General features: G+C 36.2%; 1 protein-coding gene across 2 annotated transcripts; it reads right to left on the bottom strand.

Annotated features, from left to right (window-relative positions):
- Positions 1 to 24,104: 24,104 nt before the first annotated feature.
- RAD5 (DNA/RNA helicase protein) lies at positions 24,105 to 140,306 on the bottom strand. 2 transcript variants are annotated; one of them, XR_016427560.1, is made up of 21 exons: positions 139,507 to 140,306; positions 139,160 to 139,293; positions 138,825 to 138,964; positions 137,166 to 137,215; positions 136,943 to 137,086; positions 136,669 to 136,820; positions 136,496 to 136,580; positions 136,138 to 136,407; positions 129,160 to 129,306; positions 128,906 to 129,061; positions 121,577 to 121,644; positions 113,331 to 113,453; positions 113,158 to 113,257; positions 112,947 to 113,059; positions 105,934 to 106,212; positions 105,609 to 105,809; positions 58,612 to 58,705; positions 58,459 to 58,530; positions 27,952 to 28,050; positions 25,381 to 25,665; positions 24,105 to 24,376 (listed from the first exon to the last, which is right to left on the bottom strand). XR_016427560.1 is itself a non-coding variant. In XM_089986635.1 (20 exons), exons 1-20 carry the CDS (start codon positions 140,041 to 140,043, stop codon positions 25,543 to 25,545), a joined length of 3,087 nt encoding a protein of 1,028 aa, XP_089842761.1. In that variant the 5' UTR covers positions 140,044 to 140,306; the 3' UTR covers positions 24,867 to 25,542. The 2 variants fall into 2 exon arrangements, 1 of the variants encoding a protein (XP_089842761.1); XM_089986635.1 differs by lacking the exon at positions 24,105 to 24,376 and having other exon boundaries at positions 24,867 to 25,665.
- Positions 140,307 to 144,179: the final 3,873 nt, after the last annotated feature.

Raw genomic sequence — 144,179 nt, 5'->3', positions numbered from 1 at the left:
CTATTATGGTTTGACGACCTCGCCTAGGTAACAAGGCATATCTTAGTTGTTTATCTCTCTTACAAAGAATATCAATGCAATTGTCATGATTCCAGCGATAACCCAATCCCTGGTAATGGGATATCCTTCAAATTGACAACTTAACCCTCATCGAATATTTCTCCTCCTTATTTGCTTCATCCCAAAGTTGTTCTTCAAAACTAATTGCCCATTTTATTTTGCAGAGAGCACTAGCAATCTTATATGGTTAAGACAAGGTTCGACAGGAAAACTGCACCCATCCAACACATTAGCTATTCGTTAGCATCTGAACAAGAAATGACCTCTCCACGATCTGCTGGGAACAAAAGCCAACAAGGCAACAATGACATTGACCCGTAGATGTACTCACTATTTCAGAGAATGATGAGCAAAATGTTGTCTGAACAAACAGAGGCCAGCCCGAGAAAATCTCAGAATAAGAAAAAGGTCAAGGTCAAAAAATAAAGAAATTGGTGAAGATCTTCAAAAGGCAGAGTCGTCATGAGGACACTTCTGACGAAGCAGAATCAGTGGGTGATACAGATGAGGAATGTGAGATTCAGCAGGAACTTCGAAGATCGACTCAGGGGCAAGGGTCGGCTTACAAATCCAAGGATCGGTCTATTGATGACCTTACTCAGCCACAACTCAAAGACGTAATTAAGATGGTTAAAGACCTACAAGCTCGTGACAAAGGCAAGAAGGTCTTCACGAGTGAAGATTTTTATGATGGACTAGATGGGGATGACGGTTTCGATAATCTCTCCAGGAAATTTATCAAGTTTGATGATTCTGGTGATCCAAAAGCACATCTCGCCCTATTCTTCGCAGAATGTTCCAAGTTCAGAAGGAACAATCGAGCCCTATTCCTTTGTTTTCCCCGTAGTCTGGAGGGTATCGCAGCAAAGTGGTATTCAAAACATATTAACATCATTGAGCTGAAGGAATTCGACAAAGTGGTTAATTTATTTATCGAACGCTTCCTCTTTAATGTCGAGGCACTGCCAACCCTCAGCCACCTCTATAGTCTCAAGCAGAAAGAGAATGAGAAAGCCATGGATTTTATTCACAGGTGAAGATCCGCTTGTAACAAGATGAGGGATCCAATATCAGAAGGACATGCATTATCCTTAATTCTGAGCAACTTTTTCCAACCCCTAAGGGGATTAATCTCTACCTCTCCATCAAGGACTTTCATCGAGCTGACGGAACGAACCGAATGGCTCGAGTTGAGTATGAAAAATGGATTCTACGAGGGTTTCACCTTCACCAAGAACAACAGTCAACAGGAATCCAAAAAGAAAACCCACTTCACCTACTCCACCAACAACAGTAAGAACCATCATAAGGGAAATGTGAAGGACCATAGTTATGGATCAAGGGGTTCAAACCCCAACAAAAATGAGCAAAAGGGCAGGTTGATCCCTCAGCATGATAAACAAACTCAACAAACTTTTGAGCAAGGGTCGAGACCTCAAGAAAAACCAAAGCGTGAAGGGTGGAGTTATAATAGCAAGTTTACCCCCATGGATCAATCACTCGAAACAATGCTTGAATATATGCTTACAAGCGATATGATCAAACTCTCGAGGGTGGCCGATCCACCAGTAGTCATGGAAAAAATAAAAGACAAATTATGCAAGTTCCACCGAACAGTGGGAGTTGCTTCGTTCTAAAAAATATTATTCAGGATTATATTAACAAGAATCTTCTAGTGGAAGGTACCGAAGATGAGAAAATGACGATATTAAACCAGTCTTTCTTTCAGCACTCGACCACGATGATATCTGACCAACCTTTCCAGCCACAGGATCATATTAAGTCATGTCCCAGCGAGAACATTCATATTCAGCATCAGGTCTTAGTGCTACAACGGGTCCAATCTAGTGCCCAAAGGATGGACCTCGTTTCAGCTTTCAGCAAGCTGAAGGTCTCGAAGGAACATGCCAAGGCATCCCCTGAGGTGGCCAGAGGAATTACAGGGTTCCCTAAGTGCTTCATTAAGACTGCCAAAGATGAGAGCAGGATAGTCAAAGGAAACACTAAGTCGGTCCAGAAACCAGTCACTGTCCTCTCGAATGTGTCAATCCTCGAATTAGTGCATGCTTCTTCAAAGCACCGGCAAGTCTTAGATGATCTGTTGCAAAAAATCAAGGTGAAACCAAGCACAACTCCAGAGGATATGACCCAGATTGTTCATCAGGTCATGACCAATGCTCCCATTACATTCTCAGATGAGGACCTGCCAAAGCCTCATGCATTTCATAACAATGCCTTATATATTGTGGTTCGAACCAGAAGAATGATTGTACCCCATGTGCTTGTCGATGGAGGCAGTAGCCTCAACATTTGCCCTGAGATGGCTGCCAAGGCTCTAGGTATAAAAAAGGAAGAGTATGCGCTGAATCCAATCATCATCTATGGGTTTGACAACCATGGACAGACCACGAAAGGCAAGATTTTTCTAGAGATATTCATCAACTACTTTGTCTACATGGTTCTTTTCAATGTTGTCAACGTGCCGCCAACGTATAATCTTTTATTGGGGAGAACATAGATTCACAACGTGAATGCAGTGCCATCCACCCTGCATCGAGTGGTCCAAGGGTGGTATGATCACTACTATCCTGAGGAAAGATCCAGAAGAAAGGCTGCCACAACCTATGATTCCCAGACCAACTTATACCACTGACATCCCTAGCATCAGGGAAAGTGAAGAGGTTATTCTCAGCGAAAGCCTCGAGATGCTAAAGCTTGAGGCAGCATCAGATACATAACGCACCGCAGTGATGGTCCGATGGCAAGGGCCACATTTTTTTAAGATCGGAGATCGTCTTGATTACAGCACTTTCAGAGATCATCCTCTGTTCCCGCAGTTTGTAAAAACCAAGAAAGAATTTGACCTCCTATTGAAGCACGACTATCAGCCTTTCAAGGGCCTAAGCAAGAACGAAGATGGACGACTAGAGCCGATAATCCTTGACCATTATCCACGTAGGGAAGGATTGGGGTTCAGGGGTAAGAGATCTCAAAAAGATACTGTCTTCATCAAGGAAATCCAATAGAAGCATCTGTCGTCATTCTTTTTCTTTTTCATTGCTTTGATTTCTGCAGTTTGTAGGGACGACGTCCCATTTCAGTTCATTTTCTTTAATGTCATCATTTCATTTAAGTCTTCAATAAAGTTATCAATTTTTCTTGTCTATCTGGATGCCGTCCTTCTCTTCTCTCTCTGCAATTTGTCTTAGAAAATCATTGTTATTATTTTTTCTATTTCGTGCAATTTGTTTCATGATGAGCGAATTTTTTTCTAAAATACTATTCCTTTCTCAAAATTTCAGAATGTCTTCCAATTTGATAAAGAAGCTCGTCATCAATCATTCACTCATGTCGAAGCCCGTAAAGATCAATCGGGTTAAAGCAAACACAGAGGACACTGTAGCAACAAAGCAGTCAGAAGAACTCGCAGAATTTGATTCATCTCTTTAAGAAATGCCAGAATTCGCAGCGATTCAGAAGCAAGATGAGCAATCGTCTCTGGTTCAGGATCCAACTGAAGACATCAATATTGGTTCAAAGAATAATCCAAAGATTCTCAAGATCGGTACTAGTCTAAGTGCAGATGAGAAGGAAAGGCTCATTGATTCAAGCAATATCAAGAAGCATTCGCATGGACTTACGAAGATATGCCAGGGTTAGATCCCAAACTGGTTGAACATCGCCTCATTTTGAAACCCGATGTTAAACCAGTTAAGCAGAAGTTGAGAAAAATGGATCCTCGAATCGAGCAGCAGGTCAAGAAAGGACTTGAGGATTTGCTCAAAGCGAGATTCATTCGGGCGATAGACTATCCGGATTGGTTGGCAAATATCATAGCAGTTCTCAAGAAGAACGGTAAAGTTTGAATTTGTATCGACTTTCGTGATCTCAACAAAGCTACTCCAAAAGATGACTATCCGCTCTCGAACATCGATCTCTTGATTGACAACACAACTGGTCATGCCATGTTCTCTTTTATGGATGGATATTCTAAATATAATCAGATCAAGTTGGCCGCTCGTGACCAATCCATGACATCCTTCACCACGCTATGGAGCACTTTCTGTTAAACGGTTATGCCATTTGGACTCAAGAATACTGGGGCAACTTATCAGCGTGCAATGACATATTTTTCATGATCAGATGCATAAAATTATGAATGCATATGTCGATGATATCATGGTCAAATTCAAGGAGGAAGAAGACCATATTGATGCTCTGAGTCAAGTTTTCAAGCGACTCATTTTATTCTAGTTGAGACTCAATCCTCAGAAATGTGTCATCAGAGTAGAGTCAGGAAAGCTACTTGGTTTTATGGTCAGCAAAAGGAGAATAGAAGTAGACCCCGCCAAGGCAAAGGCTATCATTGATATGCCACCCCCAACCAATCTCAAAGAGTTGCGTAGTCTTCAGAGACGTATGCAATCGATCCGACGATTCATATCCAATTTAGCCATGAGGTGTGAACCTTTCAATCATCTACTAAAAAAAGGAGTGAAGTTCGAATGGGGGCCAGAATGTCAGCAGTCGTTCGAGCGCATTAAGAAATATCTTCTCAATCCTCCTGTTCTGAAGCTGCCAGAATTAGGAAAGCCTCTTTTATTATATGTCTCAGTCAATCAGACCGCTTGCGGTGGATTCTTGGCACAATATGAAGAAGGCAGTCGAGTAGAGCATGCCATCTACTATGTGAGCAAGACCTTTATTGACTACGAGAAGAAATATTCTCAAATAAAGAAGACATGCCTAACACTGGTCTGGATGTATCAGAAATTGAGGCATTACCTGTTAGCATCAGAAGTCAAGGTTTTATCAAAACTCAATCCTCAAGTATATTCTTGAACAACCATTTCTCAGTGGATGGATCGCAAAGTGGCAAGTTCTATTGATGCAGTATGACTTAAAGTATGTCTCTCAAAAGTCAATCAAAGGCCAAGCTATCGCCGACCAGCTAGCCGATTTTTCTTTGTCAGAAGATGTGAAAGACGATGATGATTTCCCCGATGAACGCATTCATAATGTTCAACAATCTTCAATTTGGAGTTTATTCTTTAATGGTTCCAAGAACATGGTTGGCATAGGGATCGAGATCTTATTGATCACGCCCAAGAAGGAGATGATCCCTTTCTCTCTCAAACTCAATTTTCAATGTACTCATAACATGGCCGAGTATGAAGCTTTAATATAAGGTCTGAGGATTCTGCAAGACTTCAATGTTAAGAGAGTGCATGTTTTTGGTGACTCGCTACTTGTCGTTAGCCAAGTCAAAGTCGAATGGCAGGTAAAAGATCAGAAACTACTTCCTTATCAGAAAATTGTTCTAGCTCTCATTGATACCTTCGATAAATTCCAGCTCTTTCATATCAAAAGATAATTTAATCAAATAGTTGACGGCTTAGCCATTCTAGGCTCCATTATATCTTTCAGAGACGAGGAATCCTGTCGCTTTTTTGAAATTGGCAGATTCAATCAATCTGCCTTCATTCCAGTAATGCAAGTCAACCAGGCCGAGCAGAAGAAGAAGCCTTGGTACCATGATATCAAGAATTTCATCGAGACCGGTGAGCTTCCACCCGAATTGTCAAAAAAGGAGCAGAAAGCGATTCAGCGTATGTCCGCCCGATATTTTATTCTTGCGAATGTACTTTATCGTCGAGTATTTCAGATGCTTGGACGAAGAGGAAGCCAAGGAAGTTGTTCGAGAAGCGCATGAGGGCATTTGTGGTGGCCACGTCAGCTACCAAACTCTTGTTAAGCAGATCATTCAAGCAGAATATTATTGGAAGACTATGCAACAAGACTGCTATCATTTCGTGAAGAAGTGTGTTCAATGTCAGATGCATGCACCTTCCATTCATGCGTCGACCACGTATTTGCAATCAGTCGTATCTCCGTGGTCATTTTCTATGTGGGCTTTCGATGTTGTAGGTCCAATTACTCCTGCTTCTAATGGTCATAAGTATTTTCTAGCCGCAACAGAATACTTCACCAAGTGGGTTGAGGCTATCACTCTGCGTATAGTGGAAGGCTGACAATGTGGTCACGTTTATCCACAAGAACATTCTTTATCGTTTTGGCATACCACATGACATTGTTTCATATAATGGTACTCATTTCAAGAATGAGAGAATGAGGTCCTTTTGTTCGAAATTCAGAATTCATCATCATTTCTCGGTTCCTTACTATCCTCAAGGGAATGGCCAAGCAAAAGCTACAAATAAAATTCTGATTTGCATTTTGGAAAGAACCGTTGAGACGGGTCGTGATTGGCATGGGAAAATCCATGATGCACTATGGGCATATCGAACCACCATTCGGACCCCAACTAATGCAACTCCTTCAGAACTTGTTTACGGAATCTAGTATTACCTCTTCATGTTCAGAAGTCCGTTCTTAAATTCGCATCTCTCCTAGAGCTACCGCTCGATCAGTATCAATAGCAGAGATTGATACAGCTTGATCTACTCGATAAGAGAAGACTCAAAGCGACAGAGCACGCTCAATCTTATCATCAGAAGATAACTAAGCAATATGCCAAGTCAGTCATCGAAAGAAGATTTTAGGTTAATGATTTGATCCTTAGATCAACGACACATCTCAAGCATCGCCCACGTGACAAATGGTCACTAAGTTGGGAAGGTCCCTACATGGTCAAAGAAGCCTTACCACGCAATTCATATCGTCTGATTAATGCAGATGGAGTAGAATTACCTGATCCTATCAATGCTCGACATCTGAAGAAATTCTACACTTAGAAAAAACTTTCATTCTATCTTTTGTATTCTCCAATGAATTCCTTTCAATAATGATTAATTATTCTTTTATCTAAACATCTTCCTCCCAGATTACACTGGGGTATTTTTTTTGTTATGAAACTTGTCTTTTATTCGAAATGTCCTGTATGCAGGTAGGATCAATCAAAATCTCCCACCATTCATTTGCATTTATTACATCCATTTATATTCATCTGCATTCACTTACATTCATCCACATTCATTTTGCATTCGTTTGCATCAAATGTATTTTCCCATTCAGGATAAGGGACAAATCCTAAGACCCTAACAATTGTCCAAATCATCGTGAGAGCGAAGATTGAAAATCTCCTATCACAATCAACGGCAATTTTTCCAAAATCCAATGCTTCTACTGGTAATTTTTCAAAATCCAATGCTCGTACTGGTAATTTTCAAAATCTAGTGCTTGTACTGGTAATTTTTCAAAATTCGGTGCTCGTACGGGCAATTTTTTAGTGCTCGTACTGGTAATTTTTCAAAATTCAGTGCTTGTACTGGTAATTTTTCAAAATTCAGTGCTTGTACTGGTAATTTTTCAAAATTCAGTGCTTGTACTGGTAATTTTTCAAAATCCAGTGCTCGTACTGGCAATTTTTTAGTGCTCATACTGGCAATTTTTCAAAATCCAGTACTCGTACTGGTAATTTTTCAAAATCCAGTGCTCCTACTGGCAATTTTTCAAAATCCAGTATTCGTACTGGTAATTTTTCAAAATTCAGTGCTCGCGCTGGTACTTTTTCAAAATCCTGTGTTTATTGGTCGAACTATTCCAAGATCCAGCTCCTTACTGGTTAAGCTAGTCCAAAATATCATCTTTACACTTATCGAATTTTCCTTCCTTCAGATTCCAGAATTGGTCTAGAAGATCCGAGTTTCGACTCGAATTTTCTTTCAAATCTAATTCAAATATCAAAATTGGTCTACAAAATCAGAGTTCCAACTCAAATTTTCTTCTAGATCCAATTCATCTGGCTTTCCCTTAAAGATTCAAACTTCTACTCAAATTTTCCTACAAATTTAGTAATTGGTCTAGAAGATCCGATTTTCGATTCGAATTTTCTTTAAAAATCCAATTGATCTAGTTTTCCCTTGAAGATTTGAATTCTGATTCGAATCTTTCTGCCGAACCCAATTTTACACTGGTCTGGTCAAATCCAATTTCCAAATTGGTCCTTTTACAAAATCTAACCTCGCATCGTTCATTTCACAAACCCAGTGCTCGTGCTGGTACTTTGTTTCAAAACCCAGTGCTTGTGTTGGTACTTTGTCTTCAAAACCCAGTGCTCGTGCTGGTACTTTATTTTCAAAACCCAGTGCTCATGCTGGTACTTTGTTTCAAAACCCAGTGCTCGTGTTGGTACTTTATTTTCAAAACCCAGTGCTCATGCTGGTACTTTATTTTCAAAACCCAGTACTCGTGTTGGTACTTTATTTTCAAAACCCAGTGCTCGTGCTAGTACTTTGTTTTCAAAATCCAGTGCTCGTACTGGTACTTTATTCTCAAAACTCAATGCTCATGCTGGTACTTTGTTTTCAAAATCCAATGTTTGTACTGGTACTTTGTTTTTAAAACCCAGTGTCTGTACTGGTACTTTGTTTTTAAAACCCAGTGTTTGTGCTGGTACTTCGTTTTTAAAACCCAGTGTCTATGCTGGTGTTTCTTCAAAATCCGTTTTTCATACTCGTCGCAATCCAAATACTAATCCCACATTAAGGTTCAGGCTCAATGCCAACCTTCAGATCTGCGAGCCAAACGATTTTTATCAGACCCTCGAGTCATTCCAGTCAATCATTTCTAGGTTTCTAGGTTTCTAGGTTTCTAGGTCATCAATTTATATCAAGCAAACCTTTGGGTTATCAATTCTATCAAAGTCAGTCGCACTTTTCCAACCTTCGAGTCGCATCCGTCAATCATGGTCTTTCAAGATTCGACCTTTGTGTCAAACTCATTTGTCAATTAGCTCAAAATCAATTATCAATCATTTCTCTTGCGAGGGACCCTTTTTTCAGGAAGAGTTCGAGGGAGCTCGCTCCTTTTGCATGTCTTTATTGTTCGTTGAACACCTTTTAGGGAGAGTTTGAAGAGACTCGTGTTTCACGAACAGTTTGCAAAACAATCTTTATTATCACACAAAGAACCCTTTTTCCAGGAAGAGTTTCGATGAAAGCTCGTTCTCCTTGTGACCCCCAAAGTCTTTTGTTAGGTCATCCCGTCATCGAGGACCCTTTTTCCAGGGAGAGTGTGATGGATTCACCCCTCTATGATATCCTTCTCGACTTTTATCATCGGCCACCTTTTCATAAGAGAAGCCTATAGATAGGGAGTTTTGACGAAAACTTTATTTCTCTTCGAAAGTCATTTTGTAAATACCTCCTCTTCAGGGAAGATAGGAGTATCTTTTATTACCCGTTCAGGTAAGGGTCAAGCCTAAGTCTCTCCTTTGGGAAAAAAATAGGAGAATCTAGCCAAGGATATGTCATTTAGACCTCAAGCGATTTCTTTTACCAAGGATTCCAAGAATATTTTGCCAATTTGTCACTAAAGACAGTTGTTGATCTCAAAATCTTTATTGCACAAAAGTTTACCTTATATTATCTTCAGTATTCTCTCCAAAATGACAAAGCTTTTGCGAAGAAAAGAAAATTCAAGCTTTTTTGTTGGTCAACCAAAAGGATGAAGAAAAATCCTCGATATGACCGGCAAAGGAAAAATCCAATGATGTTGAAAAGCCATAAGTGAACTGATATTGATTATAGCTATGATACATTTTTAAAGATCATTCTTTTGGTAATAAGGCAGTAAAAATATCTTGGGTGATATAAAAAGAATTCACTCAATCTCAATATCTCTTTAATCAATCAAGCTACAATCAACTATCTGTAAAAGGGATCTCTCAATCATCGTCAAGTTGAAAGTTGATGGATGGGTTAGACCCCCAGGGCCAAAGAAGACTCAAATCATCTCTGAGTTGAAGGAGTATGTGACATGTCCTTTCAGAGAAAATTTAAATCATCGTCAAGTTGAAGGTTGATGCGATAAACCTCCCGTCAATCCCTAAAATATATTTAATTACTGCCATCATAAAGAGATTTTTAACCAAAGAGACCATTTTATTAATTCACTTCCTGGGAATAAAAAAGGATGTGAAATATCTCCAAGTTGAAGGAGCTTGTGGCGTGTCCTTCCTAAGAAAATCAGAACACAACTAAGTTGAAGGCTCATGTGATGAGATTCTCGCCCAATCCCAAGAAACTCAATTTTCATGTCCCAAAAGAGCACAAAAGATTATCAAGATACTTCAATTAAAAGAGACAACATCCTTAATATAATTCTTGGGACTAAATAAGATGCAGAACATCTCCAAGTTGAAAGAGTTTGTTACGTGTCCTTCCAAGGAAAATCAGAACACGGTTAAGTTGAAGGCTAAAGTGATGAAATTCTCGCCAAACCCTAAGAAAAATTCATTCTCTATGTCTCAAAAGAGTGCAAAAAGATCATCATGGGTAAAACCCCATATATCAAACTGCCAAGAATTATCTTTATTTATGTGAAATTCTTTCTTCAATATCCTTTTCATTAATTGCTTTTACGATACCGAGAACAAATTCCTTTCTTTTCATATCAAGAAAATGGATAGCCTCCTTGAAGAAACTCAACGACAATAATTTGATTTTGATTCTGGATTCTATGGAGTTGTCCCAGTTGGAGGTAATACTCCAGGTAAAAGAGGAAATATCTTTCAAACAAATGTGCTTATTTTCAATTATCTCGAATCAACTATAATTTTTGTCTTAATGGCAATCTTTTTAAGTTATCTCGACATGATGTGAGAACCTGATATCTATTTTGATATATCCTAGTGTTGTTTTTATCCCTTTTTAGGATATGATAACGGGAGTTTTCAAGATCCTTCCCTTCTGTTTTAATCTAAGTACCTGGGCTCTCAGATTCGCATACTTCCCTATGTTCCCCACTGTCCCACCATTGACGGTTCTCGTTCAGGGTAAGGGTTAAACCTGAATTTTTCTGCAAAAGGTCATTTGTTTTAAAAGTCATTCAGTCTCAGCAATGAGACGTCCAAGATCAATCTCTTTTCAAGCTTTAGGGAACCCCCTTTCTTCCTTTTATAAACCCCTCTCGGATTTATTGTGAAAGATTTGAAGGTCCCATCATGGTTTCTCCTTTCGAGGATTCTGTTTACCCTTTCAGGTTAAGGGTCAAGCCTGAACCTCATTTTTCCATGAGGTATCATCCCCTTCAGGTTAAGGGTCAAACTTGAACCTCGTTTTTCTACAAGGTATCGTTCTCTTCAGGTTAAGGGTCAAACCTGAACCTCGTTCTTCCATGAGGTATCGTCCTCTTCAGGATAAGAGTTAAGCCTGAACCTCATTCTACCACGAGGCATTTTGTGTCTCATCTAGGTTAAGGGCTAAGCCTGAGCCTCATCTCGCTGAGGTGAATTTTCTTATTTATTCTCCATTTCATATCTGTCATAATCGTCAGAGCCGATTCTTTCATACCCAGTTAGATTCTTCTAACTGTGGCATTATTATAGTCCAAATTTGGTGTATTTTTCTTTGCCACTAAACTCGGCTTTCAACCGACTTAGTAGCAAAGAGGGGCATTTGTAAACACCCCAAATTTTTACCCTCATTCACAAACACCTACCTCCTACCATTGGGAATCACTCTCTGCCGTCTTCAGGGAACCAATTGGTCAAAATCTGAGTCAGGGCTGTTCACAGCCCAAATTTTATAAAAAATTTCAAGTACTCCATCTTACAATCAAGATTCAATCCTTCTTTTGGCTCAATTTCAATTGTCAGTTCCCATCCTCGGATGAGGATCTCCAAATTCTTTGTCTCTACCAGGGATCCGAGATTCTAAGTCCCTCATCCAGGGTTTACATTTCATGTGTCATTGCATATCATTGTGTGCATTTGGCATATCACCTCATTACATTGCATAGTATTTCATGTCATTGCATTTCATTATCGAGATCCAACACTCCAGTTTTCAAAATATTGAATCCAGATTCGAGTTTTAAAACTTTTTTTTTTAAATCAATTTCAAAACCTGGGTTTTGAATCAATATTTTTCATTTGTTAACCCCCAGGATCTTATTTTCTTCAGAAAAACAATCTAGATTTGTTTTAAAGCCAATTTTTAACTGATTTCAATCCTCAGATGAGACCCAGCTAGGTGGTGTCACTTCTGTATTCTTTTATTTATAAAATTTCTAAAAAATCACAGAGTCCTAGTTGGATCAAGACTCTCTCTTTCTATCTTTTTAAACTTTTTTCAAAATTCCATTTTGGTTTTAAATCAGAGGTGATCTTATCCCCTATCCATTTCTATCATTTTGGCCAAAATCTCAGAGTCCTAGTTCGATCAGAACTTTTTTCCAGAATCCTAGTCGGATCAGGACTCTGCCTTTTACTTCTATTTTTACCTATTTTTGAGAAAATCTTTCAAAATCTTTCGACTTGGCCAAAATCTTAGAGTCCCAATCAAATTAGGACTCTTTCCCAGAGTCCTAATTGGATCAGGATTTTATCCTGAATTCATCATTTACTCTTGTTCTTCACCTGTTTTCAAAAACCTTCTCATCTGACTTTCAAAATAGCGAAAACCTCAGAGTCCCAGTTGGATTAAACTCTTTTTCAGAGTTTCAGTCAGATTAGAACTCTATCTTTTATTGTTATTTTTACCTATTTTCAACCAAATTCTTCAAAATCTTTCGAAAGGAGTAAAAAACTCAGAGTTTCAGTTGAATCAGGACTCTATTCAAAGAGTCCTAGTTGAATCAGTACTTTGAACCTGACCTCAATTTTAAGAGAATATTTTAAAAAACCCTTCATGTATCTCTTTAGAAACCAAGATTGTTACACTTTTATCAGAGTTTCAAAATTCTGGGACTCTATCCCAAAGTCCTGATCGAATCAAGACTCTATCCTGAATTCATTTTTCTCACTTCATTTTTACTGGTTTTCAAAAGTTCTTTTTAAAATCTCATCATTTTATTTCTAGAAAATAAAAAATTCTCAGAGTCCTAGTCGAATTAGGACTCTTCCTCAGAGTCCTTGTCAGATCAGGACTCTAAATCGGACTTCAATTTTCACCTTATTTTCACCTGTTTTTCAAAATCTTCTCGTTTGTTTTCTCAAAAAATCCAAAATTTTAAGAGTTCTGGTCAAATTAGGACTTTGTCCCCAGAGTCCCAGTTGGATCAGAACTTTGTTCTGATTTCACTGCTTGTCATTTTCACTGGTTTTCACAAATTCTTTCATCTGTTTTTCAGAAAAGACCCAAAAACTAGAGTTTGGTCCGATCAGGACTCTGTCTCAGAGTCTCAATCTGATCAGCACTATATTCTAAATCTTGTTTCTACCTCCATTTTTATTTTCTTCATTTGTTTTTCAAAAATTAGTCTGTTTTGCAGAGTTTCGGTTGATTCAGGACTCTATTTCAGAGTTTCGGTTGAGTTAGAACTCTAACCCTGACTGCATTTTCTGACTTATTTTTACCAATTTTGATAAAATCTTTCAAAAACTCCATTTGGCTTTCAAAAATCTAAAATCTCAGAGTCCTAGTTGGTGCAGGACTTTGGTCTAGAGTTTCAGTTTGCTTAGGACTCTGCTTTCAAAACCTTTGAATTTCGTCTGTTGATTTCAACTCCTTTTCAAAACCATTTTTAGTCTTTATTTCGACTTTTTCAAAACTTTGATATGGGGCACACTCAGTTGGCGCCATATCTAAAGGAGTTCTGATCCAATCAGGACTTTGTGTTATTTTGAAAGTTTTCAATTCTCATTCTAATTTCAAATCCCTTTTGAAAAACCTCTCATTTTCAAGTTTTAAAATCGCTTTTGAAAAATCAAATAGGGTGCACTCTGGGTGGCGCCACATTTGATAAAGTCAGGGTTAAACTAGGGTTAGTCAGTGTCCTAGTTAAGTTAGGGGTTTAGAAGAGTCCAAATTGATTTAAAAAATTCATTTTATTTTAGTTTTTAACTAGTGGTTTTTAAAGTTTTAAAATTAGAGTTTTTAAAAAATCCAATGTGGGCCCACACTAGGTGGCACCACATTAGGAGGTCTTTTAGGTCAACTAGGAGTTTAATTAGATGTTAATTAGGTTAGTTAGGGTTAGGGGTAGTTTAGTAATCCTCCAAAAAATCACCCCCCTCTAAAGAAGTCCAATTAAGAAAAGAGTTTGGATTTTTCCAAACTCTTTAAACCTAATTTATTTCTATAAATAGAAGCCAAAGGGGGATCGACCCCCAAGGCTTTGTTCTCTCCTTTCCTGGACTCTCTCTCTCCTCCCAGCTGCTTCTCCCATTGCTGCAACATCTAAGGTGAGATTCTCATCTTTTATTTCATTGTTTTTTATGAAATTTATTACTTTTTTCCATAGTTTTCACCATTGTCGCTCCTTCATTGGATTCAAACATGGTTTTTATTCAAGAATCTCAAAATCGATTCAAGATGATGATCTAACTCTGTTTCATTATGTTTTTCAGGATTCTAATCCATTAGAATCGGTAAGAACTATATTTTTTATGTATTTAAACAATAATATTTGCCCGTTAAATGGGCTAAATCCATCTTTTCAAAGGGTAAATCAAATCTAACCAAGAATTCCCTGGATTTTTTTTATTTTCTTATCATATTAGTGTTTATTTCACATGTTCTAGCATTTATTTTAATTTTGTTATGCTTTTTACATATTTTTTCTATTAACTTGCATGTTTGAATTAGGGATTTTAGTGTTTTATTGGATATTCATGTATTTCGATCCTGGAGCTGTAAAAATCATATTATTTTATGTATATATCTTCGTTAGAAAATTCTGTTTTTTTTATGGTAGGTTCACAGACTTGTGAGTAACTCTGTGTAAAAAAATCAGATGGTTTTGGGTTCGGGAACCCTGTCAGAAAAATAAAAATTCGAACTGTGATTTCTGACCCTTGTAATCGCTATTAAGATTCAAGTATAACTTGCAGATGTGATATTTATGTCCTCCAAGATCCGATTCATAATCCGTAAGATGCAGTAGCTTCGTATTGGTGTCTATTATTTGCTATAATTTTCTCATATTTTTGTCTTTGTCTGTTATTTTTCCTCTGTCAGAAAGTAAGAACAATTTATCAGAACTCGTTGTGCTTCATTTAAGCCCTAGATCGAATTGTGTCAATCATATCTCCCTAACCAGAGATCCGATTGATGATCTGTAAAAACAAGAATTTTTTATGTATGTCTGTTATTCACTGTTAAAATTTCAGAATTGTTGGATGAGAGTTGCTATTTTCCTCTGTACCCGAAACCGAATTACCTATTTTTAAATATTTTATATTTGTTAAATTCAAGCATATATTGCCGAAACGATATCTCCCTAACCGGAGATGATTTTTCTAAGCTGTAAAAAGGAAAATCTTTGTTTTTTTGTTTAGTATCACTCAGTAAAATTTTATGAATTTATATAGTGATTGGTCCTTGATTGGGTCTGACACTGTGACAGATACGTGTCCGCGGGTAAAAATCGCATATTTTAGAGTTATTGTACAATTTTCATATTAAAATCATGTCAAAAATAAATCTTTTTTATTCTATCTCAATTTTATGGTTACGATAACTTTTCATGTCGATTTTGATTACTTTTTGAATTCATTTGATAGGCTATTTCCTGAAAATATGAAAAGAGGATGCCCGTGGAGTGCCGATTTAAGCAAAAAATCATGATTTTATGTTATTTTTTAATTTTTTCCATAAAAGTTTATATTTTTAGGGTGCGCTCATGTTTATAATCATGCTAGGACCCCTCGTATTTGATTTGACTTTGATTTGAATCTTTTTGAATCCTAAATCCAAAATTTTACCAAAATATTTTCTAGAAACCCTGATTTTAAGACCATAGTCTTGTTTTCAGGGGTATTTTTGTCAAATGTCCCCAAATTCCGAATTATAAAGTTATTTATTTTTATTATTTCTTCAATTTTACATCCTATTTCATTATGTTTATCTCAAGGAAACATAGAAAAAGGCTTATATTTAGATAAATTCAGTAATTTTTAGATATTACTGGATAAATCTAGAAATGCCAACATATCTTCACTAACAAGTTTTCTAGTTTTGCAGCGATATTCAAGGCGGTATTTATTTTTGTTTTTCTTTATTTAAATTCAATTAGTGATGTAAATTGTAAATAAATTTGGAATAAGAATTTAAATTCATGCTTAGAATTAGGATTTGTATTGTATATAGTTTAAAACTTTAATATATAATCGTTATGTTTGTCATTCATGCATATATTTCAATTTCACCATGGTCTATACAAATAGCACGTGAACTAGCTTCTAGAGAGTTGGTAAACTCGATTGAGTTCGTATTTATGACCATAGTTAGAATATGAACAAAATCCAGATTTATCTTCCTTAAAGCCACAATCAGCCTACACTCTTAGGCTATCTTAAAAAACCATTGCATATCTCAAAGCTTTATAAATGTTTTTTCTTCTTTTAGAATCAAATCAGGTATATTTGATACGTATTCGTGCTCATAGTCAGGGATATGTAAAGAATTTATTTCATCTAAGTTCTATAAGGCACAAAAATTCTTTTATCAATGATTTTTCAAAAAAAAATCAGAAAATATCTTTAACAAATTGCATTCATGCATCATCTAGGTTTAGAATGCATCATGAACATATTTCACAGGCCACACGCCCCCTTCTTTTGATGGATTCCTGAACTTCATTTCAGAAAATCGATTTTCCTCAAATTTGCCTTGATTTTCCTCATAATTGATTTTCTCAAAAACCTTTGGTTTTTCAAGGATTTATCAAGCATTTCCCAAGCTCAATTCACGATTTTCCAAGTTATATTCTCAATTTCATAGTTCAAATTGAGAGAAATCAACTTTTTCTAAGTCATTTTGAGTTTTATCAGAAATCGATTTCTTCAAAACTTCAAGATTTCTTCAGAACTCAATCTTTTTTTTCTTCAGAAATATTCTCTCAACAAGGCTCATGATTTTCAAAGTGTTATCTTATCCAAGGATTTTCTAGGTATTTCAAAATCTTTAAGGCAAACATCATGTTTTCAAACCTGCATTTTCAGAAATTCATAGCACATGCCTGATTCTTTGTGCATTTAGAAAATAGAATATCGATTTAGACAAGTTGAATAAAGCAAAACATATGATTGATCCTTGGTTCAATTACCCTTGGTAAAGGTGCTAGGAACGGTTGAACCTCATACCGACAGGCGAGTCTCATTCTTCGAAATTATCCTGCATTTTAAAACATAGGCGGTTATTTTCAAAATCTTTTTCAAATGTCAATTTGATTTGCAAAAGTAAAATTTTGCAAGGATAACACACATGCATCTGTCTCAACTACGAAGACCTTAGAAAAGTCTAGCAAGGCAAGTTTGAAAGCTTGACACATGACTTCCTTCAGCCTTTCAAATGGATTGATGGTTTTGTCGGTCCACACAAAGTTATCCTTCTTCAAGAGGGAGGTAAGGCACTGGGCTATGAGACCATAGTCACTCATGAATCTTCAGTAGTTCTTGGTTAGCCCGAGGAAACTCCTAAGTGCCATACGGTTTTTTGCTTGGGCTACACTCATATCGCATAAAGTTTGTCTAAATCAGCTCGAATGTCCCTACTAGTGATAATATGGCAAAGATAACTCACCTTTTCTTGTCTAAATAAGCACTTGGACATATTAGCATACAAGTAATGCTCCCATAAGGTGTTCAAAACTATACACACATGTTGCAAATGTGTATCCTAAAAATGACTATACACTAATATGTTGTTAAAGAAAATAAGCACAAACTTTTGTAGCATTGATTTGAAGACATAATTCACGATAGCTTAGAAAGTTGTGGGTACATTGGTTAACCCAAAGAGCATGACCAGAAACTCATAGAGACCTTCATGAGTTCTAAAAGTCATCTTATGAATGTTGCCATGAGGCCATACAAACTTGGTGATACCCAAACGAAGATCTAGTTTTATAAAGTAAGCGGTATAATGATTCCTTAATGATCGAGATTAAGAACTTGTCCTTCACTGTGATGTCGTTCAAGGACCTATAATCGACACAAAACTTTCATGTGTCATCCTTCTTCACCAAAAGTACTGGTGAGGAGTAAGAACTTACACTACGGTGGATGATCCATTGGCCTAGCATCTCTCCCATAAGTTTTTTAATCTCGTCCTTTTGGAAATGGGCGTAACGATAGGACAACACGTTCACGGGTCTCATGCCCTCCTTCAGGAGTATTCGATGGGATTAAGACCATTTAAGGGGAAGCCCATGTGGCTCAACAATCACGTAAAAAAAAACAGCCAACAAATCCACCATATCAGAGAAAACATCCATGGGGACCAGGGCATTTTTTGGCTCTATTGCCTGGGCGATGAGCAAGTAGGCATGTTGGTTGCCCCATAGCAACTTTAATGCCCCCATTATGTTGGACTTCCTCTACTGTAGGAGGTCTGATGGCAGCAAGTTTAACCTCTACTTTGTTCTTCCAGAAAGCCTTCATATTGGAGAAGTCTCAAACTACTTTTCCCAATATTCATAGTTAATGTATGTTAAAGACGGCATCTACACTATGGATATAAAAGACGCATAGGTCTACACAAAATTTAGCACATTAGAGCTTAAAACACACATCAGGACAAGCCTCTAAACACTTAAGGTTAGTCTCGTTACCAACCATAATATCAAAAGAGGGGTGCTCCTTGAATTTGAACTTGATTTCTCACACTATACTGTCACGAATGAAGTTGTGAGTGCTACTAGTGTCAATAAGAACATTTAACTCTTGAATGCTTAGGAGGCCAAGGATCCTCGTGGAATTGGGTGTAAAGATGCCCGTGAGGGCATGGTAGGAGATGTCATGACAATGCTCCTCATTGCTTTCATACTCATCAGATGGTTGGTCGTCCAATGACTTATTTTCTTTAAAATATGATTCTATCACTTTGAAAGATGTAGTAGTGCTTGCATGTGTGGCCCTTAAACCACATATTGTTGTGGTTGAAGCATAAGCCCTTTTTTATACACTCCTCATGTTGTGTACGTAAAATGGGCTCCACCTTAGTGGCTAAGGTGACCCCCTTGGATGAACTAGGCTTCGATTAGCCACCTGGAGATCGATCATGAGTGTCGGTAGGCCGATTCAACCTGCTCAAGGCCTAGAGTCTCTTTTGCTTCTCGTCATGAAGCTTGACCACCTTATAGGCTTATTCCGTACTCCTCACATCTGTAACTAGGACCTCTATATGAAGGTCCTCACACCGTCTATCGACATATAACTTGAGCAAGGTCTCTTCTGTTACGATAATGAAGTCGTACATGATATTTCAAGTACAAGGTTTTGATGATGAGCAAGTGAATCAACTGCATTTCAGCTAAGGCGATGAAGAAATATGACAAGCATTGAAGAAATCGATAAAGAATCTTTGAAGACTAGTGTGCATATGTTAAATTCATTAAAAGTCTTAGATTCTTGTAAGAGTCTTACTTAGAGTACATATTTCGGTTCCATTTCAGCTAAAAAGTCTTTAGAAAAACTTTTCTAAAAGAACCCTTCATGAAAATCTTTTTAGAAAACTCTTTTCTTAAATTTTCGTGTTTATTAGTCGACCAATAGACTCACCAGTCGACTAATCCTTTCGTGCCAAATATTCTAAGCAAAATGTCATTTTTATCAAATTAGTCGACCAAAGGTTTTATTAGTCGACCGGACAGAATGTCTGTTTTCTGAAAAATTTAGCAGCAGTCGACTAATGACTTTATCAATCGACTGGATAGAACATTGTTTTCTGGAAATTTAGCAGCAATCGACTAATGCTTTAATTAGTCGACCGGACAGAACTTGTGTTTTTTTTAGAAAATTTTAACAGCAGTCGACTGAAAGGTTTTTCAATCTACTGATGATATTATCAGTCGACTAACTTTTCTCTAGTCGACTAAGTTTCAAATCTTCAGATTTTCAAACAGCTCGATTAACAGATCAGTCGACCGACGATAACTGTCAGTCTACTAATAGCTAATTATTAGTCGACTAACTACTATTCCAATCGACTAATTTTATCATTTTTCCTGAAACTTTAAAAAGGCATGTTTTTTCATTTTTCAAACATTTTGATCATTCAAAATGGACTGTTTTGACACCCTTTCATACCCTCAACATATGAAAACTTTCAACTATAAATATGAGTGCATTTTACACTCAAAAGCACTGCAATTCAATCAATTTGAATCAATTACTCTTTGTTTTTCACTCATATTCATTTTCTTACGTGATATTTTTCACTTTAGTTTTTCACTCAAATTCCTTTGAGAGATAGTGAATTCGTGAGTAGAGTATTTCAACAACCTCAAAAGTCAATTGCATCTCATTTGTATTCATAAGAAGGGCTCATAGGTTGTATTGTAAGTTGTTACTTGTTTAAATTTTCTGTAAAAGGAAGGACTCCTTGGTTTAAAGGAGTTGTTTGCTTTCAGTAGGTGTGTTACTGGAAGTGGGACCGGATTTGGTCTGAATGATCTTGTAATTACACAAGATTGATAGTGGAAATCTCAAGCGGGTTTTGCTTGGGGACTGAATGTAGGTCGAGAAAGACAGAACCAGGATAAATTATTGTGTTCTTTGTGTGTTTGCTTTGTAAATTGCAAAATCCGTCAAAATTCCGCAGACAATTTTTAAAAGCACTATTCACCCCCCCTCTAGTGCTCGTTGCCTCGATCCTACTGCACTTTCATCTTCGTCAACTTGAGACATAAGTATGTAAAGATTCTTGAACTCTGTTTGATACTCGTCCAAGTTGTTCCTTTGTTTGAGATTTTTTAGCCCCATATGGTGATTCACCAATACCATGAGACCAAATCTCTCCATTATACGCTAAAAAGAACATCTCAATAGGGCTTTCTATGTACAATGTCTAACTATTCACACCATCAAAGTGTGCCACCCTCAAGGAAGGCGATCACTTTGACAATACGTTGCTCTTATGGCATATTATAATAGGTGAAAAAGTGCTTGAGTTTGAATACACACTAACGTATGTTTACATCAAAAAAGTGAGGTACATCAAAGCGAGGTTTCTTACCCATACCCCACGCATGCTCGAATGATGGCTCTCCAAAAAGCAAGCCATTCGAACCCTCATTGCATCCACCCAAAAAAAATGAGGCCCTAGTTGCTTTGTTGCCTCAGTGTGTTGAGCGGGATGGTCTCAATATAAACCAAGTGGTTGCATTGCTACATGTCCGCTTGACATTGCCAAAAAGTTTGGCTTACGTCTATCTGAGAAGCTTGTTCAATATGCTTGCGAACCACTTCAATTATATCAATGTTGGAGGGCGTTAGTTGATCCATTTGATCAAATATGCTTTAATACCAACCTATTACACCCCCCCCCCCCAAATTTTCTGATGTTGAAGGCTCAGAAGTAGGACCAAAAAGTAGGTCCAAATTTACAATAGACAAATATAGCAATTTGAGCTCGACATACTCAAGAAGATTGAACCTGCAATTTTTGAACCCTGATTGACATAATAAGTGAGAGGTCTAAGGTTTCTCGTGGTTGTGGCTAGGAAGAAATTGTGAGAAATAGGATCAAACAACTAATCGAATAGGTGTGATTTAAACTCGATAAGCAATTCGGGTAGGGTTTTTGGTCCAAAACTGAATGAATCTGGTCTAGGGGTTCTAAGGTGACCTAGGGATCTATGTAAGTGTTTGATATATGTTCTAAGGCTCGAGGATATAGGGTTCTGTCATAAAATGGAACAGTGAGGTTGACAGGCCAAACTACATGTTTTCCTAATTTGGTAGTATGATTTTGGATTTTGGGGTTATAAAAGTATTTAGGGACTTGGCTAAGGCTAAGGTTAGGGCTTAGGGAGTGTTAGAATGTCTAGAGTAGATAGGAAAAGTACCTCATATCTTTTAGAGTGTAGATACATGATCCACAATGTAGTAGTTTCAGTTGAATCGCTAGAAGAGCTAAATTGCACACGTATAAGGTAGGGAGAGCTTAGGCTCTTCAGGGGAGGTGTCGACCAACCTAGGGCGGCCCTGGCCTTCATGTGAGTCGGAGAGAGAGAGAAAGACAGAGTTTTAAAAAATTAAACCAATAATCATATTATTCAAAGGGGTTCCCAAACCTCTTTATATAGAGAGGAGGTCTAGAATAAAGTCATTATTTAGTGCATAAAATTAAACTAACCCATAAACCTAAAACACCTTCTAATTGCCCAAAAATATATGTTATTAGGCAACTAAAACTAAACTAAAATAAAAGACTAGTGTTTTATCTTGAATTGGACTCTCTACCAGCTTAAAGTCCTAAAAATAAAATAAAAGAGACATAGATGAACTCTACACAACCTCGCTTTCCTGAAAGGAAAAAGAAGGCTCTAGAGAGGGGGGGATGTCCCACCTTCTTCATTTAATTTGTTGCCCCCTGTGGGCTTTGTCGAGATATTCTCCTTTGCTCTGGTGTCTTAGGAGCCATGTCCCTCCATGGTCTCCACTTGGATTTGGGAAACACTCTTCCACAACTTAGGTAGCATCCGGATCCTAGAGCAACAGATTTGGTGAGTTCTCTAGATCTAAAGTCATAACAGTGATGATGGAAAGGTGGTGGTGGTGATAGGGAGTGGAAGAACATAAGTAGGTGAATCTCAATTTTGCTGGCAATTTTGAGTTTTGTTATTTTGATGTACAAGTGAATCTCAATTATACTGGCAAAAATCTAATTTTGCTTAAACTTTTGAGTTTAACCGAAATGAGATTTGCCTATATAGCAAAACAGTGAAAGTCAATTTATGTGACCTACATCAAAATATCGAATTAAAAGTGAAAGTGCCAAAGTTTTGTGATTTCAATGTATAGGCGAATCTTAATTTCGCTAGCAATTTCGAGTTTTGCTGTTTTTATGTATAGGCAAATCTCAAAAGTCACGTATCACTAAAATTGAGATTCGTTTGTATATCAAAATAGCAAAACTCAATTTATAAGACCTACATCAAAACAACAAATTAAAAGTGAAAGTGCCTTAGTTTCACTATTTCGATGTAGAGGCGAATTTCAGTTTCACTATTTTGATGAAAATAACGAAACTCAATTTATAATACCTACTTTTGTTTTTTACTCCTTTTCTTCCACTCTCTATCACCACCACTTGTCCACCAACACCATCACTACTTCCCTATTATCACCATCCACATTGTCATCGTTACAATTACCACCACCATCTATCACCATGGCCATCACTACAATTACCACCACCATCGTTGTAATAGAATAACAAAACTTAGTTGCTATAGGACTAGCAAAACCTATTAGTGGTGGTAATGGAGATGGGCAATGATGGTAGTGGTGGTGGTAATGGTGGCAATAGTAATGGCAATGATAGCGGTGGTGTAAAAATGTAGTAACAGTAGTGGTGGTAATGGTGGAGAAGTGGTGGTAAAGAAAAAGTAGTAAAAAAATAGGTCTCATAAACTGAGTTTCGTTATTTCAATATATATGCAAATCTTCATTTTGCTGGCAAGAATAGGGTTTTGCTGAAACTTTTTTTTGCTAGATCACATTTTAGCAAAAGGGTAAAATCATCATAAATACCCCCAAATTCAACAAAAACTGGGTGAATGTGTATAAGAGAAATATTGAGATATCTTTTGATTACACTACAAAATACCATTATTCTCAATCATAGTATGATCATTTTTATATTATTTTTTAAGTTCTATAGGTTATTTATCAACCCTAACCTCGCATGTTTTCCTTCACTTTTGAAAACTGAATCAGAGTTCAGGTTGGGAGCTTACCAAGCTGGATGCTCCAATGGTGCTCCATGGTTACAATCTTGGTGTTCTGTCGTGGTTTTTGCTAATCCTGTGGCAGCAGTACCCAGTCGTGTCCTGATGTGGACACCTTACCACTCAAGGAAGTGTCCTGCACTTTTGGCATGGATCAGAGTTTCTTTTGTGATGTTGTGACGCAACTGCACATATAGGGGATACTGCCTACTAGGCTACTTCTGATTAGCGTTTGTGTGATTTATCATTGTAGTGGTTTTCTTTATCATTGATTGCAAATGATAGAATTGGAAAGAATGTGGTCATTGCAAACACATGTAATCTCTCTCATGCCGTAAAAGTAGAATTACCATGGTGATGAATGGCAAAACTGACAAAAGCACAAACACCATGCTCCATTAGGTTCCTAACAGCAATAATTATACATTTTCTTTTTTTTTCAGAAGTGGTTGTAAGCTGATTGATATTGTAAATTTGGAATTATGTAATGACAGAGCACTTATTTCTCATCATTTTCATGTTTTAGAAAGTAACAAAGCAAATTACCTATAGGGGCTCCGCTTGACTGGCAGGAGAAGTTAGTGCACGTCACCTTGTGTTGGGACGTTGCATGTTCGAACCCCAAATGGTATGGTTGTATAACTGATAGGGGTCTGATTAACCACCGCTTTCTCTGTCGAAGAAAAAAAACAGAGTAACAAAGCAAATTATGAAACATGAAAATAAATAAATTTTTTTAATTAGACAAAGTATCAATGGCCGCCGGCACTCCCACTAAAAGGAAACCATACCAAGGCTTGCGGGACATCCCTGGCAGCTTTTAACACCAGCAAAAGATCATTTGCTGGTGAATGTTAGCACCAGTAAAGTTAGATATAGCAGTAAAAGAGCATTTGACACATATTACTGGACTTTATTTGGTTATGGATGTTGTACACACAAAGTTTTTTAAAAAATAAAATGGACTTAATTTTTGTGATGGATTGTTTTTGAAGAAAAAAAAATATATCCATCACAAAAATGAAGTCAATATTGTACAGACCTTTTCCTTATGATGAAAATACATGTTTTAAATTGAACATTTAATAAACGTGTACATTTGTATGTGAAAGAGAGCAAAAAAGAGAAAACACATCAAAATTTCTTAAAAATTTACCATGTTTAATCAAAAGAAAATTTTATAAATTATTTTGGTAAAATAAAATACAGGAAATTACATCATGATTTAAAAGGTAAATGTTATAGGCTATTTTGGTAAAAAGAAAAAAAAAGAAATTGGAAAACTAGCAACTTAACTGTCATCCAAACAGTAATTCTCAATAACTAAGTTACCTACAGGACTTCAGAAAACCGGGTTACATGACCAGGTTTTCCAGTGCGTCATCCAAATGTGCCATAATTTTATACAATGAAATTTGGAGAAGCATCTTAGAGCTCGTAGTAGTAGGGTGATTTTCTCTGGTTTCTGCTCCAAGCAGCATTCCTTTCGTGTATGGCGCCCGCAATTAGGAAAATGGGGACATAAAATTATTCTTTTTCGTTGTCTAGCCTTCCGCTTTGATCTTTGGATCTCAAGCGTCGCCACTCCCCCCCCCCCCCCCCCCCAACTGGCAGCTAAAGAATAATACAGACAAATGCAAGACAAAAACCTCAGAGCACCAAAAAGAGTGCATCCACCTGAAAAATCCACGCCTAACTTGTGTTGCAGAGCACGAAAAGGTTAGCCGCGAGTGGTCTCTGAGCAAGTAACCCAGACAGGCATCTCAATCACAACCTTGAAAGGCTTGATTCAGAAACAACGTTCCAACATTCTTTGATTGCACCAGTGATCATTACTCTTCATGTGAAGAGCATTTTCAGTTCCTCTATGCGTGCATCTCGAACTTCTTGATCGGTTAGTGCCCCTGAAATCATCCGCTGCTTCCTGGCTTGCACCGCTTCCATCCTCTCCTCAACTGTGCCCTGCAACCAAGTCAATGCATCAACCAAAAATTTGATGTGATGGGTTTGGATCTTTCCTGGGCTTTGGGATAACCCGAGCCACCCCATCCCCACACTTTCCAAGGCATTACTGTAACAACCAGTGTTGTGAAAAGCGTTGAGGCGTAGCGAGAAGCTCCACCAAAAACCAAAGCAAGGCGTAAAGCGTAAGCCTCAAAAAAAAAAATTAAACATTAAAAAATTTATAAAAAAATATCTAAAAATACAAATAAATAAAGAAATGCTTTATTGATGAAATAGAAAATCTCAAATAAGTACTAAAAAATATGAGATTAACATATAAAAGTAACTAAAAACCTATGTCACATGGGTGCGGGTGCGACACGGGTGCGGCGCAATTTCAAAAATTTTGGACACGGGGACTCGGCTTCACAACTCATCACCTGTCCCCTAGTGGGCACAACTTTGACCGAGTCTTATATATATATATATATATATATATATATATATATATATATATATATATATATATATATATATATATATATATATATATATATATATATAAGACTCGGTCAAAGTTGTGCCCACTAGGGGACGGGTGATGAGTTGTGAAGGCTGATTCAGGGTTTTTTTTCTTACAGGAGAGGGGGGGGGGGTTCCTCCAGCGCGGGTCCCGCTGCGCTGTCAGCAGGCGGGGGGTTATAGGGGGGCAGCCCCCCCCCCCCCCCCCCCACAAGAAATTTTTTTTTTTTAATTCTGTAGCCCAGAAAAATTTTAAAAAAAATCCAAAAAATGGACCAAAATGACTCTGGGTGTATTGACCTTGGAGACGAGTCCATGTGACATAGCTAAAAACTGATTACATAACTGAAAAATATATGATATTAACTAAAAAAAGTTAAAGTTTACTAAGAAACTTATTACATAACTGAAATAAGTGGAAAATATATGAGATTAACATACAAAAGTTAAAATATATGAGATTATTCTAAAAAATGTGAGATTAACATATAAAAGTAACTAAAAACTGATTAGATAACTGAAAAATATATAAGATTAATCAAAAAAAGTTAAAATTTAATAAGAAACTGATTACATAACTGAAATAACTGGAAAATATATGAGATTAACCTACAAAAGTTAAAATATATAAGATTATTCTAAAAAATGTGAGATTAACATATAAAAGTAACTAAAAACTGATTACATAACTGAAAAATATATGAGATTAACCAACAAAAGATAAAATATACTAAGAAACCGATTACATAACTGAAAAATATATGAGATTAACCAACAAAAGTTAAAATATATGAGATTATTCTAAAAAATATAAGATTAGCATATAAAAGTAACTAAAAATTGATTACATAACTGGAAAATATATGAGATTAACCAAAAAAGTTAAAATATATTAAAAAACTGATTACATAACTGAAATAACTGAAAAATATATAAGATTAACCTACAAAAGTTAAAATATATGAGATTATTCTAAAAAATGTGAGATTAACATATAAAAGTAAGTAAAAACTGATTACATAACTGGAAAGTATATGAGATTAACCAACAAAAGTTAAAACATACTAAGAAACTGATTACATAACTGAAATAACTGAAAAATATATGAGATTAACCTACAAAAGTTAAAATATATGAGATTATTCTAAAAAATATGAGATTAACATATAAAATTAACTAAAAAACTGATTACATAAATGAAAATTATATGAGATTAACCAACAAAAGTTAAAATATATTAAGAAACTAATTACATGACTGAAATAACTGAAAAATATACGAGATTAACCAACAAAAGTTAAAATATAGTAATATACTAATAAACTTATTACATAACTGAAATAACTGGAAAATATATGAGATAAACCTACAAAAACTTTGTTGATTATGTCTCAGAAATCTTGTTGTAAAAAAAAAAAAAAAATAAAAAAAAAAAAATATATATATATATATATATATATATATATATATATATATATATATATATATATATATATATATATATATATATATTTGGCCTCAGGCTTGCACCTTGAGGCACAGAGGGCCATGCCTCAAGGCAAGGCATGCCTTTTGCGCCTCAAGGCACATTTTTTATAACACTGGTAACAGCAGAGCAACTCTACTGGTCTAACTACCAAAATCATTGAGAAAAAATCAGTAACAAAACAAATTAGATTCCTTTAAATCCCCAGGTATTTGTTTTAGGGTCATGTGCATAGAAAAAGAAGATTTAGGTTCAAAGATTCGATGGATTAGCAGCACAGTTTTGAAATAATGTACCTTAACAATGAACTTTCGGATGGTAACCTTCTTTGTTTGGCCTATGCGATGTATACGCATGACAGCCTGCTCCTCCACCGCAGGATTCCACCATGGATCCTACAAGAAACATTTCTTGTTATCAGTTTGACCAAACAATGTTTAATGCCAGTGACTTGGCAGCTTAGCCCCTAAATCCACTCAGTTTTTTTTTATTTTTAACAAAGGAAAACCCCAGTTCAGGTGGTGGGGCCCGGGAAAGATTGACAACCTGCCATATGATCCGCCCCCAAGTGGTTAAAACCATTCTGTTGCCCCCCCTTGCCCACTCACATACCATCCCATTGCTATCATAATCCAATTTTGAAATGCAGACCCAAGGATCCCAGCCATACAGTCGTCCACCCCTCAAGTAGTTAAAACCATTCTGTTGCCCCCCTTGCCCACACACATACCAGGCCCTTGCTATATCATAATCCGATTTTGGCACGCACAGACTCAAGGATCCCAGCGAAGTAATTATGGGTTTTAAGCACACATTAAGAAGGGGCCTATGCATAAAGACAAAAATACCCTTAAAAGACTGAGAAAAAGAAATAGTATATACACATCAGGCCTTTGGTATGAAACATGGGCTCTAACACACACTATATACACTCTCCAACACATATCCTGGGAATAGATATTTGGACAAACCGCTTGGTCAGAAGGTCCAATATCAATCTTATGTGAGAGGAAGTCACGGGTGAACATTATCCGATCCATGGTTACCAGGATACAAAATGGATAAGGGAAGTGTTGCATGAAGCGGAAATGGGGAAGCAAGCAGTTTAAAAAGGTATGAAGCATGACTTAGGAACTGTCAAACATTTAAGAAGCGCAAATAGAAGCAAATGCGAAGCAAAGTGAAAGAAAAAGAAACGAATTAAAGCAAATAAAACTAAAAAGTTATCTGAGGCTCCTGTTGTAACTTGCCACAGCAGCCACCCCCTGTAAAGTTGTCGTCTCCATTCTACCTGATGTTAGGGCCTCTTTGTGAGTATGAAGTTAATCTTTACATGAAAAAGTAAGAAAAAGAAGGGGGTGAGTAAAGCTGGGTGATGAGCTCATGGCAGAAGAAAAAAGATTGATGGTGATGGTGGTGGTGGTGGTGGCAGTGGTGACAAGGAAAGAAAATTTAAAATGATCATTGATGGTTGATTGTGGCAGGAACCAGCATACTGGGTCAATCACATCGCAAACCAATGAAAACCACTATGGTAGAACTTCCCTTCGTTAGAGCTCATTCACTAAACTCCCAAGGGTACTGAAAATGCCCAATTTTCTAATTCCGCACAGCGCAGAACCATCAACTGTTTATCTCCGACTAAACCAATCTTTCGCAGGTTTAGTATTTCCCAATACCAAAACCACAAAGAACTTCCACCCAATATTTGATTGACCTCTTCAAAATGAAATCATTGTATTTAATCCCCTGAATAACCCAGGGTTACCAGAAGCACTACAGGGCATGGTGTGTAAGCCTTTCGCCTTGAAAGAAACCAGTTTCGGTTATGGAGACCTTCAACAAAAGCACAAATGCTCACAACAGTGTCTATTAAAGATACGTTAACCAAAACCTACAAAAAGGCACAAATGAGAAGGCTCAAGAGTAAAATAATAATCTTTATTTAATTCACATAAAATGCTTAAAAAACATTGATAAAATGAGAGGAGAATCACACATATTTATAAACATGAGAGGGAGGAAGAAATGGGCCTTGAAGAGGCTCAAATAGAGTCGTTGGAGCTAGTCCAACGGCTCTATTTGTAGCCGTTGGACTAGCTCCAATGGCTCTTAAACTAGTCAACAACAAGTTGTTCACTAGTTTGAGCCTAGTTCAAAGTGAACTAGACTAACTAAAAGAGAAAAATAAAATAAAGAAAAGAAAAAATATATAAATATACATATTATATATATATTGGTATTCAACTTCGGTTGACAAAAGAGAGAATTGTTGCTTCTTGTATCGCTACAAAATCAAAGATTCACCTAAGAAAACACAAAAAACCAGTGGTTGAGTGTCTGTTATTGGGATCACCTCCCTAGTCAGCATCAATATAAATAATTAAATCTAATGAAGATAAAACAGACAAGAAGAACCCTCATGAAAAGGAAGACTTAATGTATCTAATAATACGCAAAACTGCTCTCATGTGAACAGAAGTGAGAGTTTGCTGAAATTGACTAGTTGTGTGTACAATGTATGCTATATCAAGTCTAGTAATTGAGAGGTAGGAGAGTGTTCTAATAAATTGTCTGTAAGGAGTGGGATCTTCAAGAGGTTCTTCATCATCAATTCACATTTTTGTGTTGACAACCTCAGGAGTATCAACTCTCTCATCATCTGTGATTCCAGAATTAAAAACAATACCAAATTGAAATAATAAATATCCTTTAGGGGAATGAGCAACTTCAATTCCTAAAAAATATCTCAATAAACTCAGATCAGTCATTTCAAAATGATTGTTAAGAAGCTTTTTAATGTTTTCAACTTTTTGTTTGTCTCATGCGATGATGATCATGTCATCTACATAAAGGAGAAGAATAATAATACTTGCATCAGAAATCTTAACAAATAAAGTTGTGTCAGTCAATCAGGCAAGTTCCGAATCCAATATTTTGAGCATAACATGATTAAACTTGTCATACCAGGCTTTTGGTAGTTGTTTAAGACCATAAAGAGTTTTTTCTAAACGAACTTTATTCTTAAAAATACTTATACTAGGTGGTGCATCTATATATACTTCTTTAACTAGGTTTTCATTGAGAAAAACATTTTTGACATCCATTTGAAATATAGGTCATTTTCTAATAGAAGTTAAGGCTATTAAGGTCCTAACTGTGGTCATCCTAAAAACTGAAGTAAAAGTTTTTGCATAATTTGTCATACTCTTGAAAATATTCCTTGACAACTAATCTCGCTTTATATCTTTCAAGAGTTTCATTACTCTTGGTTTTAACCTTATATATCTACTTACAACTTATAGGTTTATTTCCTTGTAGAATGTCTTGAATAGTCCACCTGTTAGCTTTTTCTAAGGCTTCTAATTCTGCTCTCATGATTTCTACCCATTCAGCATGATCTTTAGCTTGAGCATAGGACTAAGGTTCTACATATGAGTCTATTAATGCAATGAATGTCCTATAGTTGGGAGAAAAAGATTTATAGAACATAAATTTACCGGGAGATTTAGAGACTCTAGATGACCTTCTAGTTTGTACTTCCGAATATTTTTCTAATGCACATGAAAAATTGAGATCCTTACGCCTGAAATATTGCAAACAATTGGTGTCCTATGTCACAGAGATTCGGCTAGCAGGGTGCCGCACCCGCGTCGACGCGGGTGCGGGTGTGGGTGCGGCACCGGGTGCGGTCAACCCGATCCTGGGTGCGTTGACCGCACCCAGGATCATTTAGGTCCATTTTTTTTGGATTTTTTTTTTAAAAAATTGCCCTATGAAATGGGCTGTGAAATTTTTTTTTTTGAAAATTTTGCTGACAGCAGCTGTCTGTCAGACTCGACGCGGGTGCGGCACCGGGTGCGATCAACCCGATCCTGGGTGCGTTGACCGCACCCAGGATCATTTAGGTCCATTTTTTTTTGGATTTTTTTTTTAAAAAAATTTGCCCTATAAAATGGGCTGCGAAATTTTTAAAAAAAAAAATTCTGCTGACAGCAGCTGTTTGTCAAAATTCTGCTGACAGCAGCTGTCTGTCAAAATTCTGCTGACAGCTCCTGCCTTTTCAATCCTGATCCTTTTTTTGTAAAGGATTTTCTCTCTCCATAATAAATGATAATGATGGTGCCTTGCTTGTGCTATCGTGCAGCTGTATATAAAATGAAATTTGAAAAAACTCGTATATATATATATATATATACATTTTTGCCACTACCGCACCCGGGTTTTTTGGAAGTGCTGAATCCCCGCACCCGCACCGATGTGACATAGTTGGTGTCCCTATGAGATTGCTCTTCATTAATTAAATTATGTTTTGTATTTATGACATCTTGACCATCATCAAGGTTACATTCATAGTCACAACTATCATACTAAGAAGGCACAAGGAATGGCATGGGGAGAGAGTTTATCATTCTTGTTAGTGAAAACAAAACATTTGCATAAAAAACTCTTAATCTTGAGTTAATTTAACAAGTTTTTCAATTAGAGTTATATTTTTTAAAGAAGAAGATGGCACTTTGTTAATGAGATAGGTAGAAGTTAAGGCTCCTTTAGCCCAAAATTCTTTTGGTATTTGATTTGTTATTAATCAGGTCATATAGTAGTTTCCACAATGTAGTGTTTTCGTTCGACCAAACCATTTTGTTGTGGTGTATGAGGACAAGATCTTTGATGTGAGATACCATATAAAATGAGATAATCCATAAATTCTTTTGACAAAAAATTCTCCTCTTAAATCGATACGAAAAATGAAAATATCATTTTGAAACTTATTTTTAACCATTTTGTAAAATGTTTAAAAATATAAAAAACCTCAGATTTATGTTTAAGGAAGTAAATCCAAGTATGCCTAGAGAAATCGTCAACAAAAATTACATAATGTGAATCCACCTTTTGATATGATCGATGTTGGACCCCAAACATCCAAATGTATTAACTCAAGTGGCCTAGAGGAAACAAAAGTTCTATCATGAAATGGTAATCTCTTCATTTTACCAAGAATACATTATTTACAAGCAAAATTTTCAGAATTATAAAATTTACCTAAACTCAAAAAATGTTGGATTTTAGATATACGAGGATGACCAATTCTTTTGTGCCAAAGATCCAAGTCCAATTTCTGAACATTATAACAAAAAATATTCTTGAGTAACTCTAAAAATCCATATAGTAAAGGCCTCCTTCTCTGTGGCCTTCCCCAATCAGCTTTCCTTACTAACGATCATGTGCCCAACAACCATCAGAAGAGAAGGACATGTTATATCCATGATCAGATATTTGAGAGACAGATAAAATATTTAAATTTAACTTGAGAATATATCTACCTTTTGGGATAAAAAAAATTTAAGTTTTGAAATTTTATGTTCCTTTTATTTCAAGAGATGTACCATCGGTTGTAAAAACATGTGACACACTTGAGTTGTTATGACATTAAGAAAAAATATTACTATTTGGGGTCATATGAAAAGAAACACTAGAGTCAAGAAGTCAAGGACATTTATCGGGATCAAAAAAGAATGAAACATCGGCTCTGGTTGAGGCTTAAGTTAAGGAACAAGCTCCTTTGAGAAGAGGTTGAAGTATTTTCATTAGTTGCGCCATAGATACAGGTGCATCTTGATTGCTTTGGTCTTTTGACTCTTGTGATGAGTCGATCGAAGCTACTTTCTTTTCATTTGTTTTCTTTAATTTGGGGGCATTGAAGCCTATAATGTCCCAATTTATGGCAATGGTGATAAATCACTTTCTTTTCATCATATTCATTACCTTGTCTTTCGAAATGAGGCGGCCTATAAGTGCACATATAATTCTATGGACTAAATATGGTTAGAACAGAATCATCTTCATTCATTGGAGTATTTTTTTTAGCCTATTCTCCTCCATAGTTAATTCCTCCAGTATCAACAATAGAAAAAACGTTTCCTCCATGTAGAATGGCCGATTTGGTGGTTTTAAATTTCGGCCTCAAACCATTTACAAATTAGTAAGTGTTTCATATCAAGTTATTTTTGGCGAAACTAGATATCTTCGGGACAATGCCACTTTGGCTCAAGAAGAGTCAACTCTTCCCAAAGTTTGGACAACTCATTATAGTATTCTCTAATACTTTTGTCACATTGGGTCATAGTTCGCACATTGTCTTGTAGATTGCACACATGTCAATATCTTTAAGGCAATGCATATTTTTAAGGTATTCCCAAGCCTTATTGGTATGCTCAAACTTTGCAAGACTAGAGCATTTCTTGATATCTACCTTATTAATTAGCCAAGACATGATCTTGGCATGACCATCCTCCATTCTTTCCATTTTTTCTTATATGCAATGTTTTAAAACTCGCCGAGTCAACTCGTTGACTCGGCTGACTCGGCTCGGCTGGGCCCTCCAGCGAGTCAACCCGGCAAGGCAAACTCGGTTTGCCAAAACTCAGGCTTGACTCGGGCTTGACTCGGCCTGACTCGGGCGAGTTCGGGGATGTTTGAAATTCGTTTTTTGAGTTTCAAATGGTAATGATATATTTACATATACGTAGTCTACTGTTTACTGTCTGTACAATCTAGTTGAAAAATCATAGATGCAAGTTGTATCTAAGCAATCTGACCTCATATATGTGTTCAACATGGTTTATTTGCTAGGAATCACACCTTTATCATATTTTTTTATGTAAAAATATGTTTTTTTGAGTCATGAAATTTTGGCATATTGTAGGCCATTGATTTATGAAGCCCTTGAGAAACTTGCTTACATGTTGACAAACTATTTGAAAAAAAAAATTGTGTTCTAATAGATTGTATGTACAATTGACTGTGTAAAAACATACATTGAAAAACTTACTCTATTGGCAAAACCAGGAGATTTTTGTATGCATTTGCTTTTGTCAAATAAAAAATGGTCTATTTTGCAGTTTCAGACCTTGTTTACCTCAAAATTGGGATTGATATGAAAAATCAGATAAACTGTTGAAATGGAGAACCAGGTCTTGAGTAAGGCTAAAAGAGTCTAGTACTTTCTGCAAGCTGATGAAATGGTTTGGCAGTCGGGACTTAAACTAGCAAAATTAATGAATTTTTGCTTGTCGTGACCAACTGTTCTACTTCTAATAAACTTTTAATCTTTAAACTCCCAGATTTCTGTGGCACATGACAAATTGACTGTCAAAGTGCTTGTATAAATAGCAAATTCAATTATTCAAGCAAACCTTTATAGCTCTTTGCAGTTGTTTTTATATTCTTACAGACATTTGGAGACTATGTTTACTCAAAAACATGGTTTCAAACAAATTATATATTGTTTTTCTTTTAAAATCAAAAGTTAACAAAACCCAGTCCGAGTCACCGAGTTGACCCGCCGAGTCACGAGTCAATAAAGAACGAGTCGAGTTCCGAGTCACGGGTTTTAAAACCTTGCTTATATGTGGCTGGTAATACCTGCAAATTCGATTCATTTTAATTTTTAAATTCAAGCAAAATTCAAGTTAAAACCATGCTAAATTCAAGCGAAATTCAAAAGTTTAAGATAGAACTAGGACTAGTTAGGTCCGTTATGAGCCGTAGATCTCGCAGGAGATCAAATTTGGTGATTTCGGTTATGGGTTGGTTAAGAAAATGCGATTTTTTAAATTGACTGACCTCTATTTTGGGTTTTCTAACTTGGATAAGGTTCAGAATTTGGTTGTTTAAAATTGACCAAGCTATGTTTTGGACTCAACCCAGGTTCCTCATGAGACCCAAAGGGTCACGCCCAACCCAACGGGGTGCCATGTGCCTACGTGGTGGCCCACAGGGGTCAGGGGTGGCCAATAACTTATGGATCTTGGATGAGTCATTTTCATATCCAAACCTTAGTATTTGTATCCAATATTGATTTGGACTTCATTTATAGATAATGACCTTTAATTTAAGTGTTGGATTTGAAAATAATGTTTGGTACCTAGATCCAACCCCAACTGGGATTGGATACGGTCTAGTGTTTTCAAATCTGGATCACTTGGATTGGAACTAAGTAGGGTGCCACCTAGGTGGGGCCTACTTTATATTCTAGAGACCTCATGAAAGAGGATCTCTAAGTAACTTAAGTGGATTCTAGAGAAGGTGGGACGCCCCTCTAGTGGACCCTGCATTTAGTTAAAGATTGAAATTTTATTTTTGAAGGACTCTTAAGAGACCTAGAGGGTTAAAATTCTTTTAGAGGAGGAATTTGAGTGGAGTTGAAAGACTCACCTAGAGGAGCCTTCTAAGTGAGACATCCCACCTAGTGGGGCCCACCTCTAGGCAGTTGGAGATAGAGTTCTATTTCTAGAAGGAAAAAGGAGACCCAATAGGAGGGGATGCCCCCCCCCCTATTGTGCTTATTTAACCTCTCTCTCCCAGTTGAAGTGCATCGCTCTCTTCTTCCTCACATCTCCTTCCTCCTCCCAACCTCGGAGGTGGTCTAAACCTCTATTAGAAACCTGCAACTGTTAAAATGTAAACCCAAAGATCCCATTGTACGTATATATATATATATATATATATATATATATATATATAGAGAGAGAGAGAGAGAGAGAGACATATACATATATTATATATGTATAGATATACTTTTATCATAATACTCAAAAAGGGTAATTCTGTAATATCCAATTTTACGCATATTCCACTTGGAATATGCTTGTATTTTCCTTCTTTATTTTTTCCTTTTTCTAATTGTCTTCTTTTTTATGACTTGACATCACCTTGGGGCCTCCCAATAGAGTCGTTGGGGGGGCCCAACGGTCACAATTGTGACCGTTGGGGGCTCCCAACGACTCCTTTGGGAGCCCCAAGGTGGTTCCCTTTTGCACTTGTATAAATAGGGGTGTTCTCCCTTTGTATTCTCAAGCTTGAGAGCTCAAGCATTTCTCTTTTCTAATATATTGTGGCATTTCATGCCTTTGTGCATGTTCGTGTTGTTTTATGCCTTTGTGCATATTAGTTCAAGTCAGAGTTACCGGAAGCGCCTAGGGTAATGGGGAAGCGCGCTTCCCCGATACGCGCTTCGGAAGCGCGAAACGTCGCGCTTCCGAAATGCGTGGGGAAGCGTCCACCTTTTTTGGGAAGCGCGCTTCCCTTTTATGGGAAGTGTGTTTCCCTTTTATGGGAAGTGTGTTTCCCTTTTATGGGAAGCGCGCTTTCCATTTATGGGAAGCACGCTTCCCCCTCGCTTTTTCCATTTTTTCGCTTCCCCTCGCTTCCGGTTCACTTCCTAGGTCGCTTCCGGTTTGCTTCCTAGGCCGCTTCCGAGACGGTTCGTAATTTTCTTATAAGTGGTCCCACGCTTCCCCGCTTCCTACATTTTTTAAAGTGCCTCACTTCTCGCTTCTGCTTCCCGCTTCCTCAACTTGCAACTCTGGTTCAAGTGTTCTTTGAGTGTCTTTTTGTGCACAACTCTTGTGAGGTTTTAGCGCTTGTATGCGTATTGTCTCATTGAAGACAATTTTACATGGTATCAGAGCTTGGTTAAAGGTTGAAGATTGTGTGATTCTTTATTTTTCGAGTGCCTCGAAAAACGTGCCTTTGGCATCTTGAAGATTGGAGTGGAGGCGTCTCTTCTTTTATTATTTTAGAAGGGTTTCACGATAAGTAAGATCTAAAAATCTTGTTGCGGTACGTATCTCTCCTCACATCTTTCCTCTCTAATGGGTGAAAAAGAGTCTCACTTCTCTCTTGGTTTTAAACTCAATGGCTCCAACTATCATGTTTGGGCCGAAAACATAGAGGCTCACATAAAAGGGAAAGGTCTTTAGGGTTATGTGAAAGGCACAATCCCGGAACCGGAACCAAAAATCACCTTGATGGAGAAAGGCGAAATTAAGATCCTTGAAGAGGAGGAAAGAACCAAAGCCCTTGAGGAACATTCGAAAAAGCATGATGAATGGGAAATGAAGAATTTTAAAATATTGTCTTGGATTTTTTCCTCCGTTGAGACTAAAATCAACGCAAATATTATCAAATTCAAAAAAGTTTCTCAACCGTGGGAGTATCTTGAGAAAATGTATACTTCTAGGTACTTATCTTATAAATATTATCTTCAAAAGAAGGCTCTAACTCTTCTTCAAGACAAAATGACCATTAGGGAATATTTCGCCGAACTTTTTTCCATTTCGGATGAGCTTGCTATGCTCGAACCAAAATGGAGTGGAGAGGCGATTGAACTTCGACACAAACAATTAGAAGAAGATCGATTCTTCAATTTTTTGAATGAGCTAAGGCCCGAATTTGAGCAAATAAAGTCTTCTCTTTTGTCATCTTTTACTCCTCCCTCTCTTAAGGATGTTCTCACCAAATTGACTGGTGAAGAAACCCGTATGGGTATAAGCTAAGTAACAGGGACTCGGCAAAGCAGGTGTCGCACCCGCGTCGACGCGACGCGACGTGGGTGCGCGTGCGGCACCAGGTGCGGTCAACACGACCCTGGGTGAGGTCAACGCACCAGGGTCGTTTTCATCCACATTTCGGACATTAAAAAAAATGATGAAAAGGAGTGATTAGGGCAAAAAAAACTTTTGCCCAAATCACTCCTCTCCCGCGCAGCCCTCTCCTCCTGACACCACCTCTGAAGCTCCTCCTCTCCCTCGTCGCAGGTACGACCCTCTTTCTCTTGTTGAGTCGGTAGGGGAGGGGTCGAGCCCCCCCCCCCCCCCCTGCTCCCTTTGTTTTCGGTAGGGGAGGGGCCGAGCCCCCCCCCCCCCCCCCTCTCGCTCTCTTGTTGGGTCAGCAGAGGAGGGGCTGAGCTCCCTCTGTTTTCGTCAGGGGAGGGACTGAGCCCTCCCTCTCGCTCTCTTGTTGGGTCGGCAAGGGAGGGGCCGAGCCCCTCCCCCCTCTCGCTCTCTTGTTGGATCGGCAATGGGGGGGCTGAGCCCCCCCTGCTCCCTCTGTTTTCGGCAGGGGAGGGGCGGAGCCCCCCCTCTCGCTCTCTTGTTGGGTCGGCAGGGGAGGGGTCGAGCCCCTCCCCCCTCTCGCTCTCTTGTTGGGTCAGCAGGGGAGGGGCTGAGCCCCCCCTGCTCCCTCTGTTTTCGGCAGAGGAGGGGTCGAGCCCCCCCTCTCGCTCTCTTGTTGGGTCTGCAGGGGAGGGGCTGAGCCCCCCTTGCTCCCTTTGTTTTCGGCAGGGAAGGGGTCGAGCCCCCCCCCCCCTCTCTCGCTCTCTTGTTAGGTCGGCAGGGGAGGGGCTGAGCCCCCCTGCTCCCTCTGTTTTCGACAGAGGAGGGGGTCGAGCCCCCGTCCCTGCTTTCTGTTTTTGGCAGGGGACCCTGTTTTTGGCAGGGGAGGGGCAGATCCCCCCTCCTTGGTGATTTTATATTAAGATAATGTCAGTCTGTATAATTGATTTAAAATTTTGAATGTATTTTCTTTTGTGTTTTCAGGATAAAAATGACGGATAAATGGAAAGGACTTGCGGCATCCTCATCCCAACATGTGAGTTCTGCTGCTAATTTTGCTGATAGTTGCAGTGGGATTGATGATGTGGGGCCACTATGGGTACATGTAGATAAACTTGCAAAAATTAGAAAAAGAGGTGGTGGAAATAAGAGATTTTGATGCAAGCTCTGCGAAAGAGATTTTGTTGGGTCTTACACAAAAGTGAAGGTTCATTTGTTGAAGATATCAGGACATGGCATTTCAGCTTGCAGAAAAGTTGATGAGGCAATGCGAAGACAATACAAGAAAATACAAGAAGAATATGAGAAGAGAAAGGTAATGGTCGATTCTTGTGCAGTTAGTGTGCCATTTACAAGCCACCAAGAAGATGCTGAAAAAAAAAGAAAAGTCAATGTAGGAGGTAGAGGAACAATATAAGCATCATTCAATACATATGGAAGAGAAGAATTGAATAGAAAAGTTGGGAGGTATTTTTATTCTGGTTCACTCCCATTTAATGCGGTTAGAAATCCTTATTGGAAGGATTTAGTAACATCCTTGGCAAATTATAATTTGAGTGGTTATGTGCCTCCAAGTTCAAAAAAAATACGAACCACACTTCTTGCAGAAGAAAGGGCAAATATGGAGAGGTTGATGGAGATTAAAAAATATTCATGGGAGCAAAATAGAGTTTCTATTGTGTTTGATGGATGGACAAATATTCAAAGGCGTCCATTAATCAATTTCATTGCTTGTTCGCTTAGTGGCCCAATATTCTTGAAAGCAGTTGATGCATCTGGAGAATATAAAAATGCAGAGTATTTGAAGGGATTGTTTATAGAAGTGGGTGATCAGAAAGTGGTATAAATCATTACAGACAACACTCTAGTTTGTAAAAGTGCAACGTTGAGTTTGGAGAGTGAGTACCCTCATATTTTTTGGACTCCCTGTGTAGCACACAGCTTAAATCTAGCCCTAAAGAGCATCTGCAACCCCAAAGAAAAAGAAAATCCACACGCATATGCTTTATGTTCATAGATTAAAGATTTAGAAAGAAATGTCAAAAGCATTAGGAATTTTGTTATTAACCACCATCGTGCTAATGTTATATTTAATAGGCATTCTGACTTGAAATTGTTGAAGGTCGCTGAAACACGTTTTGTGTTCATCATTGTGATGGTGAAGACGATTAAAAGAGTGAAGAATGTTTTGATTAACATGGTGACTGATGAAAATTGGACATTCTATCGTGATGATGATGATATCAAGGCTCAAGAAATTAAAAAATTCATTCTTGATGATGAGTTTTGGGACAGAGTGGTATACTTTTTTTAATTTACGCAACCTATTTGGGAAATGTTAAGAGAAGTTGATAAGGATGAGCTCATGCTTCACAGAGTTTATGAAATGTGGGATAATATGATAGAAAAAATACAAGTTATAGTTTTCAAGCATGAAGAAAAAAATCTTGCATTGGATGATTCAGATTTTTTTAATCATATTCATACAATTTTAGTCAGAAGATGGGATAAGAGCAACACTCATTTGCATTGCATGGCACATTCTCTTAATCCAAAATATTATGCAAATAAGTGGCGGGCTTGTGGTATTGGTCGTGTCCCTCCAAATTTAAACCCAGAGCTATCAAGACATAGAAATATGTGTATGACAAGACTTTTTCCAGAAGCATATCTTCTACATCAAGGCACACAAGAGTTTGGAAAATTTTATCTTCGAGATTATATGGACCGGCATTATTCGCGAGAAAAGAAGATAATATAGATCCTACCACGTGGTGGTCAACATTTGGATCAGTAACACCTCTTCTCCAATGTCTTGCATTAAGATTGCTATCGCAGCCTGCTAGTTCATCTTGTTGTGAAAGAAATTGGAGCACATATTCTCAAATCCACAACATGAAGAGAAACAAACTCACCAGCAAACGTGGAGAGGATTTAGTATATGTTTATTCAAATCTTCGATTACTTTCGCGAAGCAATGATGAATACAGGTATTAATTTGCTCTCTTAGTTATTTGATTATTTCTTAGTTTTCATTTAAATATACTTGTATTGTATTTAACATTTTCAAATTGGGTTTGTAACGCAGACAATGAACATTCAAATTTTGGGATGTAAACCCAGAAGAGTGTGACTTTGAGGGAGAGCATGATTTCAATATAACAAACATGGATTTAGCTAAGCCCAGTATTCCTTCTAGTGATGCATTTGATGATGAAGAAGAAAATTATTATTCATTACTTCATCAGGATATACTTTGGTATGTAATTTAGTTCTTTTATGCTTTACTTTTTTTATTGATATTTAGGTTGATTTATGTAATTGTGTTACTTATTTGATTGATAATTTGATATTTAGGTTGATATACTGCATGCATGATGAATGATATTATGACAATGTTAATTGTTAAATGTTAAATTGTTAAAACTTCAAAATTATATATATATATATATATATAAAATTAGATTTTTGCCCCTATTGCACCCCCGCACCCGAGTTTTTTGGAAGTGATGCATCCCCACACCCGCACCCGCACCCGCACCCGCACCCGCACCTGCACCTGCACCCATGTGACATAGGGTATAAGTAAGCAAGGACCAAATGTGCTTGTAGTTCCCTCCAACTCCGAAGACAATGATGGAGTCGATGCGGTATCTAGGCCCAGAAATAATGTAAGAACTTATCGTCCTCCTCACTTTGAAACTCAAAATCAAGGAGGAAATAGTGGACGAGGAAGGAAGGATTATAGCAAGATTGTTTGCCATTTTTGTAAAGAACCGGAACATATCAAACCCATATGTCCCAAATGGAAGAAATTACTAGCCATGACTACCACTACTCAACCGCAAAAGGAGGAGACATCTTCAAATGTATCTCTTTCACTAAACCAAATAGTGGAAGCTCTCCAACCTCTCCTCAAGGGAGCTACCTCCGGAGTTGTCTACCTTCTCCCCTCGAGGTAAAATTTCTTGGCTTTTGGATTAGGGTGCGTCTTTTCATATGTCCCCAAACATGTATCCGCTTTCCGATTATTCGAAAAATATTTTCCCATCTTTCGTTTCTACTGCGAATGAAACTTCTCTCGAAATAAAAAGTATTGGTAATTTTGAAACTCAAGATTTTTCCATTCCCAAAATTAGATTTATACCAAAATTAAACTTTAACCTTCTCTCTATTTCTCAACTCTCGAACCATGGATGTGATATTAAGTTCTCTTCTGATAAATGTTTAATATAGAATCGTCGGTCCGGGAAATTGATTGGAGAAGGCTCTAGAAAGGGAAACTTATATTATATGGACTCTCTTCAAGTTCCAAAAAATTATTTTTTTAATGTTTTTCGACATAAGGATATAAATGTTTGGCACAAGAGACTTGGTCATCTCAACATCACCAAGTTATCTTATTTACATTTTGCTAAAAATCTTTGTAAAAATACATTCTCCTGTAATGATTGTATTCTTGGAAAAATGAGAAGTATGCCTTTTAAACAAAGATCCATGTTTACTTCTAAACCTTTCGAAATTGTTCATTCAGATGTCTGGGGACCGGCACCGGTTGTTTCAAAAAGAGGGTTCTCCTATTATGTAATTTTTGTAGATGATTTTTCTAGGTACTCGCTGACCCCAATTGTTTTGGGATGAAGGCGTAGTTGTTGTTGTTGTTGTTGTTTGTATTTTTCTAGGTACTCTTAGATACATTTCCTTAGACATAAGCATGAAGTTTTTTCATGTTTTAAATTGTTTCATGTGATGGTTAAAAATCAATTTAATTGTAACCTAAAAATATTTAGAAGTGACTCCGGAGGAGAATATCTCTCCAACGAATTCAAGACGTACCTTGAGGATAATGGTATTATTCATCAAAAGTCACGTCCTAAAACTCCTCAACAAAATGGATTGGCCGAAAGAAAATATAGGCATATCATTGAAACCACCCAAACTCTCTTCATATCTCAAAATATTCCAAAAAACTTCTGGGCCGAGTCGGCTCTTGCCTCTGTTTACCTTATCAATCATCTATCATCTAGGAACTGAGGTAAAATCTCTCCTTTTGAAGTATTATATAAAAGAGAGTCTGATTATAGCAGATTAAGAGTCTTTGGTTGTAAGTGTCTTGTTCTTACATATAAGAATGACAAACTTTCTCCTAAAGCTATTCCTTGTGTTTTTCTTGGATATTCGAAGACTCAAAAAGGGTTTCGATGTTACGATTCTAGGAAAGATAAATTATATGTTTCAAGAAATGAGTCATTTTTAGAAAATGAAAAAGGCTTATGAAAGAAATACTTCTCACCATGAAGATGCGGACTACTCTTTCTTATTTGACCTATTGTCTAGCAATGATGATTTGTCTAGTGATGACAAAATATCATCAAACCATGATAGTGATATAGATATTAATGAATTTAACTCATCCAATGGTCAAGAAGATAGAACCTCAAATGATCTGATAACCTACTCTCGTAGAAATCGAGATACTTTTAGAAGTGGTGAGTCTGTTCCCACCAATGATCAGAGACGATCTGAAAGAAATAGGAAACCTCCATCTCGAGTTGTCTCATTTGATTCTTTTTCCCCTAAATATAGGACTTGTCTTAGTGTCATCTATTCTTATTTCGAACCTAGGAACTTCGAGGAAGCCAAAAAATGTGTAGAATGGCAAGAAGCTATGAAAAATGAACTCAAAGCTCTTATTCAAACTCTACTTATTGGAAAGAAAACTATAGATTGTTGTTGGGTATTTAAAGTTAAGACTAAGAGTGATGGATCTCTAGAAATGTATAAAGCTCGCTTAGTTGCTAAAGGATATGGGCAAGAATATGGCATTTACTATGAAGAGACATTTGCTCCCGTAACCCGAATGGTTACAGTCAGATGTCTTATCACTATTGCATCTATCAAAAAATGAAACATTTTTCAAATGGATGTAAAAAATGATTTTCTAAATGGTGGTCTTATTAAAGAAGTGTATATGGATGCCCCACCAGGTATGAAAATTCCTAAAGGTAAAGTTTTTCACCTTCGAAAAGCTCTCTATTGGTTAAAACAGGCTCCCAAAGCCTGGTATGACAGATTCAACAATGTAATGTTAGAAAATGGATTTTCTTCTTGTTATACTGATACTGCATTATTCATTAGAAAATTTGATGCATGAATTGTAATATTATTACTTTATGTTGATGATATGTTAATGACAGGTGATGATGTCGAAGGAATCAAGGGTATTAAATCCGTCTTGACTTCGAAATTTGAAATGTCAGACTTAGGTTTTCTAACATACGTTCTTGGAATTGAGGTTGCTTATTCTCAACGTGGTTATTTTCTATCTCAGACTAAACTTGCTTGTGAGATTATTGACAGGTCAGGAATATCCGATGACAAAATTTTTGAAACCCCTGGAATAGTGGGCTCAAAATGAAGATAGATGATGGGATTCCCTTGACAGATCATACTCCTTACAGGCAACTGGTAGGCTCGTTGATGTATCTCAGCATCACTCGGCCTGATCTGTCTCATGCAATTCACATTGCCAGTCAGTTTCAGCATACTCCCACAATGGTTCACATGAGTGTTAGTTCTTCGTATCATCAGATATCTAAAGGGAACTGTAAATAAGAGAGTATTTTTGTCTTCCTCTTCTGAATTAAGGTTAATTGCTTATACTGACTCAGATCGGGGAGGTGACCCTAATAATCGTCACTCCACCACTGGTTTCTGTATTTTCTTAGGTGAATCATTGATTTCTTGGAAGTGTAAAAAGCAACATAAGGTCTCTCTGTCCTCCACCAAAGCAAAATATAGAGTCATGGCATCTACCACCATGGAAATTGTGTAGATTCGACGTCTTCTAGAAGATGTGGGAGTTTACATTGGAGAACCAACAAAATTATGCTGCGACAACAAAAGTGCAATTTATATTGCCAAGAATCACACTTTCCATGAGCGAACAAAACATATAGAGATGGACTGCCATTATGTCAGAGAAGAATACTTAAAGAAGGTCATTGATCTCCCGTATGTGACATCTGAATATCAATTAACAGACTTATTCACTAAAGCACTTTGTTCGCCCAGATTTCACTTCCTTCTTGGCAAACTTGTGGTCATCACACCGTAAGTTTGAGGGGGGATGTTAAAATGTAAACCCAAAGATCCCATTGCACGTGTATATATATATATATACACTTTTATCATAATACCCAAAAAGGGTAATTCTGTAATATCCAATTTTACGCATATTCCACTTGGAATATGCTTGTATTTTCATTCTTTATTTTTTCCTTTCTTTTTCTATTTTTACTTTTTATTTTTCTTCTTTTTTATGACTTGACATCACCTTGGGGGCCTCCCAATAGAGTCATTGGGGGTTGGGGGCTCCCAATGACTCCTTTGGGAGCCCCAAGGTGGTTCCCTTTTGCACTTGTATAAATAGGGGTGTTCCCCCTTTGTATTCTCAAGCTTGAGAGCTCAAGCATTTCTCTTTTCTAATATATTGTGGCATTTCATGCCTTTGTGCATGTATGCGTATTGTCTCATTGAAGACAATTTTACAGCAACCACCTTGGAGAAGACCTAAATCATCTCGAAAGGAGACACGTGTAGATGAAAAAGCGAAGGTTTCGTTACGGGAAAACGTTTTCGAGGTAGAACATTTCTAGTTACATGGTGTTCGATTTCGAAATGCATTGGCATACCCTCCTTTGGTCCAGAAATTGGATCTACATGTGATCAATGCCTAGAGCCGCCTATGGCTAATGGATCTACATGACAAAGACTTTCGAAAATCCAAAATGGTGACTTGGTAAATCGGTTTAGAGAAAACATTTTTTGGAGAAAGCCAGTTTCAAAACCCTAAAAGCAAAAATCGTGGTGAATGTTTAGATAGGTATTTTATGGGTTTGATCAGCATGTGTAATGGGTATATGATGACGTGTTTGGGTGTTTTTTCATAAGTCATAATTGAAAAGAAGCCTCACAAATAATCAAGTTTAATAAATAACTTGACAAAACATACATCCACCAAATATGCTAGAACAAAATAACATATAAATGCTTCACGACAAAGATGTAAAAAGAGTGCTTAAAGGAACGTTAATCTGAATATTATTGAGGGGTAAAACCCTCTACAAAATGTATATTACAATGGGCACAAATGGCCCTTATTTATAGAGTGTTGGCTCACTTAAAGAGTTGTTGGGCTGTTCCCAGCTCAACAGCTCTTTGTCAACAGCTAAATATTGACGGGTGACTGTACATTGACAGTCAGCCAGACTGTACAGTGACAGTCATTATGACTGTTAAGGAAAAAGACAAAACAAAAAAAAGAATAAAAAGAAATAAAACAAAAATACAGAAAAATAAAGATTATAAAGATATACATATATAATATATATTTATATACATATACATATTCTTATATTACAAAGAGTATGTATATATATATTCAAGTATATACATATATATGTTATTTTCTAACCGTCTCCCTCAAACTTTTGGTGAAATCACCGCAAGTTTGTTAAGTAAAAAGTTGAATCTTGGTGGGCACAGTGCCTTGGTGAAGAAATCAGCAAGTTGATATTCTGTTGTCACATAAGGAAGATCAATAATCTTCTTTAAGTATTATTCATGAACGAAATGGCAGTCCAACTCTATATACTTAGTTCTTTCATGAAAAGTATGATATTGAGCAATGTATATAGAGCTCTTGTTGTCACAGCACAATGTTGTAGGATTCTGAGAATGAATTCCCATATCTGAAATTAGTTGCTTGAGCCACACGATTTTCATGGTAGTAGTCACCATTGTTCTATATTCAGCTTCTGTAAAAGATAAAGACACATTTTGTTGTTTCTTGCACCTCAATGAAATTAAGGATTCACCTAAAAACACAAAAAAAACAATTGTTGATCTATTATTTGAATCCCCTCCCTAATCAGCATCAAAGTATGCAATAAAATCTAAGGAGAAAGAAGATAGAAAAACTCCCTTATTTATTGTGCCTCTAATGTATTTGATAATTCTCATGACTGCACTCATATGAGCTGAAGTTGGAGCATATTGAAATTGACTGGCTATATGTACATCATGAGCTATGTTTGGTCTTGTAATACTTAAATACATAAGAGACCCCACGAGTTGTCTGAATGGAGTTGGATTGTCCAAAGGAACTCCATCATCGGCTCGCATCTTCATTCCAACAGTCTCTGGAGTGTCAACAACTTTATCATTTGATAGTACTGACCTGTCAATAATATTTGAAGCAAACTTTGTTTATGACAATATGTACCCTCGGTTAGAATATGATACTTCTATACCAAGAAAGTATGTTAGGAACCCAAGATTTGTCATTTCAAAAGAATTTTTCAAAAATTGTTTTACTTTCTTGATTGCTTCTTTGTCACTACCTGTAATCAACATATCATCAACATATAAAAGTAAAATTATAATACCTGCATAGGAATTCTTGATAAATAACGTTGTATCAGTATAGCATGGTTTAAAACCATATCTTGTAATAACATTGTTAAAAGTATCAAACCAAGCTTTAAGTGCTTGTTTAAGGCTTTAATTTAAGCACTTTACCTAAAGGAATTATCAATCAAGGTGGAACATCCATGTATACTTCTTCATTGAGATTCTCATTTAAAAAAGCATTTTTAACATCAATTTAGAATATATTTCATTTTTTAGTAGTTGCAATAGCTACAAGAAGTGGTCATCCTGACAACAGGAGCAAAAGTTTCTTCATAATCGACTCCTTATTCCTGAGAATATCCTTTAGCAACTAGCATGGCTTTATGTCTTTCCAAAGATCCATCACTTTTGGTTTTTACTTTAAAAACTCATCCTTGCCTATAGTCTTCTTTACAATGGGTAAGTTTATAATTTCCCAAGTATTAGATTCTTTAAGAGCATCTAATTCTATAATTTCCCATTTGGGTAAATTGTTTGCTTCATTGTAACATGAGAGTTCAAAATATGAATGAATAGCTATAAAACATGATCTATGTTTAGGAGAAAATGAGTCATAAGACAAATTTATTTGGAATTCTTGAAATTCGTTCAGATCTACGAATAGTGGTTTGTTCTGAGAGAATTTCTAATGTTTCATGGTTACTTTGATTTGTACCTTCATCGAGTACGTTTTGATTTCTTCTAGTGTAAACTATTGGTTCAACTGTTGTTCTATTCTCAATAGGAGGTTCTACACAAATATTTTCATCATCAGACAATAGTTTAAATAATTAGAATTTATGCCTTGTGATATGTTTCTTTCAAATCCACTTTCATTTTCAACAAAATTAACATTCCTCGAGACTAGAAGTTTATCATTTTTTATATCATAGCATTTAAATTATTTTTGTGTTTCAGAATACCCAATGAACACACGGAGAATAGCCTTAGAAGATAGTTTATCTCCTTTTATCATTTAAAACATAACACTTACAACCGAAGATTCATAGTCTTTGATAGTTAAGTTGATATTTGAATAATTTTTCAAAAGAAATTTCATTGGACAAAGTTTTTGAAGGCATTCTGTTTATAAGGTATACTGAGGTTAATGCAGCTTCCGCCCAAAGATTTTTTGGAACATTCTTAACAATAAGAAGAGGCCTTGCAGTTTCCATAATATGTCTGTGTTTTCTTTCTAAAATTTCGTTTTGTTGTGATGTTTTAGGACACGATCTTTGATGTAAAATTTCTTTGTTTTCTAAAAATTGGTTAAATTCATTTGACAAGTATTCTCCTCCAGAGTCTATTCTGAGAAATTTTAGCTTTCTTTCAAATTGATTTTTAATCATGTTATGGAACGTTTTGAAGAATGTAAGTACATCAGATTTAAATTTAAGGAAGTAAATCCAACAATATTAGTGAAGTCATCGATAAACACAACATAATAAGAGAATCCGCTTTTAGAAGCTACGGGAGCAGGACCCCACACATCTGAATGAACTAATTCAAAAGGCATTGAAGAGAAAAAAGTTCTTTCACCATAAGGCAAGGTTGTCATTTTACCAACTAAACGTTCTTTACATTCAAAATTATTTTTACAAAGATTCTTGGTAATAGTTACAAAATTTAATTTTCTTATATTTGGATGCCCAAGTCTATGATGCAAGTCTGTATATCTTTTGTTTGGGCAATGTTACAAAATGATTCCTTTGGAATACAAAGAAAATCCATATAATAAAGATCTTCTTGCCTAAAACCTTCCCCAATCAATTTCTCGACGATCCTGCACCCAACATTTATTTGATGAGAATATGACATCGCATCCATGATCCGAGATTTGAGAAATGGAAAGTAGGTTAAGATAAAGTTTTGGTATAAATCTTATTTTTGGAATATAAAATTTGTTGTGTTTTGACAAATCATTTTTTAAAATTCCAACACCCTCTATTTCCAAGGCAGTGCCATCGGCAGTGGAAACAAAGGAAGCAATTGAGTTAGGTTGACATTCAGATAAAATAGATCTGTGTGAGGTCATATGAAATGAAGCTTCTGAATCAAGAAGCCAAGAGCACATACCAAGAGTAGAAGATGATGCAATGGCCGCTCCTGAGGTAGATCCTTTAAGCAATGGTTGTAATGCCTCCGTCAGTTGAGATAATGATTTGTTGAGATCTTTGAGATTCAGAGTATCCTCATCTTGTTTTGATGGTGCAGTGGCAACACGTTTTTCTTGAGGCCTATATTTGTATTTAAGACATTGAGGCCAAATATGACCAGGCTCATTACATTTATGACATAATTTTTTATTCTCCTCTATTCTTTACCAAAATGAGGAGGTTTATATGGCTTGATATAATGTCTTGGTTTTGATGCGGCAAGTGCGCAATCCTCTTCTTGGCCATTGCTAGAAGTAGCAAGCACACTAACATTTTTACTCATATTTATCCTAGTTTCTTCTCCACTAAGCTTAGTGAGAATCTCATGAATAGGAGGTGATGAAGATGATAGCAAGGAAGCCCTTGTTAGTTCAAACTCGGGTCTCAAATCATAGAGAATAGCAAAGAGTCTATCTTCTTCAACTTGAACTCTTCGCATTTCTATACTTACCTTCCCATTTGGGTTCAAATTGGTAACTTTTTCTTTGAGTACTTGTGAGCCATATCTTTTTCGGTAAACATACCTCTAAGATATTCGATGCTTCATTTTCCTTTTTGTAGCATAATAGGTTTGAGGCATTTTTTGTCTAAACTCCACTTAGCATCCACGAAAGAATTTTTGCATTTTGCATTTTTCATTTCCTATTCATCCAATTTCTGGTAGTATTCTTCTATAGCTTTGTCTCTTTTGTCAAGACTAGTCTCAACCCCATTTTCACCTAATGTAATTTTGAGAGTAGGTTTAAGAATAGTACCCCTCTTACGAATCCCCACAAACCTTGACCCTTGATGAATGTCTTCAAGTGTCCCATGGTGAATTAGAAGAAAAAAAGAAATCACCACCACAAAGAGGAATAAACACACTTTTCGAGGCAGCCCACCAATGCACGGTTGATCATACACCAAACTTTGATACCATGAAAAGAAACCTCACAAATAATCAAGTTTAATAAATCACTTGACAAAACATACATCCACGAAATATGCTAGAACAAAATAGCATATAAATGCTTCATGACATAGACATAAAAAGAGTGCTTAAAAGCACGTTAATCTGAATATTATTGAGGGGTAAAACCCTCTACAAAATGTATATTACAATGGGCACAAATGGCCCTTATTTATAGAGTGATGGCTCACTTGAAAGAGTTGTTGGGCAGTTCCCAATAGCTCTAATTAGAGTAGCCCAATATTGATTGTTCTCAACAGCTCTTTGTCAAGAGTCAAATATTGACGGTTGACTGTACATTGACAGAGTGTACATTGATAGTCATTATGACTGTTAGGAATAAGACAAAACAGAAAAAAAAAGAATAAAAGAAATAAAACAAAAATACAGAAAAATAAAGATTACAAAAATATACGTATATACTTTAAATACATATACATACTCTTATATTACGAAGAGTGTATATATATATATATATATATTCAAGTATATACATATATATGTTATTTTCTAACAATAATGCTACAAATCTGGTTCTTGCCTATATCTATGTTTAAAATATGCAAAAAATCGTTTTGTAGATTAGAAAAGGCAAAATCAATTTTGAAAAAATGGTTTGCTTGTTTGAATCTGATTGTTGTGAGCATGTGAGTGGATTTTATCATGATAGAAAAGTAAATATTGATGTTATCATGTCTGCAATAATCTAAAATATCATGATTTAATTTAATCATGTGATTAGTGCTAAATATAAATTAAAGATTTGATTTGTTGTATTATGCTTTACCAATTGAATTTATAAATTTTCAATAGTGGGTTAGCATGAAAAAAGGCTAAATATTATTGTGTATTTACTGTATTTATGTTATAACATCATCTATTATGGTGAATCATACTTTAATGCCATGTTTAGCCTATGTTTATGATTTCATCAAGAGTAATGATAACCCTGTACTGCTATTTCCGTTTGTGTCCCGACCAGTTTTCAAAATAATTTTGTTTCTCTTAGAATACGGATCAGAAATAAATAAATAAAAATATTATGATGTTCTACACATCTGGGGTTTAATTCTAGCATGTTATTTTGTTTGATTTGAGTATGTTTTGAGAAAGGAATGCCTGCTGTAGTAAAAAAAAAATTTTTGTCTCTGGTTACAGGGCTATTCTAACCGAATATTTTGAAAGTTCCGTAAATTTATTCAAAACAACTCATTTAAAATCATAAAAAATATGTGATAGATCCAATATATAGTAGAAGATTCTATAAAAGGGATTTTGTAAAAAGAGTTACTGGTAAATCCACGAAAAAAACCCAAGTTGAAATTTTTTTTGCAGATTACAGATACTAGTCTGGTATTTTTCGAGAACAGTATGTATATAAAATGTTTATAATTTCTGTATAACTGATTTGGCGTATTTAGTGAAAAAATGAAATTCGAATATGTTTTCTGTGATTTTTGGTTGATTTTACAAAAACAGGCAAACAAAAGTCCGCATTTACCTCACTTTGTCATTCAAATGCCTAAGTCTTTTTCAATTGACAATTCATGTTAAGCATTGCATGAAACATAAATTGTGGTAATCTGCAACAAGGATAATGAGGCATGAAATTGGCAATACTTAAATGTAATTGTGCCATATGTAAAGGCATTATGATGTAGAATTTGCAATTGAAATACTTTGCAATTGAATATATGCACATAATGATACATGATATAATTGTGTGATAGCATGATCTGAAAATGCATAAGCTACATACATGAAGTGAATTGCAAATCAATGCAATGTTTGAATTGTGCATGCATAAATATAAATGATTAGCCTACCCTAATTGTGCAAATGCACGTTGATTGCATTACTTGTATAAATTTTTGTGGTAGAGACTAATCAAGCGCATGCATATAGTGCCACGAATATTATTGCATATAAATCAAGAACGTGGTTGCATGTTTGCATTGACACACTTAACAAGAGAGTTAATTAAAAAATCAAAATGAAATTAATTCTCTTATGACTTATTGAGAGAATAAGCATGGTACAACTATTGATTCTATGGGGATGTTATTTAAGCACGAAAGGTTGCATTGTCCCCCATCCACAGAGTTGGTGTTAGGGAAAACCATCATGATCTGTCTGCGGTGTGGTAGATAAGACTCATGAGAAAATACTGATATATTAGGTTGCAGGCGTTTAGGAACTCTCTCGAAATTACTGTCCCTTTCTAGAGATGACCAATATTGGGGCGTCACGCAGGTTGATAAAACACAATTGCATGAATGAACAAGCCTGGGTTGTACCTCCAAACTGGAGAGACTATGTGTTGTACCCACAGATGTGTAATTGGCAAGTGAAACCAGAATGTGAAATACATGTAGATAGACCATTGCATGCATTATTTAAGCAAGAAAATGATAATTGAAGATAAGAACCTACTCATGCATAAAGGACTCGCACAACTGAAATGGTAAGTTCATGCATCTTGTATATGTTCATGCATTCCTGTAAATGTTCGTGCATGTGCATGATTATGATTTGTTGCATTGTTACAAAGAGTGTGAACTAAGTTGTCTTAATTTGTTATTTAGCATGATTTTATGTCTATTGCCAGCTAAGATGTGTTGCATGATTGACATGTGAAGTTGTGTTTGAATGTATCCTGATATTGTGCATTTATTGCAAGTATGTTATTTTCTAATTAGATTTGGGTTGTTTGACCCCACTACTTTGACAAATTTTAGGTTCTGTGAAGGTCGAGTGACCTTATACCTACTTAGTTGTCAGTGGACTTTAAATTCACAAAAAAATCGAGTTATAAATCGGAGTCGTTTCATGGCTAATGCCTTAGTCTTCTCTCCTTCCGTAAGAGGTACTGCTTTTTCATTTTCTATTTTTGTGAGGATTAGATTTAGTTCCGAATCAAAACCATCTACTAACCCCCACAACTATTTTTCCCAAATGTGGCGCTTTATAATTAAAGCTCACATTATATAATTGGTATCATTTAGTTTTATGGGCATGATGGTGACTTTATCATTGTTATTCATTCTTACAAAGGTAAGAGAGAAAGAAGATGAGAGAGACAAAAAAAGAAGAGAAGAAGAAAAAAATGAGACAAAAAGACAAAGAACAAGAGCACAATCACGGTTCTACGATCTTTGAGTAGAGTCAACGATATCTTTGGGCCAACGAACCACTCCTTTCTTCAACTATGTAAACACAAGAATACATGAATCACCGAAAAGGAAAAGAGAACTTTTTGCTTCAATGGCATGAAAGTCGAGGCAACAACTTTCAAAGATCCAAGAGCTTGCTAACTCTGATACCATGTAATGAAATGGAGACCTTCAACAAAAGCACAAATGCTCACAATAAGTCTCTATTAATGACACATTAACCACAACCCACAAAAGGACACAAATGAGAAAACTCACGAGTAACATAATAATCTTTATTTAATTCACATAAAATGTTTAAAAAGCATTGATACAATGAGGGGAATCACCCCTATTTATACACGTGAGAGAGAGGAAGAAATGGGCCTTGACGCCATTGGATTAGCTCTTAAACTAGTCAAGAAGGTGTTGACTAGTTTGAGTCTAGTTCAAAGTGAACTAGACAAACTAAATGAGAAAAATAAAATGAAATAAAAAGGAAAATATATAAATATACATATTGTATATACATTGGTATGTACACATAGTATATATATACACTTTTTAACATAGGGAAGTGTGCTTCCCAAAAATGTCATGCTTCCGAAACGCCAACGGAAGCGCAAATTTAGTTTGGGAAGCACGGTTCCCATAAATGGGAAGCTCACTTCCCCTAAAGGTGAAGCGAAACTCCGGTAATTAAGGAAGCGAGCTTCCCAGTAATGTGAAACTCACCTCCTTGCATGGACATGTTTAGCCTCTCTTTTTACCAAAAAAACAGTAGTAAAATATCATTTTTAAAAAGGTATAATGGTCATTATTGATTATTCCCTTATAAAAGGGAAAGTCGAATAGGGTTTCGACTCTCTCTCTCTCTCTCTCTCTCTCTCTCTCTCTCTCTCTCTCTCTCTAATATCTCATAAAATGTTCGTAAATTGTTTATTTATTGTCTAAAATTGAAAATAATAAATTATTATATATGAGATGACATCAATATGGGCCTGGACATGGCCTAGGATCCATATCAATTAAAAGGCCCATGTATATATATATAGGTTGACATCAATATGGATCTGGACGTGGTCCAGAATCCATATCGACTAAAAAGCCCATGTATATATATATGTGATGAAATTGTTGATTGCTTTCTTGAAATGCTTAAATGGTAAGTTTGTTATGATGATATGTTACATGTGATTCCTCTTAAACTTGTGCTTGATTTAATTTATGCTATTTCCTTACTGTTAAAAATTTAGAGGGTCTCGTACGAGAACTTCGGTCCTTACCTGTTTTCTAAAAATGTTTTTCAGGCACTGAGACTCCGTGATGATGGAACTGGCTGGCTGGAGGACTTGAGGTTTATGGTCTGGTGGCCCGAGTTTTGACGTACACTAGATCAGTTGGATTTGATTTGAACATTTATTTGGAACCTTATTTACAATATTTGATTAAATAAATGAAGTTCAGTTCATGGTTTAAATTTATTATGTCTGAAATGGTTGATGGGTTGGGAATATTAAATTTGTAATATGCCCTAAGTCCTTGGGAAGTTTTATACAATTGTTTTAAAAAAATTGTATTTTTCAAGAGTCAGTTTGGGGTTGTTACACTTAGTCTCTTTCGCTCCTTGTCTCTCACGCTTTCTCGCTCTTAAACTAAAATAAAAGTGATTATTTTTTTATGATTTTTTAGTGTAAGAATTAATTTTTTAACAAAATCTAAAAATGATGACCGCCAATTTAGAGAAAGCACATGTAGGGATGGCAGTTAACCGGGGCGAGTGCAGGAGACAAGGCCTCCATCCCCACCTTGTCTTAAAATAGTGACCTCCATCCCCGTGACGGGGGGGCATTGGACCTCTACCCCTACCCCGTCTTAAATTTACTGTCTTCGTTCACGTTCACGTTCACGTTCACGTTCACGTTCACGTTCACGTTCACGTTCACGTTCACGTTCACGTTCACGTTCACGTTCACGTTCACGTTCACGTTCACGTTCACGTTCACGTTCTCATATCTCACTAAATTTATCGTCCCCGTCTCTTACCGTTGCGTTCGTTAGAACAAGGAAAGGCCGAGCCGCCGAGAGGGTCGAGTTATCACGTAGAGCGGCACGGGGAGCCTTGAGAAGAGGTTGAAAGGGTCGATCACAGTGACCGAAAGGAGAGGAAGGAGAACTAAAGAAGCTGAAAGGATCGTTTTAGGTTTTAAGGTTAGAAATTTAGTATTAATAATATATTTAAGAGTTATATGTAATTTTATTAAATAACCAAGGGTATTCTAATTGTGTAAGTCCATCCTTGCTTCCATCATCACACGGGTTTTTATTTTCACCTCCATCGCCAATCCATTCCTCGTTTCACGTCCTCCATCCCCATCCCAAACGGGGTGGGTTCAAACCGCTCCCCGCTTCCCCCGAGTCCATTGTCATCCCTAAGCACATGGAAGTGAGTGAGCAGCATGAGAGGAAACACATTAAAAAAATGAAAAGTAAAGTGAGAGAACATACAAGAAGAATAGATAAAGTGTGTGGAAAGCATAGGAGAAGCGTGGGAGAATCGAGATTCTCATCAAGTTTTGGAAGCGAAGAGTATCATATACTTCCAATGCGAGTTTTTGGGAAGCGAGCTTCCCAGTTATCTAGGAAGCTTCCAGAGTTTATCTGGGAAGCTTCCAACTCTGGTCTTGACTCTTTCTGGCATGTTAAAATCTTGGTTTGTAGAATGCAGAAATGTATATAGATGGAAACTCAAAGTCTACTTTTATGTTGTTGCCTATTTACGTACATTTATAAACAAATTTTCGGTAATGGTAGCGACATAAATAGTGGAATGATAGCATTTTGAAGGTTGTCTCTGAGATGCACACAAAGGCATTTACCATCTTGTTGTGCTCATGTTATATAGTTCCACTTCTACATGTATTTAAAGTTTATACATTTGAAATGCTTGAAATTAAACTATGTTTTTAGTGCTTAAATGCATAATTTGTTTCGTGCACTTAAAAATTTAACTATATTTTCATGTAATCTTTTAGTTTATTTTTTTCTATCTTGCAAATATCACAACCTCAAATAACAAGTCATTTGATTCATTTCTTGAAGAAGGCATGTTTCTTAATCAATTTTATTAGTTTTATTGATGTATTATTTATTAAATGTTTGCATGCATTTATTAAATGGTTGCAACATGAATATGAATTTGTCTTGATGTATTATTTATTAAATGCTTGCATCAGGATTCATTTATTAAATGGTTGCAATAGGAATATGAATTATGAATTTTTCTTGATGTATTATTTATTAAAATGCTTGCAACAAATGCATTTGTTAAATGGTTGCACTTTGCATATATGATTTGGTTTTTAGCTACTCATATTTTATCTTTTCAATGATCACATAAATCTTATATTTTGGTAAATTGAAAAAATATAATTATATTTTTTCTTCATTTTTTATTCCTATTTGCTTTCCACTTGAATCCTAGGTCGCTTCCCTCTTTGTTTCTTCTTCAAATCCAGGTTCGCTTCTCTTCTCGCTTCTGAGACGATTCTTAGTTCGATTTTAAGTCTCCGCACTTTCCACTTCCTAAAATTTTACTGGTATAACCTTCTTTCATGTGCCAGTTCATAAGTCACACTTTCATCACAGCGATTTGGAAAAGTGGGTCATAGAGAGGAATGAGAGAATAAAAAGGTAGGAGGTAAGGGGAGTGACAGTGATTACAAGTGGTAGGAGAAAAGGAAAGTCTGGTGGTGGTGTAGGATATGGAGAAGTAGATTATGATGATTTTGGAAGACACGGAAGAGTTTTGCACACACACACAAAGAAAAAGAGAGAGAAAGATTTGTTAAAAAGAAAAGGGTAAAATTGTCAATAAAAGATAGTGTTGACCATGGGATGGACGGTTTAAGACTATGGAGCTTTTTAATTAACCACGAAAAATCTTAGGTGTGCTTTTAACAATTTGGGAAAAGTAGGCGCTTCTTTTATCATTGGCCAAAGGTTAGGTGTCTTTTTAAAAAATTCCCAAAATCTTTTTTTGAAAAAAAAGTATTGTGGTCAAGATAAGGACAAGGAAACCCTAGGTGTTTCTTCTCTTTCTTTCCACCTTTGCTTGGTGCTCAACATGGCCCTTTGTTCTTTCTGGTGACATTCAATTCTGGTGCAGTAGATTGATCATAGTAAGAGGGAAAGATAAGGTACATAAAATATTTAAGACAAACACTGAAAACATAATGAAGCATGCTTCCTGAACCAGGAAACGTGTTTCATCGAGTTTATAAAACACATTTCACATTTTAGTGAAGCACCTACAAATAATCAATGAAGCACGTGTCCCATAATCAGGAAGCAGGTTTTCCGTCTTTTCCTCATTTTCCAGCAAAGCGACCAGTATCCTGCTTCCAAAGCGTGTTTGCCTAATAAGTTGAACACTTCATGTAACTATGATATGATTAAATTTATCCAATCCAAGTAAGAAAGATTAGGCCTTGACACAATTATCTTCCTCTTTTTTTCCATGTCATTGTGATGGAACGCTTCCATCAAGTTGCCCCAACAATGACTAGAATGTCCCTACCAGACGAAATGACAAAAAAATGACCCTACACCATTACACACATATGCATACATACATATACATGTGTTTGCTGCGTGTTTATATAAATGAAGAAAACACCGAGGTGAGGGCACATACCAAGAGAAAGGCATTTGATGCGGCCGTAAGATTGACCCCCACACCCCCAGCCTTCAAGGACATTAACAGCACCTGTAAAATGCAATGGAAAAATTAACAGGTGCTCATATGACACACCTACACATTAGTAAGACATAAATCAAATTAACATACAAGTACATCATTTCCTTCAGCAAATTTCTTGATCACTTTCTCTCGTTGTTGTTGACTTAAAGTGCCATCCAGACGAGCAAATGGAAAATTTCTCCTAAAAAATAGCAAAAACCAAATTAAATAATAAAAATTTAAGAAAACTGTAGAACAATAAAAGCAAATTACTAGACTGGACAAGCAGCCTAAAAATCCAGACATAAATAAACAAATGACCTAGAAAAGTGCAAAAAATAAAAACGATTGAGAAAAAAAAAAGAGATCATTAGGTAGTTAGTAACAAAATTGTGAATACTGCTTCCCTACTTTTCCTTCCAAAGGCCCAGATTTGAGTTACTAAAAGCAAGTAAATAGGACAAACCAGAAGGTGAACATTGCTAGCTATTGGTTGCCTAGAAATGAAACTGAAGAAAAGATGTGAGCTGTTGCTAAGTCGCTGCAGAGTTCTATATGCATAAATGCATGTGAAACCCAAAAGAAACTGAATCAGCACTTGCATGTACGCTGCAACCTAGGAATGCAAAATCACAGGCTTGCCCAAAGCTGCAGTGCCAACCCAGCTTCAATCAACTAATTAAAACAAAATAAGGGTGAAAATTGAAAAAGGCTTGAATTTGTTACTGAACTAGATTACTTCAATGAAATAAAATTTCATGCCCCGAATGACCTCAAAGAATGTGATGCTGCTACATGAGAATGATAGTAAATAATTGCTTCATAAACAAGCCAAATGAAAATAATATTGCAGTTGACTGCCATGGCTAGAAAGTCAACAAAAAAAACTAACAAGTTAGTTTCAAGGAAATTTCAGCTCTATTGTGTGTGTGTGTATATATATTTTGTGTTATGTAAATTGGGCTAATTATCAAGGTATTTTGGTCTTTTTGTTTTTTGTTTTTTATCCTATGTGACTGTTGGGACAGCCCAACTAGTCGTTGGGCTAGTCCCAACGGCACATTTATGACCATTGGGGGCTAGCCCAACTACTCTTGCAAGCATTGTACGATATGGTACAATATATATCGTTACTTTTTTGAAATGCAATACGATAATACCGTACCCGTATTGGGTGTATCGTACGATACACCCCTGTATCGTGTTGTATAGTATGATACAGGGTGTATCGTACAATACAGGTGTGGAGCACTTAAAAGACTTGAAACTTACTTTTTAAGTTTTGGGTTTTAAAGGCCTCTTCAGGGCCGACTTTTCCATTTGTTTAGAGGTTATTAGAAGGGAAACCACGCACCCTAAGAGCCGTGAGATCAATTTGGGGGGCAATTCGTGTACAAGGAAGAGGACTTTTGAGATTTTCTCAAGAGTGCATTTTCACCATTTTTTCACTCAAGAAAGTGTGTTAAGTTAAAAAATCTCGGATTCTTATTGAGTTTTTTGGGGGGAAGATGATATCAAAGGATTCGATATGTCAATGGGACACTCAAGTAATGAGTGGAAACCAATTAAAAATCAAGTGCAACTATTGCCAAAATTCTTTTTCAGGTGGTATCTCTCGGTTGAAGCATCATTTAGCCAAGACACATTATAATGTGCAAGCATGCATGTCAAGAAAATTGTTGGATGACGTAAAATGACAATGGCAACAATTACTTGATTCTAAGAGGAAAAAAACAAGAAAGATAGATGAATAAAGCAGAAATAAGGTGTGCATAGCCTTGGGAGGATGCGTATTACGAAGATGAGCACCCTACTTCTGATCCTACAACCCCTAGCATAGGATCAGAAGTACGAAGTTTTGCAGCGAAGGGGAAAGGTGTGGTTGGTGCCAGTAGTAGTGTCACCGTGGATACAGAAAGAGGATAAGGGAGTTCTTCAAGAGGAAGTAGAGCTAGAGGCTCTATTATGAGCTTTTTTCCTCCTAAGATTGCCCTGTGAGAAATCACCAAAACCTGATCATAAACAAGAAAACATAGAGAGGAGAGAGAATGGAACTGTGTTTCATGTATTCCCCTTAATGAATAGGGGTGTGATCTGATTCTATTTAATATAAAGCAATAACCTTGTAACCCTAATACACAGTTTACAATAATACCCTTATATGTCACAGTTTACAATATTACACGCTGGACAGGTTTATAAATATGGGTTGGATCCAGATCCTGACCTAAACCCATATATAAAGTATCATACTCTAATAGCCCCCCTCAAGTTGTGCATGGTGTTGAACCATGGACAACTTGTTTTTCAAGGACCAAAATCTGCACTTTGTGAGACCCTTAGTAAACAAATCAGCCGCCTGATCTTCTGTTCGAACATAGCGAGGTTCAATCTCTTTTTCTTCAATCTTCTGCCTAATAAAATGTTGATCAATCTCAATGTGCTTAGTTTTGCTGTGATGAATAGGGTTAAGAGATATCTGAATAGCACTTTGATTATCACAAAGGAAAAGACAATCGGCGATCTGCTCTTATAACTCTGAGAGCAAGTGCCTAATCCATGTAACCTCTGTTGTAGCAGCAGCCATCGCCCTGTATTCAGCTTCTGAAATAGATCTAGACACTGCCTTCTGCTTTCCACTACTCTAGGAAATAAGATTGGCACCAAGAAAAATAATGTAACCCGAAACTGACTTTCGATCATCAAGGTCTTGAGCCCAATCTGCATCTGAGTAGACATTGATGTCATGAGCAGTCTTCATGGATCTTCTTTTGGTGTGCAAAAGTCCATCTCCAACATTACTCTTTAAGTATCTTAGTATTCTTTTCACTGCATTCGTGTGTCCATCCCTTGGCTCATGCATAAATTGAGAAACTTGATTAACTGGATATGTGATATCCGGCATGGTAAAAGTGAGGTATTAAAGCATCCCCACTATACTTCGATATTCGGTGGGATCATGATACAACTCTCCATCTTGTCTGCTCAATTTCTGAGTAAGCACACTAGGAGTAGCAAAGGGTTTGCAATCCTTCATTTTGGCCTTCTCTAATAGTTCCAGGGTGTATTTGTGTTGAGTAAGAGCAAGTTTGTCTCTTTGTTTATCTACCTCTACTCCAAGAAAAAATCGAAGAGCACCAAGATCCTTCATCTTGAATCTCTGACTCAGAAGATATTTAGTTTCTTAAATATGGCTCTCACTATTTCCTCTAATAATTATATCATCAACATATATCAGTAGGAAAGTAGTAATTCCCATACCTCGAAGGATAAAAAAAGAATGATCCAATTGCGATCGTTGAAAACCATATTTTTGAATCTCTAAGGAAAAACTTTCAAACCAAGATCGAGACGCTTGCTTCAAACCATAGAGTGCTTTTTTTAATTTGCAAACATATTCCTTAGGGTCCCCTTCAGTGTACCCTAGTGGTTGTTCCATGTATACCTCTTCCAATAAGTTCCCATGGAGAAAGACATTCTTCACATCTAACAGGCTCCAACCATAATCTACAGCCAAAGAGATGACAATACAAATTGTGCCCATCTTCACAACTGGAGTAAAAGTTTCATCATAGTCATGTCCAAACTCTTGTGTGAACCCCTTTGCTACAAGACGAGCTTTGTAGCGCTCAACACTCCCATCTGGTTTGTATTTGATCTTGTAAACCCATCACGACCTAACAACATTTTTATCTAGAGGTCGAGGAATGATTGTCCATGTTTGGCATTGGTACAAAGCCTCCATCTCTTCATTCATGGCCTGAACCCACTTTTTGGAATTAATCGCTTGATGGAAATGCTTAGGCTCACTCTCCTTCTCAATCTGTGATAAAAATAACTGAAAATCCATAGTAAAATTCTCATAACTAACCCACCTTTCAATAGGATGCCGAATTCTTTCTGAGCGTCTGACAGAAGATGCCACAATAGTAGGAACAGAAGAATTTGGGTCATTGAGGGAGGAAGACTGAGGAACTTCTCGTTCACTATCATCAGAAGGTGAAGGAGGATTCCTCTCTCTTATCGTATAGACTTGTCCAGCAAACTTATTTAATTCTGGAGATGCTAGACTCTCTACTGCAGGTTCATGCACTCTTCCATTTCCTTCTTAAGATGATATCTCTTGTGCACAGGTGGAAGAGCAGCTATTGTTTTCCTCATAAAATAGTCCTGCATTGAGCCATGGATTATAGAAGGGCATATTCATATTAGTCTGAGCAGAAACAACTCTTTCATCTCCAAAATGATTCCCATCAAAAACCACATTTCAAGAGATCTTGATCCACCTGCTGACGGGATCATAGCACCTATATCCTTTATGATGATCAGCGTACCCAACAAATCTGCATTTTAACGCTTTAGCCTAAAATTTATTACGCAAAGAAGAGTCAATATGAACATAGCATATACATCCAAAAGCCTTTAGTTCATCATAGTTAGGGTGCTTCCCAAACAAAATGAAATAAGGCAATTTATTCTCTAAAATGTTCATGGGCAGACGGTTGATAACGTGAACAACAGAATGAAATGCTTCAGTCCATAACCTTATTCGGAGATTTCTTCCATGCATCATGCTCATAGCACTTTCAACGATGTGGCGATCCTTTCGTTCTGCAATCCTATTCTGCTGAGGCGTATGCAGGCAAGATACTCTACGATTAATCCCACTATCTTAGAGATAATTAACAAAGTCCCGAGAAGAATATTCTCCCCCGCCATCACATTGGAAATATAGAATATTGTAGGAGAAATGAGTTTTAATTATAATATGAAAGTGACGGAAAATGGAGAATACTTCAGATTTATTTTTCATAAAGTATATTAAAGTGAAACGAGAGAAATTATCAACGAAAATAACATAATACCTACTGCCAAAATTAGAAGATTCAGGGGTTGGCCCCCACACATCAGAACAAACAATCTCCAAAGGCCTTGAAGCTCTTTCATTTATTGAATGGAAATGAAGCACATGACTTTTACACATTTGACAACTCAGACACAATTTATTATCCGACCTAGAGTTCAAGCTGGACTCAGGAATAAGTCTATCAAACACAAGTCGTTCAACAAAGATTTGACTACAATGACCAAGACGTGAATGCCAAGGATTAGGCTTATTATATTTATTTGAGGATTCCAGACTAAAAACACGAACACTTTATGACGAAAAGGACTGAGGAGACGGCTTCAAGGCAGGCTGAATACAAGTAGAAGGATCTTCCTAAAACACATACATGTTTCCGCGTCGTTCCCCTCTAGCGAACATCTTCTTCGTTTATAGATCTGTGACATAAACAAAGGATGGAGTAAATTCAACAGAGGAATTGGTAAGATAGCGGGTGGCATGAGAAAAGTGGCTAAGGAGGTATTGGGTGAGTCTAAAGGCGGTGCACCACTAGGTAAGGATACATCATGGTGGAACGAGGATGTCAAAGTAGCTATTAAGGTTAAAAGAGAGTGTTATAGAAATCTAAGTAAGAGTCGTGATAATGAGAATTTGGAGAAGTATATGATAGCAAAGAAGGAAGCTAAAAAAGTTGTTCGAAACGCGAGGGCTAAGGTATATAAGGAGGTTTATGACAAGTTGGATACCAAAGAAGGCGAGAAGGATATTTATAGGCTTGCAAAGATGAGAGATAGGAAATCGAAGGATTTGGGTATGGTTACATGTATCAAAGATGAAACACAAAGGGTTTTAGTCAAAGATGAGGAGATTAAGGAGAGATGGAAAGATTATTTTGATAAGCTATTTAATGATAGTCATGCTCAAGATCTTGGAGACATCTCCATTCCTTTTCATGAGATAAATCGTGACTTCATGCGCAAGATTCAAAAGAAAGAAATTGCAGAGGCTTTGAAGAAAATGAAATCAAGAAGGGCAGTTGGCCCAGATGGTATACCTATCGAGGCTTGGAAATGCTTGGGAGAGAAAGGTTTAGAATGGTTGACAAATCTTTTTAACTTGATTTGGCGAACAAATAAGATGCCTAATGAGTGGAGGAAGAGTACTTTGGTGCCTTTATATAAGAATAAGGGTGATATACAAGATTGCACAAACTATCGTGGTATAAAACTCGTGAGTCATACTATGAAACTTTGGGAGAGGGTGATTGAGTCTAGGTTGAGGAAGGTTGTCATGATATCGAAGAATCAGTTTGGTTTTATGCCTGGAAGATCAACTATGGAAGCTATACATCTTCTTAGACAACTTATTGAAAGATATAGAGAGAGGAACAAAGATTTGCATATGGTTTTTATTGATTTAGAAAAGGCATACGATAGAGTACCTAGGGACGTTCTTTGGTGGACAATGATGAAGAAAGGTGTTTCTCTCAAGTACATTAGTATAATTAAATATATATATGAAGGAGTAGTAACCAATGTCCGCACTTGTGGAGGGGTGACAACCAATTTTCCGATAACGGTTGGGTTACATCAAGGATCTGCTTTAAGCCCTTTCCTATTTGCGATAGTGATGGATGAGCTTACGAGATCAATTCAAGAAAATGTACCGTGGTGTATGTTGTTTGCTGATGATATTGTTTTGATTGATGAGTCTAGAGCTGGGGTTAATGCTAAGTTAGAATTATGGAGACAGACATTGGAAGCTAGAGGTTTTAAGTTGAGTAAGAGTAAGACGGAATATATGGAATGTCGGTTTAGTAAGCAACGAAGTAGTGATGGGAGTGTAGTGAAGCTCGGTGAGCAAGAAATACCGATGAATGATTATTTCAAATATTTGGGATCCATCATTCAAAAGTATGGAGAAATTGATGGGGATGTAAATCATAGGATAAAGGTTGGGTGGATGAAATGGAAAAGTGCAACTGGAGTGCTGTGCGATCGTAGAATGCCATTGCGGTTGAAGGGAAAGTTTTATAGGACGACTATTAGACCCGCTTTACTATATGGTTCGGAATGTTGGGCTGCCAAGAGACATCATATTCAAAAAATGAGTGTAGCTGAGATGCGGATGCTTAGATGGATGTGTGGAAATACAATAAAAGATAAGATTCGGAACGAGGAGATACGTAAGAAGGTAGGTGTTGCACCCATTGAAAATAAGATGCGAGAGAATCGTTTACGGTGGTTTGGACATATTCGGCGAAGGCCTAATGATGCTCCAGTTAGAAGGTTGGAGAAATGGGAAAATATATTAGTTAAAAGAGGTCGGGGTAGGCCTAGGAAGACTTGGATGGAGATGATAGGAAAAGATATGAATGCTTTGAACCTCACCGAGGACATGGCATTGGATAGAAATGATTGGAGGAAAAGGATTCATGTGGAAGACCCCAAATGAATTTCTTTTTTGGTTCATATCGCTGACCCCAATGGTTTTGGGATGAAGGCGTAGTTGTTGTTGTTGTTGTTGTTGTTGAATTGGTATGATCAATAAGATTGGAGACTGAAACAATATTTTTCTTAATGTTTGAGGCATGAAGGACATTTGAAAGGTGAAGGAAAGAATTAGACAAAGGAACAAAAACATTTCCAATATGAGCAATAGGATGTTGGGATCCATCTCTAGTGACAATGTTACCTTTTCCAAAATACGAAGTTAAGGTAGAAAACTTACCAGCATTACCTGTGACATGGGTAGCTGCCCCTAAATCAATGTACCACACCCCTCTTTCATCTTGCTTCAAATCAAGTTCAGACAACGTGGCCAATAGAAGCTCCTTCACATCTCCCCCAAATTTCGACAAACTCTCCTTTCGTCCCTATGAACTCTCTCCCTTTTGAAACTTTCCTTTATTCTGTGGATTGTGCCAACAATTGGCTTTGATGTGCCCCTGCTTATTACATAAGTAACATGTGGGTACATTTTTTGCATTGAAGTTGGATGCAATATTTGGGGTGGGCAACAATCCACGCCCACCTTCAATACCACGCCCACGTCCTCTGCCGCCACTAAAACTACCATCTCCACATCCCTGACCAAAAAGGACTCCAGTAGCAAGAACTGGCCCACCATTCTCATTTGACATTCCCTTCAAAGTCATCTCATATTGTAGTAGCTTGGCCTGCAAATCCTCAAAAGATGGTAAGTCTAGTAGACACAACAGTGAAGTCGAAAGTACATGAAATTTTGGCCTCAATCCATTCAATGTCTATCTAACTTTATCTTTATCTGCCACCTTGTATCCCACTACTGCTAGTTGATCATTGATGCTCTTAATCTGGTTCAAGTACTCCATTATAGACATAGAGCCCTTGGTAAGTAGTTGAAATTCGCGTTGAAGGAATGAAATCCTAGCCTCCGATATCTGAGAGTATGTTTTCACCAACTTATCCCACAGTTCCTTCGCTCAACATTCATCTGGAATTCCTACCAACATCTCTTGCGAGACAGTGGAAGTGATAAAAGCAACTGCGGCTTGATCACGTTTCATCCAAGTCTCGTATTTAGGATTTGATAGTTGTTGTATAGAGAACTCAATTTTCATCCTTAGTTTCTTGCATGACAGATTCTGAAGGAGCTGAAATCGATCCATCCAGGTGTCCAGAAAGACCTTGACTCTTAATTAATGGAAGGATTTGTCGTTTCCAAGTCAAGAAGTTTGAATTGGTAAGTTTTTTAGAAATAAGTTGACCAAGAAAGTTAGATGATAGAAAAGATTGAGAAGAGGAATCCATGACTGGACAGAAAAGTTTTTTTTTTTTAGAAATAAGTTTGATTTGATTTCATCAAAAGAAGGCTGCGAGTCTGATTCAATCACTGCACATTGTAGACAGTAATGTGATAAAATCGTGTGGGCAGATTTGCAAGTCTACACACAGATGAACACGAGTTTATCCAAGTAGTGGCTCTGATTAAGAAAGAATGAATAAGATGCGAATCAGACGTCACTTGAGAAAAATAAATTGACCAAACAATAGATCTGAGTATATCGGACGCTTTATGGGAAATAGAATTCAACGTGAGAAAAAATCAATCAGACGTTAGATCTGAATGTGTCAGATGTCAGATCTGAAAGTATCAGACGTTATACCAGAAAGAGATGTTGATCTGAATATTTCAGATCTGGTTCTCTTTACTTGAAAGAATACCCAGATCTATTTACACACAGATCTGCAATAACAGAGATAGAAATAGAGCGGTTTTAAGAAAGGAGAAGAAGATTTCAGAAAAGAAATGAGATGAAGAAGAGTTAGAAAAGAGAAAAGTTCTTTCGAGACACACCTTCTGGAGGAAAATCCAGCCCTAGGGTCAGATCTGCTCTGATACCATGTGAGAAATCACCAAAACCTGTTTATAAACAAGAAAACACAGAGAGGAGAGAGAATGGAACTGTGTTTCATGTATTCCCCTTAATGAATAGGGGTGTGATCTGATTCTATTTAATATAAAGCAATAACCCTGTAACCCTAATACACAGTTTGTAAAATCCACGTTAAAAAAAATTGATTTGGGTCCAACCCAACCGGACCCGACCCGAATCCGAACCCGGGTATACCCTCCCCCCGTTCTCTTTTTAAAGAAAACGAGGGTTAGGATTTCTCATCCGAGAAACCCTAAACCTTCTCCTCTCTTTGTCGCTGCAACCGCAGCAGCCTCTCCCTCTCTCCTCTCCTGTCCGAGCTCCGGCAACCACCATTGTTGGCAACCTTCTGCCACCGCCCCTCAACCCTCCCTTTTCGCTCCCATTTCTCGTTCACCCGGCGCCGACAGACCCAAAAGGTCCTTTCTCCCCCCGCTCATCGTATTTCGACAGCCGATGCCAACACCCCCGTGCGCCATCTCCCAACGCCGACGACACCCTTTTTTTGGCCACCTCTCAGGTAAAATCTCTCCCCCTCTTCTTCTTCTTCTTCTTCTTCTTCTTCTTCTTCTTCTTCTTCTTCTTCTTCTTCTTCTTCTTCTTCTTCTTCTTCTCCTTGTTGTTCGCGGTAGCGAGGAGAGCACCACTGCCCTCCCCCTCGCTCGATCTGGGTCAAGCTTGCAGGGGAACCCCTCTCTGCACCCCCCTTTTGTTTTTGCAGGGGAGGGGCTTGGCCCCCTCCCTGCACCCTCTGCTCGCAGAAGAGGGGCTCGACCCCTTCCTGCGCCACTAATTCGTAGAGGGGCTCGACCCCTCCTCGTTTCCCTTTTGTCTGATGGGCAAGGTTTGGCTCGGCCTGTCAGCCAAGCCCCTGTGAACACCCCAAATTTTTTAAAATTTCAAAAATTCCCTTTTTGCCCCTGGCCCCCATCTTCTAAATAATTGGGTCAACTTCTAATCATTTCTCGAATTCATTTGGAGATCCAAAATCCAATTTTATCTTCTGTGCTTGATTCAACCTCAGATCCAGATCGAATATCCAAATCCAATTCTGAGCTAGATTCCCCTATTTTCAAAATTTAAAAATAGCCCATGTCACATGGGTGCGGGTGCGGGTGCGAGTGCGGGTGTGGGTGCAGGGATTCAGCACTTCCAAAAAACCCGGGTGCGGGGGTGCGGCAGGGGCAAAAATGTAAAAAAAGAAAAAAAATTATATATATATAGAAGGGGGACGGGGGTTCCCCCGGTGCGGGTCGGGGTTCAATTTTTTTTGCTGGTGTGTTTGTTTGAAGACTTGTTACCCACGTTCTACTTGTTGTGTACTTTAGCTCAACGGGACAAAATTGATGAACCAAAAGGATTGGCAATCTGATCGACCCAGCCTGCTGCGTTCTGTTGACTGTCATGATTCAATCATGTCTGAAACTCCCTGGTCTTCACGAAAAAAAATATAAGCGAAAGGTTTGACGTGGTTTGTTGGAGAGACAGTCTTCACGAGGCCTACGGCGCCACTGCCATGCCACTGCCTAGGGTTCTTCAAATTTCATTTTATATACAGTTGCACACAGATGACAGCTAAAAGAAATTTATTGGATTTGACATGTGGAAAAGAGAGGTCTACACAAGGCTACGGCTAGAGCACCCATCTCGTCAGGAGAAAAGTAAATACTAATAGCCACCAAGGCTCAACCACCACCATTATCATTTATTATGGAGAGAGAAAATCCTTGACGAAAAAGGATCTGGTTGGTTGAAGCATAAAGACTTCAAAAGGCTCTTGAATTTTCGTTTTAATTTTTGAGGAAGATGGATCATCATTTCCAAGTTAACAGTATGTTTTCCAATGCTGTGAATTAATTGTTTGGAGGCAGGAATAGCATGGGATGCCAACAAAGCTCGTCAGATGTTGTGGACACAAGTGCCCCTTTATAAAACAAGAGCAGCTGCAGCAAGCAGCTGTCCAGAAATTTTTTTTTAAAATTCTGCAGCCCATTTCGTAGGACAATTTTTTTTTCAAAAAAAAATCCAAACAAAAATGGACCGAAATGACCATGGGTGCAGTCAATGCACCCAAGATCGGGTTGACCGCACCTGGTGCCGCACCCGCGTCGAGTCGCATCGACGCAGGTGTGGCACCCTGCTAGCCGAATCCCTGTGACATAGAAAATAGCACATCAATTTTCTGAATAACTCAGACATTTCATCCAGATCCGATATCCATTTTGGATCCACTCTTCTCTTTTCTTCAATTCGAGATCCAAACTCGAATATTTACTCATTTCTCGCATCCAGATCCATTTTTTTGAAACTCAATTTCTGAAATTTAACAATGTATTTTCACAAAATCTTCTTTTGTAAAAACCTCAATTTTCAAAACAAATATCTTACAAAATTTCTTAAAAACCTCATATGAATCCCATCTTTTAAATCCCACATATTTCCCTCATACTTTTATGTCTTTTTTTCCTAAAAAAATAAAAGAAAAAATTTCAGAAAAAACAAGCTTTAGCCTTTTGAAAATCTTCATAACTTGGAGCCTTCTTTTGAAAATTTTTAAAACGAGGGACCCGTTTGAAAAAATTCCTAACGGCTCCTCCCTATTTAACAAACATCGCAGAGGCTTCATCTTCATCCGTCTTCACCCCAGCATCCTCTCTCGATCGATGCGTCTTCACCCCAGCATCCTCTCTCGATCGATCCGCTCTTCACCTCTCCCTCTCAATGATCCGTCTTCACCCCACCAAGCCTCTCCATCTCGCAGCATCCTCTCTCCTTCCTCTTCTCTTTCCTCCTTTCTCTGTCTTCTGGTCTTACCCTGTGAAGAAGCTCTGTCTGGCAACAGTAGCACTCAGAAGAAGTGTTTTCGCCCTTCTCAATTGGAGCTAACTACGGTAAGAATCATCCCCTTTTGTCTTCCTCGTTTCTTTTATGTGAATTCTCCTTTTGAGCATTTTTCTTCTTGATTTTGTATAGCATCGGTTGACATTTCCCCATTATCTGTCGAAGGCAATGATACAGTATCGATATGCTTATGGCAATATCGACCTGTATACTGCAACAATATGTAGATTCTCTTCTTCTAGTTCCTTTTCCTTTCCAGGTTACTTATATTTCAGCATCTTTTTCTCTCTTTGATAATTTGCTGCTAAATTTCCATTGCCTATGCAGGTTTGATGAATATTCATACCACTGTGCATTAGATTGAACCATGGGATACAATATCGATACGCTTATTGCGATATCGATCTGTATATTGTAACATTATATTGGTTTCTCTCTTTTCGTTTTACCTCCATTTGCATATACTGCTTATATTCCAGCATTTCCTCTTATGCATGTTGTTGTTCATATGGATTCCAGCATTTTTTTAAGAGGATTTTGATTCTCCCTTGTTACATTTTGATATTTATGGATCATTCGATTTTCTGCATCTGATGATAAAATCTTATGGCCAATTCATTGCGTTTTCATCGATTTCGGCATCATCCGCATCCTCTTTTTCATGTTGCATCTGCACTTAGTCCCATCCTTCACAGCATCAAATAACACCCCACTTCAATCTTCTCCACATCATTGCATTTTAGCTTGCAATTGCATCTTACACTCTGCAGTGATGCACTCTCACATTTCATATTTCTACATCAGCATCAAATCCATTGCTGCGTAGCATCTTGCATCTCTGTGCCTCATCGTCTTATTAAATCTGCAACTCACATAACATATTGCATCTGTCCATCATATCAGCCTCTGCATCTAAATCATCTACAGCACAGCCATTACCGATCATTGCTCATCCTTGCATTTGTGGCTAATTTAGCCCAGAGTCCTTTGTAATGGTTCAATAACATGGAACGAACTAATCCGGATTTTGTCAGAATACTTTCAATTTTAAATAATGTATCCTGGTTTCGTTTTGTTTTTTTAGAAGCTCCAATGGGGTAAAGTATCCATCATTCGTAGGATTTAGCTTCCGTATATGCTTACGATTTGATTATGAGCATTTGGAATTTGCTGTTTTATCTCTGAAAGGATGGAGTGGTGTTTTGAATCTGCTATAAACTTGATTACCCTGCTTTCGGGTAGTCGAATTAAATAAAAACTAGGGCAAGTAGATGTGAATGTGGACTACAAAACCTGGTTGAACTTACAGATTTGGCTATCCTGTTAGGCCATTTCATTTGTCTGATAACTCCCAAAATTTTGTTACGTCTTATGATGTTCGGAAGACAGTTGGTGAGGCAGCCAATGATCCTTATGTTTCTCCCAGCATACCACAAAGTTGGCTGGATTTGTTTACTTTCAGTGCTTTGTCCAGACTATATCTGCTATTCAAATAACAGGATGCTAATTCTGCTAAAAAAAAGTATAAATATATATATATATATATATATATATATATATGCATAATTGCTTGTCTTTGCTTTGTGATATGATTAACTGGACATATGGATTCTCCTTAGTTGTTACATAAACCCAAAAACTTGTTGCCCCAATGGAGTGAATTTCTAAATGCCACAAACTCCTCTCCAACACTCGAGTTGCTCAGCACCTCTTCACCCGTTAACAATCACCTGCCCCTTTCACCATATGTGCCTTTCTCTTCTGTTGCATCAGTACACAATACACTGATCAAGGGTGATGTAACAAAGGTGAAGAGTTGTAAGAACCGCAAATTTTTAGGCATTTATTTAGATATATTATAATACAAATTTCATAATATTGTAATTTGGGCTTGGGATCCAAGTCTCGGATCCGGGACCCATAAAGGGATCTTTACGTATACTAATCTCGTATAAAGTTATATGTATATATATAAGTGCAATAATTTAAATTAATTAAATTATTCAAGTGATAACTATTTAAAATAGTGCGTAGATGGGTCTAGGATCCACCTTCCGCATCCATTTATCCATATACATATATTACAATATATATAAAATCATACTAAAATAAAGAAAAACATTATTTTTTTTATTATTGGGTTTAATCCAAAGTTGGACCCAATTGGATCCAACTCGTGGATCCACCGTCATTTGCGTAACCGGATCCACATTCCTTTAGCCTGGATCCAAATCCCGAGTTGGATCCCGAGTTGCGGGGTTCGGACCCGGACCTGAGCTGCACTTTATAAAACAAGGAAAAACAAGAATCGTGCCTAGGGCACGATTCTTGCAAAGATCGAAAGGGGGGGGATTACAGAAGGTGTAACCGACCCCGCGTTTATCGGAGAGAGGGGAGGGGGTTCAGTGCGATAAAAGGGGGTGGAGAGGGTCTCGCCCTCTTTACTCGGCTCTCTTTTTCTCCTTCACCCTCGTTTTCTCTCCCTCTTATCTCTCTCTCCCTCTCTCGTGGGCTCCTACACTGCAGCAGCCGACGACACTGACCGATCCAGAGCCCCTGTCGCCGACGACCTCCCACCTGAGGCAGGCATCTACTCCTTCTCGCACTCCCTCCCGATCGCCCCTTCACGGCAGCGCTGACGAGGCTCGACAGCGAAGAGATCGGCCTCAATCGGCCCTTCTCACGCAACGGTTGTCTTCGATCACTGGAAAAATCATCGAAAGAGGTACGGTGTTGTGAAATTGTCTATGAAGAGACAATACGCATACAAGCATAAATACTTTATAAAAGATGTGCACGAAGGCACTCTCACAACACTTGAACAAAATACGCAAAAAGCGTAAAAGTAGCAAACATGCACTTAAGGCATGTATTTTATAGAAAAAGAGTAAATGTTTGAGACTCTCAAGCTTGAGAATAACAAGAGGGAACACCCCTATTTATACAAGAGCCAAGAGGTGCAAAGGGGGCTCCCAAAGGAGTCGTTGGGGAGCCCCCAACGACTCTATTGGTGGACCCCCAATGCACCTTTAAAGAAATAAGAAAAAAATAAATGAAAAAATAAAAAAAGAAGTACAAAAAAAATAAAAAGGAAAAATACAACATATTCCAAATGGAATATGTACAAGATAGGAAATTACAAGAATACCCTTTTTGGGTAAGAAAATAGAAAAAGGTATATAAATATATATATTTATATATAGAGAGATACATATACATATAATATATTATATGTATATGTATCTCTATGTATATAAGTATGTATATTTATACTTACAACAGTGATTTTTGGAGATACATTTTAACACCCCTCCCCCTCAAACTTACGGTGTGATAACCGCAAGTTTGTCAAGAAGGAAATGAAATCTGGGCGAACATAGAGCTTTTGTGAAGAAGTCTGCAAGTTGATACTCAGACGTCACGTATGGTAGATCAATGACCTTCTTCAAGTATTCTTCTCTGACATAATGGCAGTCCATCTCTATATGCTTTGTTCGCTCGTGAAAGGTGTGGTTCTTGGCAATATAAATTACACTTTTATTGTCACAGCATAGCTTTGTTGGTTCTCTGATAAACACTCCCATATCTTCCAAAAGGCGTCGAATCCATACAATTTTCATGGTGGTAGATGTCATGGCTCTATATTCGACTTCAGTGGATGACAGAGAGACCTTCTGTTGCTTTTTACATTGCCATGAGATCAAAGACGCACCTAAGAAAACACAAAAGCCAGTGGTGGAGTGACGGTTACTAAGGTCACCTCCCCAATCTGAGTCAGTATAAGCAAGTAATTTTAATTCAGAAGAAGAAGATAAAAATACTCCCTTATTCATTGTTCCCTTCAAATATCTGATGATGCGAAAGACTGCACTCATATGAACGGTTGTAGGAGCGTGCTGAAACTGACTGGTGATGTGTATAGCATGTGACAAATCAGGTCGAGTAATGCTAAGGTACATTAAAGAACCTACCAACTGCCTGTAAGGAGTAGGATCGGTTAGAGGAACACCATCGTCAATCTTCATTTTTGATCCCACAACTTCAGGAGTTTCGCATACTTTGTCATCAGAAATTCCTGATCTGTCAATAATCTCACAAGCAAGTTTAGACTGAGATAGGAAATAACCACGTTGCGAATAGGCAACCTCAATTCCAAGAAAATATGTCAGAAAACCCAAATCTGACATCTCAAATTTTGAAGTCAAGACGGACTTAATACCCTTGACTTCTTGAACATCATCACCTGTAATTAACATGTCATCAACATAGAGTAATAGTATCACAATCCCTGCATTAGATTTTCTAGTAAATAGAGCAGTGTCAGTATAACATGAGGAAAAACCATTTTTCAGCATTACACTGGTAAACCTGTCATACCAGGCTTTGGGGGCATGTTTCAAACCATAGAGGGCCTTTCGAAGACGAAGAACTTTATCTTTAGGAATCTTCATGCCTGATGGGGCATCCATATATACTTCTTCGTTAAGATCACCATTTAAAAAAACATTTTTCACATCCGTTTGAAAAATGATCCAATTTTTAATAGATGCAATAGTAATAAGACATCTAACTGTCACCATTCGAGCTACAGGAGCAAAGGTTTCTTCATAATCAATTTCATACTCTTGCTCATATCCTTTAGCAACTAATCGAGCTTTATACCTTTCCAGAGATCCGTCGCTCTTAGTTTTAACCTTAAAAACCCATCGACATCCTATAGTTTTCTTTCCTATGGGTAAAGTTTGGAAATCCCAAGTTCCAGCCTTTTTAAGGGCATTAAGTTCATTTTGCATAGCTTCTTGCCATTCTATACATTTTTTAGCTTCTTCAAAATTCCTTGGTTCAAAATAAGAGTGAATGGCACTAAGACAAGCCCTGTATCGGGGTGAGAAAGAATCAAAAGAAATAAAACGAGTTGGAGGTCTCCTATTCCTCTCAGATCTTCGGTGATCGAGGGTAGGACCAAGCTCACTATATTAGTCAATAGCACTTCTAAAGGTGTCTTGGTTTCTACGAGAGTAGGTTATTGGGTCACTTGAAAATCTACTATCTTGTTCATTGAGTGAGTCATGTTCACCAACATCACCATCATTTTCTTCATCATGGTTTGATAATACATCATCATCACTAGATATATCATCATTACTAGATAATAAGTCAAATAGGAAGGAATAATCAAAACTTTCTTGTTGAGAAACATTTTTTTCAAAGCCACTTTCATTTTCTAAAAATGTTACATTTCTAGAGACATATAACTTATCATCTCGAAGATCATAACAACGAAACCCTTTTTGAGTTTCGAAATATCCAAGAAAGGCGCAAGGGATAGCCTTGGGAGAGAGTTTGTCGTTCTTATCCGTAAGTATAAAACACTTACACCCAAAAACTCGTAACCTATTATAATCAGGTTCAAGCTTATATAATATCTCAAAAGGTGATATTTTTCCTAATATCCTAGATGGTAAGCGATTTATCAGATAAACAGAAGCAAGAGCTGCTTCTGCCCAAAAGTTTTTAAGAATGTTTTGGGAAATAAGAAGGGTCCTAGTGGTCTCAATGATGTGCCTATGTTTTCTTTCGGCCAACCCATTCTGCTGAGGTGTTTTAGGACAAGACCTTTGGTGGACAATTCTGTGATCCTCAAGATATACTTTAAATTGATTGGAGAGATATTCTCCTCCAAAATCACTTCTAAATATCTTTATGTTACTGTTGAATTGATTCTTGATTATTGAATGGAAGGTTTTAAAACACGAAAAAACTTCATGTTTGAATTTAAGAAAATAGATCCACGAATATCTGAAAAAATCATCCACAAAAATGACATAATAAGAAAAGCCTCATTTTGAAGTAACAGGTGCGGGTCCCCAAACATCCAAATGAACAATTTCGAAAGTTTAAGAAGAGAACATAGTTCTTTGCTCAAAGGGTAAACTTTGCATTTTTCCGAGAATACAATCATTACAAGAAAATGAACTTTTACATAAGTCTTTTGCAAAATGTAAATAAGACAACTTGGTGATATTAGGATGACCAAGTCTTTTGTGCCACACATTTATATCTTCGTTTTGGGCAACATTACAAAAAGATTTTGGAACTTGAAGAGATTCCATATAGTATAAGTCTCCTTTTCTAAAGCCTTCCCCAATCAATTTCCCGGACTGCCGATCCTGTATTAAACATTTATCACAAGAAAATTTAATATCGCAACCATGGTCCGAGAATTGAGAAACAGAGAGAAGGTTTAAGTTTAGTTTAGGTATAAATCTAATTTTTGGAATAAAAAAATCTTGAGTTTCAAAATTACCTATTCCTTTAATTTCAAGAGAGGTTCCATCCGCAGTGGAAACAAAAGAGGAAGAAATATTTTTTGAATAATCGGAAAGTGAAAACATGTTTGGGGAAATATGAAAAGATGCACCGGAGTCCAAAAGCCAAGAGACTTTACCTGGAAACGATGAAGTAGACACGGCGGCACCGAAGGTAGCTCCCTTGAGGAGAGGTTGAAGGGCTTCCACTATTTGATTTAAAGAGAGTGACCCACTTGATGATGCCTCCTTCTTTTGTGGTACACCGGTGGTAGTCATTGCGAGAAGCTTTTTCCATTTGGGACATATGGGTTTGATATGTCCGGGTTCTTTACAAAAATGACAAATAATTTTGCTATAGTCCCTTTTTCCTCTTTGCCCACCATTTTCACCTTGATTTTGTGGTTTAAAATGAGGGGGACGATAGGTTTTTACATTGTTCCCGGGTCTTGATACGGCATTGACCTCATTGTTTTCTTCATAATTACAAGGAACCACAAGAACACTTGATCCTTGTTTATATAAACTCATATGAGTCTCCTCACCACTTAATTTGGTGAGTACATCTTCAAGAGAGGGAGGAGTAAATGAGTATAGAAGAGAAGACCTTATTTGCTCAAATTCGGGCCTTAGCCCATTCAAAAAATTGAAGAACCGATCTTCTTCAAGTTGCTTGTGACGGAGTTCAATTGCCTCTCCACTCCATTTTGGTTCAAGCATGGCAAGCTCATCCCAAATGGAGGAAAGATCGGCAAAATATTCCTTAATAGTCATTTCACCTTGAGTAAGAGAGAGAGCCTTCTTCTGAAGATAATACTTATGAGATAGATCCCTCGATGTATACATCTTCTCAAGATAGTGCCAAGCTTCCGATGCCTTTTTGAACTTAATAATGTTGGCATTGATCTTAGTTTCTACGTATGAAAAGAACCAAAAAAGAATCTTGAAATTCTTCATTTCCCATTCATCGTGCTTCTTAGAATATTCTTTAAGAGCTTTGACCCTTTCTTCTCCTTCAAGAATTTTGATTTCACTTCCATTTACCTCAGTTATTTTGGGTTCCGGTTCCGGAATTGTGCCTTGCACATAACCCCATAGCCCCTTCCCTTTTATGTGAGCCTCCATGTTTCCGGCCCAAACATGATAGTTGGACCCATTTAATTTGAAGCCAAGAGTAAAATGAGACTCTTTTTCGCCCATTATGAAGTAAAGAGGAAGGGAGAAAGGGCGTACCAACACAATATTTCAAATTCTAGCTTGCGCAAGATTTTTCTAAAATATTTGAGAAGCAAGATCCACCACTTCAACCTCCAAAGATCTGAAGGCACGCTTTTCGAGGCACTCGAAAAGAGAAGAATCCCACGATCCTCTATCACCAACCGAGCTCTGATACCATGTGAAATTGTCTATGAAGAGACAATACGCATACAAGCATAAATACTTTATAAAAGATGTGCACGAAGGCACTCTCACAACACTTGAACAAAATACGCAAAAAGTGTAAAAGTAGCAAACATGCACTTAAGGCATGTATTTTATAGAAAAAGAGTAAATGCTTGAGACTCTCAAGCTTGAGAATAACAAGGGAGAACACCCCTATTTATACAAGAGCCAAGAGGTGCAAAGGGAGGCTCCCAAAGGAGTCGTTGGGGAGCCCCCAACGGTCACATTTGTGACCGTTGAGGGCCCCCCAACGACTCTATCGGGGGACCCCCAATGCACCTTTAAAGAAATAAGAAAAAAATAAATGAAAAAATAAAAAAAAAAAGTACAAAAAAAATAAAAGGGAAAAATACAACATATTCCAAATGGAATATGCGCAAGATAGGAAATTACAAGAATACCCTTTTCGGGTAAGAAAATAGAAAAAGGTATATAAATATATATATTTATATATAGAGAGATACATATACATATAATATATTATATGTATATGTATCTCTATGTATATAAGTATATATATTTATACTTACAACAGTGATTTTTGGAGATACATTTTAACAGATGCTTCTCTTGGATCTAGGCAAGGGATCGAATGTGGTTTCGATCTCATGTAATTCTTTGAGATGAGGGTCCACGGGAACCCTTTTTGAGTAATACAGGAACTACCTGTATTCTTTGTATTTTTTTCTGTGTTTTTACTGTTTTTCAAAAAATAAAAGAGAACCTAATGGTTGTGTGCCCTAAGAGACATGGAGGGTGAACCATGGGTCGCTCTCCATGGCTCGATTGGTTGTTTTCTGTCTACTTTCCCCTTTCCTTTTACGAAAAAAAAATTGTGCATACTAATGAATAAAAAAGAGGAACTGATTTCCTCTTTGTTGAGACCACAGTTTTTGTTTAAATTGATTTCATTGTTTCAATTTGGGCATCGTATTCTTGGAATTGTGTTCTTGGGTTTGAAATAGTGTTCTTGGATTAGATCCACGTTTATTTACTGAAAGGGGGTTCAAGTTGATTCTGGTTCCAACGATTGGTGTTTAAATGTGTACCTAAGTCGGACTACCATGACACACTCCAAATTTATTTTCGGTTTAAGATTTAAACTGGGCGTACCTGTCAGGTAGGGCTGCGTGTTTCTTGTTGTTTTCTTGGGCTGAGATCACACCGGGCTGATACATTATAATTTGTCTCTCCTGAACACCGATTCACGCTGAGTGAAGCTTGATTCGGGTGGATTGGCAATTCCGATCATAAAACAAGGTTGTTTTTACACATTCAAAAGAGACACCCTGGTTGCGATTAGACCTGTGTAATCGCTGCCAGACCCAGCCGACATGAATCCGCTGGGTATGGAATGGAATAAAAAAAAAAGAGAATAATATAAGTATATTTTTTCACTTATACATGGTAAGCACATATGTTGATTCAAAATTCAGGCACAAGTTCTCTTAACCTATATAGGTAAAATCTTCTCCTGTGTAGGTATGTAATTGTGTTCGTAGTGGTTGATTCTATGTGAATCTTGTCCATCCGTGATAGGTTGATAATGGTGCCCAACTGAAATTTTTGACTGGGAAAATATGTTTAGGTACCCACTTCTATGGGGTGCTTCAGGGCTGAACAGAAGATAATATTCCTGTTATATAACTGTGTATGTGTGGGTTGTTCTGACACTGAAATCAGGAGATAGACAGTTAGAATGTGTGTTGATACACGTGCATTAAGCTAACTACGTTGGCCCTGATTAGTGTTGTCCATCATACTAATTTCATTCATGTGAAATAAATGGAAATATTGCTTATGCTTGATTTTTTTTCAGTTTTGTTCCTACAGCATATGTGTATAGTTGGGTTGGTTGACAGGCTCAGTCGGCTGGACTGAGTTGGATATTTAGCTAGGAGGATGGCAGGTTCGGGATTGGTAAGCCCGACCAACCTCTCTAGGAAATGCAAAAACTTACACATTTGACAGGTGGAGATGCAAAATGTTATCTTGGTATTACATCATCCTGATTATGCAGTCATTAATGCGATCATATGTTGGTTATTGATATTTTTATGAGCATGTATGCTTGATGAGTACGTGTAATTTATGTGCACACTCACACACTCAAAGGAGATATACATTGGTGAATACACGTATGTGGTGTAGGTAACACACATAGTGAGAATGCATATGATTGAGAAATGACATGCTTATGATTGAGTTTATGTTTGCATGAGTGCACATGTGACACTTTGGCCTAGTGTTATGAATGAAACACTACTTTGGTTTTGGACATGTAATGCATCGATGGCCTAAATGGACCATCACCAGCCTGGAGAGTCGAGGTTTGGTTTCTTTTCACATATGTTTTGACTGCATCACTTAAACCACACGAGTTGGTATGGCACACTACTACACTTTCTAGTTGTCTTCACGAGCTGGAGTCCCGTAAGGATCCCCGCAAGGGAGGATGCGAGTTTTCACTTTACTTTTGCATATGGTGTTGCAAACTTAAAGAATTAACTTTAATAAAAATATAATAAATAAGAACATCTGGGATCTCTCATCTGAAGAATGGGGATCTTAGAGGTCCGGTTTTGGAGAGACTGTGAGGATACAAAAACTTTGTGTGCTTAAATTTGGTCCCCGGAACCCGATATTGAGGTTCCTTCTCCTGGCCACGATTTTAGGGAGAGGCTGTCACTTTACCTGGGGGTGGTATGCTTGTCACAGCTGTGATTGTTTTGGTACTAAGAAAGTGTCACATGTGAGCGTGGGGTGTCCCTTGTGTCCCCGACATTAGATATGGAAGTCTAATGTTCCGAAGGTGATTCGGTCGAAGGCTAAGTTTGGAACCGAGTAATAAACTACAAATTGTGTGTTAAGCTACCCTGAAAACTTAACTTAACCTCGGAGATTGTACCTGTTTGGTGTATCCGCGAACAATGGTAATTAAAAAGAGGAACTTAAAGTTGTATGCATTTAATAGGGCATGCATATGGAAAAGAAAAAGGGAATTTAAAGGTAAGATAATAAAAGGATTCATGCACTGAAAAGAAATCATGCATTTTCCTGTTATGCACTAGATCATGCATATTTGAATTATTCTCTAAATCATGATATGATGGTGAGTGTATGTTATTTACTTCCTAAATGCATGCTGAAAGACTTGGTTACTTAGTTCTTGCTATATGTTACTGCTTTATTGTTCCTTCCTGGTGAGTATACGAAACCTGTTGCATGTGTGATTTCTAAAACACTGCAAACTGTTATATCTGCACTCACTCAAATTATTACATGAAATCTTATTCATGTTGTTTGTCTCACCTGGTTTCTTTAGAAGTAGTCATGCTCAGAATTTCGATTCTGACACCCTACTTTATTGGTTTTTCACAAGAACAGGTGATCAGTGAAGTTGACAGCTACTGGGAGGCACGAGAGTCACACTTTGGTCTTGACAACTTCACGAGTGGACAGAGTGGCTCTTTCGTTTTGTCTTTTAGTCCTATTTTTGCTTTCCAGTTCTTTTGTTTCAGTCAGTTCTTTCGATAATTCCTATTGAATAAACATTGTCTTTGGGATTGATATTTGATTCATTAATAAAGAATTTGATTTGGTTTTTATGGATGATGATTGTAAGTTCGTTTGTGGTGTTTGGCTATCTAGTTGGAATTGGAACTGTGAAGACCTCTGGTCTCTAGGAAGTTTTCCGCACTGTTTGAAAAAAAAAATCCGCATTTTCAAGGGGTATGAGTTGGGGTCGTTACAAGAGTTTTGTCTGGTTTACTGCAAAATACCCAATTTTAGCCTCTGCTGGGTTTTCCAAGAATTTTCTGTTGCACCTAACCTGTATATCCCTGTTACTAATCATTAAGCACAACACTTGGTATATTACCTGTGCGTCATTTTTTACACAACACTTTTTGTATATTACCTGTATACCACTTTTTGCATTTCACTGATTCACTTATGATTTCCATTAGTCCATTTGCTTAATCCAATTCATTAGTTCATTACTGTTAGAAAAAGAGCACTGATATGTTGATTAAAGACCTTGATTCGCAGTGTAAGACCAACTTACTGACTGATATTAAAATTTACTGTTTAAAGTGTTGAAGTCCATCTTTCGAATATTACTGAAGTTAGCTAATTGAGATACATCGGGTAAGGCTACTGAAATTGTTTTGATAATTCTGTTGGCAACCTCAAATAGTGCTGCTGAAATCGATTTATGTGAAAGTTGATTCATCTGTATCAATTTATTCACGATGTTGCTACATTGTCTTGTTATATATCATTTGGTTATGCTACTGTGTATTGCATAGGCACATTTTCTGCATGTTTACACTTTACCTGTACTATCCCCTGCATCCTCCCATGCCAAGCCTCACTAATCTACCCACTGTATGCACACTACCTTCACTTTATCTCCTGTGTATTCACTGCCCAGCACTTACTGTTCAAAATCCTTATACTTTTCGTTCATACTAATACCTACACTTCCCTTCTTCACATCTACAGTATACCTCACCATATCCATCATATTAACTTCATTGAATGTGTATTCCCTGCGTGTGCACCTCCACTAAGTGCATTCTACTGTTTGCATGTATACTACATGCCCGTACACTATAAACACAGAGCATATCTTCATTTCCTCACTCCACTGTGTACACCATCCACCTCCCACACTTGCACCCGCATCATTACAGCACATTACCAATAGCCATTCTCTGAAATCTCCTCTCAAGAATCAGTTTGCGTGGGTGGTTTGCCGTGTGCAATCAATCCACTGAAAGCCAATTTGCTGCTAGCTAGCTCATCATCACATTTGTATGTATAGTGTCACTACTGTGAGTCTGTTAAACAAAAAAAAAATGTAGGGATGGATTAGGCTTTTCAAATGCACATGCATTTAATCAAGTTGGATTAGTGCTAGGGTTAGTAGTTTACAACAACCTTGTTAACATCTTTTGTATTAGCATGAGCATGTTGGGGCTGAAAGATACAAGCTCACAGTTCATCATGGCATTTCACCACAGCAACTCACATTGGTTTGCTCAAGACCGTACTTCATTACAGTGAATTATTACAGCATCTTCCATTGTCTTACTGTCTTGTATGCATCGTATATCACACTTTATCCTGTTGCTTTGCTGCATCATCAATTCCTTGTTTCTTTGACTCACCTTCAGCATCTCACTCCATTCACCTCACACACACTTGTATGTTATGTATGCATTCACACCCCCTTTGCATGCTATTATAAAGCACCCACATCACTTTTAGTTCCTGCATAATAGTCACCTGTAGTGTATATCAATATCATCTCTTGCATATTGGATTGACACATGTTAGGTAAATTCAACTTGCTGGTGTAGCTCCGGTCTATGCACATCGATATTACCATTTGCACTTCCTATGTTGCATAGATACATACATTTTTAGTCCAGCACTCCATATACATTTTCTATTCCATTTTATCATCATATGGATTTCTTCATTAAGCATATGCATTGCCTTAGGCAAATTCGTGTGCATTCCCCATTTAGCATAAGCATCACCCCTAGCTAAATGCATATGCATTTCTCATATATATTTTCTCATTTAGCATAAACCATTGACATATACATCCTTATATACACCCTCTTAGGCATTTTCTCATAAGCATATATAATGCACTTGGGCATTGCATATGCATTTTTCCATTAGCTTATGCATTGCATTTAGGCATTGCATATGTATTTCTTCATGAACATATGCATTGCACTGAGGCATTGCATATGCATTTCTTCATCAGTATATGCATTGCATTTAGGCATTGCATATACATTTCTCATTTAGCATAGGCATTGCACTTAGGCAAATGCATATGCATTCCATTCATGCATTAGGCATTACATCTTCATTAATATATGCATTTCCATTATAATTTAGGCATAATCATATACATATTAGTTTTAACATGACATTTTTTATTTCTTTTCTATATTTGCATTTCCCTTGCCTTGTGTTACTTATATTTGCAGGAGAAGCTTAGAAGATGCTGATTTCCTTTCCTAGATTAGGAATTTTGATATTTCAATTTTAGACTTATAATAATTTGATATTAATGAGAATTTCTACTTTTCAGTTTAGAATAGAATGTATGAGCATATACCTCGCATAATTGCTTGTGACATCTCATTTCATTTTTATTTTTATTTCAAAAATTCACAATGGTGAAACAGTGCACCTTTCTAATAAGAGGTAAATAACCCTAAGTAAATTATTCACATTTATGGCCATAGTAAAAAATGTGAACAATACTTAAGATTTTTATCTTTTATAGAATAACATTTGATTTTCATCATATTTTCCTAAATATTCTTTTTTTCCTCTATCAGAATTTAAGATATAAATTAACTTGAGATATATTTATTGCCATAGTCATGGATATATTAAAAGTTACTTTTATTTTAAATCTTATAAAGGTACAAAAATTTATTTTATTCTTTATTAGAATTTAAATACAGATTAGATTATAATATGTTTGTGACCATAGTCAAGAATGTATTATGATTTAATCTTATTTCAATAATATTAAAGAATAAATTTGCTTTTAAACTCCAATCTTTACATAAATTTCAAAGTGTTCATCATTTAGGATAGAATTGCATTCATTCTCAAATTACTTCAAGTCATCTTCTAAATTCCAAGTGATTTTGAAATAAATCTTCAAAAACACAGTTTTCATTTCTAAATTCAAAATCATTTTTTAAACTCTTATTTACAAATTCAAATTCATCTTTTATTCTAAATTCCATCTTATTTCAAATTCGAACTTTCAATTCTTATTTCTGAATTTCACATTTTAACTTCAAATTTCATTCAAATTCTTTATTTCCATTTCAAATTTTCGAATTTTATTTCAAATCTTGAGTTTTAATTCAACTCTAAATCAAAGTTTTGAAATTCATTTTGAGATTCCAAATCAAATTTTGAGATTTACTTTGAAATTCTAAATCAATTTCCAAATTCCATTTCATTTTCAAATTCCAACTCCTAAATTCAATTTTAAATTCCAAATTCAAAGTTGGATTTCAATTAGATTTCAATTCCAAATCTCAAAATTCAAAATTTTTAATTTCAAGATTCCATCTCATTTTCAAAATTCTAATTTATCAATTAAACTCCAAATCCAATCTCTATTTTTCAAATTTCACTCTTTTCCAAATTTCATTTTCGATTTCAAATCCTCCTTCAATTCAAATTTTGATCTATTTCAATCTTTGATCTCAGTTTCAAATTTCCTTTTCAAAACTCAAATTCATTTCAGATTCAAGTTTGGATTTAAAATCTCAAAACTTCCAAATCAAGTTCAATTTTTTAACCACTTCTTCAAAGATATTTTCAAACTTATTTCAAAATCACTTAGAAAAAGTCCAAAAATTCGGAAGCATTTCTCAAAAGCATACATCTTTGCATTTTCATAAGCACAAGCATGATTCAATGTGCATTTAGGAATTTTTAATCACTTAGACAAATTTAGGCAAAGCAAAAGGCATTGATTCGATCCTTGGTTCAATTACCCCTGGTAAAGTCACCATGAGCGGTTGAACCTCGTACCGACGAGTGAATCCCATCTCTCCATTTTTCCCGCAAATTTTCAAAACGGAGGTGAGTAATTTTTCAAAATCTTTTTCAAATAAAGGTCAAGTGAGACCTTGCAAAAGAGTTTTCTTCCTTTTTTCTTTTTCTTCTCTCTTCTTTCTTTCTTTTTTCTCCTTCAAAAGGGGAAGAAAGCTGAAAAGGAAAAGAAAAAGAAAAGAGGACAAAGGAAAAAAAATTTGCAGCAATCACAGAAGTGGAGACCGTGATGGGACTCGTCTTTGTCTGATCGAATTAAATGCCTTTGCTTTGCTTAAAATTGTCTAAATCATTATTCTACAAATGTCAGCTTCATTTTCATGCAAACCTTAGGATCCTAGACTCTGACCCAGCTAACATTAATGCATATAGGATTAAGTATGGTTTGGTAGGACCATATTGAGGAGATTTATTCATGCTCACTTAGACTTAGGTCTGAAATACAACTCTCATCAATCTAGAGATTAAATGAAAACAATGTATGCAAGTCTGTGCTTCTTTATGATTTTCAAAATTCTATTTCTTTAGGATTTGCATTAGAGCCATCTGATTTCTTGCATGTTGAGGATATTTTCAAAACATCCCCACATATATTGTCTCGGTCTTCACGTTGCTGGGTTGTCTCACTAAACCATAGTTCAGGAAAGAGCCTCACAAGTAGACCACTTATTTGGGTTAACACCCCCCTACCATGTACTAAAGGTCATAGTCCAAAGTATATCGGCAGGCGCTCAAGAATGTTGGGAAACCATTACCTTAGAACCGGAGAAAATTTTCTATGCCATGTACTTCAAGCTTCAGCTTGAGTATATCGGTGTATCTTGATTGGAATCAGATGATCTAAACCCTAGAGTTAGGATTAAGGTCCTACAAGCCTTTTCAAATATTGCAATTAGAGTCAGCTTTTAGGGAATGATGTTATGTAGATAATTGCTTGTATAGCTTTGCTTCTTTTTGTGGACATTATCTTATAATCCTCACCTTTTCCAAACCCTAGATATTTATTTCAAAATTTCTCTCTATTTCTCAAAATACAGGTTGTATATTTCTCTTTCTTTATTTTTTCATAATAGTTTTCTCAAACCCTGGATATGTATTTCAAAATTTCCCTATTTTTCGAAAATCCAGGCGTATATTTTCCTTCTTTTGATATCTCTTTTATTTCTTCATCATAAATTTCAGAAACCCTGGAAATTCTTTTTAAAATTCTTGTTAGATTTTCAAAACTCCAGGTGTATTTTCTTTTCTTCTTTTTATTTATTCAATTTCTCCGATCCTGCCTGCAATTTTTCAAATATTCAAATCTTACCATCTATTTTTCAAATTTTTCTTATTCATGTATGTCTTCAAAATTTTCATTTTCTCACATAAAATCTCTTTTGTTAAGAGATATCTTTTTTTTCAAATTGTCAACCTAATTCTTAGATGTCTCATTCATCATCTCTCTTTCTCCCAAAAATTCTTCAGTCTAAACCATCCCTTTATTCTGCAGAAAACATTGGAATTTCATCATGGTTCAGACAAGGACGGAAAAGGAAAGTGTTCAGCAGCACAGTGACAGTGAGGCAGAGGAAATGAATTCCCCCAGATTATCCAGGAGACATTGCCAAGAAGTGGAAGATGTTGATCCAGTCATATACAGTTTGTTTCAGAAGATGATGGCAAAGATGATATCTGAATATGCTGGGGAAGATTCAAAAAAAATATCCTCCCAAAGCAAAATCAGGGGCAAGCCCGTCAGGATCAGCAAGAAGAAAGTTCAACATGACGGCGCTTCTGAAAGCACAGAGTCAGCAGAAGAAGACTCAGAGGAAGAGCAGTCTGCATTTTTCCAAAAACCCCTGTATCGGCCCAAGAAAATCATTGAGGAGCCTGAGTCAGTGAACAAAACTAAGTTTCAGATCCTGGTAGAAGACTTGATTTAGCTGTAATTGAAAGAGATGACTCGCGTGGTCAAGGCTCAGGACAAAGACAATAGAATCTACACCTGCGAAGATTTCTACGATGGCCTAGAAGGGGATGACAACCTGGAAGACCTTCCCCGAAAGTTCATTAAACTTGATGGAACCGGCAATCTCAAGGCTCATTTGGTCATGTTCTTCGCAGAATGCAACTGTTTAAAAAGGACAACAGGGCTTTATTCTTATGCTTTCCGTGCAGTCTAGAGGGAATAGCAGCAAAGTGGCATGCGAAGCATATCAATCCGATTGAGTTGCGAGACTTTGACAAGGTTGTCAACTTGTTCATCGAGCGGTTTCTTTTCAACACCGAGGCTTCGTCAACCCTCAACCATCTTTACAATCTGAAACAGAATAACAATGAAAAGGTCAAAGATTTCATTCATAGGTGGAGATCCACCTGCAACAAGATGAGGGATCCGATATCAGAAGGGCATGCATTGTCAATGATCCTGAATAATTTCTCCCAACCTCTGAAGGGTCTGATCTCGACTTCTCCGGTGCGATCCTTTATCGAATTGATAGAACAAGCCGAATGGCTCGAAATGGGGATAGAGAATGGAGTGTATGAGAGTCTCACACTCTCAAACAGCAACCCAGATGCCAAGAAGAAGTCATACTTCACCTTCTCTGCAAATACCACCGGCAACAACAATGGCAAAAGCAAAAGGGGTGGCAGAAAAAACCACACTAGCGGATCAGGAAACCTAAATTCCGGCAAAGATGACCACACAGGTCAAAATGACAAAATGGACAAAAGGAATGACAATCCTCCCTCAAGCATCCAACTAGAATTGAAACCACAAGGAAGACCAAAGCATGATGGTTGGGGATACGACCGCGAGTTTACTCCCTTAGAACAGCCGCTCGAACAAATTCTAGAATACATGATGGCTAAGGGGATGGTTAAACTTCCAAAGACGGTTGATCCTCCTGTGACCATGGGAAGATTTAAAGATCAGTTTTGTAAATTCCATCGGACAATGGGTCATGACACCGAACACTGTTTTGTCTTCAAAAATATTGTCCAAGACTGCAATGATAAGAATCTTCTGGTGGAAGACAAGGAAGAAGACCAACCAACCATCTTGATCAAGCATTTCCCAAACCACTCAAAAGAATGACAATGCCAAGGTTTTTCTGCTTTCTTCCTTTATGTCAGTCATCCTATGGAGGCAAGTCAGCCCTAGTCTTTTGTGACCTTTAGTCAAGTAGTTGTAAATATTCAGTCATTGTTATCAACTTTACTCATCAATGAAATATCAATTTTCTTCATATTTTTTATGTTCAATACCTCTTTCTTTTGCCATACTAGGGCATCTTTTATTGTGGAAATTCTATTTTCATTTCAAAATCCTTTTGCCATCAACTTCTATCAAAAATCTTCTTCCTTCCCATTCAGGATAAGGGATAATCCTGATATCATTCACGAGAGCAATAAGATTACCCATAGAGGTTTATCGAAAATCGTGAAATTTTGAAAAATTTTGCAAAATCTCCACCATGATCACCAAGAGCTTTTTAAAGCAACTATTTTTTTCAAAATCATGAGTTCAATATTTTTGCCTCTTTTTCAAGATCAGTCCCTGGGTTGAGTCTTTTTCCGAAACTGGTTTCGAACCAATCATTTTGAATCAACCCTCGTGTTGATCATTCTTCAAAATTAACCCTCGTGTTGATCATCCTTCAAAATCAACCCACGTGTTGATCATTCTTCAAAATCAACCCTCGTGTTGATCATTCTTCGAAATCAATCCTCGTGTTGATCATTCTTCAAAATCAACACTCGTGTTGATCATTTTTTTTAAAATCAACCCTTGTGTTGATCATTTTTCAGAATCAACCTTCGTGTTGATTATTCTTCAGAATCAACTTTCGTGTTGATCATTCTTCAAAATCAACCCTCGTGTTGATCATTTTCAAAATCAACCCCCGTGTTGATCATCCTTCAAAATCAACCCTCGTGTTGATCATTTCGAAATCAACCCTCGCATTGATCATTCTTCGAAATCAACCCTCGTGTTGATCATTTTTTCAAAATCAACCCTCGTGTTGATCATTCTCCAGAATCAACCCTCGTGTTGATCATTCTTCAAAATCAACACTCGTGTTGATCATTTTTTTTTAAATCAACCCTCGTGTTGATCATTTTTCAGAATCAACCTTCGTGTTGATCATTCTTCAGAATCAACTTTCGTGTTGATTATTCTTCAAAATCAACCCTCATGTTGATCATTCTTCAAAATCAACCCTCGTGTTGATCATTCTTCAAAATCAACCCTCGTGTTGATTATTTTTCAAAAGCAACCCTCGTGTTAATCATTTTTCAAAACCAACCCTCGCGTTGATCTTCTTTGTCCAAAACTGGTTTTCGAACCAGTCTTTTCAAATCAACCCTCGTGTTGATCATTTTCAAAATCACTCTTATGTTGATCATCCTTTCAAAATCAATCATTGGGTTGATCCTCTCCTCAAGAATGAACTTTTACTAGTTTTTCAAACTGAACATTCTCATCTTACTTCAAAGATCCATATACAGGCAGGATCAAGCAAAATCTTTTCGTCAACAATTCTTCATCAATTTCCAATAATTCCCATCAATGTCCTTTTCATTCTCCTTCAGATTAAGGGATAAACCTGAGCTCCCCATTCAGGATAAGGGGATAATCCTGAAAGCAAGTCACATACAGTTAACTATGATGGTCTATTAAATTAAGAATTCTTCATCAAAAATCTTTATTGCAAGTTAAATAATCCAGTCCTCGAACTGGTCATTCTCAAAACTCTCGATCCTAAATCAAACCATCTTCTGAATCCAGTCCTCGCACTAGCAATTTTCAAAATTCAACCTTCTGGTTAAAGTTTTATTTGAGGATCCGAGTTCCGACTCGGACTTCTTTTTTTTTCAACCTTTGGGTTACTCTAGTCTCCTTTCCAAACTGAGTTCTGACTCAGACTCCTCTCTTTTTCAAAATCCAACTTTCATGTTGGTCTATTTTTCTCTTAAATATCCGAGTTCCGACTCGGACTGTTCTTCTTTTTTTTAAATTCAACTTTCAGGTTGGTCTATTTCTCTTTTAGATATCTGAGTTTCGACTCGGACTCTTCTCTTTTTCAAAATCCAACTTTCAAGTTGGTCTATTTTTCTTTTAAATATCCGAGTTCCGACTCGGCCTATTCTTCGTTCCAAAATCCAACTTTCAGGTTGGTCTATTTTCTTTTAGATATCTGAGTTCTGACTCGGACTCTTCTCTTTTCAAAACCCAACTTTCAAGTTGGTCTATTTTCTTTTGAATACCAGCGTTCCGACTCGGATTTCCTTCTTTTCAAAACCCAACTTTCAAGTTGGTCTATTTTCTTTTGAATACCCAAGTTCCGATTCGGATTTCCTTCTTTTCAAAACCCAACTTTCAGGTTGATCTATTTTCTTTTAGATATCCGAGTTTTGACTCGAACTCTTCTCTTTTCAAAACCCAACTTTTAAGTTGGTCTATTTTCTTTTGAATACCCGAGTTCTGACTCGGATTTCCTTCTTTTCAAAACCCAACTTTCAAGTTGGTCTATTTTCTTTTAAATATCTGAGTTCCGACTCGGACTTTTCTCTTTTTCAAAATCCAACTTTCAGGTTGGTCTATTTTTCTTTTAGATATCCAAGTTCTGACTCAGACTCTTCTCTTTTTCAAAATCCAACTTCTAAGTTGGTCTATTTTCTTTTAAATATCCGAGTTCCAACTCAGACTTTTCTCTTTTCCAAAACCCAACTTTTGAGTTGGTCCTCCAAAATCCAGTTTTATACTGATCCTTCCCAAAATACAGCTTTTGAGTTGGTCCTGTCAAATCCAGTTTTTATACTGGTCCTTCCAAATCCAATTTTCAAATTGGTCCTTTTAAATCCAATTTTATATTGGTCCTTCTAAATCCAATTTTCGAATTGATCCTTCTAAATCCAGTTTTATATTGGTCCTTCCAAATCCAATTTTTGAATTAGTCCTTCTAAAATCCAGTTTTATACTGGTCCTTTCCAAAATCTAGCTTTCCGGTTGGTCCCTTCCAAATTCAGACTTCAAGTTGACTCTCTTCAAATTTCTTATTTTTTTTCCCTTTCAGGTTAAGGGATAAACCTGAACCTCGTCCTTCGAGGTATTTTCTTCTTTCCCTTTCAGGTTAAGGGATAAACATGAACTTCCCTTTCAAGTTAAGGGATAAACCTGAACCGCGTCCTTCGAGGTATTTCCTTCCTCCCTTTCAAGTTAAGGGATAAACTTGAACCTCGTCCTTCGAGGTATTTCCTTCTCCCCTTTCAGGTTAAGGGATAAACCTGAACCTCATTCTTCGAGGTCTTTCATTCTTCCCATTCAGGATAAGGGATAATCCTGAGACAATTCATAGAAGTAACGCGGTTCTCTATAATGGTTTAATCTCATGCTTAATGCCATTTTTTACAAACAGACCTCTAGGTCGACCAATCTTGTCAAACCTTCGTGTTACAATCTTATCAATGCCAATCATTTTTCGACCTTCGGGTTACAATCTCACCAATGTTAATCACTTTCCAACCTTCGAGTTACAATTTTATCAATTTCAATCAACCTTCGGGTTACAATCTTATCAAATCTCAATCATTCTCAAACCGTCAAATTTAACCTTTCAAATCAAAATTCTGCTTTCGAGCTGGTCGGTCAATCAAATCCTGCTTTCGAGCTGGTCGAACAAACAAAATCTTTCTTTCGAGCTAGTCGAACAAACAAAATCCTGCTTTCGAGCTGGTCGATCAACAAAATCATGCTTTCGAGCTGGTCGATCAACAAAATCATGCTTTCGAGCTGGTCGAACAAACAAAATCCTGCTTTCGAACTAGTCGATCTACAAAATCATGCTTTCAAGTTGATCAAACAAACAAAATCCCGCTTTCGAGTTGGTCGAGCAAACAAAATCCTGCTTTCGAGCTGGTCGGTCAATAAAATCCTGCTTTCGAGCTGGTCGAGCAAACAAAATCCTGCTTTCGAGTTTGTCGATCAAAACAAGTCCTGCTTTCGAGCTGGTCCGTCAAAACAAAATCCTACTTTCGAGCTGGTCGATCAAAATAAATCATGCTTTCGAGTTGGTCCGTCAAAACAAAATCCAGTGTTTTCACTGGTTGGGATTACCAAAATCCAGTTTTTACTTGTAAGGATTTCCAAAATCTCATTTTTGCATTTCAGCTAAAGGTTCCATCAACTTCGATATTAAATAATTGTTTCACAAAGGTTTCTCGAACATTTTCCCAATTTGCAAAAAATATTTGTTGATTCCAATATTTTACCACATAAAAGAATTACCTCGGATTATCTCTAGTATTCTTTCCTAAAAGGTGAAGCTTGCTGCGAAAAAAAGCAAAATTCAAACCTTTTTCCTATTGATCAACCATAAGGATAAGAGAAATATCCTTAGTACGATGAGCGAAAGAAATATTCAATGATGTTGAAAAGACAGAAGCGAATTGATATTGATTATAGCTATGGTGCATTTTAAAAGATGATTCTTCCGGCAAAAATGCAGTAAAAGTATTTTGAGCAATAAGAATTCATTCAATTTTCCAATAAAGCAAGTATATTTGACTATCTGCAAAAGGGATCTCTCAACTATCGTTAAGTTGAAGACTGATATGTGAGTTAGATCCTCGGGGACAAAGAAGATTCAGATCACCTCCAAGATGAAAGAGTGTGACGTATCCTTCCAGGGAAAGTTTGGATCATCGCCAAGTTGAAGGTCGATGTGATAAACCTCCCGACAAGCCCTAAAAGATATTTGATTCATACCATCAAAAAGATTTCAATCAAAAGAGACATCATTATCAATTCTAATTTCTGGAGCCAAGGAAGACCCTGATCATCTCCAAGTTGAAGAAGTGTGTGAAATGTTCTTCTATGCAAAATCAAAGCATCTCCAAGTTGAAGGTTGATGTGATGAAATTCTCGACAAGCCCCAATAAAAGAATTCATTCTATGTCTCAAAAAGTGCAAAAAGTATATCTCAGATATCAAATTGCGAAAATTGCAAAGAATTATCTTTTCTCATGCAAAATTCCTCTTATCGATATCTTTTCACTACTTGCTTTTATGAAATTGAGAATATTTCTTTTCATATCAAAGGAATGGATAGCTTCCTTAAAGAAAATCAACATCATTAAAATTTGAATTTGACTTTTGAATCCGGGGAGTTAACCTCATTTAGAGGAAATACTCTAAGTAAAAGAGGGAATATCTTTTGCACAATACGTGCATATTTCCAAGCATTTGAATCAACTACAATTTCATCTTATTGATAAAAAATTTTGGCTATTCAAAAATGAAATAAATACTAAATGTCTATCTTGATGCAACCTAGCATGGTTTAGGTCTTCAAAAGAGTTGCCTCATTCTAATGAGGTATTTCTTTCAGTCCCATCATGGTTTTCCCCATCTTGACGAGGAATCTATGTTTTTCATATCCATTCAGGTAAGGATTGTACCTGGACCTCATCTCATGAGGTAATTTTCAAAAATGTCCCATCATGATTTTCCCCGGAGGAATCCATATTTTTCTTTCCCATTCAGGTAAGGGTTAAACTTGAACTTCATTTTGAAATATTGTCGTCCCATCCAGGTCAAGGGCTAAACCTGAATCTTTTTCAAAAAAAAAGCTTATTTTGTCTCAACCATGAGACTTTTTCAAAATCTCTATTTTTCACCATTTCAGGATCTTCATCCCAAAGTCCCATCCTGATTTCCTCATTTCCTTTTATCCAATTATTTCATTATCGAGGATTTCGTATTTTTCCAAGTCGTTCAGGATAAGGTGCTAAAACCTGAGAATATATTTCGCAAAGCAATTCTTCCACACCCAACTCAGACTTCCTGACGGGGGCATTTTCTTTTTAAAATTTGGTGTGTTTTCTTTGCTACTAAGCTTGGCTTTTTACCGGCTTAGCAGCAAAGAGGGGCATCTCTGAACACCCCAAATTTTTCAAAATTTTAAAAATTCTCTTTTTGCACCTGGCCCCCTTCTTCTGAATAATTGATTAACTTCTGATCAACTTCTAATCATTTCTCGGATTCATTTGGAGATCCGAAATCCAATTTTATCTTTTGTGCTTGATTCAACCTCAGATCGAGATCGAATATCCAAATCCAATTCTGAGCTAGATTCCACTGTTTTTAAAATTTAAAAATACCAAATCAATTTTCTGAATAGCTCAGACATTTCATCCAGATCCGATATCTATTTTGGATCCACCTTTCTCTTTTCTTCAATTAGAGATCCAAACTCGAATATTTACTCATTTCTCGGATCCAGATCCATTTTTTTGAAACTCAATTTCTGAAATTTAACCATGTATTTTCACAAAATCTTCTTTTGTGAAAACCTCAATTTTTAAAACAAATATCTTACAAAATTTCTTGAAAACCTCATCTGAATCCCATCTTTTAAATCCTGCATATTTCCCTCATACTTTTATGTCTTTTTTTCCTAAAAAAATAAAAGAAAAAATTTCAGAAAAAACAAGCTTTAGCCTTTTGAAAATCTTCATAACTTGGAGCCTTCTTTTGAAAATTTTTAAAACAAGGAGGGACCTGTTTGGAAAAAATCCTAACGGCTCCTCCCTAATAAACAAACATTGCAGAGGCTTCATTTTCATCCGTCTTCACCCCATCATCCTCTCTCGATCGATCCGACTTCACCCCAACATCCTCTCTCGATCGATCCGCTCTTCACCTCTCCCTCTCAATGATCCGTCTTCACCCCACCAAGCCTCTCCATCTCGCAGCATCCTCTCTCCTTCCTCTTCTCTTTCCTCCTTTCTCTGTCCTCTGGTCTTACCCTGTGAAGAAGCTCGGTCCAGTCAGAAGAAGTGTTTTCTCCCTTCTCAATTGGAGCTAACTACGGTAAGAATCATCCACTTTTGTCTTCCTTGTTTCTTTTCTGTGAATTCTCCTTTTGAGCATTTTTCTTCTTGATTTTGTATAGCATCGGTTGACATTTCCCCATTATCTGTCAAAGACAATGATACAGTATCGATATGCTTATGGCAATATCGACCAGTATACTGCAACAATTCTCTTCTTCTAGTTCCTTTTCCTTTCCAGGTTACTTATATTTCAGCATTTTTTTCTCTCTATGATAATTTGCTGCTAAATTTTCATTGCCTATGCACGTTTGATGAATATTCATACTACTGTGCATTAGATTGAAGCATGGGATATAGTATCGATACGCTTATAGCGATATCGATCTGTATATTGCAACATTATATTGGTTTCTCTCTTTTCGTTTTACCTCCATTTGCATATACTGCTTATATTCCAGCATTTTTTTAAGATGCTTTTGATTTTCCCTTGTTACATTTTGATATTTATGGATCATTCGATTTTCTGCATCTGATGATAAAATCTTATGGCCCATTCATTGCGTTATCATCGATTTCGGCATCATCCGCATCCTCTTTTTCATGTTTCATCTGCACTTAGTCCCATCCTTCACAGCATCACATAACACCCCACTTCAATCTTCTCCGCATCATTGCATTTTAGCTTGCAATTGCATCTTACACTCTGCAGTGATGCACTCTCACATTTCATATTTCTACATCAGCATCAAATCCATTGCTGCGTAGCATCTCTATTTCTCATCGTCTTATTAAATCTGCAACTCACATATCATATTGCATCTGTCCATCATATCAGCCTCTGCATCTAAATCATCTACAGCACAGCAACTTTCAATTTTAAATAATGTATCCTGGTTTCGTTTTGTTTTTTTAGAAGCTCCAATGGGGTAAAGTGTCCATCATTCGTAGGATTTAGCTTCCGTATATGCTTACGATTTGATTATGAGCATTTGGAATTTGCTGTTTTATCTCTGAAACGATGGAGTGGTGTTTTGAATCTGCTATAAACTTGATTACCCTGCTTCCAGGTAGTCGAATTAAATAAAAACTAGGGCAAGTAGATGTGAATGTGGACTACAAAACCTGGTTGAACTTACAGATTTGGCTATCCTGTTTGGCCATTGCATTTGTCTGATAACTCCAAAAATTCTGTTACGTCTTATGATGTTCGGAAGACAGTTGGTGAGGCAGCCAATGATCCTTCTGTTTCTCCCAGCATACCACAAAGTTGGCTGGATTTGTTTACTTTTAGTGCTTTGTCCAGACTATATCTGCTATTCAAATAACAGGATGCTAATTCTGCTAAAAAAAATGTATATATATATATATATATGCGTAATTGCTTGTCTTTGCTTTGTGATATGATCAACTGGACATGGATTCTCCTTAGTTACATAAACCCAAAAACTTGCCCCAATGGCGTGAATTTCTAAATGCCACAAACTCCTCTCCAACACTCGAGTTTCTCAGCACCTCTTCACCTGTTAACAATCACCTGCCCCTTTCACCATATGCGCCTTTCTCTTCTGTTGCATCAGTACACAATACACTGATCAGGGGTGATGTAACAGAGGTGAAGAGTTGTGTCTGGTTTACTACAAAATAACCGGTCTGAGCCTCTGCTGGGTTTTTCAAGAATTTTCTGTTGCACCTAACCTGTATATCCCTGTTACTAATCATTAAGCACAGCACATGGTATATTACCTGTGCGTCGTTTTTTACACAGCACTTTTTGTATATTACCTGTATACCACTTTTTGCATTTCACTGATTCACCTATGATTTTCAGTAGTCCATTTGCATAATCCAATTCATTAGTTCATTGCTGTTAGAAAAAGAGCACTGATTTGTTGATTAAAGACCTTGATTCGCAGTGTAAGACCAACTTACTGACTGATATTAAAATTTACTGTTTAAAGTGCTGAAGTCCATCTTTCGGATATTACTGAACTTAGCTAATTGAGATACATCGGGTAAGGCTACTGAAATTGTTTTGATAATTCTGTTGGCAACCTCAAATAGTGCTGCTGAGATCGATTTATGTGAAAGTTGATTCATCTGTATCAATTTATTCATGCATAGCATAATCATCTTACTGTGTTACGTTGCTACATTGTCTTGTTATATATCATTTGGTTATGCTACTGTGTACTGCATAGGCACGTTTTCTGCATGTTTACACTTTACCTGTACTATCCCCTACATCGTCCCATGTCAAGCCTCACTGATCTACCCACTGTATGCACACTACCCTTCACTTTATCTCCAGTGTATTCACTGCCCAGCACTTACTGTATTTTACATTTCACTGTTCAAAATCCTTATGCTTTTTGTTCATACTAATACCTACACTTCCCTTCTTCACATCTACAGTATACCTCACCGTATCCATCATATTAACTTCATTGAATGTGTATTCCCTGCGTGTGCACCTCCACTAAGTGCATTCTACTGTTTGCATGTATACTACATGCCCCTGCACTATAAACACTGAGCATATCTTCATTTCCTCACTCCACTGTGTACACCATCCACCTCCCACACTTGCACCCACATCATTACAGCACATTACCAATAGCCATTCTCTGAAATCTCCTCTCAAAAATCAGTTTGCAGTGGGTGGTTTGCCGTGTGCAATCAATCCACTGAAAGCCAATTTGCTGCTAGCTAGCTCATTATCACATTTGTATGTATAGTGTCACTACTGTGAGTTTCTTAAACAAAAAAAAATGTAGCGATGGATTAGGCTTTTCAAATGCGCAGGCATTTAATCAAGTCGGATTAGTGCTGGGGTTAGTAGTTTACAACAACCTTGTGAACATCTTCTGTATACATAGGATGAGCATGTTGGGGCTGAAAGATACAAACTCACAGTTTGCTCAAAAGTTCATCATGGCATTTCACCACAGCAACTCACATTGGTTTGCTCAAGACAGGACTTCATTACAGTGATTTATTACAGCATCTTCCATTGTCTTACGGTCTTGTATGCATCGTATATCACACTTTATAATGTTGCTTTGCTGCGCCATCAATTCCTAGTTTCTTTGACTCACCTTCCGCATCTCACTCCATTCACCTCACGTACACTTGTCTATTATGTATGCATTCACACCACCTTTGCATGCTATTACAAAGCACCCATATCACTATCATTTCCTGCATAATAGCCACCTGTATATCAATATCATCTCTTGTATATTGGATTGACACATGTTTGGTAAATTCAACTTGCTGTTGTAGCTCCAGTCTAGGCACATCGATGTTACCATTTGCACTTCCTATGTTGCATACATACATACATTTTTAGTCTAGCATTCCATATACATTTTCTATTCCATTTTATCATATTATATGGATTTCTTCATTAAGCATATACATTGTCTTAGGCAAATTCATGTGCATTCCCCATTTAGCATAAACATCACCCCTATAGCTAAATGCATATGCATTTCTCATGTATATTTTCTCATTTAGCCCAGAAACCATTGACATATACATCCTCATATACACCCTCTTAGGCATTTTCTCATAAGCATATGCAGTCCACTTGGGCATTGCATATGCATTTTCTCATTAGCTTATGCATTGCATTTAGGCATTGCATAAGTATTTCTTCATGAACATATGCATTGCACTTAGGCATTGCATATGCATTTTTTCATCAATATATGCATTGCATTTAGGCATTGCATATACATTTATCATTTAGCATAGGCATTGCACTTAGGCAAATGCATATGCATTCCATTCATGCATTAGGCATTACATCTTCATTAATATATGCATTCCTATTATAGTTTAGGCATAATCATATGCATATTAGTTTTAACATGACATTTTCGATTTCTTTTCTATATTTGCATTTCCTTGCCTTGTGTTATCTTATATTTACAAGAGACGCTTAGAAGATGTTGATTTCCTTTCTAAGATTAGGAATTTTGATATTTCAATTTAAGACTGTAATAATTTGATATTAATGAGAATTTCTACTTTTCAATTTAGAATAGAATGTATGAGCATATAGCTCTCATAATTGCTTGTGACATCTCATTTCATTTTTTATTTTTATTTCAAAAATTTACAATGGTGAAACACGAATGACACGTGTACCTTTCTAATAAGAGGTAAATAATTCACATTTATGGCCATAGTTAAAATGTGAACAATACTTAGAATTTTTATCTTTGATGGAATAACATTTGATTTTCACCATATTTTCCTAAATATTCTTTTCTTCCTCTATCAGAATTTAAGATATAAATTAACTTGAGATATATTTGTGGTCATAGTCATGGATATATTAAAAGTTAATTTTATTTTAAATCCTATAAAGGCACAAAAATTTATTTTATTTTTTATTAAAAATTTAAATACAGATTACATTATAATATGTTTGTGACCATAGTCATGAATGTATTATAATTTAATCTTATTTCAATTCTATTAAAGAATAAAATTCGCTTTTAAACTCTAATCTTTACATAAATTTCAAAGCATTCATCATTTAGGATAGAATTGCATTTGTTCTCAAATTACTTCAAGTCATCTTCGAAATTCCAAGTGATTTTGAAATAAATCTTTACAAACATAGTTTTCATTTCTAAATTCAAAATCATTTTTTAACTCTTATTTACAAATTCAAATTCATCGTTTATTCTCAATTCCATCTTATTTCAAATTCGAACTTTCAATTCTTATTTCTGAATTTTACCTTTCTGAATTTCACATTTTAACTTCAAATTTCATTCAAATTCTTTATTTCCATTTCAAATTTTCGAATTCTATTTCAAACCCTGAGTTTTAATTCAATTATAAATCACAACAAACAACAACAACAACTACGCTTTCATCCCAAAACAATTGGGGTCAGCGATATGAACCAAAAAAGAAATTCATTTTGGGTTTTCCACATGAATCCTTTTCCTCCAATCATTTCTATCCAACGCCATGTCCTCGGTGAGGTTCAAAGCATTCATATCCTTTCCTATCATCTCCATCCAAGTCTTCCTAGGCCTACCCCGACCTCTTTTAACTAATATATTTTCCCATTTCTCCAACCTTCTAACTGGAGCATCATTAGGCCTTCGCCGAATATGTCCAAACCACCGTAAACGATTCTCTCGCATCTTATTTTCAATGGGTGCAACACCTACCTTCTTACGTATCTCTTCGTTCCGAATCTTATCTTTTATTGTATTTCCACACATCCATCTAAGCATCCGCATCTCATCTACACTCATTTTTTGAATATGATGTCTCTTGGCAGCCCAACATTCCGTACCATATAGTAAAGCGGGTCTAATAGTCGTCCTATAAAACTTTCCCTTCAACCGCAATGGCATTCTACGATCGCACAGCACTCCAGTTGCACTTTTCCAATTCATCCACCCAACCTTTATCCTATGATTTACATCCCCATCAATTTCTCCATACTTTTGAATGATGGATCCCAAATATTTGAAATAATCATTCATCGGTATTTCTTACTCACCGAGCTTCACTACACTCCCATCACTACTTCGTTGCTTACTAAACCGACATTCCATATATTCCGTCTTACTCTTACTCAACTTAAAACCTCTAGCTTCCAATGTCTGTCTCCATAATTCTAACTTAGCATTAACCCCAGCTCTAGACTCATCAATCAAAACAATATCATCAGCAAACAACATACACCACGGTACATTTTCTTGAATTGATCTCGTAAGCTCATCCATCACTATCGCAAATAGGAAAGGGCTTAAAGCAGATCCTTGATGTAACCCAACCGTTATCGGAAAATTGGTTGTCACCCCTCCACAAGTGCGGACATTGGTTACTACTTTGAAATTCAATTAATTCAATTATAAATCGAAGTTTTGAAATTCACTTTGAGATTCCAAATCAAATTTTGAGATTTACTTTGAAATTCTAAATCAATTTCCAAATTCCATTTCATTTTCGAATTCCAACTCCTAAATTCAATTTTAAATTCCAAATTCAAAGCCGGATTTCAATTAGATTTCAATTCCAAATCTCAAAATTCAAAATTTTCAATTTCAAGATTCTATCTCATTTTCAAAATTCTAATTTATCAATTAAACTCCAAATCCAGACTCTATTTTTCAAATTTCACTCTTTTCCAAATTTCATTTTCGATTTCAAATCCTCCTTCAATTCAAATTTTGATCTATTTCAATCATTGATCTCAGTTTCAAATTTCCTTTTCAAAACTCAAATTCATTTCAGATTCAAGTTTGGATTTAAAATCTCAAATCTTCCAAATCAAGTTCAATTTTTGAACCACTTCTTCAAGTACCGACGAACCGCGTACCGACGAAAGAATCCCATCTCTCCATTTTTCCCGCAAATTTTCAAAACGGAGGCGTGTAATTTTTCAAAATCTTTTTCAAATAAAGGTCAAGCAAGACCTTGCAAAAGAGTTTCCTTCTTTTTTCTCCTCTCTTCTTTCTTTCTTTTTTCCCCTTCAAAAAGGGAAGAAGGCTGAAAAGGAAAAGAAGAAGGAAAGAGGACAAAGAAAAAAAAATTGCAACGATCACAGCCCCCTCCTTCCCCCTCCCTGCTCCTTTCTATCTGATAGGCAGGGCTAGGCCCAGCCTGACAGCCGAGCCCACCCCGATCAACTTTCTTCTCCGCCGGCAGGCGGATCCCGCCCGCCCTCCTCTTTCGGACAGGCAGGGGTGAGGCCCCTGTTGTCTCTATCTTCCCGGCAAGGGTCTTCGCCCCCTGCCCCTGTTTTTTTCAACAAGGCAGACAGCGGGCGAGGGCGCTGCCCCGCCCCTTCTTTTTCTCTTTGATTGTTAATATACTAACATGTGCACTTTTCGCAGCTTGCACAACAAAGCCCTCTCGTGCCCCGCAACCCGAGATCACCTTTACCTACGCTCGTAGGCACACGCAACCTCGCAACTCCCCAAGGTAGGGGAAAGTTTGTGCAAAAGACGATAAAGGACTAAAATAACACAATATGGACTAAAATCTAAAAATAGAAAAGGACCCGGTTTCACTATCTTTGTCCTTTTACTTTCTTGTCTTTACATTTTGTATCGCCGCCACGCTTTTACGTGCACAGGCTCCTTTTTGCATTTAAATTTCTGTCTTTACTTTTCCTGCATTTAAATTATTGCCTTTATATTCCTGTCGTTACTTTCCTGTTTTTACGCTTTCTGTTACCGTTGCGCTTGATGTGCATAGGCTTTGTTGTCGCACTTCTGCTTTATGTTGTTTTTTCGTTCTTTGTTGCCGCACGCAATATGTGATCGTGCCCTTGTGGCTTCTTCCGCGTATTGCCTCGTAGGGCACACATGAGCACCTACCTACTTCGCTTTTTTCAGGAAAGATGCGAAGTTGGGTATAGGTGCTTTAGTCTTGAGAAGAAGGTTCTCGTGCGGGACTTCGGCTTGTGAAAGATGTTCAACCTCAAAAATATTGTGCAATTTATTACTGATAATGCAACCAATTATAGGACAACAAATAAAGAATTGACGAAAAAATTTGGATCATTCTTTTGAACCATGTGCGCTACCTATTGTATAAACCTCATGTTTGAGGACATCGGGAACATGGATGAGATAAAATAGACAATTAAATGCTACCAAGAAATTACTAGATTTATTTACAATCATGCATGAGTTTTGAGCCTAACGAGAACGCACACTGGTGGTGCTGAATTGATTCGTCAGTTACTAAATTTGCTATGGTTTTTCTGACAGTGCAAAGTCTAGTAAAGAATAGAGTTGCACTAAAAAAAATGTTTTCATTAGATGAATGGAATGCATATCCCCATGAACAACAAAGAAAGCCTAGAAAATTTGTAGATATTATATTCAGAAGTGAATTTTGGGATTCATGGATGAAGTTGAGAATAAGTGCACCTTTAGTGAAGGTTCTTCGATTAGTTGATAGCGAAGACAGATCAGCCATGGGTTATCTCTATGAGGCCATTAGAGATAATTTAAAAGAGAAGAAAAAATTGTACATACAATCTCTTCATACTGCAACATATTATTTAAATCTTGCATTTAGATACTCCCCTACGTTTAAAATGGACATGGAAGTCAACACGAGACTTTTGGATTACATCGAAAGGTTGAACCCTTATTATAGCATTCAAGATCAAATTCATCAGGAAATGAAAACTTATAATAATGCATTGTATGATATTGGGAGACCCGTAGTAGTGTGAAACTATGCCACGATGCGTCCAAATAATTTATTATCTATTTCAATTTTAATTTCATATTGTTATTTAGTTATGATGTCTTGTATGATTGTACTTGTTATTGTCGTATTGATTTCTCACTTTCTTTCTTTTTTAACACATGTGGTGGGTCAGGTTTGGAAGTGATGTTTCAAAATTGAGAGCTTTTGCCATTCATATTCTTAGCCAAACATATAATGCAAGTGGATGCGAGAGAAACTGAGGTGTCTTTGAGCAAATTCATAAAAAAAGAAAAAATATATTAGAGCATAAAAGGCTCAATGACCTCGTCTACGTTCGCTACAACTTACGACTGAGGAGATGTACATAAAATTCTAAAGTTTATTTATCATTTTCATGTGTTTATTTAAAGTTTTTTTTATATATTCAAAACCCAACTAATTTTTTTTCATGTTATCTTATTAGGGAAATCAAAATGTTATCATCAAAGAGGCATAAAGAGCAATTTGATCCCATCAGTTTGAAACATTTTGATGAATCGGATGCATGGGTTTAAGAAAAAGCAAAGACTCTTTTGAATGAAGAGAACATTCAGTGGATTAACGTGGAAGGAGCACAGGAGGTAGATGATGAAGACCCCACGTATCTTGAAAACGATGTGGATGTCAAAATATGAGGAGAAGAAGAAAAAGAAAAGGATAATGATGATGAAGATGATTATGATCATTGATGTTTTAAAAAAACTAGGTTATTTAACACTTAATTGTTTATAAACTTGGTTTTTTTATGTAATATGAAAGTATGAGTCTTGTGGCATGTTCTTAATTGCAAGATATTTAATATTTTGCATTGTTCTTGTGAGATATGCACACAATATTATCTATGATTCTATATTAGTTGATGTTTGATGATGTCGTATGAGGCTTATAGAGACATAAATGCTTCATATGTGATTTTAAGGTTGTATTTTGTGCAGTTCATCATTGTTTCATGTGATATGATTTTTTTTAGAACTTTTGCTAATTTTTTCTGATTTTTTTGGATTTTTTGAAAAAAAATTTATTAAAGAATTTATGATATTTTATGATACGATACAGTGTTACTTTGGGCCCGACCGATACGGGTAACGATACGATACTTACAACCATGATCCCAACCACTAGTTGGGCTGCTCACTTTTGCTTATAAATAGGGGTCTTCCCTAGAATGTAACTTATGCTTTTCTAAGTATTCCTAATACAATTCTTATTTATTTTTATTGTGTTTTTGCTCCTATTTGTGAGTGCAGTGTGTTAGCCCTTAGTGGCTTGTTGTATTTGGCCCATTAGTGGCTCTTGTATTTGTGGTTGTCCACTCTCAGTAGCTCTTTAGTGGCATTGTATTTGTGCACTAGTGGATTCATTTCATATTGACTAAGAATACCAAAACAATGGGATACCAATACTGGCAACGCAGAATAATGCATGTAAAAAGATCAACTGAGTTTGTGGATAAAATGAAAGGACTCTAATAATTCATTATGGGAAAATAACAGCCATTTCAACTTTATTAACAAATATAACAATAAGGTGAAAATAGCAATGCAGGAAATGAGTAGGCATATGTAACCTAGAAAAAGCAATCTGCAGAAGATCAAGGAATGCAGTCCATTGGCTGAAAACAATGCTTTTAGATCCCAAGGTATGAAGTCTTTCCAATTCATCCAGAAGAACAGAAACTTTTGAAGATTCTATCCAGTTCTTCTCGACATCAATGCGAAATCTATTCTCTGTGGGAGCAGTAATGAGATCTTGCCTATTTATGTTTTTCCTGCAGTCAAATGAAAAGCATAGAGAAAATCTGATTGGTCAGACCATAGTAAAGGCAGTAAGAAAACAAAGACCCTGTGTTAACCAAATTAGAGAAACAAAACCAAACATAGATTCAAACATACCTACAAACAGGACAGAGCCCAGACATCGCATTTCGCCAACTTGCCAAGAGACATTCTCGACACATATGGTGAGCACAAGGTGTTAGCACCGCATCTTCAAAAGCCTCAAGGCAAATTGGGCATTCTCCTTGTTCACCTTTACGTAGCTCTTCTATCACTTCCTGGACATATGCTCTTGAAGGTGCAGAACTAGATTCACCATCCAGAGCACCATGGCTACCTTTCATGAAGCGTCGTGCTAGCTTATTCAAGTCAGAGAAATCTTGTGTATCACCACGACTGCAAATATGAGTGGTCAACCTTCAAATAATATTTAGAAACAAAAAGTGTGAAGAAAACCAAGAATCTTTATTTCTCTTTTGACAGTGAATAGCTAAGCTTAATTCTAACCAATGAGGCAGATTGCACGGAGGCACATCTACAGTAGCACATAAGGAGACCAAAAAATCATTTTTCCACATAGTGAAGTCGATGCCCAGATAAAAACTGTAATATCTCGCATTTTTTCCAAGAATTTTAAAACGCAAAAATATAATTTTTAAATTATATATTATATTTAAATTGATAAAAAATATAGAAAAATGATTAAAATATAGGTGACATCAGCAAAGTCTGGGCGATGGCCAAGAGCCCACTGACAAGACCTAAACGAGCTAAGTATAATTTGAGAAATTTTCAGTTTTTAACCTTTAAATTTGAGCAAAATTTGGAAGTAAAATTTAGGTATGACCACCATTAGATCCGCCTCGAAATGTAGATCGCGTTGGCGACCTGTTTTCTGAAATCGGACTATGGTTGGCCCGAAAAATGCATTTTTCAAAAATGATTGGCCTCTATTTTGGAACTTTTTCTAGATTGGATCGAACTGGATCCGCTCCATTTGATCTAAGTTAGTATGGATCTGAATCCAGTCTAAGATCCATATTGACTAGAATCTGGTCTAGGTTGAATTCATGTGGATTCGGATCTTGGATCCAAATCTGGATCTAAAATCCATCCATGACAATTTTAAAACTGAATTGAATTTAAAGTTTTAAAAATAACTTCTAAATTAAAGTAAGGATGAAGCAGAGTTCTACCTGGGGTAGAACTCTACCCCATAGAGCCTTCTAGAGGGGGGTGTCACCCTTCTAGAATATTCTTTAGAATATTAATTAAAAATAAAAATAACAAAAATTAAAAGGATTATCTAGATGGATAAGAGTAGAGTTTTATACATAGTAGACTCCACTCTTTAGAGGTCTCTAGAGGGGACGTCACACCCTCTCTAGAAATATTAGATAACTTAAAAAAATAATATAAAAAGAAAGCCTAAGAGCCTCTCTCTAGAACTCAAGTTCTAGAGAGAGAAAGAGAGGTAAAAAGAGAGTGATAGAGAGAGAAAAAGAGCGAGAAACAAAAATCGTGTAGGGGAGGAAAAAAAAGAGAGAAAAGAAATGAAACAAAGAAACAAAAGAAGAAAAATAAGAGAAAAAGAAAAATATTTTCATACATCCATCAATTTTTTTTCTGAGTTCTTCACACTTCGACTCAAGGTACGGGTTTCCCTCTCAATTCGCATAGAAAGGAACATGAATAAAAATTGATTTGGGCATAATTTTATAGGGAAAAGGGGGATTTGAAATTTAAAAATATTATAAATATATATATTGCTGATTCGACACACACACACACACACACACACACACACACACACACACACATATATATATATATATATATATATATATATATATATATATATATATATATTACATGGATGCCGATTTCTTGAGATTGAGGAATATGTGTTTGTATTTCCAGATTTGGTGAATCCCTCTTGCTCACGCATATTGAGTATTAAGTTTTGTTGAGTTATCACGCTCACGTAAAATCTACATATATATGTATATATTCCAGCTTGTCGAGTTTGACAAGCATGCATCTGAATATTTGTTTTGATCCAGATCCTGTCAAGTTATATGTTCATGCATCTGAATATATTTCTTTGATTCAGATTTACATATCCATGCAAACTATATATATATATATATATATATATATATATATATATATATATATATATATATATATATATATATATATATATATATATATATATATATTCCAGCTCTATCTACTTATTTGATCATGCTTTTGAAAGATATATGTGTGTTTTTTAATTTGTCGAGTACTTGCTCATGTTTTGAAAATATACATTTGCTTTTTGTGTTGTCCAATACATGATCATGCATTGAAATATATTAACATGACTAAGATCATGTACATGGATCAACCAACAGGCTGGTTCATGTGTGTTTTGGTATAGTCTACCCATGTACATGATTCTATTCATGTACATGGATCAGCCAGCAGGGTGCTGGATGGTACATGTATAATTTTGGTCTGGCCGACCCATGTACAAGATTTTAATCATGTACATGAATCAGCAAGCATATTATACATGTTACATGTTCATTTATTGGTTTGATCGACCCATGTACATGATTTTGATCATGTACATGGATCAGCAAGCATGTTATATATATATATATATATGCTACAGCATACCCGGTTTGGGTCGAATCTGGCCCAAACCGCGGATGCGATTCTCGTGGACAGCTTCATATATATATATATATATATATATATATATATATATATATATGTGGTGTGTGTGTGTGTGCGCTTAAATCACAATCAAAACATGATGTTTGGTATGACAATGCATTTAAAACTAAAATATGTATACATAGCCATGAATCCATTGATTTGTTAATAACCCAAACTTAGGGGAACCAAATCAGATTTTTGGGATTCTTTCAAAAACATCACATAAATCCGATTTAGGTTCTTTTTCCCTATTCGAATAAAAAAAAAGAACCCATACCGTGTTTGGAGTTCGAAAAGGAGACCGGAAAACGTATGAAGGCCGGAAAACTCCTCCTCCTCTTTTCCTTCTTCCTTTCTCTCTTTTCCTCTTTCTTTCTCTCTTTCTTTTCATTCATTCTTTCTTTCTTTCTTCTTCTTTTTTTTTTGAGTTAAAATAGAGGCATCTAGGGGGTGATGGCCCCCACCTTTTCCAGCTCTTTTAAAGAGAGCTGGAGATTGGACTTCCCATATGGGAGTCCATCTCCAACTCTTCATTCCAATTTCTTAAAACTCCTTCCGTTGACTTTTCAACTCTTTCCTAATTTCTTAGAATTCTATTTTTGCTTACTTACCTTCTTTTTATTCTTGCCTCATGGCAATTGTGGACTCTTCTAGAGGCCTACCATTAGGTAAGTTCTGAAATTTGGAATTAACTATTATTTAATATTAATTTAATTAATTATCCAGAACCTTTTAGAGGGTGCCTTATCCCTCTAGGAGTCTTTTTCAACTTTAAATAACTTCAATTCAAACTTGTATATTGAATTTAAAGTTGTATTTTTGTTGGATCCGGATCCAAATCTATTTGAATCCTAAGCTGGACCAAATCCTAAATAATATGGGTCTTGGACTAAGTCTAGATCCATATTAATTTGGATCATATGGATTGGATCCAGTCCGATCCAAATCCGATCCCAGCCCGTCGAGGCGGGCCTTTTTTGAAAAATTATGATTTTCAGGCAATATGTAGCCCAAATTCAGAAAAGTAAAATATCGTTGGACTCAGAATTCCAAGGCGCATCCAACGATATATACTTCGAATTTCGTCTCTGAAATTCGCCTGAATTTAACCCGAATTTTGCTTGAATTTAAAGGTTGAAAATAAAACTTGTTATCATCTTTTAATTGGCTCATTTCGGTCTTGTCAATGAGACCTGGGCCACGCCCAGACTCAATTATTGCATCCTAATATCAAGGGTTTTTCTATATTTCTACAACACAACCAAATTTCAGAAATATCTAAATTTAACAAAGTATGAAAATACACGGTATTACATTTATTAAGTCTGTTGGCCCCCAGATCTTTGAGTTTGGTTTCAGCAATTGTTTTAAAAAAAATCCACTTTTCACAACGATAAGTTGGGATCGTTACAACCCAATTATTGGCTTGATCATTTATGACTTGTCGTGATATGTTTACCTTTTGAGTGGCTGATCCATGTACATGAATCCGATTATGTATATGGATCAGTCTAGTTGGTATTATGCTTATCTACGAACCAGTAGTGGTAAATTCATTGTATAGTCGATTTGAATATATGCAGCAGGTCGTGTACATAAATCTGATTGGAATATGTATTTTTTTGAGATGATACATAAATCTGATCCTAAATGGATCTGTTTGCAATATGAACCTGAAAATAATTTGATGTTTGCATGACTGTGATCATATGCATGTTTGGTTGATTATGCATGGAATTAATCATGAATTATGTGGCATGTAAGCATCGTATTCGTATGCGTATATATTTGACTTAATGTACATTCAGATTTTGTGTTTTGAATGTGCATTGTAAATATGTTTGGAAACAATGTGTGTGTTGCATGTTCACTGAAATTTTGCAATTTGCATAAGTCACTTTTGAGATATGTTAGAGGTCAGATATGAACCACTACGAATCATGTAGGTTAGAAGCATGTGTGGATCCTGTCAGAAAAGAACCTTCACGCTATCTTCTGTAAAAGAGAGAAAAGAAGAGATGGGAGAAGAGTCTGTAGAGAAAAAGACGTCAGTCACCTGCGTCTCCCATTCTATTGAATATATATTTAATGTACAATTCTAGGGTACGAAAATACCCTCTAATAAACTTTTAAAATACACTATAAGAGATTGGATCTTGACCCGATCCGATTCATGAATCGGGTCGGGTTTGGGTCCAAGACCTAACGACGACTTCTTTTCAGATCCAATGTTATTGATTTTATTTATACATTGCACAATTTATTTCTCGAAATTTCTTGTTTTTTCAATTTTAATTACAGTATTAAATTGAGAGGGTCAAGGCCCAAATTTGTTTTTGCACGAGGATTTGCAAACGATTATTGCATAAATAACTTGAAATTTGTTTTAGAATGGTAAAAGAAACCAAACAGTGTAATTAATCTCTTTCTTGATGTCTCATCCATGATGTGAGAATCTTTTATGGCGGCTATAGGGGACCGTGAGGATACTAAAACTCTGTGTGCGATTGTGCTCCAAAACCCGATGTGGTGGTTCACCTCCCAGACACTGTTTTAGAAAAAAATTAGCCACTTTGTCTGGAGGTGGTGGTATTGACTCAATTGTAGTTATTAGTATATCAAGAAAGTAGCGTCAATTGGTTGATAATTTCCATTGATGTCCCGACCAGAGTTACCGGAAGCGCCTAGGTAAAAGGGGAAGCGCGCTTCGGAAGCGCGAAACGTTGCGCTTCCGAAGTGTGAGGGGAAGTGTCCCCCTTTTTTGGGAAGCGTGCTTCCCATTTATGGGAAGCGCGCTTCCCCCACGCTTCCCCATTTTTTCCATTTTTTCGCTTCCCCCTCGCTTCTGGTTCGCTTCCTAGGTCGCTTCCAAGACCGTTCAGAATTTTCTTCTAAGTAGTCCCACACTTCCCCGCTTCCTAAATTTTTGAAAGTGCCTCGCTTCCCGCTCCTGCTTCCCCTATCGCTTCCCGCTCCCGCTTCCTCGATTGGTAACTTTGGTCCCGACATTAGGTGAGGATCCCTAATGTTTTGATAGAAGGTGAGGCTTCCTGATATCGATCGAGAAACAAGTGTGAAACCCAATAAATAAAATACAAATTGTGTTATGCAACAACTAGGAACCTAACTTGAACTTTGTGAATTTGTGCCCGTTTTGAGTATCCGCAGGTTTAAGGAAAAGTAAAAATTAAATTTGTATGCATTTAATAGAAGATATGCATGCAAAAGCAACTCTAATAAATAACTTAATAAGTTATCCATGCATTGGCATTGAATCATGTATATTTTACTGTTCAGCATTAGTTTATGCATTCATGCTTATTTGGTTTCGCATAATATTTGGTTGAATGTTTAAATGGTAAAGTATGTGTAATAAGTTATTCCTCTGAAATTTATGCATAAATTTATTTATGTTATTTTCTTTACTGTTTGAATTTTTAGATAAATTTGTACAAGCACTTCGGTTCTTACTCGTTTTCTTAAAATTATTTTACAGGCACATATGCTCAGTGATGTCCTGGACTAGTTGGCTAGAGAGTGTGAGCCTTGTGATTGCTGTATGAGTTCTGACAAGATGCCTCAAATTGATATAGACGATTTTTATGTCTTAGATATTTGTCATTTTGATTAAATTAATAAAGTTTGATTTATTATTTAGATTGATTTAATGCACAATATGGTTTGTGGTTTGGTATATTAAATCTGTGATGTGCCCCGGATCCTTGAGAGTGTTTTCCACAATTGTTTGAAAAAAAAAATTTACTATTTTTACGAGGTTCAGTCGGGGTCGTTACAAAAAACTATGGAAGAAACACAGCTTTTTCAACCACAAGTGTTCACCCAAATGCGCTTGGATCGTAGAAAAGTGGATTATTGGTAACGTAGTTTGATTGTCAGGAAAAGTTGAACTATGAATCCGGGTGTCCAAACCAAAAGATATAAGCTACTAAAGAAAAATAACATGCTTTTCTATGTATTAATCACTATCGCAAATCAAGCGAATTTCAAAAGAAAAGAAGTAATGAAGATTAGAGGAAATTGATTGGTGCTGCAAAAAACTATAACACAAAAGGATAGGAAGCAGCCATATAGTTCCTAATTTCTCTACTCCCTAGTATTAGGACAAGCCTCAACTCAATTATTTGATACAAATAACGAGTGGAACTTCTAACAAGATCACATGGAGCCATGATCCATACATTCCAACAGAAAAGGAAATGAAGAAACAAAAGGATACACAACTTTTTGTGACAAAGAGAAAGAAAGGTCTTCAAAAAAATAAAAATGAAACAATGCCAATTGCCAACCAAAAGAAAGGCTTTGCTGCATTCCAAACAAGAAGCAAAGGAAACAACAGGGAAATGCATATGTGAGTATATCATAGAAACACTTTGAGAAAAGATAAGTGATTTCAAGCTAACCTCATCACAAGAAAAGGATGATCACAACACTGGCGAAGTCGTAAGAGCAATTCAAGAATGGATGCATAATTGTGAAGAACCCGTCCTTGTTGCACAAACCGGTCAAACTTAACCTAACAAGCATGAAACAGCATCATAGCAAAAGAAAGGGCAAATGATAGAAATAGAAAACTATGATGGAGTCACTCATGAAAAAAAGGAGAACCAGTACCTTTGATCTTTTGAATAAGGCCTCATAGAAGTCCTTTTCGGCTTCTGTGAGCTCGCAATAGATCACTTGAACATCAGCATGGGGAAGAACAAGGATGGGCCTAAAGAAACAAACTGAATTAAAGAACAAAGCTATAGGGTTCAGAAATACAAAATCAATTACCAATGGCCAACCTTCCATCTTTGTCAGTGCTCGATTTAGTTCGTCTTAGCATTATTGGTCTCAATATAGACTGCACTAACTTCAAACCACGCTCATCACCTTCTTCAAAAGGCTTCTGAATAAATTTGTTCCACCTTAAACAATGACAAGCAATTAGAATAGGTAGACAAATGACCAACAAGTCCAAAAGTGTGCCAGCCTCTGGAGAACTTTTGTTTTAATAAAATTCATGCTGAACAAATTCAAAAGTATGAAGAAATTACAGCTTCAAAATCATATGAATCCTGGACCAGAAATATCTCCAATATTTTGCACGTATTGTGTTATTATTGCAAAATGTTTCAAAAAGCAATAATATAAGTATTTGAAATATTTTAAGAGAGTAATTTACAGAAAGCCACTCAATGTTTGAGGCATTACACTAAACTGCCTACTTTATCTAAATGCAAACCAAATACCCCCCTGAGATATAAAATGATAACTTTGTCTTTTTTAATAAAACTCCTCATATGTCATCTGATGGTTTTAGTTAAACAAATCAACAATGACAGCCTTTTAGTCACTTTGTTCAACTACAACTGAATGATTTTAGGACAAGCATGTCCTAGGGTTTCCACTATTTTGAACATGTTGAATCCATCCATGAGGTTCTAAAGGCATTTGTAAGTAATGAAGCCATATATATTAACAATCGACACCACAGGTAAGATGTAGTTCTTGAACCATTTGTTCTTCTTTTAGTTTCATATGAGTCCTTTTTTGCTCAACATACCTCGATTTAGTTCATTTTTTTTTGTTAAATAATGATGTTGACCCCATAGCTAGGTATTCATTCTCTAACCCTAATGAAAACAATTTTTCTCTTATGATCTGCTTCCTCTATACATTTTATCTTCAAATTTGTGTTTGCTTATTGCCATCCTAAAAGGTGATTTTGGGCGAGAACTAGGACTATTTCCAACCATTGACATGAAAAAAGATGAACTTCACCATTTTCACCTTTTTTTTTAAGCCTTTAAAGCGGGTCTCCTTATTTTTCTTAGCTTTTTGAGATTTTGGAGTTAGTCTCCATTGTCCTGGCATGACAATAAGGAACCCAAATCAAGAGTGGGTCAACTAAAGATTAAATGTAACTTTTACAAGATGTCCATTTCCGCAAAAGTGTCTCAACTAAAGCATCATTTCATTTAGCCAAGACATGCCAAAATCTTGCCCTTTACCAATCGAGTGACGTATCAAAGTGTAATATCGTGTATTTTGTTTCTTAGTCATTTTACAATTTTTGAAGTCTTGGAGAAAAAATCGTTTAAGGCTCCGTTTTTAGACTGATGTCTTTGAGTCTGGGCTTGGCCCAGGTTCTATTGACAAGGTCGTAATGAGACAATCGAAGTGAGACAAAGAGTTTTAATTTCGACCTTTAAATTCAAGCGAAATTCAGGTTATTTTCAGATGAAATTTAAAATTTGATATTTGTGTAATATGTCGTTGGATGCGTCTCAAAATTCTAAGCGTAACGGTATTTTACTTTCTTGAATTCGGGTTCCGGTTGGCCCGGAAATCGCATTTTTCTAAAAATTGAGCAGTTTGTCGAACCAGATCCGAAGCTAGATCGGATTGGATCCAAGGCATAGGATCCAAATTATTATGGATTTGGATCTTATTTAAGACCTACTTTAATCTGGATTTAATCCAGATCTTGATCCATTTTTTTGTATGGGTTTGGATTTTGGATCCAGATCTAGATCCAAATCCAAGCCCCATGTTTTTTCAGCTTTAAATTCAATATAAAGCTTTAATTTGGGGTTTAATAAGGTTAGGGAGCCTTCTAGGTTAATTTGGCTATTTTTGGAAGTTTTTAGATAATTTTAATTTATTAATAATTAATTAATTAAATTATATTAATTCCGAATTTTTATTTTAGAGCTAAGTAGGACTTCTTAAAAGAATCTTTATTCTTGCTTAAGAGAGGTTAAGAGAGAGTTTTAAAAATTCTAAAAAGAAAAAAATTACCAAACGTGAAAAAGTAACCTTTAAAGAGTTTCAAAACAAAAAATTGGAAACAAGATGGAGAGAGAGAGTTCCTTTTTGGAAACTTTTTTAGAAAGGGCTGGAGAAGGGGGGACGTCACTACTTCTCACTCTCTTTATTTAACACAAAACAAAAACAAAAAAAAAAGGGAAAGAAAAAGAAAGAGGAAAAGAGGAGAGAGAGAGAAAGGGAAGGAGAGGAAATAGAGGAAGAACAAAGAAAAAGAAGAAAGTTCTTCTCCCCAGCCAGCCCCTTTTCCACCATCGTTTCTCATCTTTTCTTCAATTTTTTCAAAGGTACGCGTCTCCTCTTTTGGTATCAAGTGAGAAATCGAATGCCGATTTGATTTCCATGCAATGTTTTTTAGAAAACCCATGGAAAAAGAGTAAATACGGATGGTTACTCTAAAGTATATGGAGGAGGATTCAAGGATCCTCTTCCATGGACACGTTTTTTATTCTTGAAATCTTTTTTAAAAAATAAAAGTAAAAAAAAATCTGTACACGTGTTTTCTTGATAAAAATGAATTTCTTTGATGATACAAACAGTTTGCTAAGTGTTATATCAGGGTAATATAGATCTCCATGGGTGATCCGTGTTATGGATCGTGAGATGCATATAGCATATAAGTATGTGCTATAATACTTTATTCTTGTGTTTTTCATTAAAATTTGTGCATTGGTGGCCTATTGGTTCATGACATTACAAAAAAAAAATATGAATAAGCACATAAACTTATGTTAGTAGTGCGGGCTGTACAGGTGTATAAACTTACTATAACCATGTTTGCTTGGTGGGGGAAAATCGTTTACCTATGCATCCAGCATAAGCAGTGGCATAGATACGCATAAGCAATTGAAAAAGAAATTTGCAGGTTATACCAGTGGGCGTGGTTATGGACCTAACGGTCTGGCCGAACAGACCAGCCAAGCATGGCTTGGCTGGCCAGGTCTGGCCAGACCTGGCAAGGCGTTGACAGATCTGCCAGGCTCGGCTGGACTGTGTCCAGCCGGCCAGACAGGTTCTGCCAAGCCACAAGGCTCAGCCGAGTGGCTCAGCTGAGCCGGCATGGGTCAATATATATATATATATATATATATATATATATATATATATATATATATATATATATATATATAATGAAAAAAATAATAATAATAATGTATATATATTTTATTGGTGGGCTGTCCAGCCCTGACAGCACACACAGGCCCGGCCTGGGCCTGTGCATGGGCTGTCAGGCCCAGCCGACAGGGTCGGCTGGGCTGACTCGGCTAGCCTGACCCGGGGCTGACCAGACCCGACCCAGCTGACTAAGGTCAGCTGGGCCTGTTTGGAACCCCAGCCAATTGAGTGTAAATCCCTTTAGAAAAAAAATGAGGGTGTTGAATCCTATTTTTACAAAAAATTATTTATTATAGATTGCCTTTGTAAATTTTCAGATTTTTGCCATTGTGAAGGCTTCAGCTATGTGCATGCTAGAAAGTAATTTCCGCATGACTATGATTGACTAATTTTGCGTGATCAATATTCAAATGCAATATTAGTTACATGTGTAATTTGTGAGTATGTGCAAATCTGAAATTTTAGATTATGTTGCATATGTATAGTTGCATAAGTAGCCACATGTTTAAGTGCAGAGATTCATGACTGAAAACTTGCATGTAACGTAAGTATGTGAATTAAAGCATGCATTTGCTAGGAATAAATGCATTAAATGGAATCATGCATTGACATGAATTTGGATATTGAGTGAGAGCATGCAATGAATATGTACATTCAACTAAATCATGCATTTGACATGAATGTGTGAATCAAATGAAAACAAGCAATGAATGTGAAGTTGTGAACTCATGCACATGCACATGCATATGCTTATCATCGTTTTATACGCACCTTTAATTGGCCTTCGTTCTATACGCACCTTTAATTGGCCTACATGAATGTGCATTGTGAAGCATTCAAAAGTAATGCATTGTGGTATGTCATTCATGGTTTTTGCATAGGGTGCATCGATGATCAAAATGAATCATCGTGAGTCTGGTGGGCCTTGAGCTTTGGTTTGTTCTTTCTTTACTTGTTTATAATGCATCGCAAAAATAGCTTTAACATTTTGCATTATATTCCACTCTTCTATGCTTTTCCGCGGGCGATGATCCTGTGATGTTTCTCGCAGGGAAATGTGTGAGCCTTTGCTTTTGTTTGCATGCTGATTTGCAAATTAAAAAAAATGAATAATAATAATTAAATAAAAATAAAAAACCAGTATAATATACGTTCTGAGATCTCTCATTGAAAGAATGGGCATCTTAGAGATTCGGTTTTGGATGACCACGAGGATACAAAAACTATGTGTGCACTAATGATTACTCATGAATCCGATATTGAGGTTCTTTCTCTTAGCCACGGTTTTAGAAAGAGTCTGTCACTTTACTTGGGGGTGGTGTGTAGACACAGTTGTTGTTTTGGTATACCAAGTGGCACTATTTGATGTCAAGGTCCTTAGTGTCCCGACATTAGATGTGGAGGTCTAATGTTCCGAAGGTGATTCAGTCGAAGGCTAAGTTTGGAACCAAGTAATAAAATACAACTTATGTGCTAAGTTGTCCTGGGAACCCTACTTGACCTCAAAAAATTTTACCCGTTTGGTGTATCCGCGAGTAACGGTAATTAAAAAGAGGAACTTAAATTGTGTGGATTTAATAGAGACATGCATATGAAAAAAAATTAATAAGAGGTAATAATTTGCTCATGCATTGCACTGAAGTCATGCATATTCCTGTTATGCATTAGATCATGCATATTACATGCTGCCTTAATTGTTATATGTTGGTGGATGCATAATGTTGTTCGCTAGTACATGTTAAATGGATTTATTGCTTAAATCATGATCTATGTTATTTATTAAATATCCCCTCATGTTTAATAATTGTTCTCTATTGCATGAATTCTTATCTGTATTCTTTATGCTCATTTATTTCATTAGAGAGATTCGTACGCAGAATTCTTCACATTTCTGACACCCTATTTCTGTGATTTTTTGCAGCCGCAGGGGATCAGTGAAGCGACTAGCTTCTGGGAGAGTTATGAGTGTCACACTTTTGCTAGACAGTTCACAGAAGGACAGCGTGACTCAGTTTTTCTTTATTTACTTTTATGTCATTTAAATAACTCGGATATGTCACTTACAATTATTGTTTAAAGACTCTTTCTTTTATAATTAATAAATAATGAGTTACTATAGTTTGGGGTGATAAATATAAGATCTCTTATAGTGTATTTGGTTATCCAATTGAGAATGGAACTGTAAAGGCCCCCGGGTCTTTGGGAATATTTTCGCAATTGATTAAAAAAAATCGCATTTTCAAGGGGTATGAGTTGGGGCCGTTACACAAAGACTACGAAGTGGTGATGCCAACAAATTCTCAAGGATAAGCAAAAAAAAGAGATAATGCATGCCAAGATTGACTACTCACAAGCTTGGCATATCGATGATGATTTTGATAAAGATGAGACCCTTCTCGTTGTTCATCCTATAGCCCCCTAGTGTGGCATTAGAAGTTATGAGATCTAGGGCCAACAAAAAGGGCTATCATGTGTTAGTCGTAGTAACTCAAGCAAGAAAATAAGAGGAAGATCAAGAAGAGCCAATATTAGGAGTTTTTTTTTCCTCCAAGGACCACACATGGGCGCAACCCAAAATCACACAGCTATAACTCGTAAACACAAGCAAGTGAATGTCACGATTAGACGACGGTCAGATGATTTCTACATTCCTTTTCATGCAATAAATTCAATTTATTTTCAACGAGTGGGCAACTGCCATAGCTAGCATTAGTCTTGGATATAAAATGTCCTTAGACCATGAGCTAAGTCACACGGACTCTACTAAAAGGTCATCAACACGCCCCGACACGGGTGCGGCTTCAGACAAGGGGCGGACACGATCAACTAAGTGACTGACTCGGTCAACGCACCGAGGCCGAATCCATCCATATTTTGGACTCGGTCAACTTTGAGCGAGTCTATTTTTGTCCATTTGTTAAAATTAATTTGGACTCGGGTCGCGTCCGGACCTGACCTGGATCCAAGACGGTATCACACTCACAAGCTTCTTTATGTGTTATATTTTGGTAAGTTTTTGTTGTTACTTCAATAGAATTATTTTTTTATTTTTGTTTTAAAATTTACAATCTTATTATTGGTATATATATATTTTTTTTAAATATATATATATAGTCGTGTCCCCGTGTCCAAAATTTTTGAAATTGCTCCGCACTCGTGTTGCACCCGTAATCGCACCCATGTGACATAGACCATGAGTTATATGGGAATCTTATTGATGCCAATTGAAGGAGATGGGGAGTTATTGTGAAGGAATACAACAGTCATGGAAGGAGACTAGGTGTAAGAGAATGGCAAATGGATTGATTACAAAAAATCAATTACCCTATTAAATTTCTTTGTATGCTATCGAAAAGGAACTATGGTTTTGAAATCAATTGATTCATCAAGGGCACCTAAGTCCTCGAAATTATAGTACACATAAATGCAAATCGTTTTAGGTCATAACTATTAATGGTTGCCTAATCTAGTGCATCTAGGCGTTGAACTTGAAAAAAGGTACCAAAATCGCCGACTAGGTTGTCCCCACCTAGGCATGAATACACACAGAGACAAACTGATTGGAGCACAAAAAGGCTCAATGACCTCATATTCATTCGCTAAAACTTGAGGTGGAAATAGAGGTATTATAAGCTTTATTTGACTTTTTTATACATTTACTTATGTTTTCAAAAAATATGATACCAAAAAAGGGCTAATATTTTTCACACAACTGCAAAAGTTGTACAAAAGCATAAGTAATTTGGTCCCATTAGTTTGAACTTTGAATGTATTATACGAATGGGTTCAACAAGAGTAGCATGCTTATGGAAAAAAGATGTGTGGTAGATCAATTTGGAAGGGATGACAATGATCTGCAACAAGAACACATGTTGGGGATGATAGCAATGAGAAAAATGCAGATAAAGATCAAGAAGAAGAAACAGATGAAGATGAAGATGAAGATATTATCATCTATATTTTATTTTGTTTGAATTTTGGAAAACTTGGTTGTAAAACCTTAGGTCTTAAACACTTCAATTTTTCTATATGCTTATGCAGATGAAGATCAAGAATAAGAAGACAGATGATGATGAAGATATTATCAATTATATTTTTTTTTGTTTGGATTTTGGCAAACTTGGCTGTAAAACCTTATGTCTTAACCCTTCAATTTTTCTATATGCTTATGTACACTTATAGTGTTTTACAAGTCTTGCGACTAATCAGTTTGTTTTCTTTGTTTGAGACTCATAGTATAGATAGTTTGTATTTTTTTATTAGTCAAGAATGCCATTAATAAGTAATTATTTTGATTATTCGGTGTTTGGTATTTTACGTGGTTGATTATCATTTATGTGATATTTTGGCTGTGTTTTGAAGTTAATAGCATTGCTTCTTGCATTATGATTTTTTTGTTGTTTTTTTTTGCTTTTTAAGAAAATACTTACAATTTTTACAATACATCACAAAATGTCATATCTTATTTTTAACACATCCTACACGAGTTACAGTATGCCACCTTGGTATGCAACATGATCATGATAAATGATAGTGACATCAATGCATCACTTGGCACATGATGTGGTAGCTAGCATATAATGCAACTAATCATTTAATAACTCTTGATCCAGTTTCAAAAGCAAAACACAATCTAAGCCATGGAATAAGAGAAAGGTACAAAATATCAGATATAATAGGTGGCTCTATTACAATGTCAAAAGCCCACCAGTCTTAAATTTTGCTTCTCCCCATTTTTCTTTTATTCTTTACAAAGAGAGGAGAATGTATTGTGAATATGAGGGTCATGCTTTAAACACCCAAGGGACTATTCAAGTCCAGCCATTTCTTACCTCTTTCCTTTACCAACTTTCACCTTTACATCCTTAAGTATTTTTAAATAGGAGAGGCTTTTAAAAGATTATTGATTAAAAATAAGGTGTGTTCATCATCATTCACTGAATACCCAAAATTGAACATCTATACATGAACTGCTAACAGAAAAAACATAATACTGTCAAAAACAACAATGAAAAAGCACAAGGATGCAGCCATCATGGAGCGCTCATGTCTTCTCAGTTCTCATATACAAGAATTTTGTTTTATTGATAAATCAAACACTTACCATCCCCAGTTGCTCCAGGGTTCCACTCTCAAAAATCGAAGAAGGCTATAAATGTCCTCCAAATTGTTCTGCCAGAAGGAGAAGCATATAAATTTAAAGCTTTGTGAATCCTGAAGAGCGTAATTTTTCAGGGTGGGAAAGAAAACATAAGCAGTGAAAAGGATAATCACATATAATTATTAATAGGCTTGTTGAAAACTCATGCCATTAGTTGAATTGATAAAATTACATAATTGATAGAATAAAAAACTCGTGTGCAGCTTAAAAAATAGTGCTTGCATGTCAATGGCATTTGTATCTTAGATTCGATATCGCAGGCTAGAACAACATAATGCAATCTAGTCAAACCAAAATCATCCTGAGTTATATAGATCTACAAGTCATCTCTTTATAATAAATCATGTTCATATTGTACATATATGCATACATATTCATATATATATATATATATATATATATATATATATATATATATATATATATATATATATATATATATATATATATGTATATATATTTTATTTATAATGATATAATAGGTAATACCCTGTAGGGGTATTTTTGTCAGTTCACAGCATTGTAATAGGTTGTGCCCATTAGGGATAATTTAGTTCTTTTACTTTATTTTGTCTATTTTCTGTTTTTATAGGGACTATTTGGTCAAAGACCAAATAGAGCTGTTGGGTTCTTTTTGGACTAGTCAACAAAGAGTTGACTAGTCAATAGAGCTACTGGAACAGTCCAATGGCTCTATTTGAGACTACTTCTTTTGTATAAATAGGGGTGAACCCCCCTTTTGTTCTCCAATGCTTTTCTTAAGGATTTATGCTCAATAAAGATGAATATTTTTTATATTTTGTTTTTTTATTTAGTTCCTTAATGTGTTATATATGCACTCACTGCTTGTGTTGTTGCCCCTTAATGGCTATTGTTTTGTCCTATAGTGGACTTGTGCTTTTGCACATTGTGATTGTGATCTTGTAAGCCCTTAGTGCATTGGTTTATGCTTATGCACTTTTGTGATCATGATCTTGTAAAGCCCATAGTAGCATTGTTTTTGTATTTTTCGCTATTTCATTACATAGCATCAGAGCCAAGAATTTCTTCTTGGCATTTTGCCTCTTTTGGGTCTTGGGATTCTTTGGTTCGAGTTTGTACTTCATGAAGGATTCATGATCAACGTGTGGCTTGGATTTAAGGAAAAACTAGACCTGGTATATATCTTATTTGTGCTATCTTTTTCATGCATTATGTATGAGGAAGCACTTATTTTCTTTAATCTTTAAATATGTGTGTGTGTGTTGGAGTTTTTTTATTAAAAAAAGGCTTTGAATGCTTTTTTTTATTATTATAGGACTTGTTCTTATAAGGTTTAGTTGTTTAATCTTGTGAAATTATATATATATATATATGTGTGTGTGTGTGTGTGTGTGTGTTTTAAATCATGTTTGAATCCGAACTTTTCAAAAACTTGTTTTATTTGATATATATGTATACAATTTTGTATGCTTCAGTATTTGTTGGCCTTTGTTTTATTATTGAACTTTGTTTTGTTCTTTCTTGAAAAATTGTCATATATTTTAAAATAATTTAAATTTTTTTAAAATAATAGTGTTGTGTGTATTTCATAAGTATGATCTTATGAAATTTTGCTTAAACTTATTTTTAATTCTTCTCTTTACTCTTGGTGTATTAAAAGTAGCATATAAAGTGTTACAAATTATAATCTAGCTTATGAAAAATTAATTTTTATATTGATATTTGATCCTTATACACTTATCATTGCTTTACATGATGAATAAGATTGTTTATTCGTGCATAAAGTATTGAGCATAATTTCTTATGGGAAGTCACTTACTTTAATAAATGCCTTTTATGGTCCTTTTGTAGAACAATAGTTATGATATTGGGTGTTTCTTTTGTTAGTTTTTCTTGTAGTCCTCATGATTATGTTATTTTTTTAGTCATGGCTTTTTAATGAACATTATCTTACATGTTTTGCATGAGATTTAAACATTATGTTTATATTAAACACTGAGTTTTTAATAAAATATTAGGTTGAGAATCATGAGAAACTTCTTTGTATTTTTTTTTTGTGAGTGTTATAAGTGTTTCCCTCATGGTTCACTTTAGTACTTATCCATTATTGGTGGACGTATTTGTCCACTTAGATCTTTGGTGGACTTGTGTGTTCTTGATTAAAGTTGATTAAAGACTCTGGATTCATTGCATACTTGTTATTTATAAAATATAAATTTTTATATTGTGCCCTTAGTACCTTAAATCTATCACTGGCATATATGCTTAAATTTGTTCTTATGCATGTCTTGTGTGTAAGATATGTGGCTTTAAGTTATTTACATTATTGTATATACATGAGTTTTTTTAATCTTTTTGTGAGTATTCATGATTAGTTGTACTTGCGTATGCACTTAGTTTTCTATATGGTTCTTTGATAATCTCTATATATGTTTTGGTCAACTTTAATGTTATATGGCATTGATTGTCTCATAGTAGACTTGTAATCTAGATTTAACTATTTTTCTATATAGCTTGCTTATATTAACGATGCTTACGATTGCATTACATATGATTACAACAATTGACATCTTGTTGTGCATATGATTACACTATATTCAGTCTAAGATTTCCATATACTGTTATAGGATTTGATTTGAAACTTTGTTTTTCAAATCGGTTTATTTCCTTTTTATATTTGAACTCACTTATTTGAAAAATGATTTTCGTGAGTATTTATTGCCATCTTATTGCATTTGTTGTGTCTATAAAATTTTATATGATGTGCCTTATTATTGTTGAACTAGAGTTTGTTTGAGGGGGTGAGTTATGTGCACCACAGTTATGTCTGTATAGATTGTCAACTTATAATTTAGCTCTAACTGACATTTGTTTGATCTTTGGTTTTATGAGTTGTATCACTCATTTGTTTATTTGGCCATTATTATGTTGGATGCTCATAATTATGTTTAACTGTGATGGTTATCTATTTTAGAAACCATGGTGTTTTGAAATATTGTACAAATTGATGACATTAGTTTGTTTCCTACTATTATGCTTCTTATTTAAGTGTCATTTTATATAGACAAGAAATATTTATTCACACTTTTGTGTGTGTTTTAGCTCATTAGTGGCATTATGATTATGCTCCTGTTATAGTCGCTGATACATTTGTTTTTAGTGTCATTATATGTAGACAAGAGATATTTATACACACCTTAATGTGTGTCTTTGACCCTTTAGTGACATTATGTCTATGCTCTGATTCTAGCCCATGATACACTTGATTTTTAAGGTTTGAAGGTCTAGTGAGGTGATTGCTTGTAGTAATCGAACTATCGTTGAGATTCACAAAATATTATTTTTTGATATTTGTCAAATTTTTAAATCTCTTCATATCTTTCGCAAATTGGCGTTGATTTGCATATATATTATTCCACTTGTTATATGAGATTTTTTCAAATCTTTTCATGAAATTTTTAAACTTTTACTACTTGTTTTTCCCTGTGTAGAAAATGTTTATCGATAAAATTTTATGCATTTCATTAATAACATATATATATATATATATATATATATATATATATATATATATGTTTTAAATTTGTTATTTGGTCTTCTATACTTGAGCTTATTCTAGGATGTGCAAGTGAATTTTAATGGGTTGTGATTTATGAAATTGCTCTCATTCATTATTATGTGCATTAAATATATTGCATATATATGTTTTTAATTCATTATCTTATCTACATTGTTATATGCATAAATTTAATTAGCATCTCTTTTCTTAAGGGTTCTTTTTTGAAGTGTTATACTTTATATGCATTTGTTTTTAGCATAAATTGATGATTTGTTCTATTTGAAGTATTTTTATAAAAAAATCTATATTAACTCAAGTAGTCTAGATGAAACAAAAGTTCTATCATGAAATGGTAATCTTTTCTATTTACCAAGAATACAATATTTACAAGCAAAACTTTTCAGAAAAAAAAAGAGAGGTAAGAGAGAAAAGAGATAAGGAGCCCTTCTCAAAGAGTCATTGGAGCTAGTCCAACGGCTCTATTTATAGTCGTTGGACTAGCTCCAAAGGCTATTCAACTAGTCAAGATCTAGTTGGATCTTGACTAATTTAAAAGTCTAATTCAATATGAACTAGACAAAAAATAAAAAAAGAATAAGAAAATAAAATTAAAATAAATAAATAAATAAAATATTATATTATATATAATTACATTTCTATATTTTTAACAACTAGCAATTCAAGCAAGATAAGAGGAGCATACCTCAGATATAAAATTTATAAAAACAATTTTAAACAAGCTTAAGCACATAATCAACATATTTTTCAAGAAAACATAAATATTGATCACAAGAGAATTTAATCACTTAAAGAACATTTAAATTATCAAAAAGAGATAAACAATCATGTATTAATAATATCCCAAATTTTTATAAAAATGCTTCAAATAGAAAAAATCATCAATTTATACTAAAAACAACATGCATATAAATTATACACTTCAAAAAAAAACCTTAAGAAAAGAGGAGCTAATTAAATATATGCATACAACAACGTGGACAAGATAATAAATTTGAAATATATATATATATATATATATATATATATATATATATATATATATATATATATAATGCACATAATAGTAATGAATGAGAGCAATCCCATAAATCACAACCCATTAAAATTCACTCGCCTATCCTAAAATGAGTTTAATTGCAGAAGACCAAATAACAATTTTAAAACATATATATGTTATATGTTATCAATGAAATGCATGAAATTTTTTTGATAAACATTTTCTATACTATGAAAAACAAGTAGTAAAAGTTTAAAAAATTTATGGAAAGATTTTAAAAAATCTCACCTAACAAGTGGAATGATATATGCAAATCAACACCAATTTGTGAAAGATGTGAAGAGATTTAAAAATCCCACAAATATCAAAAAAAAATATTTTGTGAATCTCAATCTATAGTTCGACCACCACAAACAATCACCTCAGTAGACCTCCAAACCTCAAAAATCAAATGTATCATTGACTAGAATAAGAGATACACATAATGTCACTAAAGGGTCAAAGACACACACTAAGGTATGTATAAATATCTCTTGTCTACATATAATGACACTCAAAACAAGTGTATTAGCGACTAGAACAGGAGCATAATCATAATGCCACTAATGGGCTAAAAACACACAAAAGTGTGAATAAATATTTCTTGTTTATATAAAATGACACTTAAATAAAAAGCATAATAGTAGGAAACACAAAAGGTAAGAGAGCTTATAATGAAAATAAACTAATGTCATCAGTTTGTACAATATTTTGAAATACCATGGTTTCAAAAATAGATAGTCATCACAGATAAACATAATTATAAGCATGGTCAAATAAATAAATGAGTGATACAACTCACACACAAAACCAGAGATCAAACAACCATCAGTTAGAGCTAATTTATAAGTTGACAATCTAAACTAACATAACCGTGGTGCACAGAACTCACCCCCTTAAACAAACTCTAGTTCAACAATAATAAAGCCAAGAGAAATGATGCATCATATAAAATTTTGTGATGGACACAATAAATGCAATAAGGCAATAAATACTGATGGAAATCATTTTCCAAATAAGTGAGTTCAAATATAAAAAGGCAATACACCGATTTGAAAAAACAAAGTTTCAAATCAAATCCAATAACGGTATATGAAAATCTTAGACTGAATATAGTGCAATCATATGCACAACAAGATGCCAATTGATGCAATCATAAGCATCGTTAATATGAGCAAGCTATATAGAGATAGCTCAATCTAGATTACAAGTCTACTACAAGACAATCAATGCCATATAACATTAAAGTGGACCAAAACATATATAGAGATTATCAAAGAACCATATAGAAAACTAAGTGCATATGCAAGTATAACCAATCATGGATACTCACAAAAAAATTAAAAGAACTCATGTATATACAATAATGTAAATAACTTAAAGCCACATATCTTATACACAAGACATGCATAAGAACAGATTTAAGCATATATGCACGTGATAGATTTAAGGCACTAAGGGCACAATATAAAAATTTATATTTTATAAATAACAAGTATGTAATGAATCAAGAGTCTTTAATCAAGAACACACAAATCCACCAAAGATCTAAGTGGACAAACACGTTCACCAATAATGGACAAGTACTAAAGTGAACCATAAGGGAAACACTTATATCACCAACAAAAAAAAAAACACAAAGAAGTTACTCATAATTCTCAACGTAATATTTTATACACATAATATTTAAATCTCATGCAAAACATGTAAGATAATGTTCATTAAAGATCCATGAGACTAAAAAATAATATAATCATAAGGACTACAAAAAAGACTAACAAGAGAAATACCCAATATCATAACTATTGTTCCACAAAAAGACCATAAAGGCATTTATTAAAGTGAATGACTTCCCATAAGAAATTATGCTTAATACCTTATGCACGAATAAACAATCTTATTCATCATGTAAAGCAATGATAAGTGCATAAGGATCAAATATCAATACAAAAATTATTTTTTCATAAGCTAGATCATAATTTGTAACACTTCATATGCCACTTTTAATACACCAAGAGTAAAGAGAAGAATTAAAAATAAGTTTAAGCAAAATTTCATAAGATCATACTTATGAAATACACACAACACCATTATTTTAAAATTTCTCAAATTATTTTAAGACAATTTTTCAAGAAAGAACAATGCAATAGCTCTATTTAAGACTAGTTTCAGTTGTTATAGGGGTTGTGTTGTTGCCCCTTGATGGCTATTGTTTTATCTTATAGTAGACTTGTGCTTGTGCACATGGTGATTGTGATCTTGTAAGCCCTTAGTGGCATTGTTTTTGTATTTTCCGTTATTTCATTACATTTATCAACTAATACAGCATACAAGAAGTGAAGCCAGGACCATTGACCTGCCAAATTAACAATTATAAATGTCAGCACCCTGCCAAATTGCAGTGACCTGGGTGAATATGCATGTTCTGAACATGCACTATTCCCACTGTCAACAAGTTAGTCACCAAAGCTGAATCCATAAACAGAACCACCAATTCTATTAGAATTAGGTGGTTCTAGTTCAGAATTTTAATGAACAAGAAAGCGAAGGAAATCAGAACAAAGAAGAAACAAATATAGCCAGCATTAGGGAGGGAACAGATTTTAATAGTGAACTGAAATATGAAATTGAAGCCTTTAACAAAATAGTGCCTGATTAGGCACCACAAAATTACCTGTATAGGTGTGCCAGTTAGACACCACCGTTGATCAGCAGCAAGCGCAGCTGCAGCCATAGAAACTTGACTTTTAGAAGATTTGATTATATGCGCTTCATCAAGCACAACCCTGAACCATCGAACAGAATAAAGCCCACCATTGTCCTCTGCATTCTGCAGTATTTTTAATACATGGTAATAGAAATGGATCCAGTGCAATAAGCAGGCATTCTCAGCAAAAAAAATGAACAAAAGTCAGTAATTCAAGCTACCTCAGCTAAGTACTCTGAAGAAAGCACACCATAAGTTGTTAAGACAACATCATGTTGGGATAGAATTTTGGTATCCTTAGGTCGGCTCTGGCCATAGTGAACATACAGAGACAGTGATCCAGGTTGAGTGTGGGTTTCAATCTCTGTCTGTGACACAAAAATAAATGCTTTTAAAATTCCAAGGCAGATCTTAAGAGAATCACAAATTAAAAATCACATGGAAATGGTTTAAAAGAAGATGGTGATATGAAGTAATGAAGACCATCTAAAATTCATATCAACACTTATAGAAATATTGCAATATGTATTTGGAGTAAAGAAGAAGATCAAGGACAACCTATGTCACACGATCTCTTCACCTAGAATGTGAATCATGTACCAACACGACACGATAAGACACTTCATCAACATAGTCAAACCAGTTTCGCACACAGTCAATATTGTGTCATTAGCTTTATCTATTTTCTTTTATGATCTTATTTACCTATTTCATATTCACTCGAGTTATAGACTGCCGATCCCAAGCCCGGATAAAGGAGGAGGGTTGCGGTAGGCCTGTGACACCCAGCATAAAAACTTAGTCATACCCTATGAATATGAACCAATATGAGAATTTCGTTGGGGCGTTCCCTACTGAGCGACGCGTTGTACTCTATAGGCCCGAAGGTAGTGATAAATGGGCAAGGGTTGCTAGGTCGTCGCCCGGAAGCGACGCGTCACACCGGCGCCCGGGTGTGGTGTCAAATAGGCAAGGGTTCCCTCACTTTGTTGGACGGGTGGGGGTAAAGAAGTTAGTCCGAGACCATAAAATTATGGTTAGCCACTTGGAACATAGGATCTTTAACTGGTAAGTTGGTAGAGTTAGTAGATGTTATGTGTAGGAGAAAGATTGATATTTTATGTCTACAAAAGACCAAATGGGTAGGTGAGAAAACAAAAGTGATAGAACCTTGGGGATATAAGATTTGGTATACAAGAATAAATAGGAATAGGAATGGAGTAGGGATTGTTATGAGTCGTGAGTTTATAGATAATGTAGTTGAGGTCCGTAGGAAGGGTGATAGGATTTTACTTATTAAATTAGTATTAGGTACGAATATTATTAATATTATTAGTGTTTATGCACCTCAAGTAGGTTTAGATGATTCCATTAAGCGTCAATTTTGGGAAGATTTAGATGGAGTAGTACAAGGGATATCTTATGGAGAAAGGCTTTTCATCGGCGGTGACCTTAATGGGCATGTAGGCATTAGTAGGGATGGATTTGAGAGTATCCATGGAGGCTATGGTATAGGAGAAAGAAACGAAAGTGGAGAAAGGATTTTAGATTTTGGTTTGTCCTATGATATGATCTTAGCAAACACTTGGTTTAGGAAGAGGGAGTCTCACCTAGTAACATTTAAAAGTGGGGTTAATACGAGTCAGATAGATTTTTTCCTACTTAGAAAGAGAGATAGGGGTTGTTGCATCGATTGTAAGGTTATACCAGGAGAAAGTGTAGCTACACAACATAGAGTCTTAATTTTAGATCTTAGAATTAGACAATACCGCAAAAGGGATAGACATATGATAGATCCTAGAATTAAGTGGTGGGCACTGAAAGAAGCTAAACAAGGAATGTTTGTAGAGCGGGTAGTTAAGGAAGTTGATTGGTGTCTCGAGGAGGATTCAGAATCTATGTGGAATAAGATAGCGGGTGGCATGAGAAAGGTGGCTAAGGAGGTATTGGGTGAGTCTAAATGCGGTGCACCGCTAGGTAAGGATCCATCGTGGTGGAACGAGGATAAGTAAAAATCGTGATAATGAGAATTTGGAGAACTATATGATAGCAAAGAAGGAAGCTAAAAAAGTAGTTCGGAACGTGAGGGATAAGGTATATAAGGAGGTTTATGACAAGTTGGATACCAAAGAGGGTGAAAAGGATATTTATAGGCTTGCAAAGATGAGAGATAGGAAATCGAGGGATCTGGGTATGGTTAGATGTATCAAAGATGAAACGCAAAGGGTTTTAGTCAAAGATGAGGAGATTAAGGAGAGATGGAAAGATTATTTTGATAAGCTATTTAATGAAAGTCATGCTCAGGATCTTGGAGACTTTTCAATTCCTTTTCATGAGATGAATCGTGACTTCATGCGCAAGATTCAAAAGAAAGAAATTGCAGAGGCTTTGAAGAAAATGAAATCAAGAAGGGCAGTTGGCCCAGATGGTATACCTATCGAGGCTTGGAAATGCTTGGGAGAGAAAGGTTTAGAATGGTTGACAAATCTTTTTAACAAGATTTGGCGGACAAATAAGATGCCTAATGAGTGGAGGAAGAGTACTTTGGTACCTCTATATAAGAATAAGGGTGATATACAAAATTGCACAAACTATCGTGGTATAAAACTCATGAGTCATACTATGAAACTTTGGGAGAGGGTGATTGAGTCTAGGTTGAGGAAGATTGTCATGATATCGGAGAATCAATTTGGTTTTATGCCTGGAAGATCTACTATGGAAGCTATACATCTTCTTAGACAACTTATTGAGAGAAATAGAGAGAGGAACAAAGATTTGCATATGGTTTTTATTGATTTGGAGAAGGCTTACGATAGAGTACCTAAGGACGTTCTCTGGTGGACAATGATGAAGAAAGGTGTTTCTCTCAAGTACATTAGTATAATTAAAGATATGTATGAAGGAGTAGTAACCAATGTCCGCACTTGTGGAGGGGTGACAACCAATTTTCCTATAACGGTTGGGTTACATCAAGGATCTGCTTTAAGCCCTTTCCTATTTGCTATAGTGATGGATGAGCTTACGAGATCAATTCAAGAAAATGTGTCGTGGTGTATGTTGTTTGCTGATGATATTGTTTTGATTGATGAGTCTAGAGTTGGGGTTAATGATAAGTTAGAATTATGGAGACAGACATTGGAAGCAAGAGGTTTTAAGTTGAGTAAGAGTAAGACAGAATACATGGAATGTCGATTTAGTAAGCAACGAAGTAGTGATGGGAGTCTAGTGAAGCTTGGTGAGCACGAAATACCAGTGGATGATTCTTTCAAATATTTGGGATCTATCATTCAAAAGTATGGAGAAATTGATGGAAATGTAAATCATAGGATAAAGGTTGGGTGGATGAAATGGAAGAGTGCAACTGGAGTGTTGTGCGATCGTAGAATGCCATTGCGGTTGAATGGAAAGTTTTATAGGACGACTATTAGGCCCGCTTTACTATATAGTACGGAATGTTGGGCTGCCAAGAGACATCATATTCAAAAAATGAGTGTAGCTGAGATGCGTATGCTGAGATGGATGTGTGGAAATACAATAAAAGATAAGATTCGGAACGAGGAGATACGTAAGAAGGTAAGCGTTGCACCCATTGAAAATAAGATGAGAGAGAATCGTTTACGGTGGTTTGGACATATTCGACGAAGGCCTAATGATGCTCCAGTTAGAAGGATGGAGAAATGGGAAAATATATTAGTTAAAAAAGGTCGGGGTAGGCCTAGGAAGACATGGATGGAGGTAATAAGAAAGGATATGAATGCTTTGAACCTCACCGAGGACATGGCATTGGATAGAAATGAATGGAGGAGAAGGATTCATGTGGAAGACCCCCGAGTTATTTTTCTTTTAAAATTTGTCATCAATTACATTACACTTCAATTTCAATTTAGATTCATTATTTGATGTCATAATTGTAGTAATTTAAAATTGTTGTTTTATACACACACACACATAATACATCTATGTGTGTGTACGGCCGTGTCTCCGTGTCCTAATTTTTGAAAGTTATCATATCATATTAAGTGTATCTGTATCGTGTCCCGCACCCGCATCCATATCCATGTGACATAGAGGGGAACTTGTAAAGGCAGTAGCCTAAACCCACATTAATTACTATAGGGGGCAAGAAGATCAATTTATGTACTGTTTAAAATAAAGGATCTAGAAATTATGAGAATCCCCTTATAAGGTGGTAACGTTATAATAATACATGAGAAATATGTAGTATTGCAAATATGTCCTTTCCTCAAAGAAGTCATTTCTAATAGCCTCCCTCAACTTGTAAAAAACAAAACAGATATCTGGTGAGACAGGTAGTATGTCTCTACCTGATTTTCTAAACCATGTAAACGAGCCTCAATCTCTTTATACTCTATCTTCCCCAATATGACATGTTGGTATCTGAATGCTTTTCCATTGCCCATGGTTATAAGATTCAACCAAATTCCAATAGTGCTTTGATTCTCACGATATATGATAAACAAAACCAATCTTTTGTTAATGAAGTGTGTCTAATCCATGTGACCTTATTGTAAGAGATGCCATCGATCAATATTCAACTTCTTTACTTGAACTTGTCATTATCCTTTGCTTGTTGTTCTAATTTGTTATATTCTTTCCGAGAAAAACAAAATACTCATATATTGATCATCTCATGTGTCAATGTTTTGCTCAATCTGTGTTAGTGATTCCTATTACAAAAAAGGGACTCTCCGCCTCTTTTCAGGATGCACATTATTCAATATCCCTTTGATATGCCTTGATGTGTTTTTTACCACTTCGAAGTGTTATTTCTTAGGATCATAGATAAATAACAAGACTTTCTTCAAGGTATGTGATATGTCTGATCAGGTAGGCGTTAGACAATCTAGTGCTCCTGTCAATGTTTGTATATGCCATTGGGACAGCACAACGCTTACCACTTTCTGCCTTCAATTTCTTACTCACTGGTTGAGGAGTTTATAGCTCTATAATCCTTTGTTATACATTTCTTTAGTAATTGATGGCACATTTCTACAGTGACCAAAACAATCTCCCAAATCCTCAATCCACCTCTACTTTCAAAAAATATTTCTCTCAAGTCCTTCATTTGGAATTTTGTTTATAAACAACACTTTAGTTCATTTATATGCTTTTTAGAAGTGTTATTGATGACAATATCGTCAACATAAATAAGCAAAAAAGTTATATCATGCAACCCGATGTATATGTGTCATCCTTTATGTCCCTATGCAGGAACATGTTGGGACTGAGTGTCTCATCATAATCTAATTCATATTCTTCAGTATATCCATTTGCTACTAATTGTCTCTTAAAACATTTTTGGTGTGAACCAGAGTTACTAATCGAGGAAGCGGGAAGCGAGGCACTTTCAAAAATTTAGGAAGCGGGGGAGCGGGGGACCACTTAGAAGAAAATTATGAACCGTCTCGGAAGCGACCTAGGAAGCGAACCGGAAGCGACCTAGGAATTGAACCGGAAGCGACCTAGGAATTGAACCGGAAGCGAGGGGGAAGCGAAAAAATGAAAAAAATGGGGAAGCGAGGAGGAAGAGAGGGGAAAGCGTGGGGGAAGCGCGCTTCTCAAAAAAGGGGACGCTTCCCCACACGTTTCGGAAACGCGACGTTTCGCGCTTCCGAAACGCGTATCGGGGAAGCGCGCTTCCCCATATGCCTAGATGCTTCCGGTAACTCTGGTGTGAACCTTGTATTTCATTTTATACACCGACTTACAACCAACTGAATGTGTATTCTTTGACTGGTTTATAGTCTCCTAGGTTTCACATGCATGAAGAATACAAGTCTCTTCATCTATCTCCCAAATCCATCTATAATCATTGTTTGCAAGAGCATAATTAGCTGGTTCATATATTTCTTGGCTGCAAAGAAGAATGTTTGACTGTGTACTCATGAAATATCTTTCTCTGATGATCTAAGAAGCCAAGGTTTTCTATTCACACCAGTCACCTATATCGTTCACGGTAATATCTTGGCGAGGGTTTTTCTCAGAGAGATTGTCAAAAACTGTTTTTTCTCAGGAAAATCTCGAGAGTTTTAAAATTTTAAAAATATATAAAATAATAAGAAAGATAAGAAAATTATAGGTTTTGTATCATTTTTCTTGAAAAATATAAGGAAAAAGTTTGGAAAGTATTTAAAATACAAAAGAAAAAATACAAAAAATTTGCTTAAAATATATAAAATAAGAAAAATATCATAAATATCATGATAATATCACGATATTTTCATTTTGGCAATCTTTTGAAAAGAGAGAAAGATTTTCCCGATAATATCGGCTAGCTTAATTTCTCGGAAAATCTCGCGATATTTTCAAAATATCACCAATAGCGATGAGTCGATGACTATGATTCACACTTTTTGCTGACTGCAATTGATCATCGTTGTTCACATTTCCTTCTGGCTGCAACTGATCATTTTTCACTGGGCTTGATGTACTTCCTATGCGATCTTCAGGTACAGGCTGAAATACAAGTTTCATTTTTTTCTCATCTGATAAAGATAACCATAGCAATCTGTTAAATACTGATCATTTTTTTCAGGAAACGTGATTCCTTTATAACTAAATCAGAATTCCTATCTCATGAAAATCATGATTACCATGTACGAATCCAGATTCCTATGCATCGGAATCAGATTCCAAATACTTTCCAATTCCTGTTTCCTAGGAAGAGTGAGTCCTAGTGTGGCTGGGAAAAATCTGATTCCAGTAACTACAATCTCAGGTCTGGGGAGACGGCATGACACATGGACATGCCAAGTGTTTGTATATATATTAAAATATCAAAAATATATTTTTTATCAATTAAATGATTAAAAAACTGTCTTTTGTGTCCTGGTTTTCAAAAAAATTGAATATTCATGTCTTGTATCCACATCAAATCCGCATCAGTATTTGTGTGCATGTGACATAGGATAACAGTGGCAGTAATGGTGGTGGCAGCAACATATGATGACAATAATGATGAGCCATGTAAATACATGTGAAGTGCAAAGCCGCTCACATGCAGCACGATGGCAAATGCCAAATAGTAAACTGAAAAGAAGATTATACACAAATTTAATCTGATGTGTTACGCAGGTATGCCCAACTTTGCAATAATAATAATAATAAATGAATTTTATGATTCAAGGATGCCCACAAGAAAAAATAAATGAACATATCACACAAACACTAATTGTCACCTTCCACTGGCCTAACAATGTCATAGGACAAACAATCAAATTTCCTCCATCAATTTGTGAGAGCTTTGCAGCTTTTATCAGCTTATTAAAACCAGGAATTTTCATAGTAGTCTTTGAATGATTTGGAGACTGGCCAAGATCTTCGTTCAGTTCACCACTTTCACAAGTTTGACCAACAGGGCAAACATCCAGTCCACCTCTACCAGGATGAGATAGAAGAAGAGTAATTGTCATGATGGTCTTCCCAAGGCCCATTGCATCAGCCAAAATCTTCAAGAATGTGCCAGAGTATGAAAAACATAAGCAACACAAAATCATGATGTACATCATCAATTCAAAGTCAAGGGAAAAGACATACTCCCCCTCTTGATATTTGAAGGGCACTAGGAAATTCAATTGTAGCATCTCCAGAAAAGGCATTCAAATACACAGTAAGTTCTCTCCTAAAAACAGAAGTATGACCATCATTACTTGGACAAATAACGGATGGTCAAATATTATGCACATTTTAAAGTTTCAATTTAGTAATACTTGTCTCCAAGCCGATATGCTTCCCAACAAGGATGAAGAGTTCTTGCTGCCTCCTCTAAGCATCTTCCCTTCTCCAGCTGGCACATCCAATGGAGAGCCTGCTTTTGATAAGGCCTTAACTCGCACTGAAGGGTATCAGGTGGATCCATTTCCTGTACTTAATTTTTCAGAGGCTTCAGAAAAGCAAGCTATAGGAACTAGGAAAGCCCCAACAAGTTAATAATAAGTTTTACAAGAATGTGACTACTTGTTACTTTTTTGGACCAAAGAATACCTCTAGCTCTGAACTGTCTGAAGTTCCAACAATCGTATCCAGGTCAGAATCCGAGATGGACTCCTCTAGATCATTTTCCACCTTACTGGCATTTGAAGACAATTTTCTACACTTCTCTAAGGGAGGACAAACTGCAGAACTGTCCTGTTCAAGTACCATTTCTGACTACAGTCTGATGTGAACAAAACTGAAAAAAGTCAAATGCAGCTGTGAAAATACATACCTTTGCATTGATGGAACGTTTTCTAGAATATAGATCTTCTGGAGTATATTCTGCCTGGCAACAAATAAAAGGAATAAATACATGATTTTATCTCCTGTTGAAACAAGAAAACACTTCATAGAGATTCTTCTGAATAAGGTTAAAAAAGTGCTTTCATGGAAATGCAATATAACGCATTGCCAAAATGACTCATTCTGATTATCAAACAAAATTCACATTATCTTCTTCTTCATGAACTCTTCTTTCAGTGTGAAATATCAGTTAGTAAAGAATGTAGAGTAATAAATAAACAAGAATCAGATGAATCACCCCTGGTAACAAAGTAAATCATGCCCTTAAAATGACAAAAAATACCTAACACACATGTAGCTATGAAGTATGTTTTTAAGAACAGAAACACTAGCATACTTACGCAAACTAAGAACTAGCAGATGAATATGCATACGGAATCAGGACAATCACTTAAAGCACAAAAGCATGTGATAGAGGTAGACAATACTCCTTTTCCCAAGAAAACAATGCACAAGATTTAATTTAGGGATTTGATTGTGGTCCAAATAGGATAACTCAAAAACCTAAATAGAATAGAAAAAAGAAAAACCAAGAAGAGGAATTTTATAAAAGGGCCATGATATGAAGCTCCGAGTTTTCAAGTGGTATGTGACTCCAAAACTGTAAGTCCAGATGACAGCAGATAAGGAAAAATAAAGCAAATCACAACAACAATCAATTTATATTACATGTATTGGAATCATATAATTCATCTGCAAACTCACTGTACTTTTGGCAGTCAGGCGCTGAAACGAACCTATCCAGGGTAAACCCTGGTATAAACTGCAGCAAGAGTTAAAGTACCATGATTCATGCAATGAAATATTATGATGTAGCAGCAGGGTTAAACAGTAAACCAACAGATACGGTAAATTTGTCGGAAACAATGGTGATATGTGTCACCAATATAAGCATCTTCATCAAGGTAAATACGTTGCATTAGTTTACACAAAACCAATTCATATTCTTGTAAATAGTTTCTTCTCTAGGAACATAATGGAAAAATTATTTTTTCCATGTGGTATTTTCTTTGAAATTACTAGAAAGCCAGAAAAAGGAAAGTAAAAAATAAAAAACAGAAATGACAACAGCGCATAGCAAAAACCAACACGCTTTCATGAGTGATACAAAATTGTCACACATGGTTCTCACAAGAAATGAAAAACATCATGAAAATTTTGTAGTAGTTTCAATAATATCATCTGACGTTTGTAGTCTCTGACACGAGGTGTTACTAATTAAAGATAATATTTTCCTGTCAGTTAGTTGACCATACTGCTTATATTGATATATTCATTCAACCGCTAAAATCTCAAACATGCTTGAAAGTTGAAACTGATAGTATTAGATGCAAGGCATCAAGACATCAAAAAACAAATCGATTTGAAAAACTTTTAAAGACGTGTTTAATTGTGGAAATGAAAGTTGATTCCATGGAGTAAAAACGTGTTGCTTTAACCCATGGTATCCACAACAAAAAGAGAGAGAGAGTGAGAATCTCCTTTGGTCATTTTCTACATAAACAACAAAACACTTCGCCGGGAGATGGGATTTCGAGTTTCAATATCTCAAAATCACAAAAAAATGGCAAAAAAAAAACAGATAAACTTGCCTTCTTAAAAGGTGAAAGCCCGAGCAATCTGAATAAAGTTGGGAGCGGTTGAACAACGGATTCCTCAGGAAACTGACGGCTTGCCTTCAGCGAAGTTTGTTGATGTTTACGAAACATGGAACTATTAATATATATGCTGAATGACACATGATGAGAACGATAAAAGCGTGAGAAAACTCGGCAGAAAGGGGAGGGAATGCTGTGATGCGTCAACATTGCGCACCATAAGAAATACTCTTAAATGAAGCTCTTAAACGAAGCATGAGTTTATATTCAGCATCGACATGAAAGAAAGAACATCTGCATCATCTGTTCTTTACCTTCCGCATACCTGACTGACAATAAGATGGTATCCATGATGCTGAGGATTTCGGGTGCCGACTTGCAGTGGCCTTCCATTCGGATCTTCCCTGCATGGACTAAGGGCAGAAGACAACGCGACCATTCCGTTGGAATTCGACCAATCTACAAATACACATGCGAAATGTATTCCGTAACTTGATTTCCCACCTTAAGTATACGTTGTATTCTGTTGTTTCATTCGATTTACTTGTAATTGTGCAAGTCTTCATGTCTCTTGTCTCATTTTGATAATGTGTAGTCTTGCATGCTTTTGTTTTCAAAATTTTATGGTTGCAGAGAAGGAAATAAAAGAAGGAAAAGAAAGAACTGACTGACCTCTCCAGAATGCTGTGAAGAGAACCTAACGATCTTAGAAGCAGATGTGACGGGTCGTCCTCTGCCAGATGGTTTGGTTGCAGAGGAAGGACCTGTAGTACTCTTCAAAGGGAATGAGAATTCAATGGACTCCCCAATCTTTAGCTTCCTCCCCTTGCAGGTAGACAATCCAGTGAGCTCAGAGCTTCCAACATACCACCAATCACTACTGGCTGATGCCGAAGGCACTGCTGTAGACAAAGAACCCGGTGGTTCAGCTCCTCTCCTGTCTTGGCTCCCCTCCTCTACATGATCATCGATCCTCTTCAAGGAAGAGGAAGGAGAAGGAGAGGAAGACGAGGGGGAAGGCGTTGGGGTAACCCCAAAGGGCGACCTGTCTCTCCTGGTGAAGGAAGGGGTGTCGAGGAGGATGTTGATGGCAGCGGTGACGTCGTTCTTGGCCATGTGGAGGGCTCGGATGATGTCCATCTCCGTAAACTCCCCACCGAGCACGGACAGAACTGATTGTATGAGCTCTCCCGTCACCTTGCTCCCCATTTCTGCTCTTACTTGTGTGTAAGAGAGATAGAGAGCACAATGGCAAAACCCTAGGGATGATGGTGGTTTATGGTTTTTTCCCTGTGATTGCAAGAAGACATGTGAGCTCCCCCCGCCCTCCCGATTAGGACTGATGGGTTATCCCTGTACCGCTGACATCGCAAGTTTAGGGAAGAGAGGAGGACGAGGAGGCAGCGGCAGAAAAGGGAAGGAAAGAAGGGTTCTCTTCTCTCTCCCTTCTTTTCCACACATTCACGACAACCAGAAAAAGAAACCGAAAATGATAAAAAGTGACGTTTTTTTCTTAAAACCCCGATGATAGGCACGTAACACGTTTTCCTTTTGCATATGTGAAACCGGTGCTTAAAATGATGTCCGCATGTTTGTTTTGTTTTAATATTATTAAGTTTTCATTTAAGCATAAACCTCTAAACTTTGTAAATACCTAATTATATTTACATATACAATACTAAATTTACATAAAAATATATAAACTTTTTGCATATGATCATTAATTGGTGAAATAAGAAAAAACTTTAACTTTTTAATATCAGTGAGAAAATATTTTTGTTCGTAGACCCTCTTGTCTCTCGAGTAAATGATTCAGGTAAAATCACCTCCTCTATAATATGACTCTTGAACTTTCAAATCCTACAATTCAACTTAGAGCGTGCACTTGTTTCTTTAAGGTCTCATTTTAGGCTTGATCTTTGGCTTCTTAATGTCACTCATATTATTTTTTTTTATTCATAAACCCTTTATTCTCTCGAGTAAATGATTGAGGCAAAATTGCCTCCTTCGCGCACTATCCGCAATCAGGATGATGTGTTTTGGTAGGCGTAGGTTCAAGGTTTAAGGTTGAGTTAGGTATAAGTTCAGTCAATAATCAAATTCAGGTAGCATGTTTGACGGGTTCTGCCAGGATTCGATAATAAATTCAATTTTTCTAATTGACAACAGATAAAATATTGAAAATTTATGAGGGGCTTTGGGATACATGGGGCATGCTTGGGTAAAACTTTTTGAATTTTTAGATATGTGTTTTGGGAGATGAAATTCCGAAAAGTTATGGGATTTCCTCTGACATGGTCTTGATTGGGTTTTGTAGACCATGAGATTAATTTATTTCTCTCATAATATTAATAAAAAATATATAAAAAAAATAAGAGTAGGCTAGGGAAGGTCTGGTAGAAATTTGGGTTTTAGAATAGTTCTAGTTTGGAAATTAAAAATAGGAGAATTTAGGACACGGGTTTGGGTCTGCTTTAGGTGAGAGATTTCATCAAAATAGGTTTTAGTGTCATATTTAATTTTCTTTATTGGAAGTGAGTTTAGATCCAATTTTTTATGGGTAAGTGAAAGAGGGATGGGCTAAACTCAAGTTGAATTTTCAGGCTTTGACTGGGTACAGTTTGGGAGAAACGTTATTTTAAAGTTGGGATAATTTCAACAAATCTCAAGAAGAGAATGTTGTTTTCAAGTTTTGGGATTTAACAGGTTTGTGAGAGGCTAGGTTGGTGAGGGTCTTTATGAAAAGGGTTATAATGACTTACATGATTTAGGAAGAGTATCCTACGATTGGAGAAAGGTTTGGTTTATTCGGGGTTGGTTCAAATTCCACATATGCGGCTGGATAGGGTCACATCCTCTGCTTTGTTGGTGCAGTCTACGAACTCTAAGTAGAAATGATTTTACTTAGCTCTTGGGTGATTCCCAACCTAAGAAGGGTTGGTACCACCTTACGCAACCAATAGAAGATCCTTTTTAGAAAGGGTGAACGAGTTAATGTAAGGCTCATAGAGGCAAGAAAAAGAGATAGAGAGACTTCCATAAGAGAGGGGGTGACTTTTTAGGGAGAGAGATAGAGAGAATATGAGACAAATTTGAGAGAACAAACTTCACGTCTTGTTCTTCTTCTTTCATTCACAAACTTAGTCACTTTTATGGGCCAAAGTAGCTCTCACTTAATTACAAAAATAAAAGCAAACAACCCACTAAGATAAGCATTATCTAAAACACTAATGGGCTAAGGCAAAAAAAAGCAAAACCAAGGGTTGCACTTTTTTTGAGGCCTTAAAGGCCTCTTGGGAGATGCCAACTAAGTAGGACCCAATTTGGCATGAGAGGCTTATAGAGGGGCCGCCCCATATGTGTCCCACTTGTTATTGGTAAGGGACTACCCAAGGGAGTTCCACTTAGATGATGTGGCTACATGACTAACATGGTTGAGGTGGCAGCTTCTTGGAGATGGTCCCATGTCATTGGGGTAGCTTGCATCATTTGAAGCTCAAGTGACGGATCCAGATCGGCTTAAATTGGTTCGTCAAGAATCTGGTCCTCAACAATTGCTTCGCCTTCGAGACTTGGAATTGGGTCTTTCTTATCTTGAACCAGATCTTCAACATGTGGCTCGGTAATATTGCTTGGATGCACCCAAATCTCTTGATAAAATATATGAATCTGGGTACACCATACTTACATCCATTTTGGCCAATAAGTGTGGGTTGAGGTCCTCAACACGGGAATCAGTTTTGCATGTATGCGGTAATGTATCTAAAGCAAGGACCTCTAGAATTTAAACGGTATCATCCCCTAGCCCTTGAAATTTTCCTAGTCCACTAGGCAAGGGTTTGATACGAAGGTTGTCATCTCTCTCCAATGTTGGCGGGATCCTTAGCAGTGCTTGGTCGACTATCCTCCAGCCTTGATCACCACTCAACATCCATATGCCCTTCTAGCACACGAGTTATTTGCACTTGTGAGCTTTGAGAAGAGAAAGCATACTTCATCAATGGAATAAAAACATGATTTCATAGATTAAACACAATAAAATAACATAAAACATATTCTTTTTCCATAATCGATCTTTTGAAAACCTATTTCAGGTTTTGAAACCATGAAATCACATAAAAAACAAATCCTACTCTTATCTGGATCAATATTTGGTCAAGGGATGCATAGAAAAGTTGTGGCCATGCATTGATCGTGTACCCTAGCCCATACATGTATCCAAAGTTAGTGAAACTGTACCTCAAAATAGTTGGGTCTACGAGTCATTCGTCTTCACCCGATCAGATAATCTCCAAGCTCTACCACCAATGAATATACAACTCCAACTGCAAGTTCTAATGAAGATCTAAACCTAGGGTTTAAGGAAGAAGAGGGTAAAGAGAGGGAGGCTCGAAATTCAGTGAGGGATCTCCTCTCATTTTTATAGATTTTCTTAGAGTCCTTCTTCCAAAGAGACTTCTACATCTACGAGCACTCTATCATTCCAGAACGCTTACAAACATGAAGACTCAACCAAATTCAATGTTTAAATAGTCGATTTGATAACCCTCAAAACGTAGATTATTATGGATATCTTTGATTTAATCGTACATGCATGAATTGGCTGAAAAAAAAGGTTGATGTCAGAAAACACACATTTTTGGCCTACAATTGGGCATGAAGTTTGACCAAAGATAGAATGCTCAAATCACCACCAATTCGGGCATATAGATAGTTATACTTGATGCCCACGAGATGAGGAATGTGATGGTCTACTCTAATTTAATCAGTGAGTTGTTGATCCAATGAAATTTTGGTCAACACAATAATGACGTTATTTGGGACATCTCACCCTATGGGTCTAATATACCAATTCAAAATAAATCCAAATTCACGTTAAGATTTTTTTATTAGATTATCTGAAATCTATTTATTAAATTGTTCGAGATCTATTTATTAGACCCAAGTATTAAAATTATAACTATCTAAATCCACTTTAAATTAAATCCTAAATTAAAACCAAATTAAAATTCAACTTAAATAAAAATTCAACTTAAAACGAAACACTAAACTAAATTAAATTCCAACTAAAATCCAAATAATAATTTAACATTAGTTGAGATTAAATGTAAACTAAATTTAAGGCATTATTTCATATAAAATTCATATTTTTTCTCATAATATTTTTGAAAATTTGTGAGTTTTACATCCTACCCCCTAAAGAAATTTCATGTGCAAAATTTAGTTACGTTTAAATACTAAATAAATTTTGGGTATTTTGCTTCCATCCTTTATTTGATTAATAATTGTAAAGAATTTGTGAGTATTACAAACATTGTTGGGTGCCCTAAATTATAGGGGTCCAT

The sequence above is a fragment of the Nuphar pumila genome, chromosome 14 (genome assembly GCF_984573655.1).
Source record: "Nuphar pumila chromosome 14, dmNupPumi1.hap1.1, whole genome shotgun sequence".
NCBI classification, from domain to species: Eukaryota; Viridiplantae; Streptophyta; class Magnoliopsida; order Nymphaeales; family Nymphaeaceae; genus Nuphar; species Nuphar pumila.
The sequence above is the reverse complement of the archived record's forward strand: the minus strand, read 5'-3'. Positions and strand labels throughout refer to the sequence as shown.

What these genes read in the sequence shown, in the direction of transcription:
- RAD5 (XM_089986635.1), bottom strand. Translation starts at nt 140,043, where the DNA reads ATGGGGAGCAAGGTGACGGGAGAGCTCATACAATCAGTTCTGTCCGTG. An exon ending in TTCACCTTTTAAGAAGGCAA is followed by an intron (nt 137,216 to 138,824) that starts GTTTATCTGTTT and finishes GTTGCCAGGCAG; the next exon opens with AATATACTCCAGAAGATCTA. An exon ending in AGCACTGACAAAGATGGAAG is followed by an intron (nt 113,258 to 113,330) that starts GTTGGCCATTGG and finishes TTGTTTCTTTAG; the next exon opens with GCCCATCCTTGTTCTTCCCC.